Below are 144179 nucleotides of genomic sequence, written 5' to 3'. Positions count from 1 at the left end.
GCTCTACAGAAGAATCCATTGTCTTGTCTTCTGCAGCATCTAGAGGCCATCTGCCCTCCTTGGCCCCTTCTTTGTCCTTCTGTCCCCTGCTTCCCTCTTCATATCACCTTCTCCGAGTCCAACCCTCCTGCCTCCCTCTTATACGGACCCTGAGATTGCATCTAGGGCCTATCAGATAGTCAGGATAACTCCTGCCTCAACTCTAAATCCATACCCGCATCTGCAATGGGTTGTATATTTTAGACTGATGCAAGGTAGAAGTCTAAGAGTGCCCCTCTCTTGACTTGCTCTTGGGTCAGAGTCAAAGAGGTTTCCACAGGCCTCTTGAGGGGAGGCAGGCAGTATGCACAATACAAGTAAATACAGATTTGGGGTATGAATCAAGCCATAATAAAGCTAATGGTAGACGCTGGAAGTCAACAGGCTGCCAGGTTAAGATTTGCGGGTCCAAGTGGAGCACAGTTGCACGCTCATGTTTGTGGCAGCCTGGCCACGGTAGCTGAAGTGTGGAAGCAACTCAAGCTCCCATCAACAGAGCGGTGGGTGAGCAAAAGTGGTATATATGTATAGTGGCAGTCAGGTGCGGCCCCGTGAAGACGTCAGCGGCCAACTGTAGGCAGTAGGAGACCCTCTGCCGACCTGAGGCTTTGCGGTCTGGGGCTGGGGGTTGGAAGGGAGGCCGGTGGGGTGACTCCTGGGCCCCTTCCCCTGTCCATCTGTGCTGTTCCAAGACTCTAACTGTGTCAGCCCATGGTGGGCTGAGGATGTCACAGAAACTCTGTCACTCTTCCCAGAGCCAGTCCTTCCCATTCCCACCCCAGGATCAAAGCAAGCTACCCCTTCCCAGAAGCCCTTTGTTTATTTCCTCGATATCCTGGCGACCTACTTTCTCAGCCCTGCACTTTATTCCTGCTCTCCCAACAAATCCTTCATCCCACTCCTGCTGTGTTGGAGGGAAAAGAGGCTGACTTTCCCGCCCAGATGGTGGCCCTTTGGCGGCAGGTGGTTCCTCATGCTGGTGGGAGCCTGGCCAGGCCTGACTCCCCGGCAAGCCTCACTCTGTGGCCGCAGGAGATCCCCAAGGACCTGTGGGCATGGGTGTCCCTTTGTTCTTCCGGCCCCCACCTGCAGGGTCACCTCCCCAAGCTGGAAGAGTCAGCCTCAAGCCAGGTGTGCCCTCTTCCCTCCCTTTTGAAAAAAAATCTCATTGTTGTTTTTTTTCTCTCATTGAAAACAATGCACAGATGTTTGATGTAGACACTTGGATAGGACAAAACATTTTAAAAAATTAAATTAAAAATTACTCACCAAGCCCCACCTAAAGAGAACTATTGGCATTTGAGGTATATACTCTCTTCTCTCTCTCTCTCTCAATCTCTTTATATCTAAAGTACATGGGGATGTATTTTATTATTTATACCTCCAGCTATGTAACACATACTAATAATATAAATAATGATAAATATCACATAATAGATTTGCTCAAGCGTACTTGTGGTTCTGTAAGCGCTTCCTTTTCTCAGTTAACAGCATATTATAAACCTCCCTCCTGGCCATGCTTTGCTCTTCTACGACTTCCCTTTAAACAACTATCCGATAGTCCATCTCACGGGCATTCGTGCTTCTGGATTTCTTCAACTGGGGGCCATAGGCCTCTGAGGGCTCACAGGGAACCCTCGGCTCGCTCTGGGAATTTTACTTTTTTTTGCATTGTCCTCTTGTGAGACACGAATCGAAGTTATCAGGAGGAGGAATGAGGGAAGAACATTCCAGCCAGGAAAAGAGCCCGCGTCGTGACGCAGAGGAGCGAAGGCCCAGGGGTCAAGCACATAGGGTGAAGACCCTCTATTCTCTCCCCACCCTCTTGGCTCCACAGTTCCATCTTCGGGGGTGGAGTGGAGGGCTACTTTCCCTTCTGAGGAGTTCGTCCCTCACCGCAGATGCGTTCGAAAGGTGTCTGGACGTTGAACTGGATCCTGGCTCCCTGAACCCTTTCCCCCTTGGCATTGGTCTAGACCCAAGAACCCAATCTGATTCCCCATCCATGTGACTGCTCCCCAAATGGGGGAGCCCAGTATCTACGGATCTCTAAGGCTTCCCTGCTGGGAGCATCTCTAAGCAAAGTAGCCCGAACATCTTTAGCCATTCTTTATGTGACTAGTCTCCAAACCTTTCACCATCCCCGCTGACATCCTCCAAATGTGCTCTGGTTTCTCCACGCCCCTCCTCAAGGGTTTCCCGGCACTGAAGGTGGGGCTGCAGATGCAGATGGCCTGAGCTGTGTGGGATTGACTTCTTTTGATGAGGCAGTCTAACATTGCCTTTGCTTTTTGGCAACCACACTACATTATTGCTTCATATTGATTTGCAGGCGACTAAAACTCTACGGTACTGTTTTTCTTAACATGCATTCTTCTTAGGCCATCCTGTACTTGTACGCCTGAGTGTTTGGGGCCCAAGTCCATGAGCTTATATTTGTCTATCCAAGAGCTCCTTCTTGTGTGGTTCAGGGCCCGTCCTAGTCTGTTGAACTTATTCAGAACCCCACGCTGTTCGTCCAGCTGTCCCTCTGGCTTTGGGTCAACAGTCAATTGGATCTGCCTGCTTTCTAGAACTTAGTCCAAGTCATTGATAAAGACGTTGAATAGAACCGAACCAGGGACATAGCTCCGTGCTACTAGAAATCTTTTTTGGGGTCAGAGGTCCCATACAGATGCTCCATTTGCCAAACGCTGCACACAGATGTGTTTTGTTTGGACTGCACAGGGTTTTCTTTAAACACACACACACACAACAAATAACAACTTTGAATCCGTGGCCAACATCTGGATTTCTAACTTCTCCTGGAAGAAGGTATCTCAACACTGGATCACAGTGGTGTGGCCAGAGCAGCTGTGTGCAGTGATATAGATTGTGACTCAAGATACGGGCTCTCCATTTTGTCCCTGTCCCCACTATGCCCTAGTGTCAAGCACCCAGCCCATGTCTGCTCATTGACGATACCTGTCTCACTCACACGGGCATTTTGTTAGCAGCCCCTACTCCCTATTTATCAGCACGCTGTGAGTATAATCTGTCAACTCGTCATAAATCCACTTCATTGTACCATCTCCCAGGCTATATAATCTCCCTTGGAATTTACGAGATCCTGTCAAATTCTGTATACCACTCAGTTATCAGGGTTCTCTGCCTCTCCTTGGTCTACCAGAGTAAAACTGTGGAAAATGACTTTGAGATGAGCTTGTCCTGTCTTGGTCTCCAGAACCTACTCTGACTCTTAAGTGACACTATTTACCTCTCTCAGAGCATACACACCATCCTTTAAAACATTGTTTTTAGGACTTTTTAGGACTGAACCTGGAACTGGTAATCAATCCCCCAAACAAGCATTCTTGAAGATACCCTGTCCTTATGATGACCAGAACATTTACCCATCTTAGTTTTCAGGTACTTTTGTTGCTCTCATTTTCACATATTCTCTTGTGATCTCTGAATAGAATCACGAGGGCCAGGAGATTCAGTCCATCTGGAGTCAGTAACTGTCCCAGGTAGGGCTTTGATTCCTTTTTACTGATGTCCATCCTGCTCTGTTCAGTCTTCTTATTCTCTTCCTAAACAGAGAAATCTCAGGCAGAGAAACAAGAGGAAATGAGGGATTTTGTATTCCCTTCTCCATCAGAAGTACTCTGCCATTAGACTTCAAAAAGCAGGTCTGTTCCGTTCTTGATTATCTTCTTGTGTCACCTATCACTTGAAAGTTTTTAGCAGACACAGCCAGATGTCCACCAACAGTTTATGCTTCCCCTTTCATTGGACAGCATTGGTGCCATGTGACTAGTTCTTTCCAACGAAATATGGAGGAAGTGAGGAGGAAACTCTTCCGGGTTAAAGAGCTTAGGATATGAGTGGTCTTGTCCAACTCCGCTTCCCTCGCCTCCACCGAGTGACGGCAGAGGGCTCTGAGACCCTGGCGGAGGGTGGAGACACAAGGTGGAAGGAGCGTGGATCCCTGCATCACCACATGAAAGTCTGCCTGCCAATCAGGACCCCTCCTTGAACGGTTACATGAGTGAGAAGCCAGGTCTCATTATGGTACACCACTGAGAGATGCTCTTTTGGCTTCAGAGTTGAGCCTTGTCCTAAATGACAGAGTTATTCAAAATATTTCTCAGAAGTCTCAGCTGCCCACCATTATTGTTCCAACTCTATTTCCTTCTCTTCCTTCTTGTGAACTCCTTTCCACTTTGGGTTGTATATGTCCTCTTAGAACCTCAGCTCTCTTGAAATCCCCTTTGTAGCCCTTCTCTTCAGGCATACCCCACACTCTGCTTCCTCCCTGGGACCATTTGAAATTGCATTGTCAGGGGTGCCTGGGTGGCTCAGTCGTTAAGCGTCTGCCTTCGGCTCGGGTCATGATCCCAGGATCCTGGGATCGAGCCCTGCATCGGGCTCCCTGCTCAGCGGGAAGCCTGCTTCTCCCTCTCCCACTTCCCCTGCTAGTGTTCACTCTCTTGCTGTGTCTCTCTCTCTGTCCAATAAATAAATAAAATCTTAAAAAAAAAAAAGAAATTGCATCGTCAGAACTCCCTTTTTACAAGCTTCCAACTCTCCTGATGCTTGTTTCTGTTACAGCCATTGCCGTGGAGTTGTGTATAAGACAGTATAAGAACTGTCCACTTGGGCTCCCTTCCCAGCATCCCGTGGCCTCTAGAAACTCTCAGATCAGTAGTATGAATTCTTTCAGAGGCTGAATTTTAGTTAAGGTAGCACCAGATGCTAAATCACTCCCGAGGTGTGCAATGGCTCAAGCAACATAGACGTTCATTACTATTTACATAAAGTCAAAACAGGTTTACCTAATTGGAGACAGGCTTTCTTCTGATTCAGGGACCCCGTCTCCTTCCATCCTATGGCTCTGCCATCTTTAATACCTGGCCGCCCAGATGTTCTGATGGCCAAGCTTGGTGCTAGGGCTTCTGTATTGCCACACCTGCATTGTCATCCAGCTCGGGGCCACAGGGGAGAAGCAGTACCCAGCTAGTCTGGTTAGTCTCTGCCACAAGATTTAAGGTCCCTTATACTTTGAAAATCACTTTCATAAATATTAGCTCCTATTTTTTTTATTCAGTCATTCATAATCTATTTGTGGAACACTCACTGTGTCCTAAAGGGTTTAAGATGGGACAGGTCTTCTGTACCCCCTCCTTTCCCCCAGAAGCATTCACAGGTGCTTCCCTGCTTGCGAATTTCTCCACTCTCAGGGACCCTCCGGCTGGGCTGGTGAGAGCTGGCTCCCGTTCTGCCACCAACACAGTGACTTGGCATCTCTCAGGCCAAGTGGTTTCAACTTCCAAATCACCATGGATTCTTTCTCCAAATGTATCTTGTTGCCAAGCACTGTGCAAACCACAGGAATACAGTAGTAAGCAAGAGAGACGGTGCGTTCGAAATAATTCTGTAAAGTAGGCAAGGCACATATTCTTTTTTTCTTTTTTTTTTTTTTTTTGGAGAGCGAGAGAGAGTGGGGGAGGGGCAGAGAGTGAGAGAGAGAGAGAGAATCTGAAGCAGGCTCCACACCCAACACAGAGCCCAACACCGGGCTTGATCTCACAACCCTGATCATAGCCAAAATCAAGAGTTGGACACTTAACTGACTGATCCTCCCAGGACACCCAGGGCCCCTAGGGAACTTACGCTTATTCCCATTGGGAAGTTGAGTCAAACAGCCTGTCTGAAATTGCACACACAGTCACTGGCCGACAAGGGCTGGGGTAGGGGTCTCCTATCTTGGGTCCTGCCCTGCACTGCAGTGACAGAGAATGACATATATACCCGAGTTTGCTTTTATGCTTCCTGCTCTTTGGTGCAAATTAGCCTAATCCGCAGACCTGGCACCAGAAAGAATCTGAAGGTGGGGTAGCAACCCTTGAAGAAAGTGGAAACCTACATCCTGTCCTTGCTACTGTATTCGGCCGGCCGGGTAGAGCTACCCTCGGCTTCGCTGCTTGAGGCTGGTGGAGACGGAGTGGCAAGCGAGGGCTCCCCGTCCTGGGCCTCCTGCGTGGCAATCCCACCTCGAGGTTTGGCCCCAAAGCTCAGGCTGTTCCAGTCTGGTGAGTTTCTCCTTCCGGACTTTCACGCTGTCAATTCATTGGCGTCCTTCTGAACAAAGCCCCAAACATTTGGTTTGGGCTTTGTTTCTCAAGTTACCACTTACCTAATACGCTTCGGTTCTGCTTCTCAGTAACACGGCTGCGGAAAAGAACGCCGTCTACCAAGGTCTTCACCACCGTGCGGCTCCTGCCAGGCTCTCCCCGGGCCCGAACACCAGCCGCACGCACAGGCCTGCTGGGAGCCAGCCGTGGGAGAAGCTCCTCTCTGGACCCTTCTCAGGCTGCTCCAGGGCACAGAGACAGGCTGTGTTGTCAAGAAATAGCCCCAGACTGGAGCACTGGGGGGCTGCGGGTTTGCTAAAAGTGAGGCCTCAGGACTCATCTGCAGCAAACAGATTAAAATCATCTTGAGGGGCACCTGGGTGGCTCAGTCGTTACGCATCTGCCTTCAGCTCAGGGCGTGATCCCGGCATTCTGGGATCGAGCCCCACGTCAGGCTCCTCCGCTATGAGCCTGCTTCTTCCTCTCCCACTCCCCCTGCTTGTGTTCCCTCTCTCGCTGGCTGTCTCTCTCTGTCAAATAAATAAAATAAAATAAAATAAAATAAAATAAAATAAAATAAAATAAAATCATCTTGAGCCAAGTCTGAAGTTTATAAACACTTTTTTTTCTTATGACACCAAGTAAGTTGTGCTTATTACAAAAGTTTTTGAAAATAAAGGTACTGAAATCTACTGCTATCATCATCCCTTGGATATAATTACTCGTAACATTTTGGTCTCTGCTGTGGATCGAATTGTGTGTCCTCCCCCCAAAAAAATGTCCTATGTAGACGCTCCAATGTGACTGTATTTGGAGATGAGGATTTTAAGAGGGGATTAGGGTGAATTGATGTCATAAAGGTGGGGTCCTAATTAGATAGGATTGCGGCCTTCTAAGAAGGAGACCCCACCCCCATATGCACACCCTAAGGAAATACCACGTAGGACACAGTGAGAAATTGTCTGTCTCCAAGCCAGCAAGAGCATCCTCATTAGAAACCTAATCAGCCGGCACCTTGATCTTGGACTTCCCAGCCTCCAGAACTGTGAGAAGATAAATGTCTATAGTTAAGCCACCAGTCCTAGAGTATTTTCTTATGGCTAATATAGTCACGAGACCCTTCTCTCTCTGTGAATGCTTATTTTTATTTACCCAAATATAAGATCTCATTTTATGCCTATGACTTCATATATTTCTTGCTTTCTTAATTATATAGTAAGAATTATGTTCTAGGTCACTGACTGTTGTTCCCCATGTCATGTGTAATGGCTGTAACATGTGTAGGATAGAGTATTCTTTTTTTTTTTTTTAAGATTTATTTACTTATTTGAGAGAGAGAAAGAGAGAGCCGGTGCAGGGCTGGGGAGGGGTAGAGGGCAGAGGGAGAGACAGCATCTCAAGCAGACTCCATGCTGAGTGCAGAGCCTGACTTGGGGCTTGATCTCACGACCCTGAGATCATGACCTGGGCTGAAACTGAGAGTCGGATGCTTAACCGACTGTGGCTCCCAGGTGCCCCTATGATAGAATAGTCTTTCATGTGGATCTGCTGAAAATTATTTAGGAACATTTCTTTTTCTGTTTTCTTTTCTTTCTTTCTTTCTTTCTTTCTTTGGACACTTGGGTCATTTCAAATTTTTCGCTTTATAAATAGTGCTACAAGGAACATACCAAGAGCCTGGGCTCCGGAGCCTGAGCGCCCAGGTTCAAGTCCTAGCTCTGCAGCCTGCTAGCTCCGTGTCTCAGCTTCTTCATCTGTAAAATGGGGATAAGAAAAGAATCCGCCCCCCAGGGTTGTGGTGACGACCGAATGTGCTAAACCAAGTACAGCACTCAGAGCAGAGCCCGGCCCAGAATACGTGCTCAATAAATAAGGAATGGATCAAGCGCTATCTCCAGGTCAGAGGATGGTTCTCATGGCCTCCCGAGAGCCTTCCAGTCCACGTGAGCTGTGCCTTATCTTCCCTAGATGGTTGCAGCAAGGTCCCTCCAAGCCCCTTCCCGTCCTTCCTCTTGTGCCCACGTAAGTTGGGCCCCACTCCCAACAGCAAGAAGGAGCTGATGCCCCAGCACCCCCCAAAAGCTATAGAACTGTGTGGAGGGGCGCCTGGCTGGTTCAGTCAGAAGAGCATGCGACTCTTGATCTCGGGGTCATGAGTTCAAGCCCCACACTGGATGTAGAGAGGACTTAAAAAAAATAAAGCGTTAAAAAAAAAAAAAAAGGACTGTGTGCAGCCAGCTCCCATGGCCTTCCGTGTTCCCAATCAAACTATTAGGTTCTTAAAAAAGAAAAACAGACTGTCCCCAAAGAGGCATGAACAACAAAAACCGCTCTGTGGTTAGTATCGGGAAAAAATCTAACCCAAGCACGCTAACAAATGAGTATGCTCCTTGTCTGAGAGACCCAGTTGAAGAGACTGGGCTCCCAGTTAAGCCCTATTGTCCCCTCTTATTATTAATAGCAGTCTGTTTCTGCGGACAAGGAAGAGAGAGGAGAAAAGCGAGTGGCAGCCTCACTCCCTCCAAAGGAAAGAAATCCAGATTTCAAAACGCTTAGACTTCTTTCTCTTTCAAAAGGCAACTTCAGAAACCTGCCCATCCCTCCATCAAAGAGCAGAGCCGTTTGAAGCCACCCCCTCCCCAAGCCTACCTGCTGATTATTCAGGGAAAAAAATTATATTGACATGACTCTTTAGAATATAAAGTCTCTGCAGTGTTTGGGTGCAACCCCGTGACTATCTTGCACCCACACATGATTAAAAATGTAGATGGCTAACTTTGAAACAATCAAATGCACTAGAAGCCCCTTAATGAGCTGCTGTCTGAACTACAAACTTCAGAAAAGTGCTTCTGTGGAGATTCCATTGTCTTTGATCCGAGAACGTCGCGGCGGGGTGGTTTTATTTCAAGTTTAGTTTTTGGCATACTGGTCCTCCCGAAATATTGGGAGATATCTTTCTGAGCAAGATGCGGGAGAAAACAATGGTGCTGTCTCTTTCATTTATCTGCAATTTGACAGGAGTGCAGTTTATTAACTTGAAAACAGGCAGAGACATTATCTGAAGCCCGGAGACTCTGGTGGGGACCGCCTCCCTTTTGTACCAGTGGGAGTTGGCGACATTTTGAACCTGCTTCACCATTAAATTCCTTCCTGAGTGGGGGAAAAGCCTTTAAAAAGAAAGCCGATGCATTTATGATGTAAATTCGTTATTTTGACAGTCTTTGAAATCTGTCATATTCACATCCAATTTAATGCCTTGCAAAAAAAAAAAAAAGCCCCTTTTCTTTTAAAACACTTTTAAGATTTTCAAAGCCATTTTCATGTAGCAAACTATTGTTATACCTAATATATCCTGAAAGTATTTTAGCAAAGGAACTTACAGGATTCTGTTTTAAGTCATGTTGAGTTTTAAAACATGGCAGTCTTCAAATAAGCTTTGAGCAGGATATCTCTTTTTGATTAGTTAAAAGCTGTTCTTGATTTCCACGTACACAATTAGCTGGCATACATGCATTTAACCAGTTTCCACCATCATTTAGCAATCCCAGAAGTTGGCCCTGTGAGTGACCACATATGTTGTTGTATATTTTGGGTGACTGAATCTTCCAGATCTTTGAATACAGAGGTCTCCTGTCAGCTATCCAGAACATCGATGAAATCCCAGAGCGAGGGTTCTCCACCGGGGGCGATTTTGCCCCCCAGGGAACACTGAGCCATGTCTGGAGACATTTTGGGTTGTCCCAGCTGGAAGAGAGGTGCTGTGGTGCCTGGGGTGTTGAGGCCAGAGACGCTGCTAGACATCTCGGGATGCATGGGCCAGCCTCTGGCAGCAAAGAGTTACCCATCCCACCACGGTGGCAGTCATGAGGCTGAGCCGTCCCCCCTAGATGCAGGCAGTGAAAGGTCTCCTTCTGCAGGCTTGGACTGGGTATCCCTATGCCAAAGCGCTAGGCTAGCGGTTACCAAACTTGCAAAGTGTGAGGACACCGGGGGCGGCTTCTTGACAAAGAGAAATTCCCAGAGGCCACCCCTGCACCAATGAAACAGGTCTTCCAGGGAAGTAGTTATTGGCATCTGTACCACTCAGATGCTCCCCGAAGCAATTCTGATGTAGTTAATCCACAAGTGAGCGTCCAGGAACCAACACGGTGGACCGCAAGCATCTTTTCACTTTTAGAGAGCCTCTGCATTGCTTGGGAGTATTAACTTCTACTTTGCACACTGTGCTAATGACCATGACGCCTGCTTTCCTGGCTCAGGATGCTATAACGGTAGGGCAGAGCTGGGAGCACTGACTATAGCAGAAAGTGACAATGTCCAATAAAAAGGGAAGAGGAAGAAAATTTACTTTAAAAAAAAAAAGGAAGATACGAATTCCCAAAGCACAGCATCCTCATTAGGGAGCTGGGCAGACAGACAATAAACAACTGGGTGAACCAGTAAACGATTACACCATCTGGTAGTGATCAGCGCTACGCAGAGAATTCAGATAGGGGGATGGGGGGCTGGGTAGCTACTTTAGTCTGCAAGGTCAGTAAAGGTCTGCTGAAGCTGAGATGAGAACAAGAAGAAACCAACCACCGAGAAATAACTTTCCGGGCCAACAGCCCATCTGGTGCAAAGGCCCTGGGGCAGGAATGAGCTTAGGATGTTCCAAGAAAGAGGCCAGAGGCTGATCTGTGGTGGCCCAGAGGGAGAGGGGCTTGAAGCGAGGTCAAGGTTTCAGCAGGAGGCCCCTTGTATGCCCCGATACAAAATTTGGGTCTCTTTCTAAACACAAGAAGAGGCCCCTGGAAAGCTTTAAACAAGGTAAGGACACGATCTGATTGTTTTAATAAGATCACCTTGCCAGAGGGTAGAGAATGGATTGCAAGGGGCAAGAGTGAGAGAGGGGAGGTCAGTATGGTAAGTGGGCGATGGCGGCAGACTCATGGTGGTGGGAAGGATGGAGAGAAGCAGCTGAATCCCAGAGAGGTTGCTGATGGATTGGACACAGGTGAAGAAGAAAATGAGATTCAGGGATAAGCTCCAAGACTTTAGGCTTGAGCAAGTTAATTTAGGGAGTGCCCCCTACAGAGATGGGGTAGGCTGGGGACCGTGTAGGGACTCAGGGGCTCTGTTTCATCCTCGTAAAGTTTGAGGTGGTCCCAGACATCCATGCGGAGATGTCAATTGACAATGAAATACGCCTGGAGTTGCAGGGGAACACCGCACACCAGCAACCACCGGCCCTCAGGTCCGTAGGTCATCAGAGCTGGACGGGAGAAGGAGGCCACACGGACAGGAGGCACAGAGGAAGGAACAGATCCAAGGAAAAGCAGGAAAGGGAAGAAGAAGCCACAAGCAGGGGGGAGTGGCTAGCGACGTCCCTGGGGTGGTCAATCAAGAGAGGCACACCGCCTACAGCCCTACAGTGAGCTGGGGACGCTCCCACCACACAGTCCTTTTGTGTAGTGCGACGTGAAGATGCTTCACCGCTGGTGAGACTGGCCGATCGGAGCAGACACTGGGCCTCGACGCAGGTGTAGGGTCTCAGAGACCTTCTGCTGGGTCAGGTGTTAACTCTATGGTGCGTGAATCGTGGAGGAGGGCACAAGGTCCTGGGGGAGGGAAGGGCTATTGGGGCAGCAGGTGGCACTCAGGGAACCAGGGGCAGTGGCTCCTTACAACCCCATTAGCCCCAGCAGTTGAGTATTTTCACCACCAGTCGCAGGAGTCACACCGCCAGCCAGCATCTGTGGTGTTTGCTGGCGTCAGCTGGGTCTAGAACGACGTTTAAGGGTCTGGTCTTGGGGCGCCTGTGTGGCTCAGGTCTGCCTTTGGCTCAGGTCATGATCTCAGAGTCCTGGGATCGAGTCCCACGTTGGGCTCCCTGCTCAGCGAGGACTCTGCTTCTCCCTCTGCCCTTCCCCCTGCCTCCCCACTCATTCTCTCTCTCTCTTAAATAAATAAATAAAATCTTAAAAAAAAAAAGAGTCTGGTCTTGATCACCTGCATTAGAAGCCCTAGGGGGTCTTACTAAAACCCCAGTTCCCTGAGTTCCACCTTAGACCATGCAAGGAAGACTCTGCAGTGCCAGCACCCCGGAATCTCCGTTTCACGAGCTCTTCGGGTGATCTGGGCACCTGAGTAAGCCTGAGAGCCACATCGTAGAGGGGAAGTCCTAAAAGAGACTCAAGGACTTTCCAAGTCGGAAGGTAGGGGCACTGCCCGTGTCGGGCTGGGCACCCCCAGTCTGTGGGATGGGGGTGGGGGTGAGGGACTGGTGTCTGGGTTCCTTTGGATTAAATCCAAACCTCACATATTTCAACTCTGTCTTCCGTGCAGACAAACCTCAGTTTCACGAGTCCCTCTTACGGAGGGATTTTAGCTGGATCTGCGCGGCTTTATCAGCTGGCGAGACATTTTCATCTTGTACGGAGGTCTTCCTGCAGTTTCACTTCAAAGTGTCAAACCCAAGGAGGCTGGAGGAGTCTCTGAGAGTGTTTACAGATGCCTTATCGCTTCTGGGGGAGGCGGGAGGGAGAGGCAGGAGGGGAGGGCGTGGGGGAAAGGAACACCGTTCTCCAAAGCGGTTCAGAGCTCGCCTAATCTGGTGAGGCGATCAAACAGTAGCTTAGAAGATCTCTCTTACAAAGAGGGAAATTAAGTTTTCTGGCTTGTCAGTCACCCGGGATCTAGGTTGGTGTTTTCTACTAGGTAGATCGTCCTTTACGGGGTGCGAATTACAGGATTCTGGGGGCAGCTGTGTGAGGGTATGCACACACACACACACACACACACACACACACACACACGCACACACGCAGATCATCTCCTGTGTGTGTATTAATGCATGTGAGTGGGAGTCCATGTAATTAAGAGGAAGAAATGTCTTTCCTCCGACTGCCCAGGCAAGGGAAAAGGGTCACTTTGGAAACCTTTCTCTCTATTCCTGAGTCGAATGGGGGGCGGGGGGCAGGGGACTGGTTTTTCCAAGTCATCCACTAACCCCTTTTATTGCCCGACCTGAGGAAGAGACACACTTACATTCTCTTCTTTCCTCCCCAAGGAAGCTTCTGTCGCTCCCGAGGCTTCTCTCTGCAGAAGGGAGGCTGAATGTTTCTGAGACTCAGGAAGTCGGAAGGGCAGGTTAGAGACGCAGAGAAGGGGGCGCCTGGGTGGCTCAGTCGTTAAGCGTCTGCCTTCGGCTCAGGGCGTGATCCCAGCGTTATGGGATCGAGCCCCACATCAGGCTCCTCCGCTATGAGCCTGCTTCTTCCTCTCCCACTCCTCTGCTTGTGTTCCCTCTCTCGCTGGCTCTCCCTCTCTCTGTCAAATAAATAAATAAAATCTTAAAAAAAAAAAAAAAGAGACGCAGAGAAGAACCCCGGGCCTGGCCAGCATCTACCCTCCCTCACCCCTTGAGGTGAGCGTCGCTCAGAGACGGGGCCTCCACGTCTGGCCTTCTCCTTTGCATAAGGGAGGCCCAGGCTGCTAGGAAAAAAAAAACAAAAAAAAACCCAGTTTGGAACTTGGCCTAACACACTTGGTCCTAGTTCAGAGCACAGTAGGCCACATAAACCACCGTAACAGGGCCAGGGGGAAGAAGGGCGCCCCCGAGTTTGGCTAAACCATGGGGATTCCCTTTACAGAGAGCATATTCAATCACGTTTAAGTATAGGTTTGTTGTGGCGGGGGGAACAGTCTCTGCTCTCCTTGATTTTCCCACAGAGGGCTCGGCTTTTCCTGGGTCAGCCGCTAAGCGCCCGGGGCCTCCCTCGGACCCGCCTTCCCCCTTTCCAGAGAAGCCAGACTGCGGCCCGGCCCCTGCGGCCGCTTCCCGCCGGATCACCTCGGGGCTGGTGGTTTAGCCCTCTTGCACACCACGGTTGCTCGGAATTCACAGCCTTTCCTCCTCTCTTTTCAGTTTCTTCCTTTCCGAGGGCTGGCGTGTGTTTTGAGGATGAACGCCCCGTGGGTCTCGCGGTGAAGAGAAGTCCAGGGCTGCCGTCCCCGGCTGCTGTCGAGCTTAGACCTTGGAGGGTCTGAGAGCTTTTAGTACCTCGGGGACGCCTGCTTAGGGGCAGGAGAGGGTCGGACAGCAGGGCTCTGGATGCTGGCGGGCCCTGTCTCCCTCTCCCTGTCTCTGTGGCCCGGGGGGGAGATACTTAGCCACTTGGTGCCTCGGTTTCCTTCTCTGTGACGTGGAGGTAATGACGGCACCTCCCTCACAGGATGGATGGGCTGAGACAAGCACTAAAGCACACGAAGGGCTCCGGGCCGTGCCTGGTGCGTGGTAAACGCGACAAGAGTTGTCATGGGCGCTGCCATCGCTCTGCCCCTCGGGCGGTGACCCTGAGACGTCTGCGTTTGGGGTTAAATATCTTCCAAACTGGCTCACCGGGTGAGGCAGGCCAGGAACTCACAGAGGCCTTCGGCCCAGGGCGCGCAGGTCGGAGCGGCAGCGGGGATGTGGCTGTCTGCCAAGGTGGCAGGAAGGGTCCCCCCTGACGGTCTAACCGCGAGGTTAGGGGAGGGGCTGCTTCGGGAGGTGACTCTGCGGTGGGCACCAGAGTCCGTGCTGAGCCGTCTGCACAGCGCCTATAACGGCCTTATCCCCACGTGATGTCCCAGCAGGATGGGCCCCATCCCAGCAGGTGTTCCGGGGTTCCTCCGTCTTCCTCCTGGGTCAGCTGCTTCTGGCCCCAGCACCTGCACTGGGATCTTATTTTTCCACAAGCCTGGGGCTCCAGACTCTTCTCTCCCTGGAGAAAGGGACGCTGGCCTCTGTCCGGTACTCCTGATGTTCTCCCAGCTTCTACCTGACCCGCTGCAGTCTGTCCCTCACCGGCAGCCAGAGCCATCCATTTGCAGCAGGAATCAGAACCTTCCACTCCCCGCTAGAATCCCTCCAATAAAATACAACCTCAGCACCTCCCCACGACCTGCCAGGGCCCCTCAGTGCAGCCCCCTCGGCCTGAGCGCGTGTCTCCCCAGCCACCGTAGGCCACATTCAGATCCGCACACTGGCCCAGGCCTGCTTCTGGGAGTCTGCCCTTGAGGTGTCCTCTACCCAGATTCTGCTTCTCGCTGCTCCAGATCTCAACCTGAATGTCACCTCCTCAGGGGGGCCCTCCAGGACGACCTGAGCCCAAGCGGCCCATCCCCTGCCAGACACTTCGCGCTCTGCATTCACCGATCTGTGCGGAGACCTCAGATGTGTCACACTGTCAGCTGTGACTCAAGTGTGAACTCCCCCGGAGCTCGGCCCACCTGACACACCCACTCTCCGCTGACGCCCAGCACGGGACATGGCGCACACTGTCTTATGCACATATGGGTGTTCTACTCGATGGATGGAACGCCATCCCTTGCGGCGCCTGGGTGGCTCAGTCAGCTGAGCACCCGACTCTCGGTTTTGGCTCGGGTCATGATCTCAGGGTCATAGGATTGAGCCCCACATGGGGCTCCACACTCAACGGGAGAGTCTGCTGGAAGATTTACTCCCTCTGCCCCCTCCCCGCTCGTGAGCATGCAGGCTCTCTCTCTCAAATAAATAAATAAATCTTAGAAAAAATGCTGTTACCTGACTTTGGGGGCTCTTTGAAGGGGCTGTGACTCGCGACGTAAGGTCTGGAGATGGAGCTTGTGGACGATAATTGTTCTTGTTGCTCCTGGGGCTCTGGTTAATGTTGTTATTATGGGAAAGGGAGGCAGGTGTTTCTAACAGCTCTCTTTACCCCCCGACCCCTGATCTCATGCCAGTTGTCATTCCTTCAGCCTTTACAGACTGTCACAAGGTCTCCATTCACCACAAGCATTCTCTCTGGAAGGGGTACCATGGCCACCTGTTTGCTTAAGTCAATCTCAGTTGTAGGCTGAGAGCAGAAGAGCTTTAGGGAAAGTAAATACAAACTTGTTTAAGAGTAAGAGAGGAACAAGATTGTCCAGGTCAAGGATGGACCACCTTATGAAGGTCAGATACCTTGACTGCCCAGGGACATCAAAATAAACCCAATTAGCAGGTGGTTAAGACAGGACTTGAACCCGAGCCTCTGGTCCCTCCTGCTGGACCAGAGGCATGGGCAGTCTAAGAGCAGCCTGAGGGGGTCAGAGATGGGTGGGAAGGGAGGAAGTAGAAACTGAGACTGGGTGAGGAGGTGCAACAGAGTTCAAGACGAAAGACATCATTTCTCAGTCTTGATCTTGGCCCATGACCATTGCTGCATCTGGCTGGAAAAGACCCTAAAGCCCCAGTTGGGCCACCCTGCCCATTCCGAGCACCTCCACCTGTCCCAGAAGCCCTCCTCCAGCCTGGCTCCCCAGGAGCACCTGCAGGTTGACCAAGGCCAAGGCGACGTGTCCCAGGGATCACCGGGGCTTGGCTTCTCTGCTCCCAAGCTAATCACTGTCATCATCGGCTGCCTCACGCAGTGATTGCCAGGATGAAAGAGTCGGAGTCTGAAAACCCCTTTGATCTGGGTGAATGAGAGGGTTTGAAGAAGAGAGCTGGAAAAAAGCAAAATAATGGGCGATGGGGGTAAACTGCCACTCTGAGTGCCGCGAGGAAAATCATATCACTTCTCCAGGCTCACGACACCCTTTAATTCAGGAGTGGTCTTTCTGCAACCACCACATTTTCTCTCCCCCTCCCGCCAGCAGACATACGGATTGAACAATGTGACTCCTCGTTGACCCCCGATCACTCGGGAGTTGCTTTGGACTAAACAAGTCAGGCTCAGTAGCCTCTTCTGTGACTCAGAGATGTGGAGAGAGGAATCAGAGGATGGGACATCATGCTTACTGCTCACCCGGCAGGTACAGACAAGCAGGACGCCTGGAGAAGGGGAGAGGGTCAGTGGTAAGAGGGAGGCGGATAAATGGAAAGGTCCCTGAGCCTTTGCTAAGGAGAAAGGTGTGGTCCATCCCATTTGCAGGTGCAGCCTTAAATCCTTCAACTGGGAACCAGCCCTGAAGGCACCAGCGTTGGGGTGGGGGTGGTTTGCTTTGTGGTCTGCGGTTTCTCGGAGGAGGATGAGAACGTCGCCAGACCTGAGGACTCTTCTTAAAGGGGTTGTTCCCTTGTGTTGCAGTCTTGATGCTTTAGGAATGGAAGCACAGAGTGGAGAGGAGGTCTGGAGCACCCTGCCTGGGTTTTCTTGAACGACAGTTACAGGTTGGCACTTGCCAGCCTTCCAGAGCTTTCCACCAAGGTCACCTTGACAGGGGTGCGAGTGAGATGTGAAAGAGAGACAGAGAGCGGTGAGGCTGGGCTGGAGGTGAGTTCCAGCCAAGCAGAGGCTGCAACTGAGCCAGTGGAAAGTACTTATTTCCGATTCTAGAAAGTCTGTGATTACCCTTTGCTGGCAACACTCTCTCTTCTGAAGCCCAAAGTGGTTGGATTGCAAATGACAAGAAGTCAGGGCTGGATGAGAAACGTTGAGGTGTTTCTCCAGTGGATTAAGAAAAGCCTCTGAAAGAAGACACTTAAAAGCATAAGCCCTTGCCGACGACTAGAAGGGAGATTTAGATCTTCGCCGACGCCAGAGGCAAGCGCAGACCATGGCTGATTATCCAGAAGCAGTTTTTTTTCCGAAACTGCTCCAAAATTCAGTCTTCTTTTAGCATTCCAGGGAGGGGAGGTGGGAGGTTTTGGGGGGGGGGCAGGAGACAGGCAGCAAGAAGAGGAAGCATGGAAGGGACACAAAGTTGTTGTTTGAGATTCCCTTTTAAAAGGCCAACCACTGTAATTAAGACCTCGAAGCAAATTCACTTGGAAGTGAAGGTGCTTTCATTTTTCAAATGTGAGATTGTAATCTTCCCTCTTTCCCTGTGATCCCTCTCATCGTATGTGTGTGTATCTATGTGTGTATACATATGTATATAAATGTGTATATATGTGTATAGAAATGTTTATACTTGTTTCTCCCCTCATCTGGACCATTTGAGGGCAGGTTGCAGATATCAAACCCTGGCACCCCCTTTTAGTGTGCATTTCCTAAGAGCAAGGACGAAACTTCTCTTACGTAACTACGGTGAATTACCAAACTTAGGAAATTTCCATTAAGACAATGCTCTTATCCCATCTACCGTCTGCATTCCAGTGTCATCGATGATCCCAATCACGTCCATTATAGCAACATTTTTCCTTCTGCTTCTGCCTCCGCTCCATCCAGAATCACAGAAACCAAGGATTGTCAGGTCTCAGTGGAGCCTCATCAATGGTCCTCCTGTCCTGTTCGTATACTCTCCACTGGGTTTCGCAAAGGATTTCAAACAAGATACAAAAAAGCCACACATCTACGACAAGATAAAATATGAATTTAAAATATCGGATGAAAAAATTAAAAAAAATAAAATATCGCATGAAGGAAATGAAACAGAGAGAACACGAGAGAAGGAAGGAAAAACTAAAGCTGGGGGCAAGAGTCCTTCATAAGAGACATCTCGTGAAGTCCGTTACGTTCGGTGCTGGAAATCAACCATGCTTTTGCCTTGAGCTCTGTAGTGGCCAACACAAAGAAGGAAACAAGATCAGATAGACGTGGCAGTGGGGTGGTCCCAGGTAGGGGGTTCTGTCTTAGGTAGGCTTTGGTTGTTGTTGTTTTGGGTTTTTTTTTTTCATGTTAAATGTCTTTAGGTCATGACTGTGGTACATACTCTCTTCCCAGCTTCTTCTCCAAGCTCGTGCCCCTGCTGAGCTCTGGAGAAGGGAGACAGAAGTGAGGAGATGACTCTGAGAGCCTGATAAATAGCAATGCATACACCCACCTGTGTAGCTCTTCTGACATTCGTTATTTTGTTCACAGCTCTGCTGTCACCATTTGTCATTTCATACGCGTCGATTTAAATCGACAGGGTTTTGCATTCTCACGTGCATGCAATTACCCACTGCCTCTCTCCCGCTGGAGTGTAAGCTCCCCGAGGGCAGGGACCCCACCTGTTTGCTCCCCACTGTTTCTCTAGGGCCTACAACAATCCCAAGCACCTGATGAGTGCTCAAAAGCTTTTGTTGAATAAATGAGTGTCCCCGGGAATGGGCTTCTCCCCCTCTGCACACGCACCCCACCGCATGTCACTCGTTTCTCCCCTGCAAAGACAACAAATCCTGAAGGAGACAGGAAGGTGGCTCGAATCCCCTTCTTCGCTCAAAAGTGGAATGCAAACTCTCAGAGGACAGCGGGACAGCTGGTGGACACTTGCTGACAGATGGACATTGGAGCCGGCCGCGCAGGGCGGGGGTGGAGGGGTGACAGAGGCCACGTCAGCCAGGGAGGTGAGGACACCCGCCTGCCTCCTCTGTGTGCTACAGCTGCACAAAAGAGCCATCTGGGCCACACCCAGCGGGAAGGGGGGCCCAGTGGCGCCAGTGTTCCTTGCGAGCGCTGGGCAACCCTCTGCCTAGGCCCCACCGCCCTCCTCCCCCACGGAGCTCGGAGCCTCGACAGGCGCCTCGTGGCATTCAGGCTCCAGCCCCCGCCAGATGCTGGGCTCCCAAGGGTGCCCCACCACCCACGCCACTCGCTGGCACCTTAGCGCTCACTTGGGGCGCATGTGCCTGTGCCCCAGCCCCCCTGCCCCGGGCTCCCCGCTACCCCCACCTCCTTCCCCCCACCCCGTACACGAGGCGGGTTTTGGTTCCCCAGGATTCAGTCAGAGCCTCCAACACATCTTTTATTAATATTAATTCTAAAAAAATTTTTTCGGTGCTATTTACCATCTGTTTTTTCCCTTGGCTGAAAATAATTGGAGATGAACCGCCCGCTGCTCGGGTCCCCCGCATAGTCTCCGAAGGAACAATGGGAACAGACAATGACTGCATTTTTTCCCCCAGCAAAACAAGCTCCAATAAACTCCCCTCCCCGGGTTGCAGAAGCTGCACGAAATCCAGTGGGTCTCATATCCTGGCATTTCTTATCATCTGCCTCTTCCGAGCCTCATGCATCTTGGGCCCAGAAAGTCTTCTCCGGGGCGGGGGGTGGGGGGGCGCTCTTTGATTTCTATCAGCCAAGTTCACTAATTTTCTTCTGTCCTAACAACATCTGGTGCATTTGATGTTCTACTAAAGTTTGCACCATCTGTAAATATAAATAGCCCGGTCTTGATTCCATTAGAGGCCCATGAATGGAACAAAGATATTCTAAACTGACTGCCGTGAGGCTGTGGGCCCGACAGGACCGGGCTCCCGCTCTGGAGAGAAGGAGACGGGGCGTGTTTTCCTCCACCCGATGGAGCCAGACCTTTCGGCTTCCCGGAGGTTCCTTTGGCAGACGAGCTTCTGAGGGCAGGACAGGCCGTGCTAAGCCAACGTCCCTGAAGCAGGCCGGGAACCCGAGTGACCTTTTAGAGGGGAGGTGTCTTGGGGCTGCCCCTCCCCAGGAAGCAGCAGCCCGGACCCACAAGTCCCCAGGGACTCTAGCCCTTGTCACTCAGGGCACTTGTGGGCACCTGGCTGACATGGCGCTGACATGGCCCTCGAGGGTCCCGCCAACCTGTCCAGCTCCTCTGCCCTCGTGCCCATCCATTGGCACAGGGATATGCTGTCACTCCACGGGCTTGGCACACAGGTGGCAGCTGGATCCCGGTTGTTATGGGCACACACAGATGCCCCCTCTGTCCCGTTAGATTCTTTGCTGGCTCCCGCCCTGATCTTTGGGGGGGACACATCTTCTCGGGTCACTTTGTGCCTCCCTCTCTGCCAGGCTGATCTCTCTGTCTCGTTCTTTCTCTCCCCTCAATTTCTAAGGGAAAACAAAAGAAAACAGGGTCCTTGTCCATCTAGGTGTTAGAGACGACGTGTTTGCGTCTCCTGCAAAACTCCTAGGTTGAAGCCCTAAGACCCAATGTGATGGCATTTGGAGGTGCATCTTTGGGAGGTAATTAGGTCACACAGGTGGGGCCCTCACGATGGGATTAGTGCCTTCTAAGAAAACACGGGAGACAGTCCTGTCCCCCCGCTCCGCCTCCATGTGGGGACACCGCCAGAAGACGGTATTTCTGAACCAGGAAGCGGGCCCTCGCCAGACAGAACCTGCCAGCGCTTTGATCCTGGACGCCCCAGCCTCCAGATCTGTGAGAAGTGTCTGTTGTTTCAGCCCCGTCTGTGGTATTTTTGTGAGAGCAGTTCAAATGGACCAAGATGCTCGCTACGCCTCACGCCCACCTCAGCTTCGGGCAGAATCGGCTCTTGCCAAAATACTACCTCAAGTCTGACCCAAGAATGCCCCTGAACTTGGCCTGTGTCCTCCCAGCCGAGCGGGTCTCACAGCGACTGTTTGCTTCTATCCCCCAACACCCCAAACAGCTCCCGCAACATAAGCGAATGTCCTCCCCAAACCCCACGCTCGTCCACCACCTGTCTCCATGTCCCCCACTGAGACACGTGTCAGAACCCAGCACAGTGAGGCCCACCCACCTCAGGGCACAGTCATGCGGGTCTCCTGTCAGACAGCGCTAATGTCTGCCAGCCTTTCCAGAAATACATGTGTCCTCTAATACCATCCTGCAGTGTCCTACACCAAAAAGGAATTTTCTAGATAAAGAAGATTGAGATACTGGGTGTTAGGGACTGAATATTTATGTCCCCAAATTCATAGGTTGAGGTCCTTGACCCCAGTATGGCCGTATTTGGAGATGGGCTTCTAGGGAAGTAATAATTAAGGTGAAACGGGGGTGCTAAGATTAGGCCCTGATCTGATAGGATTAGTGTCGTTTTAAGAAAAGATACCAGACAGGATCGATCCCTCTCTCTCTCTCTCTTTCTCTTTCTCTCACCACACACGCACTGACGAAAGGCCAGGTGAGGCCATAGATAGAAGGCAGTTGTCTTCAACCCAAAAGGTGAGACCTCACCAGACACCAACCCTGCCGGCACCTTGACCTTGGACTTCCAGCCTCCAGAACCATGAGAAAATTAATCTCTGGTTTTTAAGACACTCGGTTTATGACATTTTGCTGTGGTAACCCGAGCAGGCGAAGACGCTGTGTTAAACCAAGTGGATGGGCTTCAGCACGATGGCCGTCCATCCATAAATATTTGCTGAGCTCCACTGGAGTCAGGTGCTGGGCTGGGCCCTGGGGACACAGTGGGGGGGAAGGGGCATCTCTGTGCCTCTTACGAGCCAATGTGCTTTGTGGTTCTCAGAGAGGATACCGTAACGTGGATAGTTCCCACTCCTATCTGACCACAGGGGCTTTCCGTGAGGAACAATGGGTCACCACAGACACTTTGAGAAACTCCCAATAATACCTTGGTCCAATGGGGAGAGGGGCCCTTCGGTCTGTGTTTCACCATGGCTGTTAGTTGATCCAGTGAGTTGGGCCCCCAAAACTTAGTACAGAGTATCACATGGAATGCTGGGAAGATTGAAAAGCAAATGGAAGGCAGGAAATGTGAAGAACACCCAGTGTATCGGAGAGAACAGGGGCCTTGGAATTGGGTGGAAATGGGAGGACTCGGTGGCTCTGGTCCAGGTTCCATGAGCAAATCCCCCAGCTCCCTCCAATGCCTCTTCCCCATCCAGAAACCAGGTTCCTTTCAGGGAAGCCAGATCCTAGTTGTCTCTGGGTACCTCTTAGAGCCCCCAGCTCTGGGGGCTGCTCTCCCCTGCAAACCCCATCTCCCACTTGGCCTATGAACCCCACGCTGGGGCCCGTGGTGCTTAACCCTCTATTTTTATTTATTCAGTGGTAACCATTCCCCGGCACTTAAGCAGAGGTCTAATTATGAAGGCCTCATTCCACATTTTCCCTGGCAGGATGGTAGCCAGCGTGTTCTTCTTTGATCTGTAAGAACTTCACTAGAGTTCAAGATGGCCTGGATTTGCGTTTCCACACTCTGATCCATTTTATTATCCCCCCGAGGGGCCGGCAAAACTTTTTCAGACTTGTGTTTTCAGAGCACCTTGCCAGGTCCTCTGCCTGTTTGTTTTGCGGTCAGCGTGGTCGTCCCACACCCCCCTCCCCGGTTCACCTCACTATGAAAACTCTTCGCAAGTCCACGTTCAAGGTGGGAAGGCCTGTGCTTGCTGAGATCCAGAATCAAAATACAGCCTATATGAGCCAAGGTTTGACCTCTGATATTTGTGTTGTTGTTTTTTTCTTTCCACCATACTCCTGGTAGGTATTGAAAGGAACACAGGATTCCAGGTCCTAAGAAAGGGGCTTGGATCTGTCCTGCCTCTAGTTCCCTGAGTAACAATGGGTGAGTTTCTCCAAGGAACTGAGTCCTCCAAGACTCAGATTTCTCTTCTGAGGTGTCAAAGGATTTCCTGATGTGTTTATTAGTTTACTCGCGCTTCCCCAACAGAGGACCACAGCCTCAGGGGTTTAAACAACAGAAATGTATTTGCTCACATTTCTGGAGGCTCAAAGTCCAAGATCGAGTTGTGAGCAGGGTTGGTTTCTTGTGAAGCCCCTCTCCTTGGTTTGCAGATGGCCATCTTCTCCCCATGTCCTCACATGGACTTTGCTCCATGAGTGTATCTGGGCCCTAATCTCTTCTTCTCAGAAGACACCAGTCGTGGTGGATTGGGGCCCGTCCTCAGGACCTCATTTTACCTTCATGCCCTCTTTAAAGTCCCCATCTCCAAACACAGTCACGATCTGAGGTCCTGGGGATTAGGGCTTCAACATATGAATTCGGAGGGGACACAGTTCAAATGCAACTAACAAGGGGGGGGCGTGTCCCATTGCATAAGGTGCATCATCAAATCCCCATCTGTTGACAGCTCAGTACCTTAGCCATTCGACAGGTTTTGTTAGCAATTGTCAGCAATTACCTTACAAGTTTCCTGCTGCCCAACGGGCGAGGAGGATGCTCTCGTAAAGGGCACTGTCCAGAGTATTTGCTGTTGCAAAGGAGTCTGAAACGGCATCCGACCGCCTGCCTGAACGCTAGTCCCACCACCACCATGAACTCAAACACCTGACGTCACTTTTCCGCCGGGCCTCATCCGAAGGCAGGGCCATCCCAGGACCGCGGTTGCAGTGAAACAAAACCACGCAGAGCTCTGAAAGACAAAGTCCAGAGCATCGTAAGGGCACCGACTCCAGGAGCAAGCAGCAGGGCTCCCGGTCGCCCCTTCGGAGGAAAGCCGCGGATGGCAGGGAAGTCAAGGCTGACATGGGGTTTGCGGAGTTCCTTTCCGGAGCTGGGTTTTTCAGACTCTCCCTGGCTTTTTCCAGGCGAAATAGTTCCAATTCCTTTAACCTTGCTTCACAGAGAGCCCCGTTTCCACTGCTTTGATCATTTCTGTGGCTCCTGCCAGGACACCCTCCAGCCTCTCCCGGCCCTTCCAGGAGGGGTGACACAGACTCAACCCAGCAGTCTAATGAAGAGCTGACTAAGGCGGACCCGTGATGGGGGACGACTTGGGGGCCGGGGCATGTCACGGGCCTTTCATGTGTGCGGAATCCAGCGGCTTTGAAGAAGGCAAGGCGCTCTGTTGACTACGACCAGATGCCCTGGATTTTCCGGGACGGGCTTTTTGGAGATGGTTCAGATAGCAAATATTCTATTTGATTGTCCCCATAAACCAGTAAAACGTCCCAGAAGTTCTAACTTTTCTGCTTCCCAGCGGCAGGCCCCAGAGTGCCTCTCACGCGGGCCTAGGTAGTTGTGCCAAAAGCATCTTTCCCACCAGCGTTTTCATCTCTTATCTAATTGGCCGTAAGGCAAGTTTGCTGTAAATGATTAAAAAAAAAAAAGAGTAACTGGTTTGACAGTTGGTTGGTTTCATCAACTGGCCGGCGGTTTGGTTTCATTTCTCCTTACCACGCTACGCCCACTTTCATATTCTAGAAATCTCAGCCCTCGTGATGGTCTGTACGGTGGTGGAGGATTTTGGACCTTGTTTCCCATGGAACTCTGGAACAGCTTCCAACAGACATGTGACAGCTCTTCAAGAATAAACAACAGTGTAGGAGGCAACAGGCTTTCCCGACGCAGTACAAAACTCCATTGCACATATGCATTCCGGTATTCAGAAGCTGATACCTGGGGCGTCTGGGTGGCTCAGGTGTTAAGCGTCTGCCTTCGGCTCAGGGCGTGATCCCAGGGTCCTGGGATCGAGCCCCACATCAGGCTCCTCCGCTGGGAGCCTGCTTCTTCCTCTTCCACTCCCCCTGCCTGTGTTCCCTCTCCTGCTGGCTGTCTCTTGTCTCTCTCTGTCAAATAAATAAATAAAATCTTTAAAAAAGAAAAAAAAAGAAGCGGATACCTCTCTTAATGAAGAAGGAAAGTTGAGCGAAAAAAAAAAAAAGAATGAGGAGACCCATCAAGAAGCAAATAAAAAAAAGTATATAAAATACTATGAACAAAAACTTTGAAGACAAGTGCACAAAACCCAGTCATTTGCACAGTACTGCCCTGAGTCTACTCACGCTTGACATGTATTCAAATATTTTGCCTATTGCAATAAAGCTCCTTTTTAATTTTTTTATGTTTCAGTGCATCCTTTTTAAATGACTGTCCCTCTTTCATGTGTCGTGATTTTATTTTTTTACAGCAAGATGGCCCTTCAGCCAATGGATTCTGTGGCCAACATGCTTGCAGCAAACGTGCTATGGTGGAAACATCAGATACGCTCTTCCATGTCGATGCGACATTCAAATACCCCCCCGGCCTCGCAGGAAACAGATGGCGTCTGGATGTAGTGAGGGCCCGGTTCTAGAGTGGAGGACGGTCCTGATGTCAAAGACCTTTCCCTTTGGTAATCCAGGACTTAGACTTCGAGCCAGACCACTTTGTTGGGATTTTGTATACAGAAAATCTGTTGCAGGGAGGATTTTGCTCATTTTTTCTCGGCTTGGGGACAGTAATCAGCACGAGGTCTTTTTCCTCCTACACCTATCCGTGTCTGGCCCCAAACACCTCACAGGGGCTCACCTGGTCGCTGAGACCAGTTGGAGGCTGGTCCTGTCTTCACCCTAAACATAGGGCGGCTACTTTGAGCCCTCAATCTATCACCTTATAATTGTACTATTGAATTTCATCTGGTTTTTTCAGAGCCGTGTTTTCAGTTTGTCACGGTTGTTTTGAATTTTATTCTTGGCTTTCCGAGTGTGAGCCACCCCACCAAATTTAGTATCATGTGAGGGTTTGATGAGTACAACCTCCCTTCTTTTGTTTAAGTCATTAGTGAAGATGGGCCCGGCAGCAAATCCCCGGAGGAGCGGCATTCTTGCAAATAGACGCCACAGCACTGATTACCCAGTAAAGAATGGCTTTTCCCTCTGGCCGTAGACACACGTGTTCATTGCAGAACGTTTACAAAGCGCTGATAAGCCTCAGAAGGAAATAAAAGTAACTTGTAATCCCACCATGCAGATGTAAGTGCTGTCAGTTGGTGTGAATCCTTCTTGTTAAATATATAAATGTTACTTGGTGTGGATTAAGTGATCTGGAGGCGGGGGGGGGGGGGGGGGGGGGGGGGGGGGCTATGATGGGCTTTCTGGTAGACCTGGTGATACCGCATGACCCGAGAGCTAGTTCTTCACCCTCGACTGCTACAGACATTCCAAATCAAAAGACTTATTATGTAACGTGAGCACACATGCAACCCAAACTATGTTTCATGAATCCTGGCTCCATGAGATGGCCCAAGAAAACAAAGGCAGCTTTGGCAGTTAGTTCCTTTGAGAAATGCTTTTCCTGATACATTTCTACATCCAGGAGATTCCCAATGTGCCTAGACATAACAAAGGGTTTGAGAAGTCCTCCAATTAAAAAAACAAACAACAAAAAAAACCTACGTAATTTTTTTAACCTCCGCATTCCCCAAATTTAATTACCCAATATGATAATTTTCTACTCCTTTGAGAAACATTTATAGAAATGCTGTTATAGATTAAATCTTCACGTCAGGATGAAGAGTAATTATAATTTTTAAAAGCAGCTGACTTTGGGGCTCCTGGGTGACTCAGTCAAGCCTCTGACTCCTGATTTCAGTTCAGGTCATGACCTCAGGGTCATGGGATCGAGCCCGGCATCGGGCTCCATGCTTAGCCGGGAGTCTGTTTGAGATCTTCTCCGCCCTCTCTCTGCCCCTTTCCCCACTCACTTTATCTCTCTCTCTCTCTAAAATAAATAAATAAAAATTTTATTAAAAAATTAAATAAAAGGGGCGCCTGGGTGGCACAGCGGTTAAGCATCTGCCTTCGGCTCAGGGCGTGATCCCGGCGTTGTGGGATCGAGCCCCACATCAGGCTCCTCCGCTATGAGCCTGCTTCTTCCTCTCCCACTCCCCCTGCTTGTGTTCCCTCTCTCACTGGCTGTCTCTATCTCTGTCGAATAAATAAATAAAATCTTTTAAAAAAATAAAAAAATAAAAAAGTAAATAAAAGCACGTGACTTAAAGTCAGGAGATGGGATCCCTCCTCTGCCCTAACAAGCTCATGACATTGGCCGAGTTACTTTTGTCTGAGCCTTGGTTTAGCAAAATGGTTGGACTCCTCTAGTAATCTGTCATGTTTTCCCCTTAAAGTGAAGATCAATTGAAGTCAAGGTGGCCCGGGATAATGTATTCTTTACAACATCTTTCAGCTATTTCGTCTTGTCTCGCAGAGACAGTGGCCATTGCTACAGCACGTCACACAGGGGAACTCACTGGACCCTCATGACATCCTCATGGTGGGTGGCAGCTGGAGCGGACGAATTCACTTGCCCCAGGGCCGCGTCACCAGTGCGAGAATTCAGACTGGAACACTAGGACCCCTGCTCTTGGTCACTAAGCGGTCCCACCCCTGTGGTCCCCCAGATGGTCGGTGATCAGTTCTAGCATCTTCCCAGGAAAGGTTCAGCCACTGGCCATTGCCTAACAAGGCTCATTGGCTCATTTTTCCTTCTCCAGAGGTGAGCAGTCATCTGCCACGTAACATCCTTGGGGCTCTCCTGGTCCCCTGATGCCACTATAATAATAGTTCCACCCTGACACACACCAGGCCCTCTGGGACCCCTCGGGTGCCTCTCTGCAGGTCCTGCTACATAGAATAGACCCGGCTTCCAGCTGCTTCTCTCCTCCAAGTGGGCTTGCCCTCCCCGCAGAGACTTCACCCGGTCCTTGGTGGCTTCCGATCTCCGTACATTGGAAGGGAAAGGGGCATTCCTGTCCGCCGCCCTTTTCCATTGGCTTCCTCTTCCTGTCTTTAACGGGAGGAGGGGCAGGTAAGTGGCGAAGGGATGGGCAAGTGGGCTCCAGCCTTCCCCCATCTGGTCTGCTTACTAAGAGATTGCCAAGACGTATTGAGTGCTAATGATACAGCAGGCACGCTTCACATGGGCTCTCATCTCAACAACCCTAGGAGGTCTTCTATCTTCAGTTTACAGGTGAATCCGTGGAAACAGAGAAGTTGAGCCATTTACCGAAAGCCACCCAGCTTGTAAGACTTAGAGCCATGATGTAATCACAGCCCTTTCTTCGGGGCTTCTCTGTGACACTGTCCCCCATTTCCCAGGGGTCCCTCCCCCACTGCCGCCTTCCTACCCACCTGTGCTGAGGGACAAGGTGCCCCCAGCTCCGCCAGACCCCTTCCACGCTGCACAAACCTGCACTGTCTCCCATTCCTTCCCAGCCTCCTCCAGGCCTCCACAATGCCCGCTCCTGCTTCCTCTCAAGAAACCGGGGCCTGAGGAAGCCCCAGAGAGTCCCGGGCAAGGTGGGCTGTGCAGCTTGGCGGAGAAGGATGGAGGCCTTTCTGCATCTGGTTTGCGGTGGTAGTCCTGCAAGGACTGAGGGGACGGGAACAGTGTGTAACAGAGACACCTACTGGCTGCTCCAAGCACAGGGCCCCGAACACCCTGGACCTGGGCTCATCCCGCCGTCCTCCCGAGGGCCAGGTGGACAGAGCTACTTAGCAGGGTTTGCTGTCTGGCCTGGGGGGCTGATCCCTGAGAAGGCCTGCGAGGACCTTGGTCTCTTTCTCTCATCCTGCTCTGAGGACAAAGGCAAAGGAAAGGGACAACTTTTATGGCAACACGTCAGCTCCTTCATGAAGCTGCTCACAGCTGCACCGGGTCACTAGGAAGGAGGGGACAGGGCCGTTTATAGCCAGAGAAAGAAAGGGTGGCTTTTCTGTTATGCAAATGGAGGCCTGAAATAGCTCGGGCAGGTTGGTTGCATGTGGCCTGTGTTATTTGGGAAGGACTGCCCTCCTGGGCAGGCTGTCTCGGACTCCGGGTTTACAGCCCCGTATCCACAGCCCGGCACCTTTTGATGCGGACAAACGAAGCCCGCCTTTCTGGTGAATTGCCATAATTTGCCAGTTCAAATATTGAGCTGTCAGGTGGTTAGAAAAGGGAGGAGGCCACTTCCCAGGAAACCACTGAGCCAGAAGATAGCCAGAAACGTTGTTGCTGGGATGTTCTGCCAAGGATGGGGGACACCACTGCCCGCGACACCCCCTCCCACATTTCCCCCACCACGGAGACATCAGAGCTGGGGCAGATCACACAGAGGTGTGGGGGACAGTTGTGTCCGGGGTGCCCCCAAAATCCTGCCAAGGTTCTAACCTGCCTGAACCCCCCCCACCCGGTGTGATTTGTTCTTCTGAATGGGGACCTCATTCTCCATGAGCTCTATGCACAAGCATTTATGAACACGATGTGCCTCACACAGTCTTGGGGTTTTAGGAACTAGCAAGCCGCTTAAATAGGATCTCCGTGCATCTCCAATGTGACAGGGAGATGCAGGGTTTACCCTCTCCGGTTATTCCAGTGGGCGTACTGCTATGAGGCAAGTCCAAGGAGTTTACGAAGTCCGTGAGTAAAGATTGAAACCCACAAAACGCTAAGGAGTGATACGTTCCGTTAAGAACAGTTGCACACACACATAAAAATTAAAAAATAAAAATAAATTAAAAAAAGAAAGAACAGTTGCACACCAGAGTTTCCCCAAAACCATCCAATCAGTGTTCCCAAGTCCTTGATGCAGATGTGTTCAGAAGATTCGAAAGGTGTCCGTGCATGGTGTCAACTCTGAAGGCTTCTCAGAGGAGGAGGGATTTCAGAGGGTCTTAAAAGATGAATAGATTTCGACAGGCAGACATAAGGAGGGGATAGTGCCAAGTGAAGAGAACATGCAGGGAAATATACCCACGTGTTTGGAATAGGAAGAAAATCCCTTTTGACAATAAGGCCCCAGAAGTGGACTGTGGCCAGTTTGCAATAGGTTTTGAAAACCCGGCAAAGGAGCCCGGGCTTCCTCCGGGGGTCAGGAGGCTGCCATTGAAGCTTCTTAGACGGGAATCAATAGGTTCAGAGCAATGCATTTGGAAAAGTGTGGAAGGAAGGGACGAGAATCAGCAGCAAGGGTTAAGGAACCAGCAGAATGGCTCCAGAAGAGCAAAGAGAGGAGGGCCACATGACTGGCTGATGTAAAAATGCAGTTGCATTGTGGGGTGGGGTGGGGGGCAGCTGGTATAGAGGACCAGCGTTCCTGGGTCTTTCCTCCTGGGGGGCGGTGGTAGTTAATAGGGTGAAGTTTCAAACCTGGGACATTTGTAAGAGGGTCTGAGCACAATCTTTAGGTGCTTAGGTGAAGCAGCGGTTTCCCTAGGAGTGGAGCAGGGATGGGGCCGGGCTAAGACAGGGACAGGCCTAGCAAACTAACATCATAATATCACCTAAAGGACTGAATGCAAGAAGGGACAAGTTAACCCAGCATTCTCCAAGAGAGACACGATTGTAGACTCATGTAATCTTAAGTTTTCTAGGGATCACATTTCTTAAAAGTCAAAAGAAAGCAGGTGAAATGAATTCTAGATTTTAATTAGCCTCAAGTATCCAGAATATTTTCTTTTTAAAAAAGATTTTATTTATTTATTTATTTGAGAGAGAGAGAGCATGAGCAGAGAGAAGGGCAGAGAGAGAGGAACAAGCAAGCAGACTCCCTGCTGAGCGCAGAGCCCAATGTGGGGCTCAAACCCAGGACCCTGAGATCATGACCTGAGCCAAAGTCAGATGCTTAACTGACTGAGCCACCCAAGTGCCCCCAGAATATTCTCATTTTAACATGTAATGAATGCTTTAAAATTATCATTGTTGTATTTTACTCTCTGTTTGTTTGTCTTGTACTCTTTGAAGTCTGGTGTGTGTTTTATACGCTGAGCACATCGCAATTTGGACCCATTACATTGCAAGTGCTTGAGAGCCACATGCAGCTAGCGGCTACATACTAGACCTCTAGAGTATTGCTTCTCAACCCTGGCAATTTGAATCCCCAGGGGACATTTGACAACATCAGGGGACAATTTGGGTTGTTGCAATAGGGGATAGAGACCAGGGGTGCTGCTAACCATCCTACCATGCACAAGGCACCCCTCCCCCACCTCAACAGAGAATGATCCTGCCCAAAATGTTGACAGAGGCAAGTCCGAGCTCCACATAACACTGGGAGGAAGTGGGTACTCCATGCCAGGTTGTCAGGGTGATGCCACTGTACACTCCTGCTAGAACTCAGGCCTCGCCTCAGACAGGGCAGGCTTCCAGGCGCCAGTGTCAGAACTTCCTGGTGCTTTGTGATATGGCATGGACTACACCCTGAGCCACTCAGATAAGCCAGATTGTGTTTGTAATGATTATAGTCCTGCAATTACCCTCACTCCACCCTACCCAAACCTCAGCATTGTGGTTGTTGTATAGTGTGGTTCCCACTCAGGGCAACTGTGCAATGGACAACCATGTGAACAGCAACACTTACAGTTGTGCAGTGCACAACCTATGCGACTGTACATGGCAGCTCTACTTCCAGACACCGGAATACCATGTCTCATCATCACAGCAGCCTCTTTGGTTTTCTTCTTGGCCATCCCATGTGTAGAAGTCCCAAAGAAGTAGAGCAATTGATGATTATGCATGTAGCAGAAGACTCTTTCTTTTGGTGTGGGGGCCATAACCAAGAATCAAAAGTGCCACTGAATTCCTGTCCAGCATTCCTGCTCTTAAGACAGAGAACTTGGTCTTTTTCTAAGGACAACCTTTCCTTCCTTTTCTCCTTCCTTCCCTCCCTTCCTACAAATATTTATTGTAGTGCAAAGTTTCGAGCTTATAAGGAGGTTGGGCTAGGGCTCTGAGCAGATAAGTGCGGAAGGATCACTGCTGGTTGCACCAGCAACTCTGCAGGAAATCAAGATAAACTTAGAGCAAATTCTTTCCAGTAGGACCAGCTCAGTTGATCTTAACAGGTGATATGATTTAAAAAAAAAAATCATCATTAAAAAATAAGGGCCATTCTAAGTTAAAGCAAGAGTATATATATATACATATATATATGTGTATATATATATATAAAGCATTATGATTACATGCACGCACTCTGGAGCCAGGCTTCCTGGATTAGAAACCAGGCTTTTCTATTTAATAACTATGTTATTTTAGACAAGTGACTTAAATGCTGTGTGTCTCAGTTTCCCTGTTTGTAAAATGGAATAATACCTAACTTGGAGGGTTGAAGTGGAACTTTGAACAAGTTAATATATGTAAAATGCTGAGAATCATGTTTACCATAGAGTAAGTGTTTAAGAAATGCTAGTTTGTCAGGTCAACAGTTTTGTTTTGTTTACTGCAGAATTGCTCGGAGACTTTGATATGCACCATGACTCTCGAAGTGGGGAAGAGGATCAAGTAGGTAATATTGCCTAATTTTATTAGACCACTGTTTTCAATGGGCCCTCTAAAAAACAAAGCCTGAAGTAAAGATGAAAGTGTCAGAGCTTTCTTTGTAAAGCCCCCGGGGGCAGAGAGGATGAAGGACGAAGGCAACGGGAAAAGAAGCAACGCCCAGCCATGCTTCATCACTCTGCCTACTCCTTTCCCATGAGGTTACTCAGCAGGTGGGCTTGCTGGGCACACAGCATTTCTCCAGAAGGGCTACAAGGAGGAAGGCATTCCAGAGGAGTTCCCCCCACAGAAAGAAAGAAGGAGGATTTATCTGCCCAGCTTCCTTCCATGTCCTGTGGTTTGTTGGCCACATTTCCCTCTGGGAGGAGCTGATCCCACTGGCTGGGCCATCTGGCCCCTTGGCAGCTACTCCATATTCCACACCTGGAGATGTGAGTTTCCATCTAAGTCTGGAAGAGGAAGAGTGTCCAAGTGAGGGTGGGAACCAACACGGAGCCGGGAAGATGGACACAGTCAAGGAGATCTGAGAAAGCACATGGGCTCGCAGCAAGCACAACCACAGAACCCATTCAGAGGAGACGTCTCGGTAGATGCTCTGGGGAACTGGCTTCAATGTGTCTGGAATGGCTCAGAGAGACATACTTCACATCCTTGCCCTCAAGGAACCATAAGGAAATCGCTACAATGTGAAAAACATACATAGCATGTTTTGGGAGGACCCCACTGGATTTGGAGAGGTCAGAAAGTGAGGTCTGATGGAGTGAGGCTAAAGGGTCAGTAGGAGGTGGGTGGTCAACAGAAGATGGAGAGAACATGAGATCAGGGAGTAGAGAGTAAGTGTCCATGAAAGGGGGTATTAATTTCCAAGGTCCACCATAACAAAGTACCATAAACCAAAGGCTTGAAACAAGAAACATTTATTGTCTTACCGTTTTAGAGTCCAGAAGTCCAAAATAAAGGAGTCAGCAGGGTCCTGCTCTAGGGGAGGAAACTTCCTTGCCTTGTCCTAACTTCTCATGATTGCAAGTAATCCTTGGTGTTCTTTGGCTTCTATTTGCATCTTTCTGATCTCTGCTTCATGTGACCTTCTCCTCCTGCATGTTTCTATGCCTCTTCTTATAGGGACACCAGTCATATTGGATCGAGAGCCCACCCGACACCAGTGTGACCTCATCTTAAATTACATCTGCAACAACCTTATTTCCAAATAAGGTCACATTCTGAGGACCTGGAGGGACATGAGTTTTGGGGGGAATGTTATCTAGCTCCATACAGAGGAGGAGCAGCATAGGCAAAGTTCTGGAGGAAGAAAGAGGAAGGCAGGCCAGAGAAGGTGGCCAGAGGGCACTTAAGGCTGGAGGAAAAGTGAGGTGGGACCCCAAGAGCTCCGAAAGCCCGGGGGGTTATCCTAAGCAGGGGAGTGAGGGTTGTTATCACATCTATGGTCTAGAGAGACCCTTGGCCCCCTCATGAAATGCAGTTTGGAGAGATCTGAGTCGGGCCGTGTGAGGTGGTGATTTATAATAAGAAATACACACTTGGTCTTGGTGCCTTTTTTGGCACAGAGCTCCCCAAACCCTTGGAATTTCCTAAGTGATGAGAGCAATCAAGGTGAAATTTGTTATGTTAATGAGATGGGGGCTGGTTGCCAGGAGACCCAACTAGTGATTAAAGGGTTGGAACTTTCAGTCCCACCCCCCACCAATTGACCTCTCCCTCCTCTGGGAAGGGGAGAGGGGCTGGAGGTTGAATCAGTTGCCAATGACCCACAATTTAATCAATTGTGCCAAGGTAATGAAGCCTCCATAAAACCCCCAAAAAATCTGATTTTGAAGAGCTTCCAGGTTGGTGAACACTTGGAGATTTGGGGGAGAGTGTCACACCTGGAGAAGGCACAGAAGCTCCACGCTCTTTCCGCATCCCCTTGCCCCACACACCTCTTCCATCTGGCTGCTCCTGAGTTCTATCCTTTACAATACACCAGTGATCTAGCGAGTAAAATGATTCTCTGAGCTCTGCAAGAGCTCTAGCAAATTAATCAAACGCAGGGAGGGGGTGGTTGGAACGTCCAGTCAGAAGCACAGATGATAATCTGAACTTGGAATTGGCATCTGAAAGAAAGTGGAGGCAGTCTTGTAGGACTGTGGGCTCTAATGCTTTCTCCAGCGAAATTAACCTGGGAAGGCTTCAGGATGGATTTGAGATTTGAGCTAGGTCTTGTCCAGATGGGCAGGGAGGGTGGGACGGACTAAGGGCCTGCTTAGAGCCAAGAACAAGCTGTGTGTTGGTTCCACAAGCACTTTTCACTTGGTTCTAATGGAGACACCATGGCAGAACAGGGAACAATGCTGGGTGCACTGGGGGGCCCAGGGTGCAGGGGTCCCATTGTCTGAGCACAGACCCACCCACAGAGGGAAGATGACTCTGCTGGCCTGTGTGGTGGGTAGTTCCTCTGAGGTTGGACCAGCAGGAGCTGAGCCACAGTTCTGTGGCTCCAGACTCCACTCCAGACATCCTCTGAAGGACCTCAACTTCTCCTAGCAGCTTCTAGAGGCTTTCCTAGAGATGGGTTTTCTAAGACAGAGCTACAGAGAAACCAATGCTCCCTGTCCCCAGTGGGGTGGCTGAAGTCTTCTGGTCCCTCCCGCTGTGCTCTCCTCCTTCCCCAGTGCACCACTAAGCCCAGAGGTAGGAATGCACAAGAGCGCTGTGCCGGGAACGCTGGGGTCAGGAACTCGGGAAAAGAATGTCAACCATGAGAGGGGTCTGCTGATTTAAGATGTGGGTGGCTGGGAGCTGCAGGGGATTTCAGATGAAAAGAGTTTCCAAAGACACTTCTTCGAGGTCACTGACAGGAGGATCCAGGCACATCTCGTGCCTCCTGCCAAGAATTCCAGAGGCCAGGACCCTCTTCTGGGAGCCAAGGTTGGAGAGTTTCCCATGGAGCCCCCTGATGGGGGCAAATTCCAACCTTGCCCATATTTTCCTCCTCTGGAAGCCCAAGCTGAGGGAGACGTCAGCTTGGGGTGGTGGAAAATGGGCAGGCACTGGGACAGGCAGACACGGATTTGAATTCCATCTCCACCCTTATGAACTGTGTGATCTCAGACAACTGACTTAACCTCACTGAACCTGTTTTTTCACTATATAGTTGTAAAATGAATTGAGGCGCTGACATATATGGTTGATGCTCGCTCTCATTTCCCTTTTAGAAAGATGACTCATGGGGTAGGATTGTACACATGCTCCCGCTACCAACTGGGCCTAACCAATCAGCTTTCATTCATTCGTTCACTCACACGTGTAACAAATAATTCTTGAGAACACTATCCACTGGTCACTATCATGGGCACTAGGGATTCAGCAATGAACAAAACAGTCCTGAGAATCTTGCATTCTGATGGAGGAAGACAGAAATAAATAATCAGGGGTGCCTGGGTGGTTTAGTTGGTTAAGCGTCTGCCTTCAGCTCAGGTCATGATCCCAGGGTCATGGGATCGAGCCCCGCATCAGGCTCCCTGCTCAGCGGGGAGCCTGCTTCTCCCTCTACCTCTGCCCCTGCTCATACTCTCGCTCTCTCTGTCAAATAAATAAATAAAATCTTTAAAAAAGGAAGGAAGGAAGGAAGGAAGGACCAGAGAAATAAATATAGAATATATCAATTAATGATAAGTGCTAAGAATAAGTTAAGCAGCCTACAAAGCCAGAAGTGCTGGGAAGGGAGATACCTGAGAAGACCAGAATAGAACCTTTTTTTTTTTTTAGTTTAGTTTAGTTTATTATGTATTTTTATAGGGCAGCATCTTAAACAGGGAAGATCTCAAAGCAGATGGTCTTTAAAGAGAGACCAGAATCAAGCCAGGCAGAAAGAACTATAAGTGAAAGGGCCCTGGGCAGACACAAGGAGCAACCACAAGGTCAGGACAGCAGAAATGCAGAGAACAGAGGGGCCAGGGATTGGAGGTGAGATCAGAAGGAACTGGGCCCATATCATGGAAGGTCTTGCCAACCACAGCAAGGCCTTGGGTTTTATTCACAATGAGATGGGAGCCATGTTATCAATTGTACTTTTTCATAACAAATACTAATTGGGCTCCTACTTGGTGCCATGCATGGGGCTAAGCGCTTGACATATATTTAACTTTTACAAGAACCCCATGAAGTGTGTACCATTACTATTCCTATCTTACAGATGAGGAAACTCAGGTGTAGAAAGCCTGGAGCTCCCAACCCAGCCTAGAAGTCCCTGACTCGAAGTCCTCCTTAGGTTATTTGAGGTTATCCTTCCTGCAAGGCCGCCAACCCTCCAACTTTCTGCCTTGTTATCAGAAGAAGAAAGTCATGTGAAGACAAGCACAGATTGAATCAAGGCACCTACAAACCAACCAACACCGAGAGTTGCCAGCAGCTGCCAGGAGCTTGGAGAGAAGCATAGAATACATTCTCCCTCAGAGTCCCCAGAAGAAACCCACGCTGCCAACACCTTCGTTGTGGACTTCCATCTTCCAGAACTGTAGAAAGAATAAATTCCTATAACTTTTAGCCACCAAGTCTGTGGTAGCTTCCTATGGCGGCCCCAGGAAATGAATACAGATTTGTGTGGCATAATGGAAGACTGTGTTTAGAATCGCACCTCCTAGCCCTAGAGCTCTGTGCCTCCTAGCCACGTGTCCTCACACAGCTCCTTGACTTTCACCCAAGCCTCAGTGTCTTCCTCTGTAGAATGGGTCCACTAAGCCCTGGCTTCCAGAGGCTGTCGTGGGAATAAAATGAGATCAAGGACAATGTAGCTAAGGCATCTGGCAGAGTCAGCAGAGTTCCTCCATTGTTGAGGAGCAGTCTTAGGCAGACGAGATGAGGAGCTGGACTCCCCAGTGCTCAGGGTAAGACTCAGGACGGGGCCTGGAAGCAGCAACTCCTGGGCATGGCTTCCAAATGCTCCAGCGTGTTGCTGGCAAAGTGACTTCTTCCTGACATCACCTCCTGAAGAGGGAGAGTCCAGCTCTTGGGCCAGGCAGAAGTAACCATTTGGAGAATGAGTCAAGGAGCCCTGGCACTTGGATATTCAATCATGACCTCCTGCCAGGATTCTGGGCGTGTGTGTGTGTGTGTACAAGAGAGCCCTGTGCCAACGAGAGTCTTAAGGCTTCAAAGCCAAAGAAAAGGCAATTAAGTTTATGGTGGAATTAGTCAGGAAATTATAAACCTAGGACATTACCCCTGTACAGTAGATCCTTTTAGCCCCATCTGAGAACACACTGAATAGTCTGAGCCTTGGTTCCAACAAAACTGTCTCTTAAAAATAAATTTAGAGTCTAGACAAGGTTACCATGACCTCCTTGCCACCCTGGGTCTTCATATGTCACCAGGTTGGGGAGTATGCCCAATGATAAGCCAAGATATTCCAAGCCCCAGGCCCCCAGCCCTAACTAACTCTACCCCACCCTGAATGTGGGAGGGACCCGTGGAGAAACACGGGAAAGAAACTGGAGATGGTGCATTGCGCAGCCCATCAGAGTAGGCTAGGCAGGAGTGTGACTGGGCCTCACACACTGGATTGGACTCACCCCAGTCCCCACAGTCTTAATTGGTGAAACCAAGTTTTAAGCAACCAAAATGATGACTTGTAGGCTATAGACCATGGATAAACAAGCTCATTTCGTAATGATAAAGGGATCAATTAATCAAGAGGACATAACAACTCTGAACATTTATGCTGCTAGTAACAGAGTTTCAAAATACATAAAGCAAAACTGAATAGAAATGCAAGGAGAAAATTACAGATTGAGAAATAGACAAATTACACTTGTAATTTGAAATTTGAACACTCATCTCTCAATAATTGATAAATCACGTAGACAGTCAGCAAAGATATAGTAGACTTGGGTAACACTTTCAACCAACTTGACCTAATTTACTGGAAATAGCCATCAACAGGGAATGAATAAACAAACTTTGGCATATGCATTTAGTGGAATACTATCTGTAATAAAGAAGAATGAACTATTAATCACTCAATGACATGGATGAATCTCAAAATAATTATGTTTAGTAAAAGAAGTGAAACAATAAGGGAGTACATACTATATGAATCCATTTACACAAAACTCTAGAAAATGCCAACTTATCTGACAGAAAGTAGATCAGCGGTTACTTGGGAGAAAGGCGAGGGCTGGAGGGGAAGGGAGTGATTAACAAGGGACAAGAGGAAACTCCAGGGGGAGAGAAATATTTGCACTCTCTCGGTTGTGGTGATGGGTTCATGAGTATATACATTTGTCAAAATTTGCCAAATTGTACATTACAGGTACAGCTTATTACATGTCAAGTATACCTCAATAAAGCTGTTTTTTAAAATGTCTTCAGGCTCTACAGAAAGCAGAAAAGAAAACCTCCACTTGGAAATCTTGTTTTCAAGGTTGCACAATTTGCCTGGTGCCCAGGCTCTTATGTTCCACTCCTGAGATGTTATTGGAGGACATCAGAACACCTCGGCATTCCCGGTTTAGAGACAGCATCTCTAGCATCGCAGGGAAGGTGCCAAGTGTCCCAGGTAAAATCCCTTCCAAGAAGGGAAAATAAGCACAGATACTTTGTAAGCAACTACCAAGATTTTACTGAGACAGGAGACATAGAACTCTTGCTTGGGCCAGGGCTGGACTTCTGCTACTCCTCACACCTGGAGTTGAGACACCCTGTCCCCCAGCGTCGATCCCTATCCGGGTCTGCAGAGGGACCAAGGGCCTGCTGGGAAACAACCTTCTCACACACAACGGTCATTCAGTCATTCACAAACATACTTGGCGAACTTCGGGTGGTGATACTGGGAGGGACCCAAGTCACACGCGAGAGAATCAGTCATCTGGGGAGAAGGAGTTTGGCCAGAGGGTACCGACTCAGCCACAGGACCCAAAGATCAGCATTGAGGGGAGTTCTGGGCGCAGCACGCCAGTTGGGTCTTGGCCCAGCTGAGCATGTGAGCCCTGGGAAGGAAAACGGTTTCTTGTGTGAACTCAATCATCCCACTGACACCAAAGTCTCCGCTCTTAATTTATATACCATATTGACGCCCCAGACCAGGGATCTGCAAACCACTAGCCTCAGGCTCACCCAACCCACTGCCTACTTGTGTAAATAAAGCTTTATTGGAACGCAGACACCTCCATTCCTTTATATCTGGCCATACTACCACCACAGTTACTATAGCTCCGTGATGGCAACAGGGGCCATATGACCCATAAAGCCGGAAGTAGTTTCTATCTGGCCCCATAGACTTTATGATGTGAATAATTTGTTCTTTATATTTTATATGTATGTATATGTAAACATATATATGTTTTATTCACATAATTATATTTATTTATCAAATGGATTATTACTCAGCCTTAAAAAAGAGGGAAATTTTGACCCAGGCTACAATATGGCTGAACCTTGAGGACAGGATGCCAAGGAAAGCAGCTGGACACAAAGACACAAATAAATACTCTGACTCCACTTCTGTGCGGTACTTAGAGCAGCCAAATTCATACAGACAGAAACTCAAACGGTGGTTGCCAGGGGCTGGGGCAGGGACGGTGGGGAGTGACTGTTCACTGGGGACAGAGATTCGGCTTGGAAGGAAGAAAAACTTCTGGAACTTGCACAACAACACAAATGCATTTGCTACCACTGAATTGTATACTTAAAAATGGTTAAAACGGTGAATTTTGTGTTATATGCATCGTACTACAATTTTTTTTAAAGAGAAAAAAAAGAAACAGATATGCGATGAAATAGAATGTAATTCTCCGTGAACTTTTTTTTTTTTTTTTTTAGATCAAATGTCTCACGCCTAAGAATTTTCGGACATCTTCAGTCACCCCTGCTGTGGGGCACATGCGGAGGAGGGGAGGAGAGGGGAGCTGACCAGAAGTTCTGCAGGACCAGCAGCCTTTCCAGGTGCTCCGGGGGATTCCTCTTGGGTCCAGTGAGCTCCGTACGTTCAGGGTGCAAATGAAGGCCTTTCTAAGCCCAGGGGCCGTCTCAGGACAGGGTGGCTGCCCACATGCTTGCAGGAGCTGGTGGGGTCCCAGGGGGACAGAGACCCCAGTGCCAGGTCTGGGGTCTCCCCCGACCACACCGTCTGAGAGCTCCTGGGAGAAGCAGAAGAGATCGCGGAGGGAAACATGCAGAGTTTTGTAAAGTTGAAAGCACACGCTGACGGCTGGACGTCTCGTGGGCCTCCAAGGGGTCACGTCTGTTGTTACAGGTGGTGCAGGGGTTATGCGCATGGGCCCAGAGCTCCAAGGGCCTCTGGCCAGGCCACGGCTCTGTGACCTCCCGGCTTTGTGACCATCGACATGAGCCTCTTTCCTGGGGTGTGAAAGGGAAGGCAGACAGGTGGAGGGTGGCCCCACGAGACCTTGCACAAAGCCCCCGGGAACTCTCTCAGTGTGGGCTCTGGTCCTCATGCCCCAGCCAGCCCCAGGGGACATTGAGCAGCCAGTGGGTCCCCGAAAGCATCTCCAAAGACTGGCCTCTCACCCCCAAACCCGAGGGGGGCCTTCACGGAGAGGGTGGTCTGAGAGAGGTTATCAAACACCTGCTCGGTGCCAGGGAGCCCGGCATCTGTGTTTCCCCCCTCCCCCCCGTCCTGCGCCCACAGGCCTGTCCCAGTGTTGAATGAAGCTGTCACGAGAAATCCCACCGTTAGTCAACTTCCAAGCAAAACAGGGCAAGGTGGCCTGGCCCTGGAACAGCACTGATTATTGTAACAAGATGATCTACGGGTGGAGCCATGGAGTGGCCACCACGTATTTGTCAAGAAGGGGGCCTTCCGGGCTTGGAGGGGAGAAGGAATAACAGAGCTAAAGAACCGGAAGACCAGGGCCCATCAACAGGACTTCTGAAGCACGAGACAGCTTCTTCCTGGCCTCCCGCAGGTCTGCACCTGTCACGCGAGCACAGAGCTCCCTCTCTGCGGGGCGGCCCAGAGCCCACCACTCGGAGCTGGCTCTTGGTGCAGCAGGCTTTTGGGGGCAGCCCTGGAAGAGCCTAGTGTGCGCGGTTTCTGCAGGACTCTCGGGACCCTGCCCTCAGACACAATCTGGACCCTGCGGATTTGGCTGTGATCGGGGTCCTGTTGGAGCTGGGGAGGACAGGAACCCCCACCGGGCTGGATGCTTTTGTGTTAAGAAACACACACACCCCACGGTCTTCTTACGAAAGCTTGCGTTGACCCTCTTCACCAAAACAGAAGCTAAAACTGAGAAATGAAAACAGCAGTATTTCTGTAGAGATTTTTTAAATTAAATAAAGGGTGAAAGCAAATGATAAAATGAAGTCGATGGCCCTGGGCCCTGGGCCCTGGGCTAGGGCTTCCCATCTGCCTCTCAATCCAGTCGGCAGGTGTATGAAGGGACATTCACTCTCTTCCTCTTTCTGGATGCCGTTGGATTGTCAAATGACACTTTGTTGAAAATATTAAAACCTCGAGGTCACGCCAAACCCAGCTTGAAAGTGAGGAGACATTCTTTCGTCTTAGCACAAATGCGTATTTGGAATTGTAAATGCAAATTCTTTAGAGACAAACTTGCCTTCCTGGCGGCAAGTAGAGACAGAACATTTGAAAGCAGGTCTCGCTTTAATTTTCGACAAGTGTTAGGAAGAGATACTCTTCACTGCTTGAGAGAGAAGGAGAATGAAAACCAGTTTGTGGGTCAGAGTGTGTGGAGGGAGAGCGAAGAGAAGGGGGTTGGCTTCTGGAAGGGACTGTCAGACTCAGTTCCCGCCTCTGCTGACGACACTCTCTGATGGTAAGCAGGGAGTTCCAGGGACGTCACTAAGGGAAGCCCAGTGATATCACAGCGGCCAGTGCAGTGGGGCAGGTGTCTAGGAACCTGGCAAGCAATCCGATTTTTTCCAGTGGAGGGGAGAGGAAGCAACAGAGGCTTAGGTTCCCAGAAACTCATCATAGTTAACCTGGTTTAGGGTGGTTCGCTGGTTTGGGAAACTCATCCCGCCCTGAGCCTTTTGGTCCAGCTGAGTTCTTGTAGAGCTCATGGGAAGTTGCCCTCATAGGAAATCCAGGCCTGAGGGCTTTGGCTGTGAAGAGATTCTCTCCCTGTTAGAGACTGGGTGAGGGCATGTGAGGATGCAATTTGCCTCTTCACCTACCCTTCCCCCACTCCCATCCTCTCATGTATAAGCACTGAGCTCTCACCACCCTGGGAAGATGAGGAGAAGGGGAGCAAGGCATTAACATTGACTGGATGTAGACCAGGCGCCTAGAACTTGACAGACTTCCCACCAAAGCACTTTGTAGATGAGGAAATTCAGGCTGCTGGGGCCAAATAACCTGCCCAGGAGCCTCCAGTGAGCAAAGGGCAGAACCTAGATTCTGGCTGCGGGGCTCATGTTCTTTCTTCTGTGCCAAACCACCTACATGCATCAGAGAAAACCAGGAAATGTCCAACGGCCGGATGAAAATCACTAAGCAATGGAAGAAACAAGACCAAAATACGCATGTCCCGGTCACCTAGTCTGGGCCACTGTCACTATGAAAAAGTGACCTCTTGCAAGCCCCACTCACATTTGATGATTATGAAAATGCCAGTGTGGACAGGAGAAGTGAGTCTTGATGCCGCTGAGCTCTTTCTTGCCCCTTCACTCTCCTAATCCATTTCCCAAATTCATTCCCGTGGCCTTTTTAAAAAATCGAAATGTAATTCACATCCCATAAAACTCACCCATTAAAAGTATACAGTTCTGTGGGTTTTGGTGTATTCCCAAAGTTCTCCAACTTTCACTACTATCATTCCAGAATATTTTCATCACCTCTAGAAGGAATACTGTACCCATTAGCAGTCACTCCCTCCCCATCCGCAACTCTCAGCCTTCGAAAACCACTAATATATTTTCTGTCCCTATGGATTTGCCTACTTGGGATATTCATATAAATGGGATCATATAATATGCAGCCTGTGTGCCTGGCTTGTTTCACTCAGCATAATGTTTTTAAAATTCCTCCACGTTGTAACCTATATCCGTACTTTGTTCCATTATATGGTGGAAAAATACTCCCTTGTAGGAATGTTTTTCATCAGTTGATGGGCATATGGGGTGTTTGCACCTTTTGGCCGTTATGAATAATCCTGCTGTGGACATTCACGTCCCAAGTTTTTGTGTAGACATTTGCTTTCAGTTCTCTGAGGTGTATACCGAAGAGTGAATTGCTGGGTCTTATGGCATCTCCATATTGGACTTTTTGGAGGAACTACCAAACTGTTTTCCACTTTACGTGCCCACCTGCAATATTTCTCCACACCTTCACCAACATTTGTTATTGCCTGTCTTTTTGATTATAGCCATTCCAGTGGGTATGAAGTCGTATCTCATTGCGGCTTTTACTTGCATTTCTCTGATGATTAATGATGTTGGGCATTATGTGCTTATTGGCCATTCATATGTCTTCTTCTGTGAGCTGTGTATTCAAATCCTTTGTCCATTTTTTAATTCAGTTATTTGCCCTTTTACTTTGGAGTTGCAAGAGCTCTGAATACTAGACCGTATCCGATATAGGCTTTGCAAATATTTTCTCCCATTCTGTGGGTTTATTTTCACTTTTTTGATAGTGTCCTTTGAAGCACTTAATCTTTTTTTTAAGATTTATTTTATTCATTTTAGAGAGAGAGAGAGCATGAGTGGGAGGGGCAGGGGGAGAGGGAGAGAGAATCTCAAGCAGATTCCGTACTGAGCACGGAGCCCAATGCAGGGCTCCATCCCAGGACCCTGAACTTATGACCTGAGCTGAAACCAAGAGTCAGGCACTTAACCAACTGAGCCACCCAGGCACCCCTGAAGCAGTGAAACTTGATAAAAGTCCAATTTATCTTTTTTTTTTTTTTTTGGTTGCTTGTGCCTGTGGTGTCATATCTAAGAAACTATTGCCTAATCCAAGGTCATGAAGATTTTCACTAATATTTTCTTCCAAAAGTTTTAGCTTTTGCATTTGGGTCTTTGACTATTTTGAGGTAGTTTGTTTATATGGTGTGAGGTAGGGGTCCAACTTCATTCTTTTGCATGGGATTTGCAGTTGTCCCAGAACCATTGTTGACAAGACTATTCTTCCCCCTATTGACTTGTCTCAGCACATTTGTTCAAAATCAATTGATCATAAATGTATGGGTTTATTTCTGGATTCTTAATTCTATTCCATTGATCCATAGGTCTATCCTTTCACCAGGATTGATTACTGTAGTTTTGTAGTATGTTTTGAAATCAAGAGTGAGTCCCCCAACTTTGTTCCTTTTCAAGATTGTTTTGGCTATTCTGGGTCTCTTGCATTTCTTTTCTTTTTTTTTTTTTAAGATTTATTTATTTGAGAAGGTCTCTTGCATTCCTTTTTTTTTTAAAGATTTATTTTTTTTGAGAGAGAGAGAGGGAGAGCATGCATACAAGTGAAAGAGGGCAGAGGGAAAGGGAGAGAGAGACTCCTCAAGCAGACTCCCTGCTGAGCACAGAGCCCAAGGTGGGGCTCAATCCCAGGACCCTGAGATTATGACCCAAGCCAAAATTCAGAGTCAAATGCTTAACCGACTGAGCCACCAGGCACCCCTGGGTCCCTTGCATTTCTATATGAATTTTAGGATCGGCTTGCCAATTCCTCCAAAAAGGCCAGCTGGGATTTTGACCCCATGGCCTTTAATATCTGAAAAGGGAAGGAAAGAAAAGGTAGGGCAGGTAAGGGAACTTTCTTAGCAAATGGAAATGGGAACAGAACAATATCTGTCCTACAGACTAATTGTCTTACACAAGCTAATGAAAGTGGATATGGCCATGACTCTGTGATAAGCTGAATAACACAGGGTTACTGTCCAAGCCACCCCAGTGGGGGAGCATTTTACATTTGCCTACCCATTATTCCATGGCTACTTCAAAGGAATGAACTAATTTCCATCAAGTCTAATCTATCACCAAGACTGTCAAGATGCACAATGAATTTGATTTGGGGTTTGGCATACCATCTTGAAATTAAATGTGTATCTTCTGTGATTTTTAACCAAAGTCACTGAAATTTGACCAAGGTTATAGAAGCTTCATTGTGCCAAATTAGATTATTCTTAATTAATTAATGCCACAATTAATTATATGTGGACCCTCAATGTGGGCATCAGTTTTTTCATCTGTAAAGAGATCAGTCTTTGGTCTCTTTCAGCTCTGAAGGTCTGTGGTTTCTGTGTTTGGCTGAGTTACAGTGAGCAGCTCCTTCCTACCTCGGGTCCTTTCCCAGTGCCGGAACCACCACCTCCATTGGTTATCCTCATTGAAAGGGACTCCTCATAGCGACTTCTTGGCTGAATACAGTGATGAAAGGAAATGTATCCTTTTGAGTACATCCTGCTGCTTTAAGAGGTTCTCTAAGATAAGAGAACAAAGGTCTATAAGACAGGGGGAGCTCACTTTAGTGACTCTTAGACTGCTCTTCTCGTACAACTTTAGGTTAATAATTTCGATTCAGGGGAGGCTCGTCTCGTAGGATCACCAATACTGCACTCTCTCCGGGTCTCCTAACTCCCTGTGCATAAGTCACTAACCAGCCTGATTAAACCAGGCCCATGTGAATCCTTTCCAAGTTCTAGAAGTCTTTCATTATTGTCTTTAGGCTCAGAACAATGCCAAGCAAGCATTCTCTGACCCCTACCCTTTCAAAACTTGCAGTCTATTTCAGAGGAAAGAAATGAGTGTATGTGTGACCTCATGCACCAGCTCCCGTAGATGGGTAGTGATTTCTTAGAGTACTGTGTTAAGAAGGATTCTGAGGTTGAATTTCAGATTCAGCAGGAAAAAGAAATGGAATGATGGAGTGAGTATGCACAGGATAGAAGCCTGGAGACATAGACTCCACAGAGTTGTCATGCTTCATCTATATACAACGGCAAGTTTGTATGTATGTATGTTTACCAGTCTTTGAACACTGAAGTAACTGCGAAGACTCAAATCATCCTGATACTCAGCATTGTATCTAGAATGAATAATGGCTGACATACATGTGCAATGATTTTTCAAACATAAGGAGATGTAGTAATAAAATACAAACTTATTTCAAAGAATTATTAAAGAAATATTAAATTTAGGGGTGCCTGGTTGGCTCAGTCAGTTAAGCATCTGCCTTTGACGGAGGTCATGATCCCAGGGTCCTGGGATCAAGCCCTGCATTGGGTTCTCTGCTCAGCAGGGAGCCTGCTTCTCCCTCTCTCTCTGCCTGCCTCTCACCTGCTTGTATGAGTGCACTCTCTCTATCGAATAAATAAATAAAATCTTTTAAAAAAATAATAATTAAATTAGAATGGATTTCCTTCATTATACATTTTCTGTCTACAAATAAGGAAAATCGAACCACTACTAGTTGGGGGTCTGCAACAACCTTTTGATACTTAAAGGGGTCCTCATCCTGAGAAATATGGAAAACACTCTTTTACAGTCTTTCCATGAGCAAAGGCCGAAGGACAAAGGCACCAGCCATAATCATATCATGATGATTTAACATGAGTCACACACGCTGAATGAGTTGGTATCAACTGTGTTTATTTCCCAACAGCCAGGTAAGCTACTGTCTTGGGAAGGGTGGTCCTGAGGAGTAAATGAATTCCTTCCCATGCTAATGGGTGTCCAGGAATGAAGGAACGACCCCACTCTCATCTTTTCCTAATTTTGACCTCATAGAATATCAGAACCAGGGACCTTTTAAATATCTTCTTCCATGGTTCTCAAACAGTGCTGTTAACAGCAGATTTCTTCCGCAGGTCTTACCCAGAACTCGAAAATACAAAACATAAAAAGGTAGCCATTACAGGTGAGGGGAGGATAAGATACCCAGACTCCTTCCTGCTGGGCATCAGCAGGGCCCACTGTGGCTATGCTTGTGGACTCCCACGGTTGGGTACCACCAGCATCAAACCCCTGACCTCACCGGCTGCCTTCACCACACTGGGTAAGGAAACCAAGACCCACACCCTCAGCCCCAACCCCAGCCCCCAAACCAGGTCCTATCCTATTGCCTTGGGAAAACCCAGGCAGGCCAGAGGTATTATCGTCTTTCCAAACTGACAAGCTAGAAACAGCCACTGCATGGCGCATTGACATTAAAATCGTCAGGACACTAAAGGGGTGACCAGCCAAACCTCCAAGGTTCCCCTATCTCCTGGATTTGTCCACATCTTTCAAAAACAAATAAATAAAAAGGAAAAAGATGCCAAAATGCAGGCATCCGGTATCTCACTTACGCCGTGTACCTGTCCAGTAAAACCGCCCGGAAAGTTCACCCCCCACCCCCTTCCTCCCTTCCTCTCCCCCGCTCCTCTCTCTGCCTTCTGCTTCCCTCGCCCCACTGTGAGCTGGGCTGAGTCAGCCTCGCCTGGGTCCCGCCCCCGTGGTCTCCGCCTGAGCAGCCTGCAGAGCAGTGAGGGCCCGACTCGGTTCCACGCCACCCCCTGGGCAGTTCCTTGGCAGAGATTTGAAACGTTTCTATTTAAATGACATTTGAACAAACGCGGAGGGGTTCAGTTGTACTTCAATCAAATTCCGTCGGATCCAGTTGGGAGCCGGGTCCCTGTGGACAGTGCGCATGGAGTTCCCTCTGTTTTCTGATTTGAATTGCTTTGTTCTCTTTCCAGGAAGAGGGAAAGAGGGGGGATGCATTTGGCCTAAAATGAAACATTTCCCTTTTAAGTCAAAAACTTGAACATGGCTTGAAGGAGCGAGTTTAAGCTCCATAATCCCTGGTCCGGAGCAAAGCAGTAACAAGCCCGCAATTTCCGTTTTGGAGGAGAGAAGTCGGGGCAGAGCAGCCCGGCCCCCTCCGTGAGCCTGCCCTGAGCAGGCATTTCACATGCTCCTGGGGCCGCTGCTCAGAAATCCCATCCTGCAGGGCAGTCTATGCAGATAGGCTCTGGGCTTTAATCCGTGGGGGGAAAACCACAGGGGCAGCTTTGCTGTGGCTCCCAGTTCTTTTCCCACTCTCTGTGCCCGTGTGGGTCCCACCCCACTGTGCCCATCACCACACCAGCTGCCTCTGGCTCTCTGCTGGCCCTGCCGCCCCAGAATCTGCATGTTCAGTCCCCCACTGGCCCACCAGCCACCGTGGAGCGCTGGCATCACAGGTCTTGGCACAAATCCCCCAAGCTCCCCAAGTTTGGGTTTGCCCATCCCAGGCGTGAGAAAACTGGACCAGACCACATTCCCGCTTATCATCCATTTGAAAGTTGTTTGAATCATCAAGTAATAGCACCAAAAGGGATATGAGCAAGTATTTAAGTTAGATTTTCTTATTTTTTTCTGATGAAAAGGAGAGCGTCTGGCTGAGTGCCAGCCGCCAGGCACAGAAATGTCTGGTTAATTTGACCTTGACCTAGTGCTTCAAACCCTCCCTCTCAGAAAGCCTTCTGCCAGTAATTTAAACTCAATCAATACATGTTTAATTAAAAAGCGAATGTAGAGAGGGGTGGATGAATAGAGGAATGGATGGATGGAAACTCTATTAGAGTAATGAATATTTACTATCCTGCCCAGGGTTCCCCATCACAATAAAAATGACCAGAAGCAGGTGTCAGACGCAGAGCAGAGCTATCCCAATGCGTCCCATCTTCCCTTAGCCATGCAAGCCTTACTTAGCCATAGGTTCGTTGCTTTGAGGCCAGCCTTGCCCCTAATTTGTCCATTCTGGAGGAAGAGATATTTTACGTGGTGATTTTATGTCCTTGGAACTCTGAATCCTTTTTCCAAGGAGAATACCGCAAACTTCTAATTCAATTTCTCCATGTTACTATGTATGTAGGAAGCCAGCAACGTTAATTAGAACACTTTTGGCTGCACATGCCAGAAACTCAACTCAACCTGGCTTATGCCCCAAAGAGAATGAATTGGTGTGCACAGTTGGTCCTTGAACAAGGTGGGAATTAGGGGCTCCCAATCCCTTGCACAGTTGAAAATCTGAGTACGAACTTCTACTCCCCAAAAACTTAACTACGAATAACTTACTATTGACCGGAAGCCCTAGAGACAATAGAAACAATTATGTATGCTTCATCTGTTGTATTTCATACTATATTCTTACAATATACTAAGCTAGAAAAAGAAAATGTTATGAAGAAAATCATAAGGAAGAGAAAATACATTTACTGTGAATAAAAATCCATGTACAAGTGGACCCGCGGAATTCAAATCTGTGCTGTTCAAGGGTCAATTGTATAAACAGAAACTCCAGAGGTGCCCGGGTGGCTCAGTCAGTTAAGCATCTGCCTTCAGCTCAGGTCATGATCCTAGGGTCCTGGGATCTGAGCAGGGAGTCTGGTTCTCCCTCTCCGTTTGCCCCTCCCCCAACTCCTGTGCATGCTTGCTCTCTCTCTCTCTCAAATAAATAAATTAAATCTTTTAAACGAAAAAAGCCTCCAGAGGTAGATTGCCATGGTGTAGTCAATACCAGGTCCATAAACAATGTGACCAGAAATCTTTGTTGCTTTTCACCTCTCAGCTTTGCATTGTGGGTTTTGGTTTCATTCCTAGACAGGCTCTTACACGTGGAACCTTAGAAAAGACGCTGCACAGGAAACAGCTCTCAGCTTCCCTGGTCCTTAGAGCCAATGACACCCCAGGAGCTCTGGCTAAGGTTCCATGGCTGACTCCCATAGGCCTGGCTTAGGTCAGGTGACTATTCCTGACCCAATCACGGTGACCAGAAAAAAAATGGGATAAATATTCTGATTGGTCAGGCTAGGATCATGGGGATGGCTGACTGAGAATGGGCACAATGGACAAGGAGGGTTCTAGGTCCAGCGGGAGGGAAGGATACGGAGAACACAAACATGGCACTTGGCCACTACACTGACTTAGCTTTTGTGCCCCGAGCTACAGTTTTATTTTTCTCCACTTTTTCCTAGGACCCCCTCATCCTCATAAAAGATAAAGTTTATGAACTTGTGAAGTAATTCCGGAGCCCGTGGTTAAGAATCCTCATGGATCGCACTTTCTAAAAATGGCTGCAATAATATCTTCTTTCCCGTATGCTCTTTTGGAATCTTGATACTCCCCGTCCCCTTAGGCCTGGGTGGGCCTGGGGGCTGCCTGTCCAATAGAGTATGTCAGAAGTGACCCTATGTAACATCCAAGCTTAAGTCCTAAAAATGTCCTGCGTTTCTGACATTTTCTGTGGGGATGCTCACTTTTAGAACATGACCACCATATTACAAGGAAGCCCAAGCAGCCTGTGGAGAGGCCCATACGGGCAGGCACTGAGGCCCACAGATCTGGCTGAGGCTGAGTATCCCAACAACAGCCAGCACCAACTCGCCAGCCCTATGGGTGAGCCATCTCTAAAGGGCATCCTTCAGCAGCTCCCTCCCCCCCATTGAGTTACTCCAGCTGAGGCCACATGGAGCAGAGATGAGCTACCCCTTCCAGTCCTGTCCAAATTGCAGATTCATAAGCAAAATAGATGATTCTGTGGTTTAAGGCACTAGGTTGTGGCAGTTTGTTCCACAGCGATAGATAACCAATAGAAAGATCTAGCAGGGATGGAGGCTGGAAGCCTTGAGTTAATGATGTATCCACCACTCGTGGTGCCTCTTCCACCTGCTTGGGATTTTGATAAATCGGATATCACTTGGTGCAGAGGAACCAGAAGATGTGCAGGTCGTCTGGTCTGTTCTTCTAATTAGCTGTGCAACTCCACAAAGGTATTTCACATTGTTAGACCTCCTGTGTGCCTCCAAGTATGCAAATACGTGTCCCGCATCATGCCAGATTGCAAATGTAAATCACACAAGGCAAGTCGAGCTTTCTGTAGAAAAGATGCTCTGCAAGCAAGACCTGGATTCTGACTCAAGGGCTACCCAAGTAGTTAAACTGTTTTGGTACCTATAACCTGCCTTGCTGAAGGTACATTAACTTGGGACATACGCTTGCCATATTTAACAAACATCCTGCTTGCAGGTTCGTCATCAATCTTAGATCTAGTCAGTGTTAAAATCAGAGCTTGAAGAAACCCAAAGCTTCTGCCAAAATGAAAGTAGGTTTGGGCAATGAGCTCACCTCAAGGTAAAATTGCACATGAGACCCTTACCCAGCCTCACCCCAGCCCGAATTTTTAGGCTCTAATCTGTCCCCGGTGCATCCTGGACTCGGGTTTTGCTGGATTTCTGACCTGTCACTCAAAGGCTCTCATGATCCTGCTCAGACCCTTTCCTCTGAGTGGAATTGCTTCTTTCCTATCCCCCCTCCTTCTCTAACATACCTATTTACCCTCCATGACTCACCTCAGGAATTTGCTCCCCCCATCCCTTCCGTGGTGATTTCCATGGTCAACACCCACCTCTCTCCCCCATGCTCCTGCAGCCATCCACACACATGAATCCCCTGGGACGAGCCCTGTTCCCAGCTACAGAGTCCCAACAGGGGCTGAAGTGCTCTGATGATCTCCCCTCACAGGAAGTCCAGGGCAGGGACTGTTCTGGGGTTGGCACAGCAATTCAACAAGGCTATCCGGAAATCTGGCTCTTTTTTCTTTCCATATTGCAGAATTCAGCGTTTGGCTTTTCATCCTTGGTCTTGTCCCAGTGTAGTTGCCTCCTCTCCAAATGCCATGTCTGTACACAACCATTCTCGAGTCAGGAAGAAAGAGGCGAGATCTCATTAGCTAGATGTAGTCACATGCCCACCCCTACACAGTCCTTAGAAGTGGGGATTACTCTTGGCTTGGTCCAGTCATGGTTTATCCCTTGGGACTGGGAGGGACTCACCTGTCCCAAGAACATGGTCACATGAAAAAACCTCAGGGCTCTATACACAAAGGAGTAATGGAAAAGAGTTGTTGCGTAGGCAAATAACAGGGGTGGTTTTTGTCTGTTATCACATACTGTAACTGCTAGTTATATACACAACTACCTTCAGGATATTTATTTATCCTTGTGCTCACAGCACCACATCCAGAGCTGGACACTTTGAAGAACTCAGTAAATATTGCCCAAATGAAGACCAAATTCACTTTGGAGTCCCCACGTGCTCCTCCTTCCCCACAAGTCCTTTATGCCTCCCTTGTGAGTAACTTTTTAGTTATTCCTGGCTACCCAGGGATGGATCCTTGGAGGCACCTGCCATCAGCAGAAGGATGGGTGATTTCTATTGCATCTATTCACATACATTCAATATAGTCACTCAAAATTAATATGGACTGTGGAAGGCTATACGTCAACAAGCATGAACAAACTTTATGTAAGCACCACGGGTAAGTCTCATAAATACCCTGTACGATCCATTTATGTAATGTTCAGAAAATTCGATCTACATAAAGTTCAAAAACAGGCAAGACTAATCTCAAGTGTTAGAAGTCAGGGTGTTGTTTATGGAGGGGAGAAGTAGCTGGCAGAGGGCACAAGGGGGAACTTCTGGGGTTCTCAAAATGCTTGTTTCTTGATCCGGGAGCTGACCACATGGGCACGCTCACTTTGAGAAAATTCATCAAGCTGTATACCGGGTCTCTGTGTGAGCTTCTATTTATGTCAAACTTCAATGAGAACGTACCTTAAAAAAATACTGCCTAGTTCAGAAAGTACACTGAGCAGATCAATGTTGATGCGATTCATGTGCCTTTGTGTTTTAATAACAGTTCAATTCTTTCAAAAATGATTCTTTCATTGTTACATCAATATAATTCATCATGGCAAGTTTTCCTTTCACACTGTACAGACAGCTGTGTCCTCAGGCCCCATGCTGGCCAGCCCTTTGTATGGGCTCTTCTGTTTATTGGCAAGGCCAGCTCTGCTCAGCACCTGTGCTCACTTGGAATCCCTAAACCCATCCCAGATGCTTTGGCTAATTTTGTGTTTAGCGGAAAAAGTTCCCCTGATAGACAACGGGGCATGATGGAAAGAGCACAAGACTTGGAGCCATATAGACCCATACTGTTAACACATTCCTGCCCTGTGAGAGGTCAGTTGCTTAACTTCTTGGAGCCTCAAATTTCTTCTCTGTAAAATGTGCTCACCATTGTAACTACCCCATAGGGCAGTGGTGAGGAATGAACGGGATAACATAAATGGCCAGCCCATTTGTTGTGGTGACCATTTCCCTGTCTCTACAGATGTCGAATCATCACGTTGGACATCCGAAACTAAAGGAAGGTTGTATGTCAGTTACACCTCAATAGAAAATAAAATAAAATAAAATACTAAAGACTTCCTTAAAAAAGAAAAACGTGGCCAACCCAATGCCCGGCATGTTGAGCTTCCGTCCTTAGTAAATGTGAGCTCTTATTGTCATGGAAGGATCTGAAACCTCTTTTTTCCCCCCTAATTTCAAAATGAATGAATGTCTTATTGCAAAAAAAAAAAAAAAGGCACGAAAAACACAGGAAAGCACCAAGAAGAAAGTAGAAATCATTGAGCAATAACCACCAAATCATAATTTTGTGGTATGCTCTTCGACTCCTTTCCTGTGCGTTAGTGAGCATAAATTCCAGCCCACAGTTTCAGGTGGGCAAGAAATAAATGTTTGTTTCCTCTACTTCAACTTGATTTCTGTTATGAGCCCATGCTGCACTGCGGGCAGGAGCTTAATCTCTCTAGTTCAAAACCCTGGGGTTTTCTCCAAATTCCCATGGAGGGTAGAGGAGGTGAGGAGGACACTGAGAAGAGGGAGTCAGGAGCAAGAGGGTCTGGTCCATGGATCCAGGCATCCATCTCGACGGTTCACTGCCTATAGCCCCTCACTCCCTTCTGCAGGCCCCACAGGTCCAGTGCCTTGTGGGTCCCCTGGAGCACAGGGACAAGCCAGGGTGTGTCACACAAGCTGAGCTGAGGTCTCATCACAGGACTCTCTCCCTATAGTATCCCCTCTTAGGGGGTCAAAGACCTCTCAGGAATTGACCTCAGGTCCCCTTGGTTCTTGGAGCCTTTGAAGTATCCTCCACCTCTTTGCAGCCTCCAGCATCCCAGCCAAGTGATAGACAAGGCTCTTGACTTTTTTCTCAGGAGCCCCCTAGCATCTAAGCTCTCAGTGGCTCTCCCCCCACACACCCTGCCCCCTCCAGCATATCCCCATTCCTCTCTCCCTTATCCCCCAACCCTACCCCCCACACTTGTCAACCCCAGAGGATCTTTTCCTGGGGTGCGGTCAGAGGAAAGTTTATCCACCCTGCCCTCTGTTGCTGAAGCCTCTGATGACTTTCCTTTTCTACTGCTTTCTATTCACATCCCTTCCCTGAGGCAACAAGCACCAAAGAGCTGAACTTTAACACCAAGGATAGAGGTTAGGGAGGAAGTTCAGCAAAGGGTAAAAGGAAATGCAGATACAAAAGTATCCCTTAAATGTTTTTAAAATACTGCGCACACACACGCACACGCACACACGTGTGCGTGCGCGCCTCAGTATGATGCTGCTTTGTGGCCTCACGTTTCCACTTAGCAATGCATCAGGGGCCCATCCCTGTGCCATTATGGCATTTTGATTGACTACATACTATGCCACGGTATGGAGGTATAGTTATTCGCCCTCCTGTTCCCAGTGTTGGAGAAATACGTTATTTCCAAATCGTTATTACCGTAAGTAATATTGCAAAGCAACAGTCGCAGGGCCACACCCCTCTCTGCAGGCAAGGGTACAAACCTCTCCGAGCCCCCGCGTCCCGATGTGAAATCATTGGCAATACCTCACAGAGTCATTGGAAGAATTGGATGAGATAATATATGTAACGTGCTCAGCAAACCCATGTTCAAGGATGATGAAGGTGATGGTGGTGCTAACGGGACAGCTTCTTACAAATCCGTATTTTTCTCAGGATTAAAACCAAGACACTAAACTCCTGGATTAAATGATACGTACATCTTCTGAAGTCTTCTGACCATGAATTTGACTTGCCCTCCGTGTACCCTGCCCAGGGCCCCTTTGCCAGCCTGCTACACCTGCCTCCCAGCTGTGCTGCATCGTGACTTCAAAGGGCTCACAGCTGCACCGTTATCCAGGGAATTGCCCTCCACCCATGGGAGCCACATCCCTGGGAAGAACCAGGAATGTGAGCCTGCCCGCAGGGCAGCCTGCAGCCAAGGGCTGATTAATACATGGTACAAAGGCCAGCCCCTTGCCTCAAGGTGGGACAACTGGGGAGTCCCATAGTGCCCCGTGGGACAAGCTAAGACCAGACAGGGTTCAGCGGAGCTACATCGTTGTTGGTCGTCTTCCTCTAGCCTCTAGCCTCTATCTGCACTTCCTCAAAGGTACTTCTCCAAGAACCTCCTTCAATAAATAAATCACCTACATGAGTACCCCTTATGTTGAATCCATCCTAAGAAACTCTTCCAATAGTAGGTGTGGCGGTGTTCAGGTGGGAGGTCTTAGGTGCTATACTTCATGTCGCTGTTTAAAACTACCTCCAAGAGATCCAGGTAGGATGGGGGGGGGTGCTGGTGGAACGGGGTTCTCAGTCCTAGAAAAACCCTACTCCGAATGGTTGCATCTCCCCAAATACATGTGCGCAGGATGCCCGCCCCTGGCCAGCCGGTAGAGTCTTGGAGACAAAGTAGGGGGGCCAGCAAGCCATTCAGTGACCTACAAGCCAGCAAGAGAGGGAGATGGAGCTTTACTGTGCTTCACGAAGATGGACCACGGAAGCCAGAAAACAGAACTGGGGGGACGGGGAAGTGGCGAGAGGGGCAGGCAGGCTGAAGGTGAACACAAAGGTAGTGGAGACAAAGTTCAGAACAGGGCCAAGGTGCAAAATGAACGGTCTGCCCCAGTTCACGTGCATCTATTTCACAAGGACGCTCATTGATAAGCAAACCACCTGATGCTTGCGTACTAGAAAAAATAATAATAAAACACCTGGTACTGCCTTTGGGTTGATAAGCCAACATCTTTCATCTTTCTCTTTCTTTCTCTCTCTCTCTCTTTTTTTCTTGATGACTGAAGTCCCCACTCTGTGCGGCCTTCTGCTCAATCCACACTGGTAATAGTGACAAGACTTTGATGTCCTCCTCATTCAACAGAATGTTGTTTAGTTCAAAGTGAAGAACAGAGGCGATTCTTTGCTTTTAAATTATTAGCTCCCTAAGTCTTCTGTAATGATACAGTTTGACTGAAGTGTGCAGTTTATTAACTACATAAAGACGACATTATCAGAGCGGAGAAAGGCCGCTGTGAGTTTTGCCTTTCAGCCTAGCAGCAGGGGTTCTAGATACTTTGATCTCAATCAATGCTAAATGTCTTTGTGAGATAGAGAGAGGGCTGAAATTATCTTTGGCATGGCGGCTGCATCAATTATTCAAGCCCTTTTCCTTATGAATTAAAGTGTTCTTCAACTTCCACCCCACTTGTGGGTTTGGGTTTTTTTTTTTTTTATTGTTGTTTTTCCAGTCAGAAAAGGCACTTGGAATAAATCTCCAAACGTTCACTAACCATACTCGAGCTGACCTTTGAAAATCCACATCTACCCCTCCTCCTCCTTCCTGATTGCTCTCCCCACCCTCACTCCCAGCTCTGGTCTTCTCTGAGGTGACCTGAAGGACGATTCAGAGAAAAGGGGGACATTGTTTCTGTTTGGAGGCATGCCAGGATGGTCAGCAGAGGACAATGAAGTAGGCCCTTGACAGAAGCATTGGTTTGAAATCTGATGAAAAGGAGACGTCCACAGGCTGTGAGAAGTCCCCCAAGCGGACGTCAGCTGCTCACTGTGCCCCCCAAGGAAGAGTTCGACAATCAAATTGCCCTTATGACCAAGACCCAGTTCTCCTTCATCTCCTCTGGGGTGGTGGTTTTCAAACTGCAGACTGAGACCCATGAGTGGGTCATCAAGTCACTTCAGTGGGTCCTGTTCAGCAGAATAGAAGGGAAAAGAAAATATTAGAGTCGTTCGATGGATTGGGGTAAGTATTGTTTCTTGAAACTTTTGTTTCAGAAATGAGTGTACCAGATCACAATGTATCATCACCACCTTGTGGCATCCAAAGAGCCTGAGACAAGACTTTGGGGCAAGTAGCTTCTTTGGGGGCAGGGGAATGATTCCAGAAAGTACTGTGAGGTAGTGAGGTAAATGAGACAGGAAAGGAGGAAAGCCAGTGAAATATGCATTAATGACTGAGCTACCACTATGAGCCACTGGAGCTCAACCCTCCAGAGACCCTTTAAGGGACCCTGTGGAAATGCCTCAGAGTTGTCCCCCTGGAGTATGGAAGCTGGAGCATTGATCCACAAACATCCACCCTCCGTCGGTTAGCGTCTCACTTCGGCATTAGCTCCCTAGCACTTCCAGGATGCCCCACACATAGACCAAGTATGTCCTCATGGCCAGAGGACACCTTCTGGCAGAAAGATAGAGAAGCTGTCAGAATGCAGAGTAACTGTCTCTGATGACCTTGGAATAGACCAAGGGAACCTAGAGGGAGCATCCACAGTGACTGCTCTGTCATGTAAAATGTATTTCTTATCATGAATGGCAGTCACCATGCTTGGTGCTGTAGGGAATCAGCCAGTCAACCACCAAGTCAGAAACGAGGACTTGTCCTAGTGTGATGGCTAGTTTTACGTGTCAAGTCGGCTAGGCCATGGTGCCTAGAGGTTTGGTCAGTTATTCTCCATGTTTCTGTGAAGATATTTTTTGGATGAAATTAACATTTAAATTGGTGGACTTTGACCAAAGGTACAGGAAGGTGGAAGTGCCTGGGCAGATTATATGGAAAGAATCATGAAATCCTGTGAGGCATGGCTTACATTTCAGAATACCCCTGTGAGAAGACACTGAAGTTACTCTCCGTTCTTCTGAAATCCATCCTTACTTGACTTCTTCCCCTTCCCCTGTCCTGCTCTCCCCACTGCCTGGCTGGTTTGTCCTAGAGGCACTTCCATAATCAATCACTTGCATGCGGATCCTCATCTCAGGGTCTGCTTTTAGGAAACCCACATACAACATTGTTGTTGATGCTTTCATGCATCTCCTTCCATTCTTTCTCTATACATACAATGTATATCATATGGCTCTGGTACGTTTTGCTTTATGAAAGATTTGGTTCTGATCTTCTCAGACTCCAGCACTGAGAGAGCCACAAATGGTCATATGACTCATGGCATCTATGAGATCCAAAAAAAAAAAAAAAAAAAATCATGACCGGGGAGAAGAAGAAGTATTTTCTGGCATTAAGTGCAGAGAACATTTTTTCCTGTGGATTGTAAAGAACCACATCCTCAATGGCTTCCTGCAAAGTTGATAGTAACGAATTCCATAAGCTGATGGCAAGGAGCCCAAGTGGTGTGGTTGAGAGAAATAGCTTTTGATGCTCTGACAAAATCCAAGGATTAAATTCAGTGTGTAATGAGGGATTGCACAACTAAACGCCTACAGGGGCAAAACGGGTAATGCAAATGAGGTACCATGTAAGAAAAAAATCATGGGAAGCCACATTTCCTATTTGAAGGAGCCGCTACTTAGCTCGCATTGGGAGTGACCATGGGAGAACATTGCTTCCAGATCTTCAAGAGGACCTGTTATTTTCAAGAGGACATGGAAATCAGAATTTATTTACAAAACAGCTCAATTTTAAAATATTGAAGATGAATTTTTATTTTTAAAACAGTGTGCCAGATACAACTGTGGACCAAATTCAACCCATGACTTACAATTTGCAACCACTGTTCTAAAGGGGAAAATAATGCCTGCTCTTCAGATAAGCCACCAAAACAACTGCCTCACACAATTTAGCTTTTAATTGCATTTTTTCTATTGCTAAAAGCATATTGTATAGTCAGTTTTATAGTCTGCTATTTTCTTTATCATGGTAGAAGCATTTTTGTACATCATTAAATGCCACCCATAAAAATAATTTTAATGGCTGCAATGTTGAAGTACCATGATTCACTTAACTGTTCTTCATGTTCAATAACTTAGAGGGCCTGGGGTGCCTTAGTACCTACTGTATTTCAGCTGTTTGCACCTGCAAAACCTGTAGCTGCAGTTTTTCTGGTCTTGTCTAGAATTAGGTGACCTGACTGGGCTCCAGGCTTCATTTGAGTTCTGGCCTTCATTCCTGGACACGATCCAAAAGGGCTTGGGTCACCTGGGATATGCTCTTCTCAGACTGGAGGGCAGAAGGTCCAAGAGAGCTTGTTGGAAACTTGCTGTGCTTCTTAGGACCTCAGCTAGGAGTTGGCACATTGTCACTTTCTCCCACTCTCCCATTGGTCAAAGCAAATCCCATAGGGTCACAGGGTGGGAAGTATATACTCCAGGGAAGTCATTGCAAGAATGGGGAAGGAAAGAAAAATTTTACATGAATAATAAATCTACCACACTGGTAAACCAGAAAGTCATTGAATTTTGAACTATTGTCTTTCATCCTCTTACTAAATTATTAATTAATTTAAGTAACTTTAGGTGATTCTTTTGAGTTCTTTGTATTTACAATTGTATTATTTACAAATAATATTTTTCTTCTTCTCCAACTCCAGTCTCAACTGTTACTGCATTATTAGTAGAGAGAATAGGGATACCTGTGTGGCTCAGTTGGTTAAGTGGCTGACTCTTGATTTCAGCTCAGGTCATGATCTCAGGGCTGTGAGATCGAGCCACATGTGGGCTCTGTGCTCAGCAGGGAGTCTGCTTGAAATTCTCTCTCTCCATCTCCCTCTTCCCCATTCCCCCCACCTCTCTAAAATAAATAAATCTTTTTTAAAAAAGAAAGAAGGAAAGAAAGAGAATAAGTGGTACCTGGGTGGCTCAGTCGGTTAAGCATCCAGCTCTTGATTTCAGCTCAGGTCATGATCTCACGGTCCTGAGATTGAGCCCCGAGTTGGGCTCTGCACTCAGCAGGGAGTCTGCTGGAGATTCTCTCTCTCCCACTGCCCCTCTCTCAGCTTGTGTTCTCTCTTTCCTTCTAAAATAAATCAATCAATCTCTTTTTCTTAAAGAAAGAATGATTAAGATGGTATAAAACTACTATAATGAGTGAAATATCATAATATTGGTGTCGGGGCAGCAGAAAGATTTAGTAAAATTTTTGAGAAAGTGTTATATATGCAACGAATATAACTTGAAAGAAGTATACCAAAATGAACTTTGTATAACTTGTTACTGTGGTAGATTGTAATGACATTTATTTATATGTCTGCCTTCCTAAGGAGACATTCAGTGTCTCAAGGGAAGGGACAATTTCCTATATATCTAATGTCTAATCAATGTTTATGGCATTGATATTTGAATGAATGAATTTACACTGCAGCTACTAAGTGTCCCTGAAGATATATATTCCTTCTGTCATACAGTGCTCTGCCTCCGTGTAGACTGCTTCTTGGGAAACCCATGTGACCTTACTTTGCCACATTCCCCACCTGAATCCAATTCTACCCAACACTGTTTTCTTATCCTTGACCCTCACTCTCTTGGATCCCAATGGTCCCCCAAGTCCTGTTGATTCTACCACCTACACATCTCTCAAATCTTTGTTTTTCTCCATCCTCATTGCCACTTCCTTAATTCAGCGAATCCATTTTCCCTCCACGTTGCTGCTAGCGAGAAATTTCAAACATGCGAATTGTACCCTATCCTTCCTGATTTAAAATCTTTTGATGGCTTTCCATCAAATATGAGAAAAATCTCAGGATGGCATTCATGATCTGGCTTACCCCTCTAGCTTTATCCCTGGTCCTTCCCTCTCTCACACCAATTTATAGCAGTGTGAGAATTCTTGCAGCAACCTAAAAATATCAGATGAGCTAAGGATCCGAAGGGCTGATTGGGAACTACATAATTTGTAATTAATAAGATGGGAAAATGCCAAAAAAAACCCTTTCATAACTCCTTTCAAATCTGGTAAATGTGGGCGGAATGCGATATTAAAAAGGTTTTAGTGGTACAGTTTAGGAATCACTGAGATCCAGATGGAACATAAATGATCATAAATATGCATGAGAGAAGGAAAAATAGTATTATTACTTGTACACCCCTCATTACATGTGATGGGTGGAGGAGGTGGGGAGAAATGTGCAAGAAAAGGTTTTTCAAGGATAAAGCATGTTTTCCTACATACGATATAGGAGTGATATTACCAGAGAATTTCAACTATGTCTGAAAAAAAGGGAGAAGGGGTTGAAAGTCACCAAAAATGTGACTTTATGAGGTCAAATATGTAGAGTCAGCCTACAGGGAGAACGGACTGAAGGACATGCGTTTGGACACATAAGTTAGTAGTGGGGCTGAGGCATCTGCCTACGGAAACTCTGTGACCTGGAGCTGTCACACCAGCCCAACTGTCCTAGGCCCCCTCGGTGGACACTCAGCCTCTCCAGACTCCAGTGTGTCCTCAGTGCCACCAGGCAACCCTGCCCATGCCTCTTGCCATCCTCGCCCCGACTCCTCCCTCCACGTTCTGCTTTTATATCTTTCCTCTTCTCTCCCTCTACTCTGTCCCTCAACACCCCCATCTATTCCCAGGCCTTCTGTATTTTCATTATGTTTATAAGGGAGTTCACAAAAGCGACCTGTCCCTCCCTGGAACCCATTTGACATTTTCAAATTTCATGAGTTTATCTTCCTGCCTGATTTCCTGGTCCTGTCCCATGGCCGCTCCACTCTCTAGTGCCCTGGGTTCCATATCTCAGCCATCTCTGACTTCACCCTGTCCTTTCCTTGATGTCACACTCCAGGTCTGTTCAGCTCTTTGGACTGTTCTTTCCAACATTGCTGTCACCAGCGTGCAGTCCCCTTCCTCCTGCAGTCCTGGGGAGGTCTCAAAAACTTACCGCTGCTTCACTTCTCAGCCCATTTGATCCCTGCCCCCAGACTGGTTGCTTGAAAATGCAGTTCCAATCAGCCATCTCCAGACTCAAAAGCTCCGCGTGGCTCCCCATTGCCTATCAACTGAAGTGTCTCCTCCTGAACTCAGCCCTGGGACCAACCTAAGTTTATAACATTCTCTCCTATGTCCCTTTAGTAAAATGGAATCCTCACTGTTCTCCAACACATCCCCTCTTTCTCCCCTTGCCACACTGTTGTCCTCATGGTCCCCTCCACCTGGAGTGCTTTCCTTTTCCTCTCCTTGTCATGTAGGTTTCAACCTAAACTCACCAGTGGAAACCCCGATGGCACAGTGGGGGGATTCTCCCCACTCTGAAACTCTGTATTCTCTAAGCAGTTGATCACATTCTGCTTTCTACTATTTTAATGCATGTTTTAGCACCCCGTTTTAGTGTTCTTGAGGGTGGAAGCCATGTGAGCCGTCCCTGCATCCCCCAGCAACAACCACACAGTAAGTCCTCACAATGGGTGTTGAATGAATCCTTAAAATATTGGTGCTGCTGAGCCTCCCTGAGCCAGGCCACATCTACCTCTGGCTCAGCTCTGCTATGACAAACACAAGCAAATCATCACATTTGTGCATTCCTCTCAAGTCAAGCAGGGCCTGCACGTCCCCTCCGTACAGACCCATCCAACTGCTCTCTCCTTAGACCAGACATCTCTTGACCTGAGGGTTTCAAGCCAACTCCCCCAGACCAGAATCTCAGTCTCAGAGCTTAGCCGACTTCTGAGAGCCTCGTTCTCTGTCTTCCTGTCCCCAGCTTCCTGCTTCTGGGACAATCCCCAGGCCCAGGAGCAAAGCCAAAGCTTGACCCCAAGGCAGGGTCCCCTCGGAACCAGCTAAAGAGCAAAAAAGAAACTCTGCTTTCCCTGAGATCAAAGCTCTGTGCAGCCGGATCACCCGTGGCCTAATGCCACACTGCTATGGCAACGTGAATTTTAAGCAGTCACCTGTAGAACGCGCTCTTCTAGTCCCCCAAGCCTCGAGCCAGCCTCTCCAGGATGGGACTCCCCACAATGAGGGTCCAGGGTGCGCCTGAGGGACCTGAGTCATTTTGGGGAGGTGGGTCAGGACAGCCCCAGCCGGGAGCTGGCATCCTGAGACCTGATACGGGGAGGGAAGGGAGTGGTCACTTGTATGTCTCCAGACATAGTACATCGCTGGGGAAGGCACGGGGGCCCCGGCTGCCTCCAGGACACAACCCTAACGTGGAAGCTGAAGACAGCTCCTTGCTTCTCTCCCCTCCAGGAACCCAGGCTCCTCTCTGCCTTTTGCATCCACACAAAGATGACTGAAGTACGACCCAATCCTGAAGACGTCACCATCTCTCGGGGAGATAAATCACATACTGAAACAACACAAAGTATGCTGCAACCGAGGTCATCACAAAGGTCCCCTCACTTCCCCTTAAGCCGCACACTAGCCACCAGTCAATGGCAGGAGGCACCAAACAGACAGCCAAAGCCCCAGCGAGGCTGGGACGTCCCAGAGGACAGGCAGGGAGGCTGTGGTTGTCCCCACTGTCCCGTCCTCCCCGGGATTAGGAGGGTGCAGAGAGACTGCGGCCCCTGGCACTCTCAGCTTCGAGCCCTGGGCTCTAGAAGAATGTGCTGGACTCCCCGAGGCCTCACTGCCGACCGAGTAAACACCAGCGCAGACGCTATCGCAGTGTCAATATCAGCGCTTTCAGGAAATGATTGCCCTCGTACATGCGTGTTGGTAGAACTCTAAATGCGTACAGACTTCTAACAAGACAAACTGGCATGGTGGGTCGGTCTGTGACAGAGGCATGCTTTTTAACCCAGACATTTCCTCTTGTTCATTTTGGTCCCAGCAATGCACCTGGTGTTCGTGACAACATTGTTGTCATGAAAAATTGCAAACAACTTAATATTCATCTGTAGACTATTCAAGCCATGTTATAAGCTTCATGTATTAGCTTCCTAGAACTCCTGTGACAAAATGCCACAAACTGGGTGGCTTAAAAGAACAGGAATTTATTCTCTCCCAGTTCTGGGGACCAGAAGTCTAAGGGGTCAGCAAGGCCGCGCCCCCTCTGGAGGATCTACGGGAGGCTCCTTCCTTGCCCCTCCCAGCTTCTGGTGGTCCCAGCGACTCTCAGCAATCCTGGGCTTACAGCCACATTGGTCCCATCTGAGCCTGTCTTCACATGGCGGCGTATGTCCCCGTGCGTCACCTCCTCTTATTAGAAGGATTCCAGTCATTGGATTCAGGGCCCACCCTAATCCAGGATGACTAATATTTCAGTAAATTTACCAGTAGGGATTTTTTTTGGGGGGGAAAAAAGACACTAAAAATCTCAGGCCAGTAAATCCTATGAAGTCATTGACTTTTCATCCTGTTTCAACAAAAATACTAGAGATGTTTAAAAAAAAATTGGAAAAAAGGCCACTGATTCACAGTATTAGCCTTAATTTACAAAGTGATATATGTGGGCATTTGAGGAATAATCAGGAAATTTTTATCTTAATAGATGATCCAACATCTTCAACACCCCATACCCCAAACTGAGTAAGGGGCTGCCTTGGGCTCTGGACAAAGATGAGGCTGTGGTCATGACTCCTGCCTTTTAGAGTCCCCATTGTTGACATTTATTGGGATGAGAGTAATGAGCCATACAAATAAAATTCAATGACAACCATGACATAGTGACAGAGGCATGCCCTCCAGTAGTCTAGAGACTTGGCCGAAAATCCCAGGAGTGCCATGTTACTACAATTCTTCAAATTCTCCTTGCCTTGAAGCCAAAGGAAAATGAGAAAACATTGAGGACCGGCCCAGGGAAGGACCAGAGCTGGGGCTCTATAGGAGAGCAGAGAACTCAGCAATCTAGGTCGTTCTAATGTCTAATTAACACGCACAACAGAAGTTATTGATGTGGGTCGGGTGCTTGGATTCTACTGGGTACAAAACTCACTGTCCTCTTGGGATGTGTAGCCATGCTTCCCTGCTGGCTGAGATATGCTCTGCCCCTTCCTTGCTCCTGGGGGCTCCAAGAACTGAATGCCAGAAGATATTTTATGTCAGCTTCTTACTGAGGTGAATGTCTCCTTCATCCTGCACCCTCTCGTTTCAAATGGATAACTTCTCACCATGTTCTGTTGCATTTTATTGAAGGTGAGTGTTCTGAGATTATTTTTGTATGTTCCTGGACTTTCCTACTACACGTTTCTCACGGGAACTCAAACTTTCCATACACTAGCCCAACACATACACAGAGCCACATTCTGGGGCCAATAAGACTTTCTAGTGGTTCTTTTTTGCTTCAGTACCACCTCGTATATAAAAATAGGAAATATTCATCAAGCACTGATCTGAGCTTTTTACACAAATTAGCTCATAATCTTCATGCCCTTGTAAAAGGCAAGTATTACCCTGATTTCAATTTTATGGATGAGAGAACTGAGGTTTGGAGGGCTTTCATAAAATACTTAGGTCACTCAGCTAGGAGAGAGTGGGACCTGGATCTGTCCTGCAGCAGACAAGAGCAGTGTGCACCAGGCAGCGTGCTCCTAGCTGTCATGCTCTTGCACCCTCTGCCAATGCAGCATAATCCAATCTTAGTTTAAAAGTATGCTTTCCAGCTCAGCTATGAATCCTTGAGAGCAGGACCTAACTTTAGCCATGACAACATACAAAGTGTCTAGTAGTAGGCACTTGATGAAACTTGGATGGATGGTTGGATGGTTGGATGGATGCATGCATGCATGCATGGAAAGATGGATGGATGGATGGATGGATGGATGGATGGATGGATGGATGGAAAGATGGATGGATGGATGGATGGATGGATGGATGGATGGATGGATGGAAGAATGGATGGATAGATGGATGGATGGAAATGCTAGGAGAAGAAAAATCTTTTCCCTCTACCAACTAATGTCCAGGGATTTGGGGGGACCTGAGAATTAACTGACAAAAGACAGACCAACAGAGATTAATCCTCAGATTAACAGAGAAAAGACAAAGTTTATTCACATGCATGAAAGCATACAAAGAAATGGCTCCTGGGGTTCCTGGGTGGCTCAGTTGATTAAGTGGCCAACTCTTGACTTCTGCTCAGGTCACAATCTCAGGATGGCGAGATTGAGCCCTGCTTCAGGCTCTGCACTCAGTGGGGAGTCTGCTTCTCTCCTTGTCCCTCTCTCTCTGCCCCTCCCCCCAACCCCAGCTCATGGGTGCGTGCATGCTCTCTCTCTCTAAAATAAATAAATCCCAAAAAAGAAAGAAAGAAGAAGAAAAAGAAGAAGAAAGAAGAAAGAAAGAAAGAAAGAAAGAAAGAAAGAAAGAAAGAAAGAAAGAGAGAAAGAAAGGAAAAGAAAGAAAGGAAAAGAAAGAAAGGAAAAGAAAAAAGACCTCCACGAACAGCTAGAGTTAAGGGTTTATATATCATCTTAATAGGAAGAGGGGTTAGGATTTCAAAGGAAAGCAAATGGTGGGAAGTAATGGAAAAACAAGTAGGGAAAACCAGCAAAATGAATAAAAGGAATAGAAAATTTTGATGAGGTTTTGTTTATGTAATTTCTCATCCAGGTGCAGGGAGTCCATCTCCTCTCTAACTGTAAACCTCCCAGAGAAGGGATTTATGGAGGGTATATTTTTGAGAAGCATTGTTTAAGTCAGGGGAAAAAAAAAAGGTTTAGAAATGTTGTTTTTTTTTCCTGTGTCTGCTGTTTGTTTAGATGTTTTCAGCATAAGTTGAGCTTCATACCACATCATACCACATCAGTGGGTCCAAGTGGATCCCATCAGTTGGTTGGATGGTTGAATGGATGGGTGGATGGATGGAATGTTGAAGGCAGATGGTATAGACTCATTTGCGTGTTTATGATGCAGAGTGAAGAAGCATTTCATGGCAGGGCCACAATCAGAGTCAACCTCATAAGACATTCACTGAGTATAAATCTCCCTACCCCCAAATTATATCCACAGCATGTTTGGTGGCTACCATTCTAAGTTTGGAGATGCATTTCCTTGAACTAGAGGTCCCTGTTAAAATGGAGCTACAATGAAGAGGGAAATACATACACACCCATATGTATGGAATATATGTATATAATAATAGGAGAGAGAGAGAGAGAGAGAGAGAGAGAGAGAGAGATGGCTGTGTAGCTGTGTTGTGGTAAAAGGAAGGCCCTGAGTGGACTTCTAGTTCCAGCAACAGGACAACTGAGCTAACATGGACTCCCCTCTGTTACGAAATGTGGAAATCATACTGAATGAAGGTAGAAATAATGAAGGCCCTGAAAGAGAGCAGTAGGGATTTGCTAGGGGCCCAGAGACCTGGAGGACCTGACCTAAGACCCCTCCATCAAGCTAAGATACCAGAAGGGCTGCTCAGGACAAGAAAAGGGGACTCAGAAAAAAGGAGGGATTTCTGTGGAAGGTATAACAAACATATAATAGGAGCTGCCAAAAGAGAAACAGAGAGAATGGGGAGGAGGGAGAAACCTTCGAACAGACAATGAGTTGAGAATGTTGAGACTGAAAACCAGACCTGAGCCCTCAGACTGAGGAAGCACCACCAGAACAGGACACCCACGAGCACATCCGTACCTACATGTGCCACAGGAAAACTGCAGAACACTCAAGATAAGGACCAATGCTCAGAAGCAAAATGGAAAAGAAAATCTATAAAATGACAGCAACTGGACGTTTCATCAGCAGCAAGACGGGGCAGCAGATGATGACATAATGTCAGAAGGGCAGAGGGTAAATTACTCTTAACCTGTTATCCTTTTTTTTTTTTTTTAAAGCAAGCTCTATGCCCAATGTGGGGCTCGAACTCACGACCCCAAGACCAAGAATCGCGTGATCCACCGACTAAGCCAGCCAGGTGTCCCTCAACCTATCTTTCTTTATTCAGGCAAACAATCATTTAATGGTAATGAGGAAGATAAGAATAGGGCACATTTTGGAGCAGAAAACTCAATTTGCTTCTCCAAGCCATCAATGAAAGGATCACTAAAGATGCCCTTCAGTACAAAGAAAACTGGACTTGAAAGGAAAAAGTAGGGTACTAGGGGCAGAGGGGAGCAAAGAGCTGGGTAAACGTGGAGTTGAAGCTAAATAAACATTGAGTATAACACACAATACTAGCAATCACAATGACTCATTCTTCAAAAAACCATAATGAAACTCATAACATAGAACAAAGGTTGGCAAGCTTTGACCCTTGAGCTAAATCCAGTCGGCAGCCTGTTTTTCTATGGTCCTCATGGTAGGAACACCATTTATGTGTTTTTATTGTGGTAAAACACACACGACATAAACATTACCACTTTAACCATTCTGAAGTATACCGTTTCATGGCAGGAAGTACATTCCTATTGTTATGCACCTGTTACCACCGTCCATCTCCGCAACTTTCTCAGCTTCCCAAACTGAAGCCCTGTTAAACGATGATTGTTTAATAATGGGAGGTTATGAAACAATAACGTCCATCCCCTCGTCCCCCAGTCCCTGGCAAACCACTATTCTACTTTCTGTTTTTGTGAATCTGACTACTCTAGGGACCTCATGTAAGTGGAATCACGCAGTATTTTTTTCTTGCTGGATCATATGGTGTTTCTGGTTTTAACTTCTGGAGGAACCACCATACTGTTTTCCATAGTGGCTGCACCATTTTTTTAAAAAGATTCTATTTATTTATTTATTTGACAGAGAGAGAGAACACATGAGCAGGAGGAGGGGCAGAGGGAGAGAGAGAAGCAGTCTCCTTGCTGAGTAGGGAGCCCGACATGGGGCTCGATCCCAGGACCCGGGGATCATGACCTGAGCGAAGGCAGGCACTTCACCGACTGAGTCACCAGGGGCACCCGGTCTGTGCCACTTTATGTTCCCACCAGCAGCACACAAGGGCTCCAGCTTCTCCACAGCCCTGGGTTTGGGGGGTTATTTGACAGTAGCCATCCTAACTGATGCGAAGTGGTAACTCACTGCGGTCTTGATTTGCATTCACCTACAGATTAGTGATATTAAAGCATCTTTTCATATCTTTAGTATATATTTGTATATCTTCTTTGGAGAAATGTCTATTCAAATCCTTCACTCATTTTTTCATCAGGTTGTAGGCATTTTTGTTGTTGTGCTGTAGGAGTTCTTCACACATTCTGGAGATTAACCCCTTGTCAGGTATAGGAAGATTTTGCTTTTTTTTTTTTTTTTTAAGTAGGCTCCACAGCCAGAATGGAGCCCTATGTGGAGCCTGAATTCATGACACCGAGATCGAGACTTGAGCTGAGATGAAAAGTCGGACACTCGACTGACTGAGCCATCCAGGTGTTGCAAGATTTTACATTTCTTATGTTTTTCTAAAAGAAGAATATGTGATAGAAATCAAATATAACCTGAGAGGTCTAAAATATTTAATAACTGAAATATTTACTGAAAAAAATTGCTGACAGATGCCTTGATTTTTTTAAAGCATCCCAAGTAATTAGGGCAAAATATAGACATGAATTAATTCTAGGCATATTTTTAATTCCAAAATTTAAATATAACACACACACACAGAAAATCACTGCACTAGACATCAATGGTAGTGTTCCTACCAGTTGTAAGTGGGAAATCACATCTTCAAAGGAGGGCAGTGGTGCTGTCCTCAACAGTGCTGCAGTGAGGATTAAATTCACGCAGGAACTCACGGGGTGAGTCTTTAAATGTCAGTCTGTGAACCTGGGCTGTCCGGATCCCTAACTCCCTTAGATGGAGAGCTTCAGGACAGGACAGCTTGGTGGCTTCCTCTGGGTTGAGGAGGAGGAACAGGGGCTACCAAAGCTGGCTGAGAGATGGACAATGAAGAAGGATTTCTTTCTGAAGCTTCAAAAAGAGACCCACTGTAAATGAGCTGGGACCAGTCCAGAGCATGGCCTTGACCCTGTCCGTTGAAGCTCACTGCACCCTAGCCCCCTCGTCTAATACACTGTGCCCACCTCTCCCTGAATGTTTGGGTCAGGGAGACAGAAGCGTTCTTCATAAATGTCCAGCTTCTCAAGAACATTCCTGTGGTGCTTTCCACATGTACCATGGTCTCCAAGTTCACCGCCGAGTGACCGTTGTGCTGGGGTGCACGTAGAGTGGCCTCCGCAGCCAGCGCCAGCCCCCCATCCATAGTGTCCCCCGTATGCCCCACACCGAAGCTCCACGGCCCACGGTGCACACACGTGGTCTCACCCATGTGAACACACATGCCTCTCTGCACGTGGCAGGCTCCTCCCCTCCGTGGACATGGTTGATCCTGATAGACGAGTTCCTGTACCCCAACCCCGCTATCCCTACTACACCCTTCTCACCCACAGGGACCTTTGAATACCCTTGTTCTACTGTGCGAGAAGCACATGAACTTGCTCCTCCCCCGATCCCCTGTCGCAGGGCCACACACAGGTCCCTCCCATCAGCAGAGAATTTGAAGCTTGTTTTCTGATATCATGTATTTGCCCTAAATAACACCGTGCTCTGGCCCCTCTGGCTATACCAGGCCTCCAGCTTCACCTGCTTCACGGAGGGCTGACAGATCACTGGGGCGAGGAAGTGGACCCTGAATGAGGCCCTCTCAGCTCTCAGTCCTAGGAGGCAGAGATTTGCACAGAGAAGGCCCACAAAAAGTGGAATCCTATCACCGGTCTGCGGGCGAGGGAGAGAGTCTCTTTCTGTGGGACTTTTCTGCAGAATCTCAACCCTCACCCAAAGCCAGTAGGAACTAGGGCATCAGCCCCTCGCCCGGCCAGAATACAGCAGCCAGAAGAACCCTGTGGGGTGGGGGGGCCCATGGCCAAGAGCAGTGAGTAAGAAGCTTCTCTCGCAAGGTCCCTGCCTCCACCAGTCCCAGGGTCTTTGGGCCTGGGACAGGAGAACAAAGCTCATAGGGGAGACCCAGCCCCTCCTGCTGCCCCCAGCCCTCCACCCCCAATCTGTACTTCTCTCCAAGTCCCCTCTGAGTTCTCCAAAGCTGGGCTCTGAATTCCTAAGGGGAAATCACAGCCACGCTCTTTGGGGATCTGTGAGCCGTGGACTCCCTCTTCTGGTGAAGTGTGAGGAGATGGTGCCCACAGCAGAGGGCCGGGCTTCTGAGGCCGAGGTGAGTGGAAATCCCACGTCCCCTCACCTTCCCCTGCTCACCTTCTCTGCACCCAGGGACCCTGCAGTACTTGGCTGGTACAGATACCTTAAAGATATTTCTTTTTTTCTTTCCCAGCAACGAAGCAAGGGGCAGCACTGTCTCCTCTCAGGTTCAATGAATTTACAGCCTCAAATGGGCCACCAAGCGTCCCCTCCCCAGAAGGCAAAGGGACAATCACCTTAGGACTCCCAAAGACATTGCTCTGCTCGTAGATTTTTAAGAGAAAGAAAATGGTCACACTCGTGAAAATGTGACAAATATAATGGAATGTTAAAATGGGATTTGTTCTGTCTCCATTTCTGCTGAGGCCCCAAAGGCCAAGAGGAAAACAGTAGGTGCCAACCACTGGCCAGCCAGGTCCAAATGAAGTGCTGGATGCATGGGCAGGACTAGCACAGGCGGTGGTCCCATTTTTGCAAACCCACTCCCTGGGGAAGAGGGTGCTTGGCTCTTTCTTAAGCGAAGAAAGGAGTCTTACAAGTCACTCAAAGGGCTTGACCTGTGCAGTCCAAGTGAGAGGGAAGGAACCAGAAGAAAGCGGAGATCAGGCAAAGCCATGCAACAGAGAGGAGAGGAAAAAGGGCAGACTGCCCAGCTGGGGCAAGGGTGCCAGGGTCTGAAGGGTGTACACAGAGGGGAGCGGGTGCAGTCATTTGAATCTTGCCCCAGCAACCAGGGATGTGACCACAGCTGAGATGTGGACCATGGGATGAATTCCTCATGCAGCTGGAGGAGACTCATGGTCCCTTCTGACCAACGAGGCTGAGGCCAAAAGACCCCAAGAATCCAGGAAAACCTCGGCTAAGGAAGAGCCCGTAAGCGAATCCCAGCAAGCACCATGACCAATGCTTTTTATGTCCTTCAACTAAGATCTTCCTGGCTCGCCCACCCCTCCAGGAGCCACAGGCTACATGGTGAGTGGGCGAGAAGAAAAGCAGAGCGAGAAAGGAAAGGGAGAAGAAGCTGACCCACTTCCCCAACCTGGCTCAGTTCAAGCTGAGGGGGAAAGGAACTTTACCTTTGGGTGAAGTTCTGAGTTTTGCTCATTACAGTAAGATCTGAACTGCATGCGGAAAGAGCGACGTTGAGATGGTTTTTGTCGCTGAAGCTCTCGGAGGATTTACTATCTGAAAGGGACCAGGAATGTTATGGGACTCGCCAGAGCTTTCATCCAGGGTTGGAAAACCAAACTAACTCACAGTGTAGGTTTACAGGGAGAGGTGAGTGCGGAGGGCTGGTGGCAAAAATTTTTTCCTTCTTGCACCCTATAAAGTTCTGAACAGGCAAAAAGTTTTATATGTATCGTTGCATTTTATGTGTCTTCCAATAGCCCTATGAAGACGGTCCAGTTAACAGTCCCCAGCTCACAGATGAAGGAATCCAGGAGCTGTCCCATGCCAGGAAGGAGCAGGGTAGGGGTACTCCTGTGTCTACCGGTGACTCGTAGATCTGACTTCCCCAGCTTGCCTCTGGGCAATAACAGAGCTCCGCGAGAGAATCAGCTGCACCCTTAGCCCCTAGCATGTTTGGCACCTAGCGGGTATTCCTTCTGAATGAAGGCAAAGCCGCCCAGGCCCGAGTAGAGCAGAGCTGCATTTTGCAGATATCGACCAAAGATTTGGCCAAAAGCCAACGAATCATCCACTCCCAGCTTCTCTTGTCCCATCTCCTACTTTCTCCCCTTTTCCATCACTTACTTTCCATTCCCTCCACCAAGACTGTGTAATAGTCTTTCAGTAGGGGAAAGACTAAGTTCCACCAATATCCATCCTACCCATCTTCCTTCGTACTGTTGGAACCTCCAGAAGGTTAGGTAGTGACAAGGTGGCCTAACCAGAGGCTACATTTCCCGGCATCCTTTCGGCTAGGTGTGGCCATGTGAACAAGCACAGACCAATGGGATGTGAGAAGAAATGGCGGCTACTATTTCTAGGTCGTGAACTCAAGGCCCTACCACTTTGTCCGTTCCTGTTGTCTCTCGAGTGTGAACACGGATGTGGGGGCGGTGAACCAGCTTCAATCACTATCCCAGGCCAGTGGTTCTCAACCTTGTTTGGACACGGGAATCATCTGGAAAAGTCTCAAAAAATCTTGATGCCAGGGCTCCACCTCTGGAGAGTGACTTGATTGGACTGGGTGTGACCTGAGCATCGAGATCTTTCAAGGTTCCAGCAGATTCTAATACCCAGACAAGGAGGAGAATAATCATGCCAGGACTCGGGGATGGGTAAAGCAACAAGATTTATATATATATATATATATATATATATATATATATATATATATATAGGCCCTTAGATTTCCTCTCTTTGCTGGAATCCACTCACCATAGCCTGCCTCCCACCTTTGGGCAACTATGAGACAGAGTCAAAAATTCCTTCATGTTTGAACCCCTTCCTTCCTTCTGGGGTCTCTTTGTTACTGCATTTGAGTCTGGACCTCACCTAATCCAAGCAGCCGATCCTGCAGCCTCCAGTAGTTGACGCTGAAGATCCAGGTGGGCTCAGTTTCTCTTTAGGACCCTGGGGGCTTAGGAGTGGAGCCCCATTGCTGTAGAGTGCAAGTCTGGGCATGCAGGCTGCTGGTAGACTAAAGGTCTGGATTGCTTTGCCTGTGATCTCATTTTAGACCAGCTTTGCAAATAAAGACATCAAATGAATTGACCCCCCACTCGCCTTCCAAGAAAAATCCAACCTATTCTGTGTACTCTCTGGAAGAAAAATGTCCTTACCCCAGAATGAGTGACTCTAGAGCCCCAAGGAGTGGATTCCATAGACTGTAAAACGAGATGCTCTTTCGGTATGAAATTGTCTGTGTTTCCCTGCATGGTCAGCAAGTCCAGGTTTTGGCCGTGCACTTAGCCACCACTCATCTCCAGAAGTATCAGGACAGATGATTCAGTAGCCCCAGGATTTATGGGCTCAATAAGGTAAGTTGTCCAACATTCAAAGCAAGTGAGGGGCTCTAATCTACTAATCGGAATCTGATGAAGCTGAGGATTAAGGGGAGGAGCATAATGAGTGGTTTGGCAACCAACTTGAATTTTTTTTTCCCTATGAGAACTTTCCATGGAACTTTTAAGAAATGTTTTGTTGTTTTGTTTTGTTTTGTTTTTACCATGTAGCCCTTAATCTCAACCCACTGTTTAAGCCAATCAAAATCCCAGCAGGACCCCTTCAGCTAACACTTCAGGGCTTTGGGCAGAAACCAATGACAAGGGTCACATGGCCAGCAGCACAGGGAGTAAACGTAACCTCTGTGCTAGGATTTCTCAGCAGTGGTACCTGATATTTTGGACAAGATGATCTTTTGCTGTGGCGGGCTAGGGGACCGTCCTGTGCTTTGTAGAATTTCAGCAGCATCCCTGCCCTCTACCCACTGGATGCCAGTAGCATTTCCTGCACCAGTCTTGACACCCAAACACATCTCGAGACACTGCTCAGTGTCCCCTAGGGGCAAAGCTGTCCCTGGTTAAGAACTACCACTCTAGGCGAATTCCAGGAGACAAGGAGTCTTACCCACAGCTGCAACCCCAGAGCCTAGCACAGTGCCTGGACCATAGTAGAGGCTCAATAAATATTGGTTGAGTAAACAACTGGGAGAAGTGGGGGAGGGGGACACCATCTCCAGGGGTGCCTACTGGATTGCATGCAGCAGACAGGGACATGTTTGCTCAGATCTCCTGCCACAGGGAGCATATGGACTGATGGCCATCAGGGTGTCCATGCCAGAGCCAGGCTTCCCCCCCAGGTGTCACCAGCCAGTGACCTTGCATGTGGAGTCTTAAGGCAGAACTATTCCTGCCAGACATAGGACCCCTCCAATGGTGACTTTGCCTCAGGGATGCCCCAGTGGCGTGGCCAAAACTTTCTTGGAACTGCGCTGCCATCTGAGACTCTCCCTGCATGCTCCTTCTTCTCCAGAGGTCAGCCCTGCACATGGTCCGAAGGCCCTCACCCCCTTCTTCTCCAGCTCCCATTCTTTATCCTTCATAGGTGTTTCCCCCAATAAATCCCTTGCCCATCTAATCCCATCTTGTTTCTACTTCTTGGTGGATCTGAACAACACACCTGACATTCTAGAAAGATGCCTTTCCCCAGCACCCCCTTCCTGAATGGTGCCACACTCCTGGGAGCTCCACTGATAAAAGTGACATGCACCAACCAATTTAGACATGGAGGGAAAGTGACCGGAAAATGACTCAGTGTCCCTTTGTCCCTAAAACCGAAGAAGGAATGAGCTTAACACATAAACTCATAAATAATAGCTCCTAACTAGTAAAACCAGACACACACTAACATTCCAATCCGAAAGACTCTTACAAGTTAACCTTTTATCGGTTTTAAGGCAGCAAGTAAAGTCCTCTGGTCCACATGCCTTTCTTCTGCCCAGGGGAGGGAAGGTCAGGAGGAAGGGTAGGAATTGGCCATTGGGACCCCAGCCAGCACACAGTTCCCATAATCCATCCCATCTCGTCTCTCTGGCCCCCAAATGTGATCGCAATGCACTTTGGTTCGAGAGCAAGCTTGCCCACGGTCCCATCTGCGGGGTCTGCTGGGAGCCTCTTCTTGGTCCAGGGCCTCTGGCTCAGCTAGCTTTCCCCCCGGCCAGGCTCTCCCAGGGGCAGATGACCTCCTTTTCGATGGCCTGGTCACCCGATTCTCCGGTCCCGGCGTCCTCTGAGTCCATCAGGCAGGTCCCACTCTGCGTAGGCACATCCATTTTGATCTGGAAAAAGCTTCAGGCACAAAAAGAAAGCATGTGCATGGGGACAGGAAGGATACCAAATCCTCACCTCACCCTGACATCCCCGGAGAAGGCTGACACGCCGGTTTATTTGCCAAAAGCTCTGTGTGCAGCAAACGGCTCCGTGGATCTCTTTTACTGGCGGGAGCAAGGGACTCATATTTTTCTGCGGAATTAAGGCTGAGTCAAAAGATGCTTTATCTTCATTGGATTTTTATGGTTTTGGTGAGTTCAGGACGTCGCATTAGGACATGCCTGCACTTGATCCTCAAGCTAGTCCACTGCCTTCTGATGAATCGATAGACAGGCTCACCCTCGATCCCCACCCTCCTTCCCCCGCCCGACTGACAGAGGCAGCAGAGAAGTAATCACCTCTGCCCCCTGCTGTCCCCCAAGCACACTGCGAGGCAGAGGCCAGGGATGCTCGGGTATCCATGGAAACCGGAGACCTCTGCATGGAGCTTTCCTTTTCAACACCAGGCAAGGCCAAACACAGGAGCGGGTTGATTGGTGCAGGAATACCCCTGACTGTTTCCCCCAAACCAGATAAAGGTGGGGGCTGATTCTCGGTTTTGCACTGTCTACAACTTTCCTTTCTGCCGTTGGTCTGGGAGCTATCAGGCACCCCCCGCAGGGTTCTGCACCTGGCAGGGTGCTTCAGGGTCCTTGGGGTTCTCGGAAATCAGGCTTGCAGCGCCACCCAAAATCGAGTAAAGAGGGGCCACCTGTCGGGAAAGACTGGGCACTGTGGTTTTCACAGGAACAACTGTAGAAGCAGGGATCCCTGAAAGCCCCTCTGGGAGTCTGGAGGTGGAGGCAGGGGTGGGGGTGGCAAAGTGGGGGCATGGGAGCCCCCACCCCCTGTGGTTCCCATGGCCGCCGCTGACCCTTCCTGCCCTTTAAAGGTGCGATGGGTTCGTTAGACTAAGGTTCAGGGGATGGGGCAGGGTGGGGGCAGCACAGAAGGGGGAACAAGATGGAAAAGAAAGACCCCCATTCCTTTTCTTTCTCAGGAAGCAGGGGAGGACAACGCTGAGTTTCTGGAAACTATGCAGAGGCCAAACAGCCTGCTTTTGTGTCTGCTGGCCTGGAATCCTTACCCAACCCGCCAGCCCCCAGCTCTAGACCGTGTTCAAGCCACACAGCTCCGGGACCCACCACAGACATACATGCACACACACACACACACTCACGTGCCACCGACATATGTGCACGGTCACACAGAGAAACATGTGTGCACACGCATGCTCGCATACAGGCAAGTGTGCAGACACACCGGCATATGTGCACACATGCACTCACACCAAGACATGTGCAAACATGCACACATACACACTGACATACGTGCACATACGCACGCTCAGAGAAACGTGTGCACACGCATGCTCACACAGGCAAATGTGCAAACGTGCACACAGACATGTGCATACGTCCACGCTTACACACAAATGTGCGTGTGTGCACACCCACAGACATGTGCACACATGCATACACAGAGACACATGTGCGCGCACACAGCACAATCCCTTCTGGTTCTTACTTCGCTACTTTCCTGGATTTCAATCTTGGCAGCTGCTGGCCCACATCCCCCAGGGGCTGCACCTTCCCGTGGGACACAGGGGGGCACTTGGGCGAGAGCCTGGCAAAGACGGGGGAAGCTAAACAGCCCCGTCTCAGAAACCTGCTGAAGGACAGAGCCATGCGGGCCTTGGGCGGGGCCTTGGGCTGCGGCCGGGGCCAGGGGTGCTCTGCGGAAGCCTCGCTGGCGTCCGTGTCGGAGGGCCCAGGACAGGCACTGGACCCGCTGGCCTCCCCCTTCTGCTCGGAGCTCTCCAAGGCCACCCTAATGGGCGAGGGGCAGATGGCGCTGCTGGGCCTCCGGATGAAGCGGCCCGGTGAGGGGAAGGGCCTCCTGGGGGAGCGGCAGGATGGGGAGAAGGGGCTGGAAGGAGAGGGGGGCACGCAGGTCCCGGTGTACACGGCCAGGTGAGGGCTGGGAGCAGTGTGCTGGCCCGGCTGCAGGAAAGGAAAGAGAGAGCTCAGAGTGAGTGGTGGGGGCTGATGGACGGGGCCCTCTGCTAACTTAGCCCCTTCCGGTGCCGGGACCACAGCACCGGGGAGCTGGGAAGAGGGTCCAAAGCCCCCTGGGACAATGGCACGGACACACACAGACCTCCTGCCAAGGGTCCTGCCCGTCCCCGAGCCCTGGCCAGAGGGCCCAGAGCTGGGCAGTTGCATCCTAGACTGACCTTCCGGCCAGGGGTGCTGGCATATGGCCAGGCTGGATTTCCAATTGCCCCTCAACTCCCGTCCCCCAACGAACGATGCTTAGTACCCACCACACCATGTCATTCCTCCTCTATCCCTGGTTCCCAGCCTGAGGACTGGAGGCATCGAAACACGTGTCACAGAGCAGTGAAGGTTCTACCCCCCCACCCCCGGGCCCCGCTGACTCTGCCGGGCTTGAGAACACCCAGCTGGTCCTGAGCCCCCCCCCATGTCCCACTGGCCGTCCCTTGGGGATGGCCCAGCCCTGGCACTGGCCCGTGCCTCCCGCAGCAGAGCAGGGTGGCTGGAAAGAAAGGCTGAGTGTGGAGGCAGGACACGTCCTCAGAGAAGGAAAGAATCTCAACCTCTCTGGGCTCCCAAGACCCCAGAGTCAAGGAGCCGAGGGGCAGGAGTGCTGGACCGGGCAGGTTTCTGGCAAAGATGCCCAAGAGAGCTTTGTCTGAGCTGACAAAGTTAAAATGGGGATTTTCAGGGAGGCTGTCTGCTGTCCCCTCTTTCCTCCACAGATGGGCCTCCAAGGGCCCATCGGCCCAATTGTCTTGCCCCCTCCTGACGGCCGGATGTGGCCTCGCACCACATGGAAGCCCAGCTGGAGGATGTGCTGGTCCTGGTGGGGAAGGGGCACCCTCTGGGACCATTGGGCCAACACTGCCTCTGATTTCAGTGAACAACAAACCCTCTTGGAAACACACAGCCACACAGATGCCCGGCTTAGAGAAGCCTGCCTGCCCCTGGGGACTGGGCACTGTCCTGGGGCCACAGAAGGGCAACTCCGGGCGCTGAGCTGGAGGCGGCTGGCTTCCTTGGGGTGCGGCCTGATTTCCGGGTCACCTGAGTGAGCCGGTCCCAACCTGAAGAGGAAAGGGCAGGCACAGCCAAGGACAGCTTTTGGAGGAAAAGAAAGGCCACAGAAGGACAGAAGACCTTGCCGGGGGTGGGGGGGTGAGGAGGGCAGGGGGATGGTCTCCATTCTCCCCCACCAACTCCCCAAAGCTCAAGCTCCATTCCATCCTGAAACAGCAGCTGGGAGTCGCGGATTCGTTCCTCTGCTCCAGCACCCACAGCCAACAAGCCAGAGCTGAGGCCCAGACCTGGGGCCCCAAGGTGGACAGACTCATCATAACTGGCATTACTCATATGCACTGAGAATGAACAAATCCGAGGTTCTGGGCTGAGCACGTTTCGTGGATCATTGCACTTACTTCCCGGAGCCGCTCGGTGAGGCGACCAACTCTCATTATGCCCATTTTACAGATGAGAAAACCAATGCTTCGAAAAGCAAGTCCCAAGGACAAGCCACTGGGGACGCTGGGGCAGGCTTGGAAACCGGGCTCATGGGCTTCAGGGTTCACACATGTAACAGCTAGTTGCACATCCCCCGGGGGGCCCACACATCAGCCCTACTCCGAATCACCCCCACATCCACTGCAAGTACAGATCTCAGCCCAGCCAGACCCCCTGCAGGGGCTCTCGGGGTGGGGGGGGGGGGCTTGCGACTGAAGGAAAGTCTCTTCTACCAGACCCCAAGGCCATGGTTTTGTTATTGTGCCCGGGGAGTTTGAGGACCCCTGCACTGTGCTTCTAACACCGTCCTCCTACAGGAAAAAGGGTCTCCACTTCGAACCCAGGCTGCAGACAACACTAACAGGAGAGGGGAGGGGCGCCTGGGGGGAGCAGTCGGTTGAGCGCCCAACTCCTGGTTTCAGCTCAGGTCGTGATCTCAGGGTCTGGGGATGGAGCCCTGCACGGGCTCCCTGCTCAGCGGGGAGTCTGCTTCTCCCTCTCCCTCTGCCCCTTCCCTGCTCACATGCTCTTTCGCTTGCTCTCTCTCGAAAATAAATAATTAAAAAAAAAAAAAAAAAACAAAGGGGAAAGCTTGCTCTACTGAAGGATTCAGGAGACAACTGCTGGGGGAAAGGAGTACGACCCTATCACCTAAGAAACATCTACTATGCGCTAAGTAATCTATGTATCTGAAACTCCCCCATTTTAGAGAACAGAAATTGCAGGTCCAGAGGGGTTCCTCACCCCCGCCCCGAGGCTCTCACAACCAGGGACTGTGGTATGTAGACTACTACTTGGCCCCTACATTCTGTCCGTCTCCAGGGCAGGTGTGCACCGTAAACATCATGTGACAGCCACTCCGTGGCCAGGCTATGTGCTATGGCATAGGTGACATTAACAAAGGATCATCGGAGCCAGCCTGACCTCCTCACATGAACCCTTCAGAGCTGAATTTAGAGGCCAGAGACAGACGTCAGAGGTCTGAAGCACGACAGGAATTCAACAAAGGAGAAATTCTCCATTATTGGCTTTGAAGGAGGAAGGGGGACACCTGGAGAGGGATTGGGGTGGCTTCTAGGAGCTGAGTACAGCCATCAGCCAACAGCCAGCAAAAACCAGTGGGACCTGCAGTCCTACAATGAGACACTGAATCTCACCAACAGTCCCTATGAGCCTGGAACAGACTCTTCCCAAGAGCCCCCAGAGAGGAACATGGCATCCTGTTGTGACCTTGAGTGTGAGACCATGAGCAGAGGACCCAGCCCAGCCTCACTCAGCCAACTGTGATAAACAGCTGCATCCGTGCTGCTTTGTTACACAGCAATAGATAACGAACACAGAGACTAAATGAGAATTCCATCCCGGGAGTGGGTAACCCCAGACCCCTGCTCTGTCTACTGATCCCTATGGCCATCCTGGTGCCTGTGGGGCTCAGATAGGACCTGGGGTTCTGCAGAGTGGGCTGAAACATCAAACCTAGGAAATGGGCTTTGTTAAGAGAGAGAGAGTGGCATCAAAACTCCTCTCCTTCAATAGATTGACTGAGGACACCCCACCTCCAGTTCATTACCTTGAATTCCACTTTCTCAGAATCTGTGATGAACTCATTATCACCCCCACTTTACAGATAAGAACACTGAGTCTCGTGGAGATGACAGCTTGACCAAGATTGTACAGCTTATGACAGGATGGACCACTCCATTTACCTCCCCCCCAGTTCTGTGCCCTCCTCTTCACCCCACAGCTCCCCCAGCACTTTCTTTTCCAAGATGAATGACAGGACAGGTGAGGATGTAGCCACTGTCCTGCTTGACTTACCTGGCCCGAGAAAGTCCTTTCTTCTGGGCAGAGAGCCATTAGCCCCGTTGGCTCTAGATACTTGAAGCAGGACTCCTTTTTTAGCCCACCCCACCATGACTCTGGCCCCTCCCACAGAGACCTAGCCCCACCCCTCCAGCCCATGCCACACCCACCAGGGGTGCGAGGCAGCGAAGCAGCGGCATGCAAGGCACGTGGCAAAGAAATGTGACACGCAGAGACACAGTGAAGCTCTGAGAGCTCGGATTGTTTCGTCTTGTGCTGCTGTTTTATTATGCAAGGAGCCAACAGAGGGGGGCAGGAGCATGAAATGGAGTGCGTACGTTGACACGAGAACACAGTCACAGGCTTTTCAATGGAGGGCAAAGCAGGCAGTGCAAAGAGCTGCAATTCGTTTTCTGCCTAGAAACTGGCTGAGAATTTGCAGGAGACCTCGTGGCCACCTGCGCTCACAAGTCCTGCGAGCCACACTCGGGTTCAGCATGCAGTGTACGAGCGCCCCCTCCCGTCCCTCCTTGCTCTCCCTTTCCCCACTGCCTCCCAAAGCCAATAAGCAAAGTGGGCTCCAAGGAGAAAAATCCACAAGGGTGAACACATCATTCCTCCTACCTACCATCTCGTTTGGCACAGCCCAGCACAAGACCTTCCCCATGCTGTAGCCATGAAGCCTGGGACCAAAGGGTGGACCAGTCACCGCACTGTTGCTGGTCAGCCCTCTCACAGACAGAGGACATGACATCAGCGCCCACTCTCCTCCCTTCAATATATCCTAATGGCTGCTGGAGAGCAGGGAGGGTGACACTGCAAGACTCTGAGAGAGCAGAGCAATAAGACAGTTTAGGGAAACAAAGCTGTGAACACACCTGAGGAAATGCCCTAAATAATAAAGAATCAGTACAGGACCGCACTGACAGATGCAAGAAAGCCCAAGCTTACTCTGAGACCATATGCTACTAGGGATGGTGGTGATGGTGGTGGTGGTGATGATGATGGTGATGGTGGTGATGGCGGTGATGATGATGGTTATGGTGGTGACGGTGGTGGTGATGATGGTTATGGTGGTGACGGTGGTGGTGATGATGATGATGATGACGATAGTGGTGATTGCGATGATGGTGGTGGTGGTGGTGATGATGTGATGACAGTTATGGTGGTGACGGTTGTGGTGATGATGGTTATGGTGGTGATGGTGGTGATAGTGGTGATGGTGGTGATGATGGTGGTGATGATGGTGATGGTGGTGATGGTGGTGACGGTTGTGGTGATGATGGTTATGGTGGTGATGGTAGTGGTGATGATGGTGATGATAGTGGTGATGATGGTGATGGTGGTGATGGTGGTGATAGTGGTGATGGTGGTGGTGATGATGACAGTGATGATGGTGATGGTGGTGATGGTAGTGGTGATGATGGTGATGGCGGTGATGGTGGTGATGATGGTGATAATAGTGGTGATGATGGTGATGGCAGTGATGGTGGTGATAGTGGTGATGGTGGTGATGATGATGGTGATGATGGTGATGGTGGTGGTGATGACAGTGGTGATGGTGGTGATGACGGTGGTAGTGGTGTTGGTAATGATGCTTACGGGGATGATAATGGTGGTGGTGGTGATGACAGTGATGGTGATCACACCAATGTGAGGAGGAGGATGGTGAGGATGATGATGACGGTGACAGTGATAATGGTTCTGACACGGATAACAACAGCTAGTATTTACTGAGCACGTATTAGATGCCAGGCATTGGCCAATGTATTCTACCTATTGTCCCCAGCCCTTGTATTACCACGACCCTGCGGAGAAGAACAGTCTTCTCTCGAAAAATCAAGCTCGAAAATGAAATTCTACAAAGGAAATCCTGGCACTTAACCCCATAGTTTCTATTCTAGCATAAGATACACACCACTGTGGGTAGAGAAACTCAAACTATTTAAAATATGGCATTAAGGAATTAAGACGGTGCCTAAGTACACAGAGAACATCATAATCATTTAAATATATCAACAATAATGTCCAAACAAATCCTACTTCTGAAGCTATTTGAGATTCAGACCGACCTCACGGGGCTACCGTTCTGTCCCCACAGACACAAAGCAGGAGCAGCCGCCACCTGCGGGAGCCCGGCGGCGGACACTCGGAGGAAGCCTCAAAACTGGGCAGGGACCTGGGGCTCCTTTACTGTCAAACATGAGGACTTCCTGGTGGCGTCCCCCGCAGTCCTCTAGGCCAGACCCGGGGTGTTGTACGCGACCCCAGCCTCGATCCCATCCTGCTGCGCGCTGCGGCCGTTTGCAACCTCACCCCCTTGTCCACCCCTCGAGGGCAGAGAACCTCTCGCATCCGCCTCGGCAGCCTTTACTGGCTCGTACACAGAACAGGTGTTTAGGAAACGCTCGTGGGACGGCCCTGTTGCTCTCCCAGAGCGAAGCCCTTTATCTCCTGTCTTCCTTGAGTTGGGTAGTGTCACAATATTTATGTGTGTATCCCTTAAAGCATGATAACCTCCTTCGGTGACATGCCTGTCCTCTCATTAGACGGCGGGATCCTTGTGCGTCTGACATTGAGAAGGTTTCCATTGAGATGTGTGGTGTCCCTACCCTGTGCCCGATACAGAGCCCCTGGTGGTTTGCTGTGGAAAGAGGCAGCAGACACATCTCACATGTGGGGAGCAGGGTGGAGGATGGTCGAGTCAAGGATGAGCACGGCACCGTTTGTAACGTGAAGAATTCACGATGCATTTGACACCCCGACATCCTCACTACTGTTGTGCCGGGCATGTGATCTCGGCTCACAGGGGGCCACCAGAAGGGGTAGCGAATATATATCTCTGGTTTCATGCTTCTCTAGCTTCCTCAGGAAAGTAGGACAAACAGCGGGAGAGCAGGGTAAACATCCTCTCCCAGGAATCTGAGGGCAAAGCCTAAACCTGCCACAGCCAAGCATGAAATGTCTTTGATGTCTCAATTTTTATCTTAAAAAATGCATGTCCATGTTGCATTCTAATTCATAATATATTCATGATTATTTCAATGCAAAAAATTGAAAATTACCTATTTCATCCCATTCCAAATTTTCAAGCAAAATGGAGGCCCCAGGCTTGGTACCCTCCTGGAACTCACAAAGTCTGTTTCAAGAAGCAAGGATCCGGTCCCAACCCCTCACTTCACGAATCAGGAAGCAGAGACAATAAGTGACTTGTTCAGGACCACTTGGCTAGTGGTAGACCCGGGGGCCGAGAGGCCGTCTCTAAACCCAGGGCTCTGTCCCTTCCTTCCTCCCTTCCTTCCTTCCCTCTTTCCTTCCTTCCTCCACTCATTCATGTGAGACATGTTTCTGCAGAACCCACCAGGCCTCAGGCATTAGTCTCCAAAAAATGAGACATGGCCCCTCCTCATGTCACTCAGTATAAGAATGGCTGTTACCAGACATTTCTGCTTGGGGTGCCCTCCCTGAGTTGGAGGACTCTGACATTCTTCAGAAGACAGATGACCAAAGCATACCTCTGGTTGCCCTTCCAGAGTATAAGCTTATCTACGGCTCGGGAAAATGGAGAGAGTAATGGGATCATTTTGCTAACATGAAACCAAGAGCCACAAACTCCTTACGATGACCTAAAAAAGTCCCCGATGACCTGGCCTTGCCCACCTCTCTAAGCTCATGCTGTACCATTTCTCCCGCGCCCACAAGGCTCTGTTCGCCTGGCCTTGCAGTCACTCAAAGCCACTTCCCCGCCTGTGGTCCCCTCTGCCTGGAAAGTTCTCCCAGCCTCCCCCAAGGCTTTGTATGGCCCACTTTTTCTCATCCTTTTATCTGTCACTGCCTGGGAGAGGCCTCCCTAGTGGACGCAAGCCCCCTCTCCCCCACCACAGCACCATCTCCATTTCCTAACACCTGGTATAGGTTTAACCACATATTTGGGTTGTCAATTCACTTCCTCTCTCCACGTCATTTGCAACGAGACTTTAAAACTTCTCTCACTAAAGAGATAGAGGCTATTTCCTCACCCCTTGATTCGAGGCCAGTTTTGTAACTTGATTTGGCCGAGAACTGGAGATAGAAGACCGCGCCCCTGTTCGAAGCCTACACCTTGAGACTCCTACGCGTTCTCACTCCCTTGCAATTCCGCCATCGCCATAGATCATGCCGAGGCCAGACTGCTGGAGGACAGGAGACGTGCGAAGCAGAGAAGAGGCATTCCACTCCTCCCAGCTCGGGCTCCCCCAGGCCAAGCCCCCAGGCAGGGGAGTGAGCTCCAAGATGAACAGAGCCACACGGATGACAAGCACTGATTCCTGCATGCCGCTCTAGCTCTGCAGTTGTCAGCCAAGGTACGGATACGGTGGGCTTCTCTGTTGTCTGTCAGTCCTAGACTAGAAGCTCCATGAGACAGACCATGCCCTTCGTATTCACCAAGGCCTGGCACATAGCGGATACTCAGTGTGTCCAATGAGTGAGTCTTTGCTGCACAGTGCTGGTCCCTTGCTCACTGACTTGTTCTAGCTCCTTTGCGTTCTTACACACGTGTACGAGGTGAGGCTAACTGCAAGAAGCACCTGTGGTCCTCCCGAGGTCAGAGTTGGAGCTGTCCTCCCCCTCCGCCCTGACCACAGGGCTGACCTAAGCTACAGCTACACAGGAGGGAAGCGCCAGCATCTAGAAAATATCCGAAAGAGTATTATCTTTGACCCTAACCCATCTTGAAAATGTCCAGGTATCTACCCTCTCTCTTCCCACGAATGAAGACACCCGTGCCTTTCCCTTATCCACGATGGTGCTCCTTGGAAGGTCATTTCACCTTGACGGCTCTGGAGGCTTCCGGCCTGAGTCCTTCGTCCCTACCCGCTACATGTTCCGCTAGCAGGTACTGGGGGATGGGGAGACAAAAGGGAAGGACCCTCCATCGCTGTGACCAAGAACAAGCTCCCCAGCAATGTCTCAGCAGGGCCTTTCCAGGAAGGTGTAACAGGGGAGCCAGGGGACGAGCATCTCTAGGGGACCCTGAGCTAGCCCCTTGGGGGGATCTAAAGCAGAGTCTCACGGGGAGGGGGGTGAAGAGCTTCATTAAAGCTATTTGAAACGGATGTACCTGAAAGAGGGGGCCTTCTAGTTCATTCTCCAAAGCAAATGGTGGTACACAAAGCAGCCCGTTTTCTCTACGCTCCCCCTACAAGAACCCCCCCCAGTGAGACAGATGGTCACATAGCAACTGAGTCAGGTGACCTCCCCCCCGCCACTGCGACACTGTCCCTGGGAGAGCTGGAGCGGGAGGACGAGCTCTAGTTGCCGCGGCACTGGGAAGGCCACCGTGAAGGAGGGCAGGGGCCTATGGGAGGAACCTGGCTGCCCCACTGCCCCGCCGGAGGGGAACCACGCGCTCTAGACTCCGCCCGTCCCTGCCTCTCTCTGCGAGCCTCTCCCGCGCGCGCACGCCCTGCCCCAGCAACTGCAGATTTATTTAGGAGGAAGCTCTCTTTTGAGTTGGCTCCTACGGTCCAGCTTGCTCATGACCTGGGTGATGTCCACGGTGTTGGCTGCTTCTCGAGCCTTGGCTTCTTCTTCCAGCTGCCGCAGGATGACGGGGCTCGGGCTGGCACGCAGGTGGCGCCGCATGAATGGGAGGCCGGAGCTGGAAGGAAGGACAGGGCCGCGGTTGGTGGAAAGGACACAGCCGGCCCCGCAGGGGCACGGGAGCCCCTCATGGGACACGGAGCTGCAGGACCAGAATCTGGGCTTGTTCCCTCATGTTCCCAGTGAGCCCCAAGGGTGGCGGGACCTCAGGGGCACGTTCAACCTTAGCTCTTTCTCCCCCTTTGGAGGATGGACCAGATGAGTACCAGTGCCTTAGGATTTCCAGCTAGCCCCAAGGAAGACTGCCTGCAGTGGTGATAATGTACATTCTAGAATGTTTAGAAACCAAGGTGTCAGCTTAACCTCCTGTGGGCTCTTCCTGAAAGAAGGGGGCAAGGGGAATTGGATATGGGAGGCCCAAGGGTTCTGGCCTCAGGGGGAGTTGGCGCGTTTGTTTTCAAAAGCCAAGGATCTGGGAAGGAGAGAAAGAGCTGGGCTGTCCCAGAGGGCGAGGCTGGGCCTGCAGAGAGAGGCGGAAGCGGGGGAGGGGGCTGGGGGGCTGGCGGTGCTGTGTGCATACACCAGATAAGTCAGAACCTCGACAGAAGTCAAACATGGGCTCTTGGGACCCAACTCTGTCCACCATGGCCTTGGGCACCAGGACAAAGCTCCTGGTATCTGAGTGATGCGGGCAATGGGGGAGCCGCTGAGTCACCCACATGCCTGGAAAACAGACATTTCAGCAGCAATGGTGGCCTGAAAACCTAGGACCTCCCCAAAGCTCTGGACTACAAAAGCCCAGAGAATTCTTGTATCTACCCTCGGGAAGAAGGGCTCCCCTGCTAGTAAATCAGGCCTGAACTTGGGTCTCCCACCAGCCCTGCCAAAGGGGAGCTTGGAGCTCGATTTAACTCGTTCTAGAGAAATTAAGGTTCATACACTGCCTGATAGCCTCGAGCCATGGGACAAATGCACACCCACTGCAATCCCCACATGTTTACAGGCTGAGCTCCCCACGGAGCATTCACAAGTGTCTTCTCACTCACAGGGACATTCTCAGACCACAACAGCCCACGCCAAAGCCAAGCAGTGCACCTGGGGCCTCGCGTCACCCCAGCGCTCCAGAAAAGATACCAGCTGATTTCTCAGGTCTGCCCCAACCGATGAAATATCTGGAGAGAGAAATAGGAGACTCCTCTTCTTTCCCTACTACTATCTGGCAGAAGTTCTGGAGCGATTACGCCCCTTTCTTGTGGCTTGAAGGAGAAGCTTTCAAGCCCCCAGGGACGCTGAACTCCCTTCCTTCCCCAGTAAACCCAGAAGAATAATGGCACCACAGAGACCTCCTTTCCCTCCTTTTTATAACAGGGCCATTATCCTCAAGAATGAAACCAAGTTGGGTTTGTTTTTTTTTAAGCTCCTTTGATAAAGGCTCCGGTCTAACCACCCCTCTTTTGAATTGACTGGCGATGCTGGAAAAGAGCCCAGCGTGGGCTGAGCGGACAAACAGGGGAACATTTACTAACCATGGGGGGACAGGCCACGTGCTGGTGCTGGGAAAGCCTCCGCCAAAGTCCTGTGTCTTTGTTCAAGCTGTCATCTGGTTCCTCTTTGGAATCCTCAGTCCCTACAGAGTTTTCTTTTTCCTCCCCAGAAAAGAGTTCCAACTGCCCCTCAGAACATGTCACCCTTTGCCCACGGGTGTGGCTGGATGGGACAATCTACATCTCTAACGACGAGGGTGAGCACAAACCAGTTAACGGGGGACTCGCTAAAAGGCGGACCCTGGGGTCAAGGACGCTTAGAATGTCACTGTTCATCTCCCCGTGAGTCTGCCGTTTTTCTGGGGGTGGAGTCCGCCATGCTCTCTAAGGTCTTAGGACTTCCCAAAGATACAAGGATGTGGCTCACTTAATTCCCACAAATCAGTTCAAGGTGGGGAAGTGCAGCAATGAACAAACCAATGAGATGCTTCTGTTTGCGATGGGGTAACGATCAGTGGGATAATCTGCACTTTTTCAAACCCGCGTCAGGGACACAAAACTTCACTGGCAGTGATGACTGCGGAAATCTTGCTAGGGTATTACGAAGCCAACAAGGCAATCCGACCCCTAAGAAATCCTTCCTGGTCCCCAATATTTTCATCAGGCAAATATCTCAATCATGGCCATTTGGATGAAAAAGACCCTCACTTCCCTGTAAACAAAACAGCAGGCAACCAGCAAATCACAGGCCTCTCCACTTGCCTTCTCTTGGTGGTTCCCTGAGGTTCAATAGCCTTGGCCAGCATTTCCTTATAGATTGGAGATTTTAAGTAGCGAGCATAAGAATCCTAGGGGGAACAAGAGAGAAAAGTCATTAAGCCCCTGAAGATAGTCTTATTACGATACCAAATAAGAACCAAACCGGACAACCTCTCTTAGGTCAACGCTGAACCCCAAATTCTATTTCTTAAGAAAGAAAGTGATTTTTGTCTCAGGTTCCCCCCCCCTTTTTTTTTTTTGTTAACAGTTCCCTAGAATTTCCCACCATGTTCACTTTTTATTAATAACCCAGAAAGGCTACCTGAATTCCCACTGAGTTTTACCATAATCCCACCACATTTGTCTCTTTCACATACTAAATGCCCCACTCCCCCCACCCCCGACCTGTGATATTTGCTTCGGGCCGGGGCCACCAGAACTGCCACCATGCACCATTCTACGGTAGAGACGAAGAGGTGGGCCTTCGGAGGCAGGCAGACAGTTTGACTGTGGACTCCACCTCCGAGGAGACTCTGGACAAACGACTCTGGACCAGCCTGTCCTGCCCCATGGGTGGTCCTTGATACAAAGTGCCAGGCTTTGCACCATGACTGCTGCTCCCAAGCCCTCGGTAAATAACAGCTATTCCGGCAACGCTCTCATCACCAATGGCAAGGGTGCCTGGACCACCATCGAAGAGTGACAGCCCATAGGGACACACGCAGCATCTGTCAGTGGTTTCCCCCTTCCCTCCCCACAACCCAGCTGCAGAGACTGGAAGCCCAGGCAGGTTCCGGACCAGGGATGGGGGAAGAGACCGCTGACCATCCTGCACCCCAGCCCCGGCAGAGCAGAAACCACACAGCATCTCCCTTTGTTCCCCTATCTGCAGACTTGTCCAGGTTCCCGAGACGGGCGGGGCTTCCGGCTCCCGGCTTCCGGTTCCGGCTCCCGGCTTCCCGTTCCCGCTCCAGCCAGCGCAGGGCCCGCCTACCTTCTTCATGAGCATGTAGATGTGCGTTTGAGCTGCGTCCAGCACGTAGCGGTGGGGATGCCGCAGCCCCTTGACCGTAATGTCCATGGTTTTGCCGTCTATGTTTATCCACCGTCTCGCCCCTGGGGCCAAGAAGAGCCTGGAGCGGGGAGGAAAATGTTAGCCAGGCGCTCCACCAAGTTGGCTCACGAAAGTTCACAGCTGCCTGGGCGGGAGGGATCGCCGCGACTCAGGTCACCCGGAATGAAGCAGGTCACCGGGAATGAGAGCAGGCCTTTTTTTCAGAGACACTGAGAGTCTAAACGGGTTGTCGAGCGACCTTTCTCAGAAGCAAGGAAACAGTCACGCCAGTATTGAGAAGGGGAATATTGAACTCTGGCGTTCCCAGCCTAGGACAGTGAGCAGAATGTTGGTGGGGCGACGCCAGCCATCGGAATAAAGAATCCAGTTTCCAACTTAACGGCTTCTGCCTTATTGACGAGGATTTAGGGCCCACCTGGAACCAGGCCGAGACACCTCCAAACAGGTGTTCCAGCCAACATGGGGCTCAAACTCGCCGACCCCAGATCAAGAGCTGCGCGCTCAGCTGAGCCAGCCAGGCGCTCTAGAGGGAGTTGGAGATGAGTCTCACGTGCTGCGACAGGGGGCAGCACACAGTCCCAGCACCCAGAGGGCGGATGGCAGGGGCGTCCTTGCCAACGGCCCCAGCGAGACCCAAATTCAGCCGCATGGCTCTCCAGCGTTTCCTGTTCTGCCTTGTATCAGGGTTGGAAACACGTGAATGTTTTGCCACGCTCCAAAGCCGTATGTTAAAATTTTGGAATTCAGACGAAGATGACAGAACGGGGGAGCCTGGGGAGAAGCTGACAGAAAGGCGGAGGCTGCAAAGTTTTTTATAGTAGATTTTTGGAGTTAGGTACTGTGTGTGTGTGTGTGTGTGTGTGTGTGTGTGTGTCGTGGTGTGCGAGACAGTCACGCACGACTGTTCTGAGCCTGGGTGTCACAGGACCTTCCTGGAATGACAATCCCCCCCCGCACCCCCACCTCTCTCCATGCGCACAGCCCCTCCCTGTGGGAGGAGGTGGGAAAGCACAAGAGCCTCCAAGTATGAGGAGTGAGACCTCAGCTCTTCCCTTCAGTGTTATTGGCGCCTTTCCGAAAATTGCAGTGGCCCCTTCTGAGTCAGTCGGAAGGACACCAGAGGTCCAAAGGGGCGAGTGCTCAGAGGGGAGGGGCCATCTGGCCTGCCGCCCAGAGCTCGGCCCCACCGTCTGGTGGCTGCGGAGGGCCGGTCCCAGCCCAGCTTACGTGTGTGAGTGTGACCTGCATGTGTTGGGCACTCAGGGCCCAAGACTGGCGTCCACTAGGACCAGTGCAGGGAGAAGGACTGGCAGGGAGGCCCCCACTGCTTTACCTCCTGAGCACTTCCCCCCTGGAGCAGGGCAGCGACATCACGTGCCTCCCCACGCTTCCTTCCAAGGAAGCCCCAAACCTCAGCAGGGAGGTATTGATCGATAGTGTGGCAGGTGCAGTGACTGAGGCTGACACCAGGAATGTGGTCCTTCCCATTCCATCCCAACCTCCGAAGCCACGGGGCGGCCAGCAGGGAGTAGGGGGGGCCCCGCGGGGAGGCTTTCCCAACCATCTGGCTAGTCCTTACTTGTAAATCTCCTCTGCTTTCTCCTTGACCTTGGACTGATCTCCATACTTCAGATCTTCACAGGCTTCCCAGAATCCCAGATTCTCGCCTGCACAGGGAGGAGCGGTCCACGCAGACGAAAGCCAGGCAGGAAACACGGCAGGGGGAGAAGAAAAGAGGAAAGAAGAGAGATGGGTCAGCTGAGGCGGATTCAGTCCTCGCGGCCCAGGGAGGATCTCCCGTCTGCAGAGCAAGCCAGGGCACGCTGTGAGGCTGGACAGAACACCCCTAGGGAGAAGGATCTGGGTCTTACTACCAGAGCCCCGGAGAACACGGTTAACCCGCGACTGCCCCATGCGTGGTCTCTGCAATGAGGCCGACTGGAGCCCACCACGTCTGCAGCCGTATGCACCTGCTGGGCACACCGGCCTTTCCCAGGTAATGCACAGGTCAGAGCTCACATCAACCCCTCGGACTGTCCCAGCCTTGCCTGTGCTGGAGTCTGGCTGGAGGAAAGCCTGCTGGAACAAGTCCGCATAGGACAGGCTTGTGAACAAGTCCCGCTGGCTACCCGACAGGCTCTCTTCATAAAGGCCCCTGTTCGCTTGGCTCCTGCTGAGTGACTGACACGACTTCTGCCTCCTTTATGTGCACAGACCCCTCGTGACAGCCCCCCTCAGGGCACATTCCCGCCAAAGGTCCTTACAGAGAGGCTGCTCCAGCGGCAATGCTGACGGACCGACTCTCAGGGAAGGCCTGGCCGCTGGGGGACTTCACAGAGGGTCACCTGAGCCACAGAGACTCAGCTCCTCTGGGCCCAGGAGGAGAGCCAGTCTCCTCTCCAGCCTTCACTTCCTTTCCACTTAGAGCTCTCTACTCAGTTCTCCACAGCACCCACAAGGGGTGGGAGTACTTGGGTATCATCATCCCAGGTGGTCATTTCTGCCCAAGACAATAAAGATGATCGCACCAGTGGGACAGCAAGTGGCTACGTGCGAGCATGTGCACGTGTGTGCATGTTATGTATGTGTGAGCGTGTGCACGTGTGTGCATGTGTGTACATGTGAGCGTGAGCATGTGAGCATGTGCACGTCTGTGCATGTTGTGTACGTGTGAGTGTGTGCATGTGTGCATGTTATGTACGTGTGAGCGTGTGCACGTCTGTGCATGCGTGTATATGTGAGCGTGAGCATGTGAGCATGTGCACGTCTGTGCATGCTGTGTACGTGTGTGTGCGTGTGTGCATGTGCACATCTGTGCATGTTGTGTACATGTGAGTGTGTGCATGTGTGCATGTTATGTACGTGTGAGCGTGTTCACGTGTGTGCATGTGTGTACATGTGAGCGTGAGCATGTGAGCATGTGCACGTCTGTGCATGTTGTGTACATGTGAGCATGTGCACGTCTGTGCATGTTATGTACGTGTGAGCGTGTGCATGTGTGTATGTGTAAGTGTGTGCACGTGTGTGCACTGCGTGCATGTGTATGTTGTACGTGCGTGTGTGTGCGCATGTGTGTAAATCACGGCATGCTGTGGGGTGGGGACATAGACAAGAGTACCCCCTCCTCTCCTTTTACAGCATTTGCTGGAAAGCTCCCAGGTGCATCGGAACAGAAAAAGCAGCACAATTCTCAACTAGTGGACATCTGCCCCATAACTCTAGAGAGGTACTTCCTCTTCAACATGAACTTCCAGGCGTTCCTAGGACTGAGATCACAGGCATGAGTGGAACAAGCCAGCAATGCTTTTAAGTGACAACCAATCCATCTCATGTCAAGGGCCAGGTAGACCGCCTTTCCCACACAGAAGACAAGCCATTGCTTAAGGTTAAAATGAATTGAGCAATTATTCACAATAGCCAAAGGTGGGAGCAAAAATGTCCGTCAGCAGATGAACGGATAACCAAAACGTGGCATGTACATACAATGCAATATGATTCAGCCTTAAAAAGGAATAAAATTCTAATGCAGGCTACAATATAGATGAACCTCGAAGACATTGTGCTAAGTGAAATAAGCCAGTCCAAAGGGACAAAAAGATATATGATTTCACTCCTATGAGGCACCTAACACAGAGAAATTCATAGAGACAGGAGAATGATGGTCGCCGGGGGCTGGGGGGGAGAGAGAATGGGGAGTTAGTGTTTCCCGGGGACAGAGTTTCATTCGGGGAAGATAAAAAGTTCTAGAGATGGACGGTGGTGAGGGAGACACAGCAAGGTGGATGTCCTGACCACCACCAAACCATACATTTAAAAATGGTTAGAATGATAAATTTTGCGTGATGAATCTTTTATTACCATAAAAAATTAAATGAGCACATGAAAATGTGTGCATGAATGTGCAAAGCAGCCTTATTCACAATGGCCAAAAAAGTCTAAACAACCCAAAGGGCCACCAAATGATGAATGGATAAAGGAAACGTGGTCTAGCCATACAATGGGATATTATTTGGTCATAAGAAGGAATGAAACACCTTAAATACTCTAATAGGGATGAATCCTGAAAAGACTGTGTGTGAAAGAAGACAAAAAGCCACACATTGCATGATTCCGTTTATATGAAATGTCCAGGACGGGCATATCCATGAAGATAGACAATAAATCAATGGTCAACTAAGACTGGTAGGGGAGGGGAAAGCTGGGGGCAACAGTGGGGGGGGGCGCAGAGGAAGAGAGGAAGAGGGAACGGCTTTTAACGGGTAAGGGGTTTCTTTGTGAGGTGGTAAAAATGTTCTACAATTATATAATGATGATGGTCGTGCAGTTTTGTGAATATACTAAAAACCACGGCATGTACACTTTAAAAGGATTACAGCATGTGAATTACATATTACGTGTATTTATGGTATGCGAAGTAGATCTCAATTTTTTAAAAATGTTATTTAAATGAGAAAACTCACAATTCATCTTCCCTGTTTACCCCCTGAAGCCTCGGGAATCTCTTGAGGAGATCACCAGAAATACTATTTTAATAACACAGGGAAATCTTCAACGGATTCTCACCGTTAACCAAGTACTGGGTGGGACAAGTCCAGGGTGCGGTTTGTCATTTTGCCACTAGATGGCACCCTATTCTCTTCTTCTAGAGTTGCTTGGGTGGGGGCAGCTAAAAGCACTTGCCTTTCCCATCATCTGTTCTGGGTTTTATCATATCATGGCAATTAGGCTTGATTAGAGAGAAGGATTGTCAGGAATCCATATTATAATGTAATGTGCTGCATCAGGCAGTCAAGCAGGCTAATGGCGCGTCCCCTGGGATTAGTTTCAGGCGCAAACCCATAGACAAATGGGTCTTGGCAGCAAGCGGCTGAGAATGGAGGATCAAATATGACGATGCTCTGCAGGGCTGGGGGTTCAGTAAACAGACAAATCCCATAAAATCACATCTTCCAGCAAAGGCTGGAGAAGCCACCTGAATGCTCCACCTGATGAAATTGGTCCTAATCTTGCCTTTAATTTTCCCAGATGGTTCTCAGGGCAGTGCATCTGAGCGGGTACAAGTGCTACCAGGCTGAGACACCCGAAGTCTAAAATGGGGCCCCGCTAGTCCCACTAAGACGGCACACTCCTAGCGCCCTGTATGTCGGCAGCAGAGCGGGAGCTGAGACAGTGGTTCTCAGTCACAGCCACGTATTAGAATCACCTGGGGAGTTCTCACACCTGCGGAGATCCCGCCCCGAACCAATATAAAAGGAGCACCTGGAGATGGCATCCGGGCAGGTGTGCTTTTAAAATACCCCCAGGTGAATCGAATGCACAGCTGGGCTGAGAAGCACTGAGCTGAAGGAAACCAGGCTGCCAAACAAAAAGGGCAAGTTTGCTTTTCTGCTTCCCTTCTAGCCAGGGTCCCCCGAGGAGCTGCACTTAGCGGCAGGGGACGTGGGACTCTTGGACCGGTGACCCCAGAATCAGCATGAGGAAGTGAGAACAGCCGGAGGGGATGGAGCCCTTGCAGATGGGAGTCACGCGCCGTGAATTTCGTCAGCAGACTCAATCCCCTGCCCCCCCGACTGTGGGGCCTCTTGAAACGGATGGAAAGGACAGGTCCAAGGAGAGCACACAGGAGCAGAGCTGGGAAAACATCTACCGAGAAATCCCCGAAACCCTATGCAGACATGACAGGAGTGTTTCTAAAAGTAAAAATTGTATTTAAAAAAAATCAAAGACCCACCACTGAATTCTTTCTTGAGAAAGTACTGGAAACTCTGTCGGCCCTTGGGGTCTCGGATCAATTCGCTGAAGTTGAAAGCCCATCGTTCCACCCGCATCTTGGTTGGGATTTCCACCCTGCAAGGATGGTGATTTGTAAATACGCCAGACACTCAATGCGAGGCAGGGGCCCCCATTAAGCTCACGAGCCCCACGGCCCAGGGCTCAACCCAGTCCTCCCCCCTCAATCCCTGCACAAACAGAATATCCAAGTAATCACTTGCTAGGAACACGCAGCCTCAGATAAGTGCCCCGGGGCGCATGTGGAAAGCTGGTAGCCCAGAGGTGAGAAGGATGCCCAGCACGAACAGCTTCATGCTCCAGCCCGCTCCCTTCTTCAGGGCACAGGAACACAGATGCCCCCTCCAAGGCCTGTGGGAGACTGGCCCCAGAGTGTCGGTCAGGCCACTGCACCAGACCAGAAGATTCCAGAGCAGCACCGGTGACGGGTGCTGTGGCCACTGCCACCCCGCCCCACGCCCCTTCACCACGGGAGCACAGATGCATCTAGGAGGAGCCAATGATTCTTCCCGTGCCTGCTCTCAGGCCCCAAGCCCCAGGCAGACCCTACTGTCACGGATGCGCCCTCCTCCAGAGCCCTGGCTAAGACGCAAGTCCCACGCCACTTCCCTGCTTGGAAAGGTCTTGCTGCTCCCAGGTAGGGAGAGCTGAGCCCTAACATTCCAGAAAACGAGAAAAAGAGCTGGCTTTTCTCCTCTTGCATATGAAATTCTCCAGAACCCAACACAGCCCCTTGGAAACAAAGGTTTCCAGGTCCAGGACAGCACACCTCCCAGGACTGCAGCCGCTAGAACCGTGACCGCTACAGCACATGGGGTCTAAAGTCAGCCAAGCAAGTTCGTGCTTTCTCCGACAACAGCGTGAAAACGGGAACAGCCCGGGGCTGATGTTAAGAGCCACCATTTACAGACCGGACGGCCCGTGGGGCTCTGCGCTGGAGGTGTCCGTCACTCTGTCCTTAAGAGAACGCTGTGAGCTGACCATTGTCACCCCCGTGTTATTGCTGAGAAGACCAAGGTCATACAAGAAACAGATCCAAAAAACAAACAAACAAAAATAATGGTGTGCAAACTTCAGCATGCGTCAGGGTCACCTGCCAGACTCATGAACAGTTTGCTGGGCAGGGTCCCTTGAGCTTCGGATTCACAGGGCTCAGTGAGGCCCAAGAATCTGCATTTCTTTCTTTTTTTTTTTTTTTTAAGATTTTATTTATTTATTTGACAGAGACAGCCAGCGAGAGAGGGAACACAAGCAGGGGGAGTGGGAGAGGAAGAAGCAGGCTCCTAGCGGAAGAGCCTGATGTGGGGCTCGATCCCAGAACGCCGGGATCACGCCCTGAGCCGAAGGCAGACGCTTAACCGCTGTGCCACCCAGGCGCCCCCAAGAATTTGCATTTCTAACCAGCTCCCCCCCTGAGGCCACAGCGACTGGTCCAGGGACCTCGCTGGGAGCCACTGCTCCACACCAGTGTTAGGAACCCCGGCTGTTCATTAAAGTCAATGGGAGCTTTTAAAGACCCCTGGTGAGGATAAGAAGGTCACCTGGGCCAATTAAGAGGCTTTGGGAGTGAGGGCAGGACATTGGTTTCTGCTTGTTTTTCACTTTTAAGCCTCCCAGGTGATTTTAATACGGCTTTACAATCTAAACCATTCAGAACAAGGCTTCCTGTTTTCAGTGGGACGTTCGGCATTGCCCCCGTGGTACCCTCTGATAGACGGCTCCTCCACGAAACATCGCCCCTGTTCTTTCCCCCAGCAAATCTCTGCCTCACGCTTCGATACCATAGTCTCCACTTCATTTAACGTTCAGTGGCTCTCCACGTCTCCGTCCCAAGCCTTCCCGGGACAGCCCTTTTCCTGGCCCGGTGGTTCTGCCTTCTCCTCCCCGGAGAGCTGAACTCTGCACATCCTTGTGCACAAGGACATTCAGGTCACTTCTCTGCCCTGACACACTGGGAGGCAGGCGTAGGCTCCAGAAAACCACCCTAACAACTAGAGCTCCCAGAGTGGGAGGGAGGCCTCTCCAGAAGGTGGTTCCAGAGTCTTTGGCTCTGCAGGTGACATTAGTAGACAGGTGACCCCAAACTCCAGATGAGTGCCCCCCTTACGCCATCAGCTGCCCACAGCAGGCCAGGAGGAATGGGTAAAAGGGCTCCCCCAAGCTATGGGGAAGCTATGCCTCTTTACTCGGCTGGATCTGTGCTACCTGCTTGCTCCTCATCCCTTACGTGACCATGACCTTGGTCGTGACCTGAACTGTGGTATGCACCTGATGCTTTCTTCCCATCACCCCACCTGCCTTATCCACTGCTACCAGCGCCTTCCTTCCTCCCCCCCTCCTCCTCCAGCTTTCCCTCTATGTAATTACTACACCCTCTCCTCTTCCTTCACTGGCTTCTGCTCTCCTTCTGCATTTCTGCCTTTGTCCCTCTTGCAAACGACAGGCTTACGCCCAGTCAGGAGCCATAACTGTTTATAATTCACAAACAGAGCAAAGGAGTGAGTGGTGTAATTGCCAAGGCAGGTGGAGGGCCCTGCCCTCCAGGACCTTATTTTTTCTCTCGTTAGGTGTCAAAAATGCAAAGCCATCAAGATGATTGTTTTCTCTTCAGAAGCAATATAGTGTTAATACAGAGTTACTATCTGACCCAGCATTTCCGCTCCTAGGTACACACCCAAGAGAAATGAAAACATACGTCCACACAAAAACCCGGACACGAATGTTCACAGCAGCAGCATTCATAACGGCTAAAAGATGGACACAACCCAAATGTCCATCAACGGATACATGGATTAATAAAAAGTCTATCTCCTTACAGTGACTATCACTCGGCCATAAATAAGGATGGAGTATTTAATCCACCACACAGATGAACGCTGAAAGCCTCATGCTCAGGGGGAAAAAGCCGATCACAAAAGACCACATATTATATGACTCCTTAGATGCAAAATGTCCAAGGTCGGCAAAGGCACAGAGACGGAAAGTAGTTTTGTGGTTGCCTAGAACCGGAGGGGGTTTGGGGGGGTGAGGGGGGGGTTCTTATTTGGGTGATGAAAGGTTTTAAAATTAACTGTGGCGATGTTCGCACGACTCTAGGAACATAGTAGAAACCACTGACTCGCACACTTTCATTGGGTGAATTGTACGGCACATGAATTATAACTCAAAAAGCTATTTTCTTATAACAGCGAGTTATCAAATACATACAATTTGGCGTTTAAGTCCCAGAACTGGGTGTCATCTGTTATCCAAGGATTGCTAGGGAGGCAGCCCGACATGATGGCATCATTGGACAAAAATTGCTCACTGTATTTGACGATCCTGAAAAGCAAATGGAAAACGATTTCCTAGAAGTTCGACACCCAAGAGAAGAAATAGATACACAGGTTCATTGACCAGCCCGTCCTCCTTTCTCTTTATCGATTTAGTGACATGCTTATTACTGCCTTCTTAGAAAAATGCTCTAATAGCCCTCGGGATTGGCAGGTCTCTGACAGGCTCTGTCCCTGTTCTACTCGTGAGATGAAACATCGTCTTCCCATCCAATCCCTTTGCGATTTCTCTACTGCACCAATTTCCTTAAAATAAGGCCTCTTTATATTGTATCAGTTTTCCAAATTCAAAGCTGACTCGGTTTGCATGGGTTCCAACCAGTCTGGGTGCCATCTTGGAAGCATGAGGTTGCCATGGTCTCTCTGAGATTCTGCTGCCACATCAGATTCTACCCTTCGTCAGGAGAACGCCTACGTTTGGGAACTTAGATTCATCACTCAAAGCCTGTGGTCTCACTGAGGTATGAATCCCACATTCACGAATGTGAACAAGAGCTCATTCCTTCTATGTGGGTTAGACCTTCCTAGGCAGGACGTTTCCTGGTGTGCTGGGCCTCCACCCCTCAGATGGGGGATTGCATCCACGGTATACACACGAGACACCTGCTATGACGTCTGCCCACAGCCAGAAGATTTTGACAGAACAGAACCCAGGCCCTAGAGATAGACCAGAGCATCAGGCTTATAGTTCTGTGCAAAACTCAAGCTCCTCAGCTTCACTTCTCCCAAGACCCTCTTATTTCTCATCAAGGCCTTCACAGTGGAGCAACTGAAGGGAAGAAAAAAGAAAACTGGCCCACAGGTCTAACCACAAATGATGTCAAATTCTGGTAATGAAGCATCAAAACAAATAAAAATCGGGAAGTGGGTGTAAGAAGTATCCAGTAGCCTTCGAGTCTCCTTCAATGTGCTTTCTGTTTGGTTTCGTTAAATTGCATCTCTGGAACATCACGGTAGATGGTTTTTACTTTATCATAAAACAATGATTATCATTATAACGCAAAGTTGCGTGTCCACTGAGTATACGGGCACACGCTTCCCTGTGACCGACTGAGCTCAGCCGCTCAACAGCTGCAGGAAAATGTAGGTGAGGTCAGGGCACGTTTTCTCAGCTAGGTGGTATGATTGCAAACTAGGGATTTGGGAAGATGTAAAAAAGATAGCTGCAGATTTTGATAGGAGCCTAACCCCTGACTGTATTGGAAGAAAGGCAATGAAAAAATACAACATCTTCAATCTCTGTACCATACTCAAGTCTCACACAGTCAAAACCAAAGAGCAGTCACGCTGTACCCCTCCTGAAATAAGCCAAGTCCATTTTCATGTGTGCAGGAAAATCTTAGAGTTACCAAGGTGATCCTAAAATGAACTCCGCATTTTAAAAGGATAACTGCTTACATCTGGGGGGGGCACTAAATCCTTTTGTGTCTTCCCAGGAATGTTGTATGGGGGACTGAATCAAGGTTCCCTGCACGTTCAATAAGTCAAATGTCAATTTCCAGTGTATCATAACGGGATTTTAATTCAAAGATTAACAATGGACATTTAATAGTACCTTGAACCAGTAAACTCACACACCACTAGTAAAGTTGAGTGGGGACTGATGGGAACACAGCTACGGTCCATTCCCCGCAGGGCAACATCTATGAACTTCCAATTCTTCCCACCTTCTCCATCCACACATTAGCGGATTCCAAGAAAGGTAAGGCTTCTAAAAAACCTCACTCATTCCTGATTTTGCCTAACCCAAGATGAGAACTGGACACACGCAGACTGAGGAACGAAGTATTTAATCCTTAAAAGACTGGTGTCCTCCCTCAGAGTTCCTTAGGAGCTTATGCCCACCCGTGATGGCTTAAGTTTGCCTTGAAGCAGAAAGTTCTCCTCTTGTCTACGTCTTGTTCAAACCTCAGCAAGACCAACAAATTAGGAACATACCCTCCGAGGGACACTGACGACTTCACGGTGGACCTCATTAAGGCCTGTTGGTAATACATGATCTGAAAGAGACACAGTGGTTAGAAGATGCCCCACTTCCCCACCGTTGACTGTTGCTAACACTGGCACTTACACATGGCCCCCAGAGCCAGAAGCCACTTACCTGCCACCCCATGCCCTCAAGCCACCCACTACAGTACTAACAGGGCACAGGCCCACAGGAGACAGGTGACCCCAAACTCCAAATGAGGGGCCTCCATAGCCCATCATGTATCAGTCTGGGAAAAGGCACCGATTGGAAATACAGAAAGTTCTAAGGAGCATTACATCCAGACATGGGGATGGCTGCTTGGCTTTTCCCTCAAGTGTCTCTGGCTCACAGAGCAGGGCTCACCTCAGGAGACAACACCTTCCAGGGCTCTGTCTTGGGCCCTGGACACAAGGTCTGCCAAAACAGGTAGTGTGCCTCTTCAGAGAGGTTCTGAATGGCCCTGTCACCATAGGAGCAGGGGCCGGGGTGAAGAGGCAGACACTGGGCATCCAGGCCACGTCTCTCAGATCTGGGCCTTCTGATGGTTTTTCCTATCCTGAGCCTCAGCTCTGATCCATTTAGATCTTACAAAAGCTGCTTTGTCGCTCTGTGTGGTCCATTAATTTAGAAATAATTGTTGGAACATTACACATGGTTTTTCATTTCATTACTGAGGACAGAGCATAAAGCCGAAGTACACATAATTTGTTGGAGGATTGAAAATCAAACTTCCCTGGGACCGGGAAACTAATTACCTCTTTTCTGACAGCAGTGATTGTTTGTTTCTGTAAAAACAAAGAAGCAAAAACCATTAAACAGATGCCATTAAGTCATTACAGTTCAAATACCCATTTGAGAAATAAAAATCCTTGCCCATGAAAAAAAACAGTTTCACCTTTTCTTGCTTAAGAGACAGGATTTCCCCATGACCACCGCCACCGGAGAATTAATTCAACTAAGGCTCTGATGAGGGAACACATATGATTTACTACTATAACTGTATGCTGTTCTCCCAAAAGCCAAGATGAATTCAAGACTACGTCTGGGATTGGTCCCAAGCTACCATAGTGCCTACAGAGCCATCCTAAATGGAATCAGACATAAAGATGGGGAAACAAGAATGCAGCTGGGAAGCTTGTTTCTTTCCTCCCAGCAGAGAGCTCTGAATGAAGGGTAAGATCCATTCCTCAGGTATTCATAACAACTGGACCAATACAAATAGAGGGGGGGAAAGCCACATTGCCAAATATAAAGCACACAGTTAAAAAACTTGAGACCAGAGTCCACCAAAAGCTAAGTCCCAGAGTGGAGCTGTACCATATCAGGTGGGTCCCATCCTCTTGTTGAAGCAGCTGAAGCAGGTTCATGCCCGGGGTGAGCTGCAGGGTATCCTCTCTCTGGGTTTTTTGCAATATAGCAGAGAAAGGCTGGCTCTTAAAAGAAACTCCATGTATAGGCTCTTAGAAGCTTCTGGAAACCATTCAGACCTGTCTCTTACTAAAATCCTCTCTAATCTGACATGCTTCCTTACCGTCACTTTCCTGCTCCCTGCAACTCCTGGAAGTCGGGCACAGTTGGTGATTCCAGTCTCGGTTTTTCTAGGTTTGATTGTGTCCAGCGGCTGCTTGGTACTGACTCTCATACTTTAAATTGATCATCTTCGTTCCTGGCTGCCAGTATCCAAGCAGCTTAATACAACCAGATCTTCCCCGGGAAGAGAATCAGAAGCCCAAGGAGGACACTATTTCCCTTAGCCAGTTAGCAAAATAAGTATTGGCCCCTGAGCCCATTGACGAGGAATAGAGGAAGGTCTAATCTGGAATGTCACATACTTATCTCTCCTTTCTAACCCATGTAGGGTTTCATTTTGCTTCATTAGATTGCTTTTATGTAACTGCTTTTCATAGGAAATCCTTTTTCCTGGGTGGGGGAGTAGGGAGAGTTATCTCAGAAAATGAAAGGTAGGTCTCCCTGTTTTGGACTCACACGCACCCTCACTTCTTCCTTCATAGCACTTACTGCAACTGTAATTAAATATTTGTTTGCGTCATTCTATTTCATATATGTATCACCCACCAGGCACCATTAAGAGCAGGGCGACCATGCCAGCCTCTAGCACAATTCCCGGTGCACAGTAGATGCTCAAAAAACCTCAGATAAACGATGACTGCCGTGTGCTTAAAGGCGTAGAAAAATGGAGATGTATTCTAAGCTTAATAGAATAGAATATTTTTCAACCTAAACAGTTGAAGACATTCCCTAAATGATCCATATTTTTGGCAACCACACTGACTATCTGTTACCATCGTCTCTTAACATAAGGCACTGTTTTAGAAGACTCGCATTTCAGGAAGAAAAGGACCCCGGGACCAGAGTGGCTTTGCATTCAAATCTAACACAATCACACTCTCTTGTTAGAGTGTGCCGAAGCGGGTTAAGAATCATATCTACTGGTCTACACCTCCTGCTCAAAGCGGACGTGGGACTTTTGCTTATAATAGTAACCACTTAGCGATCAGGGCAATTTACCCCTCTCTGATCCCTTACAAAGCTTAAAGGAGGGGATTCTGATTTTCAGTTGGGGATACCGAGCATCAGTTCCTTCTTTGCCTTAGAGCCACACGTGCTGCCCCGTGGAATGACTCTGTCCGGCCATTTAATTTAAAATTAAACATAAAGAGAGCTAAAGCCCCAGTCACAAGATGAAACAGAAAGACAGGACACACTCTTTAATCAACACCCATGACAGTAAAACAAACTCCCAGCTAGAAGAGAAACAAGATCTGGGGATCCGACACATAGCACATTTAACAAGACCGTTTAACACACTTGAAAGTTGTTAAAGAGAGTAGCTCTTAATTGCCATCACCACACACTCAAAAAAAAATCCTAATTATGCGAAGGTGTGGAGGTGCTAACCAACCTTATTGTGGTAATCACTGTGCAATGTATACATAGTTCTAACGATCCCACCGTACACCTTAAATTTAAGTACGTTGTATGTCAACGACCTCTCCACAAAGCTAAGGAAGAAAACACATGAACAACAGTGAAGATCTCAGTCATACTAGGCCTGTGCTCAGCAGCCAGAGTTCATGAACACCCTCCTGCCAAGTGCCCAGGAGGCAAGATCAAATCTCCTGCAAGCACGGGGCTCCTGAGCGGACCAAGAGAGACTAAAGGAGCCAGATTCTCCGTCTGCCTGACCTTCTCTGGGCTCCGTGGGGAGCTGTCCCTGCAGGTCAACCCCAACCACACACACTTGCTCATCTCTCCTCTGCCTGGCATGGCCTGGCTTTTAGCCTAATATGTTTCTGGGGCCATTATCTCAGTCTTTGGTGTGTTAACATATTTCATATTGTGGGGCACCTGGGTGGCACAGTGGTTAAGCGTCTGCCTTCGGCTCAGGGCGTGATCCCGGCGTTATGGGATCGAGCCCCACATCAGGCTCCTCCGCTGGGAGCCTGCTTCTTCCTCTCCCACTCCCCCTGCTTGTGTTCCCTCTCTCGCTGGCTGTCTCTCTCTCTGTCGAATAAATAAATAAAATCTTTAAAAAATATATTTCATATTGTAATTCACTTCATTTGATTTTACTGCCCCATTAGGGCTTCTGCATTGGCGGTGCGGTTTGCTGTTTCCGGATTCCCGGGATCACCAGCCACCCTCTGGGAGTCCGATGGCTTCCCCACCTCCACCTTGGATTTCCCACATGGACGTTACTGGTCTAGCTTTAAAAATGGCTTTCCATGGGATCAGCTTCCTCTAGATGGACATACAGGGCATCTGTGTCCTGTTAAGGGTGTGTGGACCCTAGGGACAGGGCAGGAGAGGGTCCTGGACTTTTCTAAAAGACAGAAAGGGAATGTGATTGGGGAGGGGAGGGGTGGCTTAGGAAAGAGAACGGACTTTCAGAATGGGCCCAGGTCAAATTCATGGTTCTGTCACTTATTGGCTATACAGCTTTGGATGAGTTATTTAGCATTTCAAAGCCTCTTTCTTCCTTTGTAAAGGGGGATTGCAAAAGGGGAAGGGCATTAAATGAGATAATACACGGAGGTGACCTGCACAGAGCAGAGGCTCAACACAGAGAGGCTACTGAGTAGGGTTCACAGACTATTCCCGAGAAGGGGCGCAGTGTGGCGCAGACCCTAACAACAAGATAAAACCCAATTTGGGACATATTTATACTAAAGAAGTTATTCATGGTTTATCTGATAATCGAATTCAACGGAGCATCCAGTATTGTTATTTGTTAAATCTCATAAACCTGTCCATGTTGTTACTTAGCCAAAGGCCATAAAAAAGACATTAAAGTGAAGTTATTAAAAAATACACACACACACACACACACACACGTGCACGCACATTTCTAAGCAATTCAAAGACAACCACTGCATGACAACATAAGAAATGAACAATTTTTTTTCCCTGTAATTCGTGCCCAGACCCCCTGCCTTCTCAACCCGGCCCTCCTGGAGGGAAGTCACTCCTTTATTCCTCAACCGAGTGACACACTGTGCCACAGTAAGATACTCCGCCCAGGGAATCTGCAATTGCTACGCGTTCTTGGAATTCTAACTTATTCTTTTTCCCTTATGGAGTTACCCAAATAGGGATGCCTCTAGAGCCTTGTTGGCCTGCAAACCCGGGTGGGGGCTGCAGACAATTGTCACAGGGCAGGAGGGGTCAGTCAGGCCATGACCTGGGAGGGCCTGGGGCCACGGCAGACAGGGCTGTGGAAGCGAGGAGGACGGACAAGCAAGGACCCTGGGACCAGGCGGCCAGGCAGGAATATACGTGGAAACAGAGGTGAGGGGTCGGGCAAGCCACAGAGCGAAACACGAGATGGGGACAACCACGAGGAATCGGGGAACACAGGCACTGAGAGCAGAGAGAGGACCAAAAATCAGAAACCAGGAAGTCTGGGGACTGGCGGAGTTAACGCAAAGCAGACTGGGGATGGGAGGCAGCGACCTACGCAAAGAGACAAGAATTTGAGGCTGCAATCACCTAAAGTAGTCTGTCCTGCCGCAAGCTTCCCGATAAGTGGAGGCAGGACAGACCGAGGAACCTGCAGGGCCCGGTGCAAAATGAACCTGCAGGACCCCTCGTGCAAAGAAAGCATTAAGAATTTTAAGGCAGCGCCAGGAGAACATTAACCCAAGCACAGGGCCCTACTGAGTGCGCAGCTGCGGCCCAGGGCGCAGGTCGCCCCCCATGATACTGACTGGGATGCAGACTGGAAGGGTGTGGTGGGGGGGGCGGGTAATGGGATCAGAGAAGAGCAAGGGCCACAGACCTGGGAAGTCATACAGCCAATAAGTGACATAACGAGGAATTTGACCTGGGCCCAATCTGAAAGTCCATTCTCTTCCCTAAGCGGTCCCTCCCCTCCCCAATCACATTCCCTCTCTGCCTTTTAGAAAAGTCCAGGACCCTCTCCTGCACCATCCCAGAAATGACCTCTCTCACAGAATGGCAACCATTAGGATAATGACAGCTACTGTCCATCGAGTGCCTCTACATGTTGGATACCACTCCAGACACTTCACGTAAATGATCTCATTTAATCCTCTGAGGAAGGGGCTACTGTTAGTCCCATTTTATGGGTAAGGAAACGTGAGGCTTTGAATAACTCAAGAGCTTGTCCAAGATCACATGCCCAGGGCGTGGCTGAGCTGGGACTCACGGTGAGGTCAAAGCTCTCTTCAGCACACCACACTGGTCCTCATCACAAAGTGACTATGGTCACCCTGTCAGGGTTGCGGAGGAAGGGCCAGCCCTGGGCATACCCCTACCCACCGCCAGACTAATGCCCAGCCGCCATTTTGTCTCCTCACCGAAATAAAAGGAAGATGGGGGACTGAGTGTGCCCCAACTCATGGGAACTGAGAGAGGACATGCTCTCTGGGTGCGGCCCTGGGACCACGGGCAGTTCCTCCCAGGGCTGGGCAGCCACACCAACTGGCGGTCACCAGTCTGAGGAGGTGGGTCACCCAGAGCCCTAGGACACCTGCCAAATGAACAGCCTTCTTTTTCATGTTTGATGGTGTTCATTGCTTTTGGGTTATTTGCCTCCATTTAAGGAAAATAAGCATCTTTTCAAGAATTCACTAATTCTCAGAAATGGCCTCTCTCTTCAAACCAGCAATGAGAGCTCTTCTCTGGAATGAGACAAAAATCCAGAACCTCTGCATGCCCAAGGCCTCACGGAGACACTTCGTGTCCTCTTGGCCCTCTCCCCTCAGGGCAGATAAACCAGGGAAAACAGGGGACACTTAGTCAGACGGTGGGAAACGTTGCCAACATATCAAACATGGCACCAGCCTCTGGCCCCCCAACAGCTGGGCCTGACACACTGGGGCTGGCGGAGCAGGAGAGGTCCCGCTCGCATGAGAATTACGGTTCTTTATTCTTCGGAATATTCCAGGACAGTCAGAGTGCAGACAGGAGAAAGAGAGCTGGTGGGAGAGAGAGAGAGAGAGAGAGAGAGATGAAGAGTAAGCAAAGTGAAAGCGCCCCCATGTCAAACATGGCCACGGGAGGGGCAGCCCCCAGCCTCACGCACGGTCAGGTGCTCCGTCTGGCAAGAATAGTAAGTACCGGAAGGTACGCTCTTCTCCCAGCCTGACCACCCATGAGCCTGAAGATGCTCTCTCAGTGAGGAGGGGTCTGGCCAGGCTCCTTGGAAGTTACCCCCAAATAGCATGGAGGATGGAGCACCTCAGCTCCTCAACTGTCCTCCCAGAGCTGGAGTATAAGGCCGCCTGCACCACAGACAGACAGACAGACACACACACACACACACACACGCACGCACGCACACACACAGGAAAGCCAAATCCCAGCTGGCTAGGGTCAGAGTAGAGTGATGTGATTTCCACCTGTACCTTCCCCTCCTCCACACCACAGAGGTTTCCAGAACTGCCAGTTATCCATTTAAAAAAAAAAAAAAAAAGCAAATCTTCCACCCCGGTTCAGTATTTTCCTTGATGATTCTGTTTCCATAGCAACGAAGCCTACAAGCCTCAGCAATTATCTGTCATCTGACGAGGGGAACGTGGAAAAGGCCGTGAAGGCTGACAGTGCCATACATGTATCAAAGGCAGGGTCACTTTGAGTTATGGGCAAGGAACCTAGCAATGCCCCAGGGTATGCCCTCTGGGGACTCAATGTCCCCTCTCCATATGGACTCCATCCCTAAACCCATGCCTCTGTCCCATGCCCTGGTGGGGGTCCCCACAGCCATCTTGAGTTCCAGGTCCCAGTGGACTTCCTTCTTCCTCCTTTCCAGCATATTCCTCCCACCTCCCACTCAAGGTGTTAGGCACTGCCAAGGCTTAGAGATGACACACGAGGCTAAAATGTCCCTGATCCCTTGCTGCCCGCGGACAACATCAGACAGAAAGCAATGGAAGCATCTAAGACTAGTTCAAGTGGGTTTTAGGTTCCACGGTTCTCAGTCGGGGCAATCTTGTTCCCCAGGGCACACTGGACAATGTCTGGGAACATCTGTGATTGTCAGGACTGGGATGCTGGCAGGGAAAGGGACGGAGTGACTGGCATCCCGTGGGTAGAGTCCAGAGGTGCTGCTACACACCCCACAGCATGCAAGAAATCCCCCCAGGAATTATCTGGCCCCAAATTATAGTGCCAGGGTTGAGAAACCCCACCCTGGATGCCCACTGCTTCAACAGCTTATGCAATGCATTTCTTTAAATAAAAATTGTCTTGGGAAAATGGCCACTCATCATAAGTGGTGGCCTATATGGGAAAAGGGTCCTTCTAAACCTAAAAGCCTAAGACAATCTTCGCAAAGGCCCCACCCTACCGAGATGCAAAAGAAAGTGTGGGGCGCCTGGGTGGCACAACGGTTAAGCGTCTGCCTTCGGCTCAGGGCGTGATCCTGGCGTTATGGGATCGAGCCCCACATCAGGCTCCTCCGCTATGAGCCTGCTTCTTCCTCTCCCACTCCCCCTGCTTGTGTTCCCTCTCTCGCTGGCTGTCTCTATCTCTGTCGAATAAATAAATAAAATCTTAAAAAAAAAAAAAGTGTGACATTCTGGGTCATGTGGATTAAGGTTTAAACCCCAAGTTGACTCAAGGGTTTTGAGCCTGGGGCCTAGAGCCTCCAGGAGGTCAGGGAACTGGCTGAGATTCTGTGCAAAATGTCTGTCTGGGCATCTTTGGGCGGAATGGGTTCATAATTTTCATCAGATTTTTAAAAGGGGGAACAGCCTCAGAAAAGTCTGAAGCTTGACCACCTAGATCTCACTTGCTTTGACCTGCACTCTACGTTCTCTCGTCTCTCATCACGCAAGACCCCTGTCACGGCCTGTCCCCTTCCTGACACTGGTATTACAAGATGCCTTTTTGGCAGTCCCAACGGGGAGACATCATTGCCCCAATAGACACAAACAGACAAGGGTCGTGTGGACACAATTAAGAACGTGACCTAGGCCCTGCCCAAAGTATGCAGCTGAGACCTACCTGGTTTACCTGAACTTCGTTCGGATTGGTTACTCGGTCCAGGCCATAGTCCAGCACATTGTTCATTCCCGGCTGAACAGAATAAAAACAATGTAAGAACCACCACTGGAAGAATATCCAGTTTCTGATTAACTTTGGGTCTTGGCCAAACTGCCAATTATGAGACAGAGCTGAGAAGGGCTTGTGGCTTAGCCCATGGGGAGCCACAGCTATTGTAAGACCCTCTGGGTGAGCTGGGAAGCTTCATGGGGCTGTTCCACCACCACAGCATCCCCAGAACCCAACACAGTGTGATGGATGGGTGGGTGGATAGGTGTGTGTAGTGGTGGGTGAATGGATGTATAGATGGATGGATGGATGGATGGATGGATGGATGGATGGATGGACAGATGGATGGATGGATGGACAGATGGATGGATGGATGGATGGATGGATGGATGGATGGATGGGTGGATGGATGGATAAAACTAAAATCCAAGAGTTCCCTGGGATTAGTACATGGGACTCTGACTCCTCTGGCAGTGCTCCTTCTTCACCCTACGGTATAGTGCTTTGAAGAGTCCAGGCTTCAGCCAACACCTTTGGGTTTCAATCCTGGATCTGCCACTTCCCAGCGGTGAGGAAGATTTTGGAAACTACTTCTCTCTACACTCGCTATCCTTCCTGAGAAATGGAGATGATCCCTCCTACCTGTCAAGTTCTTGTTAAGGATTTAACAAGAGGATGTGCAAAACACTCAACAAAAGGTAGCAATTATTGAGCAAGGGCTTGTATTCATGTTAAGATGGCGTGTGTAATGGCCTGGCCCAAAATGGGGCCTTCAGCCTTTACCAGTCCTGTTCTCCATCAGCCAACCAACTCTCCAGCCAATCCTGCTTGGTCTCTCCCAATTTCTTGGCCAGCAAGCTGGGTCTTTCACTTCCTTCTTTGTTAGTTTGGTGCAGGCCACCATCAAGTTCCCAAACCCGTGTGATCAACCAGGCCTACTGCACTGGGGCAGGAGGCCGCTGAGCTTTCTCCCCATTAGATTCGATCTCAGTAGGAGCAGCCACTTGTCTGGCTCAGAGGTATGGTTGCCGAATAAAATATAGGATGCCCAGTTAAGCTTGAAGTTCAGACAAATGACAAAAAATTTTGATACATGATTTAATAAAAATATATTCCATATGTTTTTAATATAAATATACAATAAGCATAAAAATATTGTGACATTAATCATTTGCTGTTTATCTGAAATTCAAACTTAACTAGGCATCCTCTATTTTACTTGCTGAGTCTGCCAGCTTAGCTCAGCAGGCTACCACCGGGGCAAATACTGGGCACACAGCGGAGGCAAGGAAGAGAAAAAAGAAAGCGGTAGAAAATCAGTGGGAAGAAAGACGGGGAGGAAGCGGCTGTCCTTACCCCAGTTTCACACACGTGGACCTCCATCAACAAATACTTATCAGGCACGTCCTATGGCTGACACTGTGCTCAGCCTGGGAGCCTCTGGGGAATGCGACACTTCCATTCATCCCCAGCTGGCATCTCAAGGCACTTCTGGTCTTTTGGGCAAGGCAGCCACTTGACAATTTATCACACAAATGATAAATTACAGTTGTGACAAGTGCTATGCTATGAGGGACAATATGGGAAGTCCAAGCCAGCCTTCAGCAGGATGGAATGTAGCATGGGGGTGGGGGCTGCGGGGGGGTTGTCATCAGAATCTGTGCCTTTCCCTAAAATGAGTTCTAGGAATTGTCCTCTTCAGCTGGTACAAAGAAATCCCCCCAGGGTAACCGAAGACAGACTTACACACACACACACACACACACACACACACACAGCCCACACTCCTGGTCCCTACAGCCTCAGTGGCTTCAGTGCAGTTGTCTGCTCAAGCCTTCAAGTAGCTCTCCAAATCTTTCCTTTGAACTTGACCCATGTTCTGCTATCACTTTGGCGGCCCCGATGCTCACAGGTGCACCTGCATAACCGTAATCAGCACAGGACCTCCCTCAGCTGCGCAGACCAGACGGCCTTGACTCTCAGAGCTGTAGGCACCCAGCGAGCGTCACGATCCTGCCAGCCTGCCCAGTGCCAGCCCCTGCTGGCTCTCCTCCACTCTGCAGACGGCCACACACGCCCTTCTGGCTGCCCCGCTGCCCTGTCTCCTGCCTCCTCGGCGCATCTCCCAACTGAGCCGTGGTCCCATCCCAGTGCCCTGACCTCAAAACCGCCCCAGGGGCTGCCTTACTACCTCTGCTGGTTTGGAAGACTCCCAGCCTCCATCCATCCATCCATTCATTCATTCATTCATTCATTCATTCATCAGGAAGGATCAAGTCTTTGTTCCCCACGACCACTGCTGATGCAGTTTCTGGCACGCAAGAGGGTGTTCAACTGACAGTGACCCAGAGCTGCCCGCCAGGGCACAGGAAACCGGGGCGATCCTTGCGACAGGCTGCCAGCAGATAATGAGACACACAGACCCATCCAGCCCCAGTGCCACACGCAGAAAGCCCACAAAGACAGCCAACTCTCCCCCGGGAAGCTCCAGAGTGTGACACCCCAAGAACATCCCTCGGGCAGAAGCCAAAGAGGCAATTTGCTAAATGCATCATAATTCAGATTAGGGAAGACCCTCTGTACCCCCCACCCCCATGAGGAGGCGACGTCCCCAGAATCAGCATTCTGGAGCGGCACCAGGCCGGGAGCTGATGGACACTGCTTGGTGGCACTCCACCATGTCCCTCCTGTCCCTTCTCCTGTTCTGTTCTTCATCATCACTCTTTTCCCTAACGTACCAGCTCAGACGCTTCGGTGCGTAGGACAGAAAACAAATAATAAAATACCAAGTAGCTGCATAAACAAAATAAAGTAGGGGAAAGAGACAGAGATGGGGCTGCAGCGGGGAGACGGGTCTTGGCTGGAATATCACTTCCCAGACCCCGAGCTGACGCAGGACCCCTGCCTCTTTCCAGCTGTCCTGCCTCTCTGACGTACTCGCTTCCACGTCCGGCTCTCGGCCACACCATCAGCTCCTTGCGGGCGCAGGCCGCCCTCTCCTGGCTCACCATTCCAGTAGCCCCACTGCCTCGCCAGCACCTGGCACGGAGCGGACACCCACGAAATAGATGTCGATTTCTTTCTTCGTTTGAATCCGAATATGTGGGTTTTCCACCTGTTTTTAGGACATTACGTTATAGGTCTGACCATTTTCCTAGGTCAATAAATGGCCTTGGAAAATACAATTTTAATAGCTCCCTAATGTGCCTTCATGTGGATATCATCTCGTATTTAAAGATTTAAATGTATCTATCCGTTTATTTAAATTTATTTTTGCTGTTTCTCTGTTGTTGGACATTTAGACCGACCTCAACCGGAAACGGAAGGCAGACACTTCTCTGGTGAGGTCAGCGCTGGTGGCTGACTTGAAGGCCAGTTCGACGATACTCAGACAAGCGACTCTGGGATTTAGAGCACACAGCGCCGCTGTCCCTGGACCATATCCTCCATATACCCAGGGTCCGTATGTCAGCGGACCCCATCCTTGGGAGACCCAGAAGTTGGACCCCATCCTCGGGAGATCCACAGCAAGGATGCAGGGAAGGCCCCCAAATGACTTCTCTAAGGGAACCGTTGTCCCTCTGTTGATTTACACAATCAACTGTTGTTTGCATCCTGCCCAGATCTGCAGTTTCATTTGGGTAAAAAACTGGAGAGGAACAGTTTTCCTTCACTATTCTCCTCTTCTAGACCCTGTTCCGCAGCACCCAGATTCTGAGTCCCAAGCAGCATCTGGGCTCAGGATGGGGGTTGGGTCACATCCCTCAGCCACCACCATCCACATCCGGGCTTGGCCTCTGCTCATGACGCTATCCCCGATACAGCATCAGGCACCAGACTCCTCCCCATTCCCTTAACCAATCACCCCTGACCTTCTCTCGGGGAGATGCTGCTCGCCTATTACAGCAATCGGGATTCTGTGCCCCTCAAGCTGGGAGAGGGGACCGCATGTGGGCGCCCCTCTAACAGCAGCAGCACATCAGACAGACGTGGATTCACCTCCCAGTGCTGTGCAACCTACCGGCCCTCTCTGAGCCTTGATCGCCCCATCTGCACACTGGGATAGGGAGACTCCCTACTCGCCAGCATCATCATCAGGTAAATGGGATCGTCCACACCAAGAGCTTACCACGGGCATGTAGCCGGTGCTGGAGGATTCTTAGCTGTTATTTTACGCCCAGCACCAAACTCAGCCGGCATGGAGTCGAGGCCCGTGAAGGTTTCACAGATCAATGAACAGACAAGTGAACAGGGGAACTGCCGAGTCACGACAAGCCATGTCCCACGCCACGACAGTCGGTTACGGACAGTCCACATACTGGCTGCTTCCCGTACCACGGAGCCAAAAGTTTTGTCTGCCTGGCTGGCTTTCTTCCCACCGAACTGACCGTTTGTTTGGGTCTCCTGGAGACAGTCTGACAGCCCCTAAGCTCCCAGGCTTCGTGGGTTTGTCAGGGAGACTGCTCGATGTCTAGGCTGAGACAAACTTCAAACAAGATGCTCTCAAACCGAGCGCTCCGAGAGGCTGCCGGTGTTTTAGAAAGTCCGGGAGAGCAGGACCCACACGCACCCCGGCCTCAGCTTGGACTGCTGGTGCAACTTGGACTCAGGGGAGCAGCACTTGCAGAGACCGGACGTGAAAACAGTTTCGTGTCTGTGGGGTTTTACGACGGTTCCAGGGACATCAGAACCTCACCGAGAACTCGGCTCCCCAGTGCTGTCAGAGAGGGACTGTCTACCTTTGAACCCTGGCATCTCGTTTGTTAGAGCAGCAGGGATTCGCGCGATGCTCTAATGACCGAGGAGGGGACAGAAGGGCCTTCGCTGCACTAAGACCTCACGTGCCATTGCCGTGGGAGACAGAAGGGCACAGGGACCAAGAGAGAGCTCTCTGCAGTCTGACCCTCGATGGCTGTGCAACTCCGGCCGCATCCCTGAGCCTCAGCTTCCCTATCCGGAGAATGGGACTAATAATAGCACCTTCCACACGGGGCTGCAAGGATGAAACGAGAGAACGAATGCAGAGGGAAGCCTAGCACAGCGCCCAGCACACGGTTATGGACTCAGTTCGGGTCTGCTGTGATGACGATGATGATGATGGTGATGGTGGTGATGGTGGTGGAGGAGGCGGAGGAAGTGGCAGCAGTGGGGAAGGGGTGGAGGCGGGGCAGGTGATGGTGGAAGCAGTAATGATAGAGTCACGTTGTCAAATTTAGGGACTTCTGCAGCATACTGTGAAGAGTCACCCAGCCATTTATCGGCCTGATGTGGGGGCTGAGAGCTTGCCCCCGGAGAAGTCGGGAGAACTCCGATCATCTGCTTTGCACCTTGCTCCCTATGGACCTCCTGGTTGCAGAGACAGAAGGGAGGAGAAAGACCCGGGCCGGGTCTTGTGCACAGCCAGTCTACACCACTTTGCCAGGGATGCAGTCACACTGGCATTTCCCCACCACAGAGTCCCCTGCAGGTAACATGAAGTTGTTCTCCTCCCTGCAAGGAGCAGAATCCCCTCCATCGTGAGCGCCATGGGCACCAGGGCGTCTTGCCCAATGAGTGGCTCCCCCGCCATGTGCCCTTAACCCCGCCCAGGCTCTCCCTTCAGGAACAGATGACAGAAGGCAGGCTGAACAATGCCAGTGCCCTTCTCATACAAAGATCTCTCTCCTGGGCTACCACGGGGGGGGGGGGGGGGGGCGGGGAACGTGTGCCTGGCTGTTTCTCTAGGACCGTGGACTCCACCCAGCCCCGGCGACCTGTGTCGGGCATCAGCTAACTGATTTGTCTGGAGGAGGAATCCTGGAACAAAGCAAAACCCAACAAGCATCTTGGGGATCAACCCCAGGACCTTAACCTCAGCAACGAGGCATGGAAACCAACGCCCCCCACAGATGGAACCCGATACGTGTATCTGTTTTGAATTTAGAAAGAAAATAAGCAAAACAGCCAAAATCTGATGAGCTCAATGTTCCAAAATCCGGAAGCTTTGGTACCATGACAGACCCAGTTCACTTTCTGGTTCTGAGAATTTGGTCAGCTAGCAGGCAGGGAAACTCAAGGAGGAAGAACATTTGCTTTGACCTCTTCACTTTTCGGAATCCCTTTCACATCTCCCACCTCTAGTGATCCATAGGCAGCACCCTGGTCTGCTCCAGGAGGAAACTGAGGCAGCAGAGTTAACCCCAGGGGGTGACCATTCCCAGGAACGGGCCAAAATGAGTCACATCACTTATGCACAGCTTGTCTCTCTGGGCCCCTAAAAGTCCCTGAGCCAGAGACACAGTGTGCCCTAAGCCGCGAGGCATAGCACACACTCACTCCTTCTCGCCTCCTCCCACCTCAGCTGCTGGAGACGGATCTGGAAAAGGAAAAAGGAGAGGGAGCAAGAGACGCAAGGCCTGGCTTGGGCTATGCAGCCTTCCAGTTCTCTACCGCATTTCATGGGGAGTCTGGGTTCTAGTTTTTTTCTTCTTGTATTCCTTGTCCAAGGTGGTCATGGCAAAAAAAAAAAATCCACCCTTCCTAAAAGGCAAGCTCATTCAGGGTCCTCCCGTGGGTCACTCCCCTTAGCCCCTCAACACCACGAGATGAGCCCCAAGCTCATTCCACCCAGGGAGTCTCTTTCCTCTTCCACCAAGAGGCGCTCGCACGCTAACCCAACACTGAGCAACGGCATCCTGCTGACACAGTTGCAGCCCCAGCGGGAAATGCGCCGCCAAAAGGGGATGGTGAGTACGGGGGGGGGGGGGGGGGGGGGGAGGGGGGGGGGGCATAAGATGGGTGAAGCCAGGAAGGGCTAATACTCACCGGGCATCGGTTGGACCAGCCAATACGCCTTCTCCTGGCAATCCAGGGCATACCTGTCTGCCTTATTCCTTTCCTTCCCAGTCCTGAAAAGCCAAAAGCCACGTAAAGCCCAGTAAGACTTCGGATCGTTTGCTCAGTGAGGTACCCCATTGCTGATGACCCAGACCACTCTGCCCACCTCTCCAAATAATCTATGTTTGCCAAAATAATAATCACACCAAACACCAATAACACCAAACACCAATATCATATGAATGTTAACTCATTTAATCCCCCCAGTGATCTTGTCCCCCTGACTTAGAGGCTCAGGGACTAAAGCAAAGAGAGACTGAATATCCCCCTCGGAAGGTCACACTGTTGGCAAGGAGCAGAGTGGGGCTCAAACCCACATTCAGCCCCTGAGTCCAGCTCCTCCTGAGAGCCCTGCGCCGCCCCCGCTCCGTGACTGGCCCCGGCATCGAACTCCACCCCCTGCACTACTACCGTGAGTGTGGATGTCATTCGGGGCTGCCATCTGACCCCTGGCTTCATGTTTCCCTGCGCTGATAAACAACACCGGCGACATCTGGACAAGTGGGCAGCAGGCCATGCCAATGCTCACTGACGGGGAAAACGCCGGGTCTCAGGGGGTCCGTGTGTCTCCCTGTTCGTTCCGTTCCATCGCTTCAAAGACCTCGTGCCAAGTCAGGGTTTTTCCAGACCCCACTGATTATCATAAAAGGCTATTTATTTTCCCTCTTAACTCTGTCCCTCCCCCTCCCCACGATGGAGAGGAAACGATGCTGTGCTTTCCTCCCACGGAAGCCGGGCCACGTTAATGATCGTGCCATGGGTCCCATTCAGCACCATTTCCACGGCGACCAGCACTCGCACGCTGATGCTTGTTTTCCCAGGCAACGTGGGATGACGCACATGCCCTCCACAAGACAGAGACGGCAACTTATGTGCCAGCTAATGGACTGTGACTAACGTCACCACATCCAGGGAACCAGATGGGTGGAGAGCACCATTCCGGCGGGCTGTTTTGCCAACCTCCTCTGGAAATTAAATATAAACACTGTCATTTCAACTCCCCCTTGCCAGCCTAACTGCATTTTCCACCAGGTTAATGGCCCTGTGTATGCAGGACGATGGGCCATAGATGGCGTAAGGTGCTCCGGAGTCTCCATCCTGCTGGAGAGCCTGGTAAATAGAGTCCATCGCTAACTGACAGCAACGGTCCCTTTCTGGCTTTGCTCTGCGGCTCTTCTGCGACAGATGTAACTGGAGGAGAGTCACGATGAATGGAATCCGAAAGAACCAGTAAACAAGCAATCATCTTAGGTTGTCATATATGATCTTTCTTAGCAACGGTGGCGCTTAGTCAATCAACCAGTCAGAGCCCTGGGCGTACATTGGTGAACCAAAGAGACTGTTACAGTCTGAATGTTCGTGTGCCCCTCAAAACTCAGGTGTGGAGGCCCTAACCTCCCACGTGACGGTATCTGGAGATGGGGCCTCTAAGAGGTAATTAGATGAGGTCACGAGGGTAGGGCCCTCATGACGGGATTAGTGCCCTTGTAATAGGAGACACTCTCCCTCTCTCTCCTGTGAGGACATGAAGGCAGCCATCTGACAGTCAGAAATGAAACCTGTCATAACCTTGAGCTTGGACTCCCCAGCCCCCCCAAACTGTGAGAAAACAAGTATCTGTTGTTTAAGGCACTCGGTGTGTGGTGTTTCGACATGACCGCCTGAGCTCACACAAATACATGCTCCGTGCCCTTGAGTAAATTTTGGTCTAAACACTGAACAAATAGGAAATAAGTATAAAATCACAAATTGTATGATGAGCTCTCAGGAAAAGTTCAGGTGTTCTCATGCAGAATCGGGGAGGGCCACTGCGGTGCTTTTTAGATATGTCTACAATTCTTCGACGCTCCTTCCATGGAGAGGAAGGTCTGTGTCCTCCCCTCCTGGAAACCAGGTGGGTTTCTCGGGGCTGCTTCGACCAACACAGTATGTCAGAAATGGCCCTCTGTGATTTTTGAGGCTGGGCCATAAAAGGTGGGACGGCTGCCACCCTCCTCACTGGAATATTTGCCCACGAGGCTTCCGAGCACCTGTAAGCAACGTGACTGCCCCGGTACCAGCATGCTGCGAGGAAGCCCAAGGCAGCCGGAGAGGCCCAGAGGCCCCGTGATGAGGGCGAGAAATGCCCACCCAGTGGCTCCAGGCCCCCAGCTCCAGCCGTTGGACTGCAACCACTTGAGAGACTCAGACCCAGCACTGCCCAGCCAAGCCCTTCCCAAATTCCAGACCGACAGAAACCTTGAAAGATAATAGAACAACTTGCCGTTTTGAGCCACTAAGTCTTAGAATGATCTATGTTCACGCACAACTAATCAGCAAAGCCTCTTTGAGCATGTGACGTTTGAACTGAGAGCTCTCCCTCTGAAGGGTGACAGGACCCTATCTGTGTTTTGAAAATGGGGGCAAATGGGAGCAGAGAAAGCAGTTGGGAGGATACGGCCATGGCCTGGGTGACAGTGAGGTTGGTTCAACCAGGGCAGGGAGGTAGGGGCTGACAGAAGGGGGCAGGTGGGGTGGAAGGAATTTTGCCAGGGTTGGCAAAAGGACCAGATAACTAGACACTGGGCATGGGGGTTTGGGGGTGGGAGGTAAATGGGGTTCCTTGCACTGATGTGGGTAACACTACAGGAAGAGGTTTGGGGTATGAGAGAGAGAAACATTCAGATATGAACAAGTGAAGTCTGAGGTGTGACATCATCGTGAGATGTTAAGTAGCTAGATACTGAGTCTGGGGTTCAGAAAAGAGGTGTGCGTGGAGAGGCTCAGTATAACAAAATGGCTACCTCAGAAGCCAACCCAATTTTGTGGTGAAACCCTCTGTATTAATCAGGGCTCTGCAGAGAAATAGAAACAGTAGGAGATTAAATAGATAGATAGATAGATAGATAGATAGAGATAATAGATGGGGCACAATCTATTTATTTTAAGGAAAAACACACAATCACACAATTGAGGAGGCTGGCAAGTCTAAATTCTATAGGACACAGCAGGCTGGGGACCCAGGGGAGGGTTGATGTTGCAATTTGAGTCCAAAGGCAATCTGGAAACAGAACTCCTTCTTCCTCAGAAAACCTGTCTTTTTTCTTAAGACCTTCAACTGATTAGATAAGGCCCACCCACACTGTGGAAGCAATCTGTGCATTACACAAAGTCTACTGATGTAAATGTTAATCTCATCTAAAAAATACCTTCACAGGGGCACTGGCTGGCTCAGTCAGCGGAGCATGAGACTCTTGATCTCGGGGTTGTGAGTTTGAGCCCCACACTGGGTGTAGAGATAAATCAAAAATCAAAAATTAAAAAAAAAAAACTTCACAGTGTCATCTTAGACTGGTGGTGGCCCAGCTCTCTAGGTACCATGGCCTAGACAAGTTGACACACAAAATTAGCTACTGCAGACACAAATCTGAAATCGGAGGCAGCCTTTGAGTCAAGCAATGGAGTCAGCGGGGAAAAGCCAGTGTCTGAGGAGAGAGCCTTTTATGAATTTCTCATCCCAAGGCATCTAGAAGTGATGGAGGAGAGGATGTCCTATGACATGGGCAGCACAGAGCTTTATCTAGGCTGAGGCCAAGGCCTGAGTGGTGGGGCCTTTGGGAGCCACTGAGAATAGCCCTGAGCTGCATAGGCAGCTAGCGTGTTCTGAAAACCATATGTCAGGATCTGCAGTCCTCAGGATCACTGGGCTATCCTGCTCAGAGCAGAGAGCTGGAGGAGGACGAGGGGGGTTCCAGCCTGGGGTGGAACCTGGTAGAAACTCAAAACTGGTGCACTGACTGGAACAAAGTAATACTAGTCCAGACTCGACCATTACCTCACAGAGTGACCTTGCCACACACTGTTTAAACTCTCTAAGCCTCAGTTTCCCCATTTGTGGATGTGAGGGGTGACAAGAATTACTGCCGTGAGCACTTCCCTCTCACCAACAGGAAAGGAGACCATACACAGAACTCACCAAATGAAGCCTTATGAACAAATACAAGTGATGGGAAGTTAGAGCATTCCCCGCAGCTGCTCTGTTTCAGACATACCTGGGCAGAAACATGTCAATGGTGAAAGGCCCATGCCAGGTCTCTGAGTAACGCTCCTCTATGTGAATCTCAAGCCTCAGAGCAGATATTCCCCCTTCAAGGCAATAAAGCCATCTGCCATTAGAAGTTTTGTGTTTCCTGAACCGGCATTCCTGCATAATAGTGCTCACCTCTTATGATGGCTAATTTCATACATCACCTTGACTGGGTCGTGGGACACCCAGATACTTGGTCAAATACTACTCTGGGTGTGTCCCTGAGGGTGTTTTCAGATGAGGGTATTTTAACTTGAAGGCCTGAGTGGAACAAAAGGGATGACACTCCCCTGAATGACAAGGAATTCCGCCTGCCTGATGGCCTTGAGCTGGGACATCAGTCTTCCCGCCTTCAGACTCAACTAAAATATCGGCTTCTGGGCCCCCAAGCCTGTCAGCCTTCAGACGAAGCTACACCGCCAGCTCTCCTGGGCCCTCAGCCTGCCAACTGCAGGTCTTGTGACTTCTCAGCCTCTGTAATTGTGTAAACCAATGCCTTATCATGAATCTCTCAATATACATACATACATACATATATATCCTACCATTTCTGTTCCTCTAGAGAACCCTAACTAATTCCCCCTACTCCAATCCTGAGGCTGCTTGATGAGAGTCCACTGTCCAGCCCAACTATGCACCAGCAAAGGTAGACCTTCCAGAAACTGGACCTGCCAGAGTGAGCGAGGTGGGCCAGCCAGACTTACCCATTTTGGTAAAATCTGGTATGGGTCCCCAGTTATTCCTGACTCCCCAAATCACAGGCACACAGTAGGATTGTACATCCCCACCCAAACGCCTTTGAAGTTGAGCCCAACCATAGGAGGAGCTGCTTTGGCTAATGAATTGTGAACAGAAGTGACATGCATCACTTGTGACCCGCACGGGCTCTGTCTCCCTCTGCTCCAGCAACAGGCAAAGCCTGGATGGTGCTGCTCCCGCAGCATGGCTTCTGGAGTGGGCACAAAGCATGTCAGAGCCCCAGCTAACCCACAGTGGAGTGTAACACAAGCAAGAAATGATGGTGAGGTTTCATGCTCCCGGGACCTGGGGGCTGTTTGTTATGGCAGCCTGACCTTGTCCTGACTGATTCACTCTCCCCAACATTTATATCTGGCTCTCACAGACAAGGGAGAGCCTTCCAGGGACTTCCGGCTCCAGTTCTGAAGTGGACAGCAGGCAAATGAGAGCAGCAGTGGGTGGTTCTACCGTGTGAATCCGCTTAAGATCTTTTTATGCCTCCCTGTGGCCCTTAGCACAAAACCCTCTCATGATCTGCTCCTGCTAACATCTCGGGTCTCACTTCCGTCAGTCCCAGGCTCTACGCTCTCTGCTTCCACTATGCAGAACTGCATCAGGTAGGCATTCCCCTGACTCCAGACCCTGGTGCTGTCTGCTTAGAAGATCCTTCCTCACACCTCGCCCCTCCTCTGCATCCACCACTGGCATCCTTCACCCAGAAACCTCCTATGTAGCCTCCAGGTTCAATGTTGTTCCTCCAGCTCCTTCTGGAATCCCCTGTGTGAGGCCCTCACCTCAGTGCAGCATCACAACCTGTGTGCTCACCCGCCTGACCCCAGACTGTGCCTTTATATTGCCCATGCCTCGCCCAGGATTGCACACATAGTGCCCAATAAAGGTTTATTTTAATAAAAGGAAACAAAGAAGGAAGGTAGGGAAGAAGGGCGACCAGTGGACAAACATCACCTTTCACTTACCTGTATTGCTCTTTGGCCTGCATAATGACAAAGTCCCATTTGTAGTTAATTTTTTTGTTCAAGAAATTGTAATTTTCCTAGAAATGGAAAACGAAAAGAACACTAAACCCCATGACATACACTGTGTGCAGAGGGCAGAAAGCTCTAAGCCTATGAGGGCCTGCTTCTGCCCAGCAGCAACCTAGCCCCAGCCAAATGATCTCCCATCTCAGCTTTGCAAAAACATGCATTCAAAGGGTAGCACCGAATTCTCAAAAAGCCTTTACAACAAAAGCCACACCCTGGCTTGGATTTTTTTTTTTAAATAAATGTATCCCAGATTTGATTAGGAAGAGGAGAAGAGAGTGGGAGAAAATGCAGAAACTCAATATTCAACGACACAGCACCACAAATGCACAAAGACAAGTCCTAACATTGGCATGATGCGGACTCTTCCAAAAATATGTTTGTAAAGAATAAAAACACAGCAAGATTGTTGCTGTCTGCCCAGAAATCCAGCCTTTTGAGGGCCAGGGTGTATTCTTTGAGAAATCTGATTCATCTGGCCTAAAACAAAAGCTACACTATTGTTTTCCCATCACAAACTCATGTTTAAATCTGTTCATCCCATAATATCCATTATCATGCATATTAATTGTCTCATTGTTCTAGGACAGCAAAAGGAAGGTAGTAGCTATTGTGTGTCCAGTAGCCACCAAGGCAAGAGCTTAAATTACAGCAGGAGAAACTGAAGCTTGACATGCGGAGGAATTTACTTCAGATGGATGGATGAAGGGTGGATGGAGATGAATGGGAGATGGATGGATGGTGGGTAGATGATGGTGGATGCATGGATAGTGGATGGATGAATGGTGGGTGGGTGGATGGACGGTGGATGGATGGTAGATGGATGGTGGATGGATGGATGGATGGGTGGATGGATGGTGGATGGATGGATAGACAGTGGGTAGATGGATGGATGATGGACGAAGTGGGGATGGGTGGGTGGGTGGATGGATGGATGGATGATGGATGAAGAGTGGATGGATGGATGGTGGATGGGTGGATAAATGGATAGATAATGGATGGATGGATGATGATGGTACATATGATGTAGCAAACGGGGAAGAGGAAAAACAACAGCTCGAGACTTTATTCCAATTATAATAACATGTACTCGAAAACATCTCTGTACCTTTTCATATTCTTCTAAAATCCCTTTCTTCTTTATATTTCGCTTGGCTAGATAGATGGCTGGAAAAGAAAGCGATGACATTTTCCATCATCATCGTAGTTTAAAACTGCCTCGGCAGCCTTTATATGCATGAGGCTGCTGTGCTTGGCTTGGTAGGAAGAAGTCTCAGCAGAACCCTGGTCCCTTCCCTGGGAACACTCCCAATACAGATGTGAACTGACATAAAGGGCGTGATGACAGCGAGACGAATGTCACCAAAATGTGGCAAGTAAATAAGCAGTATGTTAAGGGGTACCGAAAGCATAGGGGGGTGGAGTTTTACCGTAGTCTGTATCTTCAGCCGGCCACTGCTGGGTGGGCCAGAAATACGGCGTCTACAAAAGAAACCAGGAAACCATGGTTAAACACTGGGCTGTGACTGTCCCCCTGGGCCCCCAGCCCTGTGGCTTGGGATGAAACAACCTTAGCCCCCCTCCCCGACCATTTCTAAAGTTCTGATGTATGAGGATATGAAGCCACACGATGACCTTCTCAGGTAAGCTTAATCCCATATTAACCTCAAAGTCAAGGCCAAGACCTACCTGAAATCGGTACAGGCTGTTGTCGGGCTTGAGAACGAGATTCCTGGGATCTTGCAGGGGGTAAATGTAGCCATACTTGACAATAAAGTTGCCCAGGTTCTGTGCCTCTGAGAAGAAACCGTTAAGACATGGAGTCAAGAGCAGACACCAAAGGCAGAAGCTCATTGCCCGACGCTCACACAGCACCCCAAACCCCAGGAGAGGTGCCCCCCATCCTCACAGCACTTCATCCAAGGAGCGAGGGCAGTGGTTCCTGAACTTGGCTATGGGCAACTATGAGCTGGGGAGCACGGTAAGAGGAAGATTCCTGAGCCGACCCCCGAGAAGGACAACTCCTAAGTCCAGGGGGAGCAGTGAACCCAAACATTAATGGGTACCACAGGTGGTCCACTGCAGGTGTTCGGAGAAGCTTCTCTGGGCCCTTTGGGTCTGGAGACGTCCCCAGGAGCAGGGAGAGAATGTCTCTGAACAACAGAACATTCCTTGCTCAAAGAGGAAAAGAAAGAGGAGGCCATACCTACAGTCAACTTCTATCCCACACTCAATTCTGCCTGCCTCCCAGGTCCAGATCCCACAGTCTCCCCCCGGCTCCTCCCCACCTCACTTTAATTCCCACCCACCTCCACTGTGCTTGGAAACACAGTCTCGTTTCTGGATTTGCACCAATTAAAGGAAAACCTTCCTGTCTCTTTCTCAGAAGCGCCAACGAAGCAGGTGTCCTTTCATCCAGCACTGAGAGAGCATTCCATCCCTCCAGGCCTTGGGCTCAAGGACCCAACCCACATCCCATCCCTCTTAGCCTCCAAAACTTGATAAGACTTTCTCACCAGCCCTCCTTCTTCACGTCTTACTCCCTCCATCAGCGACAAGCCTCATGTTTTATGCCTTGTTGTACCAACAGCCTCTTTTCCAGTGGTCTGTCAGATTCTTTCTGTTCTGAGCCATCCCTCAAATTGCTGCAAACATCTTAGCTTACAGAAGACTATGCTCAAACATCCCCATGGCGGGGCGCCTGGGTGGCACAGAGGTTAAACGTCTGCCTTCGGCTCAGGGCGTGATCCTGGCGTTATGGGATCGAGCCCCACATCAGGCTCCTCCGCTAGGAGGCTGCTTCTTCCTCTCCCACTCCCCCTGCTTGTGTTCCCTCTCTCGCTGGCTGTCTCTATCTCTGTCAAATAAATAAAAATAAAATCTTTAAAAAAAAAAAAGAAAAGAAAAAGAAAATGACTGAAAAGCCATTAAAAAAAAAAAATCCCCATGGCTTCCTACTGCTTGTCTCCCACATAAAGTTTGGAATTTGCAGGGGCACCTGGGTGGCTCAGTCGGTTAAGCATCTGACTCCTGATTTCAGCTCAGGTTGTGATCTCGGGGTCCTGAAACCAAGACCCACGTCGGACTCAGCGCAGAGTCTACTTGGGATTCTCCCTTTCCCCTCCCCCTGCTCACTCTCCAGCTCTCTCCCTCTCTGAAATAAATAAATAAATCTTAAAAAAAAAAAAGCTAGGAATTTGCAAACATGCCAACTATACTCCTATCCCTACCCCTCCTCTGCCCTCCACACCCAGGTGAAGTCATTTCTCCCAATTTCCCCTCGTTCCCGCTCCCTGTCTCATTCATTCCATTTCTACACCACTGCTCTTGCTAGTTCCCCCTCCAGGAAGACAGACCCTCAGGGCTTCCCTCCACAATTCACAAGCGTCCCTTCTTTCAAAATCAGCTGTCTGTGCACATCACCCCCTCCAAGAATTCTGTGTTGGCTGATTCTTCCCCAAGTATCCATTATTCATGTGCTCTCAGTATTTTGTATGAAACAATTCCCCCCCCCCCAATCATGCCTTCACTTTTGATTCGGGTCGTTTCACATGTGAATGCCTTGTCTCTCCAATTTCTCAGAGACCAAGGTTAAGCCTCCGTTTAGTCTCCACCCTCCAGAGATTCTCTGGGGGCCCTGCACCCACAGCCGTCCTTGTTGCCGGAGTGCCGGACGGGCTCTCACCCAGATTGGAGATCCAAAGCCGCTGGGCGATCCACTGTAGAACGTCGCTTCCTGCAAACCAGAAGTATTTGGCCATTGTCAGAGCCTCCCAGCACATCCCCTGACCTCCACACCCTCCTCCACGCTGTGGCCTCACTTGTCTCCGCTGGACTCAGCTGGGATCTCGTCCCTCTTCTGCTCCAAACTTTCAGGGACTCCCCTCCACGCCCCCCCCCCCCAATGATTCAGGGTCATCCAGGATCTGACTGCAGCCGGATTTCCTGTTGAACCACCCCCACGCACCCTCGGTCTTCACCTCTCTGGTAGTACTTCTTTTCTTACCTTACAACAATTGGTGCATAGACTATCAGTCATCAGGTAGGAAGGAAACAGCCTAAGTCTCAACACTGAAAAACACCCAGACCCAAGGCCTGCTGTCTGTGGGGCTCCAGATGGACCCTGGTCACATGAAGGGGAAATCAGAGCACAAGATGGGAGGAAAGGTGGGGATGAGCTAAGGGTGAGGGGATGGTTCTCCTAGGCTCCCAAGTTCCCAGGCAGAACTCTGAGGAGTCAGAAAATTCTCAATTCAGACCTGGCCTCTCAGGTCATTGCAAAGGTACTCCGGTCAAAGCAGGAGGATGCGATGTATTTTGGTAACACTCCGCGGGCTGATTTATAACTTTAGACAAGGGGATGTGGACTCCACTTCTAGTCTTTTAGGGGCTGGCCTGGGAACAATGCAGAGTGAAGACTGGTGTGAAAAAAAGCAAGAGAGGAAGACAGGGACGAGATCAGGAGAGATCAGGAGAGAACAAGCACCCCCCCTCCCACCCGTCCCCCAAAGATTCAGATTTATCTAAGGGCCAAAGCAAGCCAAGTTCCACCAACAATCCAGAACTTTTGTAGGACCCCAGGGAAGCTCTTGCTTCCACCTCACCCTGGGCCCTGCAGCCTCATAAGCAGAACAGGCTCCTTGGAGGAAGAGGACAACAGCAACTCCGAGGAAAGACAAGAGGCCCTGGAACCAACCATCCCAATTCAGACGCCATCTTGCAAACACCAAAGACCACATTTCCTAGCAACTTCAGCCTGCTTTACAAAGGCCAAGCTTGGAATCTGCCTGCATGGGAACTGACCCGCAGAACATACAGAGAAGAAGGATCTGGATCTGAGACCCCAGTGCCTGTGCCTTTGTGGCTAGACCATTCCAAATACTTCCCTCCTCAGCAGTAGTAAAGGAGCATTTCTTCTGGGCCCCTCCAGCAAAGGGAGGGGAGCCACTCACACACTCTCTGGGCTTAATTACCTGCCCACGGCCTGGCTGAGGATGGGCAACTTACCTTCCTCTCCATGCCCTGGGGCACGAGTGTCCAGACATTATCTCTGTCTATGCCCACATGCCCACTGTTATGGCTTTCAGTGGGTTCTCATCTGTTCTTAGTTTTATTCGCCCCTGGTCGGCTGTTCTAAAGCAAAATTTTTCATCTAAACTCCTGTGTAAACTCCTAGCTAGGACTGGGTGTTTCAGACTTTCCACCTGGGGTCTCCCTGAATGCCACTCAGAGGTATGCAGACCGAGAGAGACAGACCCAGGCAGACAGCAGACAGATTAGTGCTCTCCACCAAGGAGCCGAGGGGTTTCTCATCCACTTGACTGCTTCCTAAAATAGACCAAATAAGATTACAGGCCACCAGCATCTGCGCCACGTGGTCTGTGCTAATAGCGTGGCTGGCTCCCACGTCAGCCACCTTCGTCGCCAAAGTCCTGGGTCACCTGCCATCCGAGGAGCTGATGCTGATTACCCAATTTGCTTGTATCAGCGCTGACGCAGGACCCAAGGCTTCTCCCCGAGTCCTGTTCCGATGGCCGCTAACACCCACAGGAGGAACAGGAAGAAACACGGCAGGCGGGCAGCCTCGCCCAAACCCAGGAACCAAGCGCACCCTGTGTGCAAGGAAAGAAAGTAGCTTTTGCACTGATGGCGGATAAGGGACGGACACTGGGGTCAGATCCAAGCTCAGCCATGTGTAAGTTTAGTGACAGGGGGACCAGCGGCTGAACCTCTCCTCTTGTCCATGGCCCCATCTGCAAAAAGCAGATGGTCCCTTCGACCCCGAACTTGATGGTGGGTATTTAGTGACACGGTGTGGGAAGCTGCTCGCCATCGCCACACATCGAGCATCCATGCTTGCTGACCACATGCTCAGGACTATCTCACTGAACTCCCGCAATCGTTCTCTTCGACAGGGATTGCTAGTCCTGCTTTCAAAATGAGAAGAGTAAGACAAGGGCTACACAGCTTGAAAGAGGCACCTGAAGGATTCAATCCTAGGGGGCGTGTCTCAACGTCCAGTACTCCTCGCACGGTGCTAGACTAGCACTGACCCACGCATTCAAGAAACTTCTATGAAAACCTCCACCCTGACCAACATAGGCTAAGCATGGGAGTTAGCCAGGTGAGCAAGACAAGGTATCTCCCCTTGAGGGCTTCCCAATCCAGGGGAGAATTCAGGCCAGAATTAACGACAACCAGGAGTGGAGCGGGGCAGGGGCAGGGGTAGGGGCAGGGGCAGGGATGCCTTCGGGAAGAATCAACCTAAGTACATCGTAAATGTTGGGGAAAATGCAGACCCACCCTGAGAAGTCTGCCCATCAATCCCCGCTCTCTAGGCACCTGTGCAACTCTGCTTCCTAGCCCTTCCCAGTGTGGCTCGTCACTTTCCTTTTCTTCTGTGAGCTACTCTGTCCAATTCTGATCAATTGCTCTTTTGCTCCAACCAACCCAGTTGAATTTCTGTTGTTTGCCCTCAAGGAAACTTGAGCGACACATTGCTGGCCGGGGCACTCCTTCTTCCAAACAGACAGAGAGGGAAACAGGAGGACACTGTGAGCCAGCTTGCCTCCGCCAAGACCACGGCACCTCGAGTGAAAATAGTCAGCTCGTGGTGGGGGAGAGAGTGAGCGTTCACGAGGAGCGGTGCGGAGTGGCGAGGCCCAGGCCCGTGCTTGGAGAGGCTGTCTGATTCGGCCCACAATGTGTCTCAGGAAACACTCTCTGCCGATATCCTCAAATGATGCTCCCTTACCCCACATCCAGAGGAAAGAGACAAGAGCCACTGGTTCTGTTCCGGTGGGGTACGTAAGACGGGTGTCAACAAGACTCAGGAAAGGGTGGAGCAAAGACCACGTTTTTTCTGCCGGAAAGTACTTTTTTTTTAAATGCTACCTAATTTCATTAAAACAGGCAAAACAGAAAGGAGCAGTAAAAGCTTTTTAAATGATCTCCTGGGAGGGATGGCTTCACAACGTGACCTATTAGCTCCTTTTCTCCTTTCCTTTCTGACCCCTTTCCCAGAAGAAGCCCGTGGTCCAGGCATCAGCAAACTTTCTCTGTAAAAGGCTGTCAATACTTTTCAGTTTTGTGGGCCAGGATTCAGTCTCTGAACAACTACCTAGCCCTGTCATTGTAGCATAAAAGCAGCCAAAGATAATACAGAAATAGGGATGTGGGGGCGCCTGGGTGGCTCAGTCAGTGAAGCTTCTGCCTTCGGCTCAGGTCATGATCCCAGGGTCCTGGGATCGAGTCCAGCTTCGGGCTCCTTGCTCAGGAAGGAGTCCGCTTCTCCCTCTCCCTCTGCCCCTCCCCCCAGCTCGTTTCTCTCTCTCTCTCTCAAAAATAAATAAATAAGGGGGCGCCTGGGTAGCGCAGTCGTTAAAGCGACTGCCTTCGGCTCAGGGCGTGATCCCGGCGTTCCGGGATCGAGTCCCACATCAGGCTCCTCTGCTGGGAGCCTGCTTCTTCCTCTCCCACTCCCCCTGCTTGTGTTCCCTCTCTCGCTGGCTGTCTCTGTCAAATAAATAAGTAAAATCTTTAATAAATAAATAAATAAATAAATAAATAAATAAATAAATAAAATATTTTTTTAAAAAGTGGGACATGGTTGTGTTCCAATAAAGCTTTATACACAAATACAGGCCATGGGCCGAACCTGGACCTCGGGCTAGAGATTGCCAACCTCTGTGTGTGGACGGTTCCAAGCCAAGACTAAGTCACAAAATACACTACCTGTCATGGCGTGAGGGACGCTGGTGACCAGAACCTTCTGGTTCTGCATTCTGACCCCCGTCTCCGGGTTCTGCATGTCCTTCACTAGGGCTTCGATCTGCAAAACAGAACCGAAAACACTGGCTGACCAGAAGTGTCTCAGAAGCCAAGCAAGGCCCCTGTCTGCAGCACGGAGGGGGTGAAAGATGCAACGAGGAACACCGGGAGCTTACCATCAGGAGCTTGCGATCTGGACGGATACGGAGTGACCGCAACACAACCAGATTCAACGTGTCCTTCACAGACACAAACACCCTCACTGGGTGCGGGAGCTCAGAGAGCTCTGACCTGGGAGAGTCTGCTCAGGCTCAGAGGAGAAGGGGAGACTCAGCAAATGAGGATTTTGCTGGACAGAAAGTGAGAAGACACAGGAGCCAGTGCCCAGGGCGAGAGAGGGACAGACAACGGGGGCAGACGAAGCAGGAACCACAGCTGGGGGCCAGATCACAATGGGCCTTGAATGCCATTCCTGGAGCCATTCCAGCAACTGCGGGGCAGGAGCATAATTCAGCCCAAGCTTGGGAAATGTGGCCCGTGACAGAGACGAGCACTGAAGTATGAGGAAGTTTGCCAAGGAGGAAAGAAAAGGGAAGAGTCATTTGAAGCTACTGCAATGGTCCCAGCAAGAAATGGTGTGTCTCTCCTCTTGCCACGTCTGCCTCCTGGTGTCTTCTCAGGTGAGCAGCCAGAGAGAATCTTTCAATTATTTTAGAAGGCGTCACTCCTCTGCTCGAAACCCTGCATCGGCCATTCCACTCAGAGGCAATGGCAAAGCTCCCCAGCTGGCCTGCGTGGTTGGGTCCCCTTCCTCCCTGACTCTCCTCCTACCACCGCCCACCTGACTCCCTCCGATCCAGCCACACCGGCCACCTTGCTGCTCCCTGACCATGCCCAGCACATACCCACCCCAGGGCCTTTGCTCTGGTTATTCTTTGTGCCTTGCCCGCTCTTCCCTGTGTAACTAACTCGCTCACCAGTTTCTTCCGCTAACGTGCTCAGGAGGTCCACCCTGACCATCCTACTTAACACTACAACCTTCAACTCCACCCCTGGCATTGCTGACCCCCTACTCGCTTTTTCAGTAGCACTCACCTTCTAACATAGGAAATTATCTGCCTATCAGTCACATTGCTTATTATGTGTCTCCTTTGTTCCTAGAAAGTAGGCCCTTCAAGGGCAGGTCTTCTGTCTGCTGTGGTCCGATGCTGCTATCGTGCGTGCTGGCATAGAGCCGGACGCGTAGCGGGTACCAGAGCAGCTGGTGCAGAAGGGAATATGTAAATGAAGGCAGCGGCAGGGGCGACAGGCAGGCTCCGCTTCTAGAGCCCTAGTTAACTCGAGTGAACTGTACTTGCAAGTGACTGACTTGTTCAGTGAGGGCGGCAAAGTTTATAATTCCGCGGCTCAGAGTTGCCAGGTCCCAGAATAGAAAGACGTAGGAAGTGCCAAAGAAGGAACACCTTCTGAGAGCAAAACCTCCCGCCTCGGGATGCTGGCCGAGCTAGCCACGGTGTCCGACAGGTGACGGGAAATGAACGTCCCAAGTGCGAAAGAGATAAGGGTCAGAGAGATGAATTAGTCATGCGCATCGGAGAGAGAGCTGAAGCAAAGCGAACCCATGAGCTGTCGGCGGGGCGGGGGGGGGGGGGCAGGGGGGGGGGCGGGGGGGGAGTGAACCACAGGAAGACATCCGCAAGGATGGCCCTGATGCTCTTTATTTTATTTTGTTAATAAAAAAATCGTTTTTGGGGCGACTGGGTGGCACAGCGGTTAAGCGTCTGCCTTCGGCTCAGGGCGTGATCCTGGCATTATGGGATCGAGCCCCACATCAGGCTCCTCCGCTAGGAGCCTGCTTCTTCATCTCCCACTCTCCCTGCTTTGTTCCCTCTCTCGCTGGCTGTCTCTCTCTGTCAAATAAATAGATAAATAAATAAAAATCTTTAAAAAAAATAAAATAAAAAATAAAAAATAAAAAAATCGTTTTTTATTGAAAAAATTAAACAGAAGTAAAATCCACCGAAGGCCGTTGTAAAACAAACCGGGTGGGCTGGCACAGTTCAAAGCAAAAGAAAACCCAGGCGTGTGTCTTGTCCATGTTTATCATGGGCACTGACAAAGCCTCACGAATCCGAGGTCTCAAGCTTCCTGATCCCCCAGGAAACCTCTCCTTCCTGAAGAAACCATGTACCCCCCAGCCTGCCGTGTGCTTGCTGTGGTCAGTCAGTCATTCAACAACCAGGCAGTCACTTTGGAAAACCCAAGATAAGGTGATGTGGTCCCCGAGCCCAAGGAGCTCACTGGTGCAAGGATATTATGGGACAACATGGGAGGGACCCTGACGAAGGTGAGTTCCCGGTATCATGAGAACACAGCAGCGCCAGGAAGGGGTCAGGAGTGGGGACTCCTGGAGTGAATCTTAAAAAGATGAATAGGAATCAGGCACCAGAAAGAAGGGGGGGGATGGTGAACCAGTGCATTCCAGGCTCCGGGGACAGCAGGAGCAGAAGCACGGAATACAAACGGGCAAGCAGGAACGAAAACCTTTCCCGTCCTTCTCCGTCCAGAAACCCTCTCCTGCATAGAGCTGGACGTATCCTCCTGGAGGGCTGCACCTCAAAACCGACCTGCCCAGTTCCGGCCGCTCCCCAAACCAAAACAGGTCACTGCTTCACCCGCTTCCCCTCAATTTAACTGACTTGGTTATCTCATCATTCTTCTCCTGCTTTTAAATAAAACAACACTCCAGCGCTCCGTACAGCCCTTTACAATTACTAGTCCTTTCAGACGCTGCACCGTGGCTGTGGTACAAAGAAAAGAAACCCATGGTTCTCACGGTTCCATGGGGCTTCCTTTCTCTACTACCTGTGGGATTTCACTGAACCTCTCTGAAATGGGGACAGCAGATAGTCTGTGTCCAGGTAACTGACACACTTCTGTAATCTCTTAGAATCTCATTGAGTAATTGTGTAAAAATGCTTTACAAGGACAGATATGTTATATACTCATAAAGATATATACTTTATCAGGACACCTGGGTGGCTCCGTCGGTTAAGGTCATGATCTTAGGGTCCTGGAATCGAGCCCCGAGTCAGGCTCCCTGCTCAGTGGGGAGTCTGCTTCTCCCTCTCCACCTGCCCCTCCCCCCACACCCCACTCTCTCTCTTATATAAATAAATAAAATCTTTTTGAAAAAAGATACATACTTCATCAGGAGAGATTCATGTTAGTGGCTCTGGTTGGAATCATTAACATTAGTAGCTTTTGCATAATTAATGCATCTTTGAAACTTTGCATGCGCGGCTGTGTTTAGATGACTGGGAATAAAAACCCTGTTCTCCTCGCCGTTCAAACACAGGTATTTATGGAGCACGATTAAGTGCACAGCACTGTGGGGGTGATACTACAAGGTAAAAGACATCCTCCAAGCCCACAGAGGACTGGGAAGACATTTGTATGAAAATAAAAAGATAACTAAGATAAATGCTAGAGATCTGGGAGCAGAAAAAGCCCAGCTCAGATCCCTGCTCAAGGTAGAAGCTAGGGAAATTGCTAAACTTCACTAAGACTCATTTCTCTGTAAAATAGAGATTGCAATATGACCTGTGTCATCAGAGGGCTGTCGTGAAGATTAGCTGAGCTCAAGGGTGTAGAGCACTTACTATGATGCGATCTACAGACTATTTCGTAGACAGCAACTGCAGACTGAATTAGGCACCAAATAAAGGGGAAGGTGCTGACTGCAGCAGGAGCCAAGGCACGAGAAGGATGGCTGAGAAGATCTCCCAAAAAGTGTGCGTGGAGGGCGAAGGGGATCTTCCTAGACAGTGAGGATGGGGCTGTGCTCCAAGGGAGGGGTCGTCTGAGAAGGCGCTGGGCTTCTCTACACAGGAAAGTGGAGAGACTGAACTTGGAACCCTTGTGCATTGTCGGTGGGAAAGCAAGATGGTGCAGCTGCTATGGAAAAACAGTACGAAGGCTCCTCCAAAAATTAAAAAGAGAATGACTAGCAATCCCACTTCTGGGTGTGTACTGAAAAGACTTGAAATCGGGATCTCGAAGAGATATGAGCAGTCATGTTCACTGCAGCCCTGTTCACGACGTGCAAACAGCCTAAATGTCCATCGACAAATGAATAAGGAAAATGTGGCAGAGACATACAATGGAACCTTCGTCAGCCTTTAAAAAGAAGGAAACTGCAACAATAGGGATGACCCCGGAGAACAATCTGCTATGGAGAACATTTTGCTAAGTGCAGTAAGCCCGTCGCAGAAGGACTGCATGACCCCACTTACGTGGGGTACCTAAATGCATAGAATCAAAGAGAAGGATGGTGGTGCCCGGGGCTGGGGGAAGGGAAGCGGGGCCTGGCCAACCACCAAGCATCAGGTTTCAGCTAAGCAAGGTGAAGAAGCTGTAGAGATCTGCTCTCCCATATGGTTTGCACACTTCAAAATTTAAGGGGGTAGATACTCGCAATAAGTGTTCTTACCACAATAAAATACAATTTAAAAAAGAGTGATCGACAGAGACTGACCCAGCTGCTGTGGAGGTGAAGGGTCACGCAGGGAAGCAAGGCTGAGGGCATGCCGCACCTGCCCAGACACTTCCTCGGCTCGCAGATTGTTCGGGAACAGAAATTATCCATTTCAGCTCCTTCTGCAAATTTATAGGCTACTCCAAGAAGTGCCCGATTTTCTGAGGTGTGGACTTCGGCCTCCCCCTTTCCCACATTAGCTGCCAGATAAAATCCCCTATTTGTCCAAAAACTTTTTGGATGAAACAGCCATGTTTCACAGAAACAGGGGGCCCAGATATTGGGGAAAAAATAGAAATTGCCTTATGAGTTAGAAATCTGGTTCCTCTGAGAGAAAGTCAGTGGATTGGATTTCTTTTCTTCGAGTTAAGGGGGGGGAAAAGATCTAGTTATAAAGAGTTTGAAAATAATCTTCAGGGGAGGAATAATGAGAGTTATTTTAAAAACACAATGAGGGGAGTCACATTTCCTTCCAGCAGGTGTGTCACCGTTCACAGAAAAGAAGGGCCGGTGGGAGGAGGGAGCATCACATGAACCTTGGGAACATTTTGAAGGCGTTCAGCCCAGTGCAGTTCCAATCAATTTTCCTTAGAACTTTCCTCCTATAAATTCCTCTAAGGGGTCTCCCCAGTCACCTAGGGAAACAATGAGAGACTCTGTTATGGGCTGAACTGTGTCCCCCAAAATTTGTATGTTGAAGCCTTAATCCCCGGTACCTCAGAATGTGAGTGTATTTGGAGAGAGGGTCTTAAAGTGGCCATGAGGGTAAAATGAGGTCATTAGGTGGGCCCTCATCCGGTACGACTGTGTCCTCATAAGAGGAGGAGATTAGGACACAGGACACGTACGGAGGGAAGGCCATGTGAGGACACGGGGAGAAGGCGGCCGTCGGTGAGCCATGGAGAGAGGCCTCCAAGGAAACCAGCCCTGCCGACGCCTGGTCTCGGATTTCTAGCCTCCAGAGCTGTGAGGAAATCAATTTCTGTTGTTGAAGCCACAGAGCCCATGGTACTTTGTCATGGCGGCCCGAAAAAAAGGGTAGACTCTGCGTTCCATCATCCACCCCAAGAGAAAAACCCCTTTGTCCATCGTGGAGAGGAGAGAATCCCAACTGTTTCCAAGTTCTCCAGAGAGCCAGCGAGAAGCCCTGGCCTTTCTACTCCAAAAGGCTGCCAACTCTCACACCTCCCCCTGGTGTCCCGTGGGCGTCCCCGGGAGATGAGGCCGAGGCCGGCCGTCCCCACCGGCAAATGTCAAGGCCCACTCCCAACCAGACTCAGCCAAATCTCGTTCCCAGGCACAAATACAGGCCGCACAGCCAGGCCGCACTGGGCCGCCTGGGACCCCGCGCTGGGGGACAGGCACAGGGGTGGGGGGCAGTTGCTGGCCCACGTTTCCTCTCCCAGAAGCCAGGGAACCCCGACATCCCAGAGGAGCAGACACGATGGCTTTGACGGCCCCGGCATCCCACCCTCCACACCCACGCCGCTCCTCACATTAAGAAGCTGTCACTCACTGTGCAAGATCTCTGGGGCTGGAATTTTCCTTCAAGCCGGAGAAGGCTCCCAGGGGGATGATAATAATCAGTCCTTCTCTATACAAAGAGGGGCAGAGTGACCCGGAACCACCGGCTTGTTTTGCTAACAGACAGGAAGGTACTCCTGCTAACCGGCTTGGCCACACAGAGGCCAGCTGACCCCTGCCACCTCACCCTGCCGTCTCAAACACCCTCGTGAGCCCCATACCCTCATCGGTACTCAGGGGTCTTTCCCCAAGTCCTGCTCTCCCCACCCTGGTCAAAGGCCCAAGAGACATTCTAGATGGCCCCAGACAATAGCGGCCAACTTCCGTTGACTCTGCTTTTGTTTCTGAGGTATGTCTTACCTGCCCACTAAATCCTGCTTCCTGGGATCACTGAACCTCCCCTCTGGACCGTCAGGCTCTGCCTTCCTGGCATGTGCCTTTCGACTGGCACGTCTCCAACCCCCAGTGTGTCCTCCGGCCCAGGGTCCCCAGCCGCAGCACTACTGACATTTGGGTCCAGACCATTCCTGGTTGTGGGGCCAGCTGTCCTGTGCATTGGCTAGCAGGACCCCTGCCTTTACCCACCGGATGCCAGCAGCACCCTCGTCTCCAGATATGACAACCCCAAATGTCTCCAGATGTTGCCAAACACCCCCAGGATGTTTCGGCTCGGCTGTACGGTCAAATCCTGGAAGCTTTTTTAAAAACACCAATGCTTGGACTCCACTGCGCTTCATTACTTAATGACCTGGCAAGTAAATCAAAAACTCTAAGGTCGGATACTTGGTATCAATCTATCGTTAAGTGTGGCCAGCGTAGAGAAGCACGTGGACCCTCGAACCAGAATCATCCTTCTAGCACGTAAACCGACTCATTTTAAAACACCAAATAGCTTCTCACGGAACGCAGAAAGCATCCAACTCGTAAGCACGACGTCCAAAGCCCCAGGTCTGGGCCCTTCCGAACTCACAGCCTTAACACCCACCAACATCCAGCTCTCCCAGCCCCTGATGGCTCTCCCCACACCAGCGTGCTGTTTGCCACGTCTGTTTTGTATCTGCCTAAACAGATGCTCATCTTCCCATCCTCCTGGCAACGAAAACTAATTTCTTGTACCTCAACTCAGTTACACCCCCCCCCCTTGTGACCCCTCTCCTGACGCCATCACCCCGGCAGAACGAAGCATCCCCCACTTTGTGGGATACGTATATGCATATCTTTGTGGGGGGGATATCTCCTCTAACAAGGTCTGCCGCGATCTTGAGAACACTTCTCTCCTTATTTATGCATCCATCTTCTCTGTTAGACTCTAAGTTCTGGGAGGAAGGGGCCGCGTCTTAATCCCCACAGTCCCCAGCCCCTGGCACGGTGCCTAGCACATAAGTACACGATTATGTATGCGTGTTGAATGAAAGAAGGATGCAAGCAAAAGATACCCTGCTCTGCCCACACCTCCTAATATTTCTGTTTCCGCACTCTCTTTCCAAGCGAAAGCAGATGCCAGAAGCCACACCGGAAAGCACAGCATCTAACAGAAGGCTTCTCCCCACAACACCAGGAGAGTCAATGCCACGGTGTTTCCCAAGGGCAGCAGCGACTGGTACTGGCAGGGATGGTAATCTGGAAATCGCAGAGGGGACGGGCCAGCACTGGAACAGGAGCCCACGCGTGCCACAGCCATAGGGAGCGGTCCACTGTATGTCACACATACACTTAGCGCATGCCATTCCCTCTGCCTGGAACATCCTTTCCTTTCTCTTTGCCTAGAACCCCTACTTATCCTTTGGTTCTCAGCTCCACGTCCCCCACGCACTTAAGTCAGGCCTTCCCACAGCCTCCTCTCCGCCCCAAGCTCATAGCATAATATCGCATTTGGCAACAGATGACGGTCAGTCCTGTATTTTTCCTGGTTCCGCCCCCTTAGTGGCTATATGACTGGGGCAAGTCACCTCTCTGACCTTCAGTTTCCTTCTCTGTAAATGGTGATGATAACGTCCGTCTTGTGGACCAGTTGGGATAATGCATGAAAGCCCCCACTATGGGGCAGAGCACACTTTATAAATATTCACTGAATATTTCATCGAATACTCCTTGAGTGGTGAATGACACTGCACCCATGTCCACATTCCTTTGGTCTGCGTCCCTCTCCTGAAGGCTGGACATCTAGTTCAGCAGCCTCTTCGGGAAGGACCCCCTGGCAGGGCTCTTGAGCTCTGGGGACCTCAGGATACACAAACAGGCGGGTCCCTCCCCACAAGGCAAAGGGATAGAGCAGTCCTGGGGTTGTGGGCAGAGTCTGTGGGGCAGCGAAAGAAGTGGCTCGGCTCCAGGGGCTGGGGAGAACTGGCCTTCACAGCGGAAGAGGGGGAAATTGGCAGGTGAGAAGGGGAGAAAAGGCTTTCTCGGGAAAGAGCCTGACGTATGACCGGGCACAGGGTTCCTAGAAAGGCAGAGAGGTCCTTGAGGCAGGAGCCCCACTGAGGACTGTGGCTGCTTTGTTTTGTTTCCCTGGAGGGCAGGTCGGTGGGAGGCAAAGAGAGAGGGGGGTCGAAGCAGGACCCGAGGGCCTGCGCTGAGCAGGCTGTTCTTAATCCTGTGAACGTGGGAAGCCAGCGGAGGGTTTTAGGCTGAGGAGATCAGCGTTAGCTTAAGGAAGAAAATCAATGTGCTTATGAAGCATACTGTGGAGGTAGGCAGGCTGCGGGTATAGAGGGAGGCTGGAAACCAAGACACCGGTCAGAAGGCCAGGTAGAGGGGCGCCTGGGTGGCACAGCGGTTAAGCGTCTGCCTTCGGCTCAGGGCGTGATCCTGGCGTTATGGGATCGAGCCCCACATCAGGCTCCTCCGCTATGAGCCTGCTTCTTCCTCTCCCGCTCCCCCTGCTTGTGTTCCCTCTCTCGCTGGCTGTCTCTATCCTGTTGAATAAATAAATAAAATCTTTAAAAAAAAAAAAAAAAGAAGGCCAGGTAGAGAGGAAAAACCTACCAGGTAACAGTCGTGATGGAAAAGAGTGTCAAGAGTCGGAAAACAGAATGTCTCCAGACCATTGCCCTCTGAGCCTCCAAGCCAGAGCCGCCCTGTCTGGGAGACGAGGGCAGACCCGGGAGAATCCTGGAAATGATTTATGGCTTTCAGATATCAGACTTAGGTGGTTTCTTCTGCTTTTAGGAACTGGTGTCTGCAATACAGGCTCTAAGGATTCTTTTTATGGGTTATCCTCACAGCTGTACTATCTGGAATACGCATCAGCTTCTTGAAGTAGGTGGTCCACGCGTGACCAACTGTCTCCATTGTGCCTGGAACTGTCCAGACTTTAGCATTGAAAGTCCTGGTCAAATCAGGACAGCTGGTCACCAACTACCCCAATCTGCTGAGCTCTAAGGGCTCAGGGCAGGGCTCTTAATTGTCACAAAGCATTCAGCTAATTCTACTGAACAAGATAAGCCTAAAAAGGCGGACTGCACCGTGAAAATGGCTGTAGATGGGATGAAGGCTGGGCAAGTGACCTGGGACCTAATCCTTTGTCCATCTCCTCTGACACTGGTTATCTCAAAAGTCTAGAACAAAAATGAGCCAGTTGGAACCCAACACGTCACCCTACAAGGTACATACCGCATCCCAAGTGTCCACGGATGGATACCCTGTGCCTGTCCACTTGGTCTGGGAAAGCCTTTGTAATGGAAGGGAAAGGCTCTGACCTCTGCCGCCAGACAGACCCGAGATCCACAAATACACATACTTGAATGAGGAATCGAGGGGCTCTTACAAAATTACAAATTACCCTACAAATCACACCATTTCTGTGGTCTATGTGTACGCACCACACACACTCCTACTTAAAAATACTGTAACTTGGGATTCGAAAAATGGCAAAAATGTTCATTCAACCTCTGGGAATCTTAGGATAATATCGGGCTTCTGTCTGAAATCTGACACAGCCTCGGCTGAACAGCCTTCTGGCGCCCTCCTCTCCAGAGTAACAGGTTGTTTTCCAGGTTCCAGCGGACCATCGCCCCTGGCTTCAGAGTCTCCACTACAAAACAGGTTACGTGGAAACCTAATCATTATAGTCTTTAAAATACACACACACACGCACACACACGCACGCACAAACACACAGCAAGTAAGTCATTTAATAAACACCAAGCAGCACTAACGGACCACAGGGATGCCCTCCACTCCCGGCCACATGCCCCGCGCCTCCCCAGCATCTCCGCGGACACTTCCCAGAGTTGGCACCCCGCGCACCGCCCAGGGCCCAGGGCACAGGACCGCGCTCACCTTCTGCAGAAATGCCATCCTCGGCCTGTACTGTTGGCCTTGGTGTCGGATCGTCATCCCGGACCCTGGATGGATTCAGAAGCAGAACCCGAGCGGACCACAGGAGGGGAAGCCCCCGGCGAAGGCGCCCGCGTGGCCCGCACACGCCCCGGCGTCCCGGGGGAGGAGGGCTGCCCGGAGTGCGGGGCGGGGGCGGCTGCTGCTGCTGCCGGCGGCGCCCCTTTACTCTGCCTCGGCCCCCGCCCCGGGAAAGCCACTGGAATCCGCGCCAGCCAATGAGCGTGCCGCGCCGCGGGCTTATTAGCATGCGCTGCGCTTGCGCCCACCTGCCGCCAGGGGGCGGGGTCTGGTCCCGGCGGGACCCCGGGGAGCCTCAGGTGAGACCCGGGAGTGTCCGCCCCCGAGAGTGGGAGGATCTGTCGCAGAGAGCTGCCTTTTCATCTGGGGCAGAAGTGAGTTATGTGCAGAAGTGAGACAAAGCAGCCTCACTAATGAGCGCGGTGGAAAAAAATGGTCTTTCCCATCCCAGCTCTGCCACTAACTAGCAGGGCAACCTTGGGCAAGTTTCTTAAATTCTAAGCCTCAATTTCCTTACCTGAAAGATAAAAGTGAAAAATGGGATGGTCATATCCAACAGACGGGTTGCTATATCCTTTAATGGGGATATGTGTAACACAGTGCTTAGTCCTTAACAAAGGTTTAGCGGTGTTTAGGGAAACAAATCATAAGTGGATTGGTGAGGTGTTGGTTAATGAAAGAGGGGAAGGGGGAAGGAAGGAAGGAAGGAAGGAAGGAAGGAAGGAAGGAAGGAAGGAAGGAAGGAAGGAAGGAAGGAAGGAAGGAAAGAAAGGAGGGAGGGAGGGAGGGAGGGAGGGAGGGAGGGAGACAGGAAAGATGCAGTCACTACTGGGCCAGCTGCCTGATCTAAGCAAGTTATATTTTCCTTCTCTGGTTCTTAGTGTTTTTATATCTAGAAAATGAAAAATGACCTTCCTGAGTAATCAGCAAGACTCTTTGTCTGTGAAGCATCTTATTTTTTCATATTAGCTGGATGGCGATCAATTGTGGCAGATAAAATGTTTGAGTTGGAAGAAGAACAATGAAGAGATTGACTCAGGAGGGCACACCAATCACTGTCCCTTTAAAGCATTGGCTCTTATCCATAGCCCTATTTTTGGTCATACCTGAAGATGAAAGCTCTGGACACCCTCTCAGGAACATGGTCATGGCACATGCGTGCACATCCACACACAACAGAAGACACACAATTCACACAACATTGACTCAAGTTTGCAAACAATTTCAAGGGGTTCATGGCTGGTCCCCTCTGAGAGTGGTCCACCACTCACTTTTGCTTTAGAGAATCCAGGACCCAAGTGCAGAAGATATCCAACCATGCAGAAGACCAAAGATCCTACTAAGCAAACCAGGCCACTATGTTCCTGGTGTGAACTACAATCCAAGAAAAGTGTTGGGATATCCATACCCAAATATGACTCTTTTTTTTTTTTTTTAATGGAGTGTCTTTTGGGCCTGGACTTATATAGAACACACACTGGGATATGCTGGAGAGGGTGAACTATGAGTTTCTTTCCAGCTTCAATGTTCCTTGATTCTATAAACCCTAAGTGGAAAGGAGGAAAACGGCTTTCCTACAATCAAAGACGAGAAAACTTCAACTTTTCAGGAGCAAAAGCAGGAAAAATACATGAGCTCTTGCTCAGTAATCGGGTAGAAGAGACCCCATAATGCCTGCCAGTGTCTTCTCCTTCCCTTCTATCAGGCCCTGCCCAAGGAGCAGCCTTGCTTTGTGGGACACACCCACCCTTAGCTCATTGGACCAGGGATGCTGAGGATGTGAGCTGGCAGCCACTCCCTGCTCAGGCTGTGGCCATGCTATGGATCTGAAGAGCTTAGATGAGCTTGCTGGAGTGTTACCTTCACAAATGTCGACTTCAGCCAGACAGACGTAAAGTCAGGGCCAGAGGAAGCTAAGGCCAAGTGCAAGGTGAAGTTACAAGGAAACAGAAATGAGCAGAGGAAGTCCATTGTGGGGAAAAAAAAGCAAAGAAACTAAACAGGCTAAGAGCAGAGGAGGGGCCCAGAGGTAGACCAAGAAGTCCCTAGGGCTAACCTGGCTCCCTGCCTTTCCAAGGGCATGTGCATCTCCACAAATCCTCTCCAGTATCTTGAGTCTTTGTTTCTTGCAACCAAAGGCGCTTAGCGCATAATGTGTCAAGACTTTAGTGACAGTGTCCTGAAAAATAGAATTGATTTAATTCACCTATTCATTTAAACAACGAACAATTGCATGCCAGGCATTGTGCTAGAGCGGAATATGACCCAGTCCCTGTTTCGAGGAGCTCACAGATTCATGGGGGAGAAGAATACTTGAACAAAGATATGTTATAAACCAAATCTGTAAAAATGGAGATCCATTCAATGCAAGACAGAACTTTGTAGAAGGGCACCTTATCTAGCCCGAGTGGAAGAGAAGATCAGGGAGACTTCCTGAAAGAGGAGTCCTAAAGGAAAAAGGGGTTCCTGCAGGTAACAGCAAAAGAATAGGCACAGAGGCCAGGATTAGCATTGTTTGGCCGGGCCGGGGCGGGGGGGCGGGGTGTTGGTGAGGAATGCATTGGACACAAGATCTTGGGAGATCCGTTAGAGGGAGGTGGGCAGGAATCAGACAATGGTTGGCTTCAGGTCAAGAATTAAACAGAGACAGGTGTAAGGGAACTTTCTGGAGTGATAGCAATGTTCTATATGTCAGTGGGAATGTAGTAACACAGGAAAGTAAGTTTGTCAAACCTCATCCAACGGTACTCTTAGAATTGGAGCATGACACAGTCTATAACCCAGACCTCAACAAATGGATTGACTCCCTAAAGCAAACATTATCTTGCCACATGGTAGAGGGACATGGTACAAAACTGAAATCCTCCCATGACTCAGTCAGGTAAGTGAGCATTCCGTCATCATCATTGTC

General features: G+C 49.8%; 1 protein-coding gene across 1 annotated transcript; it reads right to left on the bottom strand.

Moving 5' to 3' along the window:
• Positions 1-76071: 76071 nt before the first annotated feature.
• RGS9 (regulator of G protein signaling 9) lies at positions 76072-141372 on the bottom strand. The gene is given in 20 exon segments (XM_026512404.4): positions 76072-76441; positions 77990-78465; positions 87349-87466; positions 89655-89740; positions 90646-90784; positions 92306-92393; positions 96458-96573; positions 99724-99837; positions 101787-101848; positions 102573-102602; positions 110308-110379; positions 117160-117171; positions 117173-117242; positions 123013-123089; positions 124187-124245; positions 124509-124560; positions 124768-124874; positions 126764-126814; positions 130813-130909; positions 141191-141372. Coding segments are annotated over 20 exon segments (2034 nt in total). The 5' UTR covers positions 141248-141372; the 3' UTR covers positions 76072-76290.
• Positions 141373-144179: the final 2807 nt, after the last annotated feature.

The sequence above is a fragment of the Ursus arctos genome, unplaced genomic scaffold (genome assembly GCF_023065955.2).
Source record: "Ursus arctos isolate Adak ecotype North America unplaced genomic scaffold, UrsArc2.0 scaffold_24, whole genome shotgun sequence".
Classification (NCBI taxonomy): Eukaryota; Metazoa; Chordata; class Mammalia; order Carnivora; family Ursidae; genus Ursus; species Ursus arctos.
The sequence above is the reverse complement of the archived record's forward strand: the minus strand, read 5'-3'. Positions and strand labels throughout refer to the sequence as shown.